Source organism: Rhipicephalus microplus, chromosome 2 (genome assembly GCF_043290135.1).
Source record: "Rhipicephalus microplus isolate Deutch F79 chromosome 2, USDA_Rmic, whole genome shotgun sequence".
NCBI classification, from domain to species: Eukaryota; Metazoa; Arthropoda; class Arachnida; order Ixodida; family Ixodidae; genus Rhipicephalus; species Rhipicephalus microplus.
In genome coordinates this window covers 271,112,805-271,256,983 of record NC_134701.1, presented here as the reverse complement: position 1 = coordinate 271,256,983, position 144,179 = coordinate 271,112,805, and the positions used below count along the sequence as shown (strand labels likewise).

The following is a 144,179-nucleotide window of genomic DNA, read 5'->3' as shown; positions in this document are numbered from 1 at the left end:
AAGCACGACTTCTAATCGAAGCGGGTGATCGCGTCTATATTGGAGCTGCCATGTTGGCTTATAACCCCTGCTACTGCACGGCCATGGCCGCTTCGTCGGCCCAATGCGTTGGCTGGGTATAGCGGCGGACTGGCTGTGAGAAGGCCAGTTATGCTCACGTGATCAAGCATGACAGTGCCCGTGCACCACTGAGAAAAAATCGACACGCTGTGCCTGAGTACGGCAAGCAAGGGCAAAGAAAGAAGTGTAAACGATCCCGTACCACCGTGCCACTTAAACCCTTCTTTTCCCAAGGCTCCTGCACCACCGACTGCTGTACCGGCGTTTCCACAAGAAGCACCACGAGTGGACGGCTCCCGTGGCCATCACCGCCGTGTACTGCACGCCTCTCGAGCACCTGCTCTCCAACGTCCTGCCCGTGGTGGTCGGGCCCGCTCTGCTCGGTTCGCACCTGAGCGTGCACTGGCTGTGGGCCGGGCTCACGGCGCCCTACGGCGTCATCGTGCACTCCGGTTACCACCTGCCGCTGCTGCCATCACCACAGATGCACGACTTCCATCACTTAACGTGAGTGCGAATGGCTGCAATTATCTATCTATCTATCTATCTATCTATCTATCTATCTATCTATCTATCTATCTACCTATCTATCTATCTATCTATCTGTCTGTCTATCTATCTATCTATCTATCTATCTATATATCTATATATCTATCTATCTATCTATCTATCTAATTTCCTCTCTCTCTCTTTCTCTGTGTGTGTGTGCGCGCGTGTGCGTGTGCGCGCGTGTATGTGTGTGCGTGTGCGTGTGCGTGCGCGCGTGCGCGTGCGTGTGTGGGTGCGTGTGCGTGTGCGTGTGCGTGTGCGCGTGCGCGTGCGCGTGCGTGTGTGTGTGTGTGTGTTTCCGCCCCCTATATGTGAAAATAACTAAAAGGAAAAAGGGGGGTAGCCCGTACCACCAGGAGGTATAACGGGCTCAAGCCAATCTAACATAAATGAAGAGGGGAAACTTCCCAAATTTTTATTTTTTTTTTGAAAAAGCCAATTAGTTAAAAAAATAACATGGGTAAATCCTAGTGAGTGCGGCATGAAACTGTAATAAATAAACTAGTTAGATTCTCAGGAATGAGCAGGGCGATATGCAGCAGCAGTGTATTTCCCCCACTTGAGTTTTTGAAGTTCGTTCGTTCGCGCGCGCGCGCGCGCGTGTGTGTGTGTGTGCGTGTGCGTGTGCGTGTGCGTGTGCGTGTGCGTGTGCGTGTGTGTGTGTGTGTGTTGCTGCGCATGCAGTATGCTTTGTTAAAGCAACAGATTGGCACGCAGCCGGTTGAAGCGATAAAGCCGAAATTTTATTAAGTTCTAATGGCTCCTATCATCTTTATGTAGACTCGGCTGCTGACCCGCAGGTCGCGGGTTCGAATCCCGGCTGCGGCGGCTGCATTTCCGATGGAGGCGGAAATGTTGTAGGCCCGTGTGCTCAGATTTGGGTGCACGTTAAAGAACCCCAGGTGGTCGAAATTTCCGGAGCCCTCCACTACGGCGTCTCTCATAATCATATGGTGGTTTTGGGACGTTAAACCCCACATATCAATCATCTTTATGTAGACTGAAGACCATCCTTGCAGCTCCCGCATACACATACAATGAATGGATGGATGCTATGAGCGTTCCACTTATCAGTAAATCAATCAAGGGGAATTTTATTGCAATATAATATACAGAATGTGTACAGAAATATTTGGATCCATTGCCTACCTATAATAAGATAATTATTGAAACGTCAATAGAAGGACTTCGCAGAAAACATGACGTGTCAATCGTTGCCGCACAACAGTTGGCATCACATCATCTGTTTGACAGGTACCAAGGATACTCTCACGTGTACACTGACGGCTCCGTCACCAAAGAGACAGTGACATCAGCATTCATAATTCCGGAATGGCACGAATAATATGCATGTCGGTTGGGCCACCTCTCCTCTTCAACAACATCGGAGCTCGTAGCGATTTTGCTAGCCATAAGCTTTATTAAACTGTCAACGACACCAAAAAAATGGGTGGTAATTACAGACTCTCTGACAGCACTGGCATGTGTGGAAAATGCCACTTCAAGACATATTGATGTGTGTATAGTATATGCTATACTAAAAAAGCTCTCAGAAGCTACGAAGTTGAATCATCGAGTGGCATTTCAGTGGGTTCCCAGTCACTGCGGAATTAAGGGAAATGAAATGGCGGATGACTTGGCGAAAACCGCTCATAATTCTACGCAAACGTGCCTCATTCCGGTATCTCAATATGATGTAAATAGAATTTTAAGAACAACAAAATGGGAATCATGCCTGTCTACCTGCTTCACAGACAAAACAAAGGAATCGATCCTATATGCGGTTCATCCTAATGTTGAATACCAATTAGACCGTGACCTCCCGAAACGTATTGACACACTCATTCATCGCCTACGACTCGGAACTGCTTACACAAAGCACTTCCTACTTCGGATTCAGCGTGCAACATTGTCAGCATGTTCATGCGGCCACGACGACGAGGATATCTGTCACCTCTTGTTCGACTGTCCGAAACACGACACACACCGAAGGCGACTAGAACAGGACCTGCGTAAGTTAGATCTCGAGTGGCCATTTTCGTTGAATAAAATACTAGGTTCATGGCCATCCGAAACAAACGGCAAAGCAATGAAGGTTCTGCAACAGTTCTTCGAAGAAACGAATATTTGTGACGAATACTGAGCTGACAAAAGTTAAAAGTAAGCGTGGCGTCTACGTGGTTGTTCTGCCCATAGTAGAACTCTTGCTCTCACCCATGTAGGACTGTATATATGTACATATGCTATTGTTTTTTTTATATTTTTTATTTGTACCAATCAAATGGAAAGGGGTAGTCATCGCCAAGTAACGGTGACAAAAACTTCGTTTATTTTCTATTTCAATAAAAAAAAGTAGTTAAAAGTTAGCTATCAGCCTTCACAAATAAAAAACATCTTTTTTATTTATTCTTCTAAGCTGGCTTAATGCCTTAATTGTTCACTTCGAATAAATTTATTTTACTATGAAGGAAAAAAGGCGATTTCGCAGCCCAGTTTTCAGCCCTTTACGGCAAGATGTCTTTACTTTCTCCTATTAATTATTTTCGTCCTTTCTTTCTGCTTTTATGCCACAACTACACTAACCAAATCTTACTGATTTCTATCGCGGGCGCTCAGCGCTTCCTATTGTCCCTAAAACCTAAGGCTTCATGTGGGCTCGAGCATGCCAAAGCATACACGTGTGGGTATATCTCCATGCTCAATCACAGAATACTCCGTTGTTACCTCATCTTTCCTAGAGCATTTGCATTGTTTTTCTTCTTTAAGAAAGTTCACTTTATAACTACGCATTATAAAGCATCTCAATCTCGCTTCAAAGGCTAAAGCACTTCCCCTTGGAATATTATAAAATAGCTGCCTTCTCAGTTTTTGGCCTTTCCGTAGTTACTGAGAGCCGGGTATCTAAACATTGCTACGACCCATTGAATCTTCTCCACCCCTCTGACCTTCCATTTCACGCTCTTTGTTGTCACACCACTTACACTGTCAGCTGTATATATAGCATAATACTTACCAGTGAGCCAGCCTCCTGGTTCTCATTGTGTGTCAATGCTCTGCCTATACATATAAAGAAACACTGTACCGGCCCGTCTGCTTTCTTTTATATTCCTTAGCCTCTCGTCAGACTTTATTCTGAGCTTCTCTCGCCTCAAAACTTGCCCATCCCATATCACCCTTTACTGACTAATTTGTCGCTTTTCCGAAAGCGGCTAATGCAAGGCGTCCCACAGTCCTTTCTGATTGTACATCGGATCCCATGCACACCGCTCAGTTCCCAAAAGTAAGCACTGGAACCATTACACGTTTCCACTGAGCTTCAAGCACCTCGTACCTATTGCATCCCCTCAACGTTGTACGTTTTATTATTGCAGCATTCTTCCTCTTTTTTACCGTGATTTTTTCCTGTACCTCCACGTATCTATCACCCCCATTTACCCTCACCCTGAGGAACTTTTATTCTCTTAACCTCGGCAGGTCTTGTCCCTGTATCTACACAGCCTCATAAATGCGATAACCGAATACCATCAAGCGACCTTTTGTTACACTAAATCCTAGTCGGAGAGCTTCACCTTCCCTTCTGTATATGCCTGCAGCCACTGTATATTATCTTGACTGTTCGCAAAGGACAATCGTCCGCATGAAATAAAGCTTGAACTTTCTGGTGAATATTCGTACCACCATGTTTTGTGATGCAGATTAAATCCAATTTTGTTACCTTCTAGTGCTTATTTCCCATCCGAACAATGCGTGTGCGCGCGAGTGTGTGCGTATGTGTAAGCACTGCCAATGGCGGCGTGTGTAGCGCAAAACCCTGTTAAAGCGACATAGTAACACGGATCCGCATGCTACTATATCTACAAACAGCAGAGCGCCCTCTGGTAAGCTTTATAAGAAGTCGTTTCCTGAAGCGGACCATTACTGTGCAGCGATTCGGTTATTAACCTTGACTGCAACATCGCATGTGTTGATGGGCATTCGTTACCTGTACTTTCCATCTTACCAATCTTACCAATCTGTAGGTACTAACTGCGCCATTCTTCACCGGGGCTCTACCGCTACGAAGTGAACGCTTCAGCAGCGTTACATCACTGTTGCCAGATTCGGCATCGCTGTCGAAGTGCAACAAGGCTACGCAATTTTCTCTCTTGATTAGAGTTTGTCAATAGATACCGGAATTCACCCATGTCCGCCAAACTAAAAAAAAAAGCTTAATGGAAACGCTGATGACGACATAGCGTGGTTAGTCATTCTATTCCCGTCCTGCGACATGGTTTGCGCAATCTGCGACTGTGATTTCTTCGCCTTCGTCGAAGCAGCAACGACGACTGGCGTTGTTGTACGAAAAAACATATCACTGGAACGGTGCCTTCGCAGATAAGGCCTACATGAGGCTAGCGAGAAAGTCAGCCTGCATGCACCATATAGTACCGTCACTTTCGCTCTGCTGAAGACAGGAAACACTGATCTATACAGTAAAATGTCTCTCTGCCATTTTTTTTTTTTGTGCACCGTATTCGTTGCTATAGCGATACAGGCACTTCTCCGCTGAAGCATTCACCATAAGATCGCATCCGCTTCGGGGCATTCACCTTAGCAAGTTAATCTCTCGGGCACGAATAACCCACCAGACGAAAAAGGTTTCCGACAGACGATGTTGTTGTCTGCACTCGTGATGGCCGTTGCAGCAGAAGTGCACTTGCTCTTTGTCAGACGCCTTCGGAAATTCTCGCGCCTGCGGATAACGCTGGTTAAAAATATGCTTTGGGGAACTTTGTCTTTAGATCCTCCCTATCTTTATTCCCACTAAAATTCAGCTGTATAAATTGACATGCGCGACTTGCACGATTCTCATGTGGTTTCATAATTTTTGAGGTATGATTGTTAGAAGAAATGCAAAAAACCCGGAAGTTGACAGTTTTTTAAACACGTTACTATGACTGTGACCTCCGCGATAAAAGTACGCTTCCGCTCCTTGCGATGCTTCATCAATGTAAAGTTTTATTTTTGCGAGTGTACTTTGGAAAACCGTGCTCGTCTCAATCATAGAACTTATGAAGAGGAACAGAACTAGAGAGCTCAATAAAAACGCAGCTCAAGCTTTTAAAACGTGTGAACGCTGTATTTAATGTAAAGTCATTATTTAACATTACGTGTGACTGACTACGGAAAAATACAAGAGGCACGCTTTCTCATTGGACCGTCTCAGGCAAAATAATAGGCAAAATATTTAAGCCATTAGTTTAGTTGAAGTAATTAATGAACAAAATTAGTTATGTCAGGCAGTAATTTCGCCATCACATTGATAACCAGCCTTCAAGCAAGCTGAATAGATGTCACAAATTAAGCTATTTCCTTCCGTCAGTAACCAATACGTGGTCATTGATTTATGCTTGAAGTAGCAAACGCCCAGCAAGATGGTTTGTTGTGTGCTTTTATGTAGCTACTTGAAACATTGTGTTGCGTGTTTGAAAGTATGTCTCGTCGTGCGACAAACGCGATGTGCGGACACTACTTTTATTCGTTTGCCTTCCTGAAAAATATCTACGGTAGTATCAACACAGGTTCCATGACTTTGAAAGGAACATGAAGACATGCATGGAAACTTCAGAACTCCGCTAAAAAGTGCGCCTATAGACATCTGGTTGGTATAAATGGAATAGAATAGAATAACTTCCCGTAGGTCCTTTCGGGCGTGAACGACAGCGTGTCACTCCACATAATTGATTGATTGATTGATTGATTGATTGATTGATTGATTGATTGATTGATTGATTGATTGATTGATTGATTGATTGATTTGTGGTGTTTAACGTCCCAAAACCACCATATGATTATGAGAAACGCCGTAGTGGAGGGCTCCGGAAATTTCGACCACCTGGGGTTCTTTAACGTGCGCCCAAATCTGAGTACACGGGCCTACAACATTTCCGCCTCCATCAGAAATGCAGCCGCCACGACACTCCACATAATGAATATTTGTGATCGGTAGATCCCAAAAAGGGCACTAAAAGATATACGTGTACTTGCAGAACGAATTCCGAGAACTCTCATAACGTGTCCTTTTTTTTGTTGTTGTTGTTGTTGGACATAGCAAATAGGAAAGGAAAACAAGGCAGCATATTTATTTTGCGTCGCTGTTGCACTGCCCTATTGATAAGTAATTTCAATATTGTAAGTATAAACTTCTATGTGTAGTTCACAAGCTGTAGAGAATGTAGAAATTATTCTTTATTGCCACCCCGCCACGGTGGTCTAGTGACTAAGGCACTCGGCTGCTGACCCGCAGGTCGCGGGATCGAATCCCTGCTGTGGCGGCTGCATTTCCGATGGAGGCGGAAATGTTGTAGGCCCGTGTGCTCAGATTTGGGTGCACGTCAAAGAACCCCAGGTGGTCAAAATTTCCGGAGCCCTCCACTACGGCGTCTCTCATAATCATATAGTGGTTTTGGGACGTTAAACCCCACATATCAATCAAATCAATCAATATTCTTTATTGCCTTTCTTTTCTTCCTCTGCCCTCTCGCAAAAGCGATGACACAACATATATGTATTACATTGCATCATTAGTGAGTAACCCCTTCTTTGGTTACTTTGGGTTGGACGAAACGGAAAGCGTAGGAAAGCTTTTCCCGATATCAGGCTCCACCATCCATCCATCACGCTTCATATATATGTGTACTGTCATTGTGCTTTCCATAAAAGTTCTAGTGTTGTTTAGGCGTTAATTAGTGGTTTTACAAAACTCGTTTGAAGCGTAAGTCGGCAAATTCTCTCATAAGTTGACTTACTTGGACGTACACTCACACTCAGATTCAGCGGTGAGAGTGAGTTTGAAGAAGGTGAAAAATATATTTTGGTGACTCTCAGTGCGAGTGAGTCCGGTTGAGAAAAAAAAAATCGGTAAGTCTAAGTTGCAGTGAGCTCTCAAAACAAAGTATTCATTTCTTGGGTGAGTTTGAGTGATATCTAATCTTTTTGCCGACCTACGGTTTCAAGGGAACGTCCGCTGAACACATTATGGTTAGTTCGGAGCCCTCTTTTCACGCAAGTCAGAGCGGATACTCGAGCGGATCGTTGCATGTAGCCAACAGTAGGTAACTTTTGTGAAAAAAAAAACACTCGCCCATGCCTCTATATAGTATTACGCTAGACCATGATTATCCCTTTCCCTCCGTAATTGCTATCGAAGCTGGCAAAGGCTCATTGGTTGCAATGGATCATGGCGCATACTCCTTGTTCACTTCCCGAGAGCCATGCACACAGCGAAGGGTGGCAGCCAATGAGGCGGTCAAAGACATCGCCTCCGATTAGTTACTGCAAGGAATTGGACGCGAGACCCGGGTAAGACGGGAAAGCCCAGCCGGGAGAGACAGGGAGAAATAGGTAGATAGAAAAAAAGAGGTAGGAAAAGAGAAAGAAAGAAAGATTGATATAGAGAGAAACATCCTTTTCCGGCTTCTTTCTCGAGGCACGCAGGTTCCGAGGAAACTACGACATTCTGGGAATCCTCGACTGGCTGCACGGCACGGATGGAGCCTTCAGACAGAGCGAAGCCTACCAGAGGCACCGGTTGCTGCTGTCGTTCAGGCCCGTCCACGAGCTGTATCCGGACACAGGAGGCCGACGCGATTTACCCACCGAAGGGCGATCAACGACGCAGTCGCATGGCTGACACCGAAGCCCATTTCTTCCTTTCTTTCTGTGATTGTTGTTTGCCCATTTACGATATCAATGTTGGTCGACTGGGATCACCTCGAAGACCCGGCTGCACAAAGTGCGACGCGACAATTATGGTGGCCTTGTGATAACCTTGGAAGAAGAAGAAGGAAAGTTAATATCTGGCACTGCAATGAACATCACGCCGTTCAGTTCAGTTCGTTGCCGGTTCACAATTTACCTTCGACAAGCTGGTGTTCGTGTTGCGCGTGTTCGCGCTATTTGTTCATTTCTTCTTTTTCTTACTTTTGTTCTTAATTCTCTGTTTTATCTATAACTCCCCCTTTCTCCCGCCCCTCATGTAGCGTAGCCAAAAAAGCCGAAGCTCCTTAAGTAACACACCTGCATTTCCCCTTCGTTTGTCTCTTTCTCTCTCTGTAACCTTCTTGCAAGCACTACACTCGCCTAAAACAAATTAAACATTCAGTATCACGGCCAGTGATGATATCAATCAATTGGTTAATCAATCATTGATTTTAACCAATTCGCCGCCGGGATCATATATATATATATATATATATATATATATATATATATATATATATATATATATATATATATATATATATATACACAGAAGGAAACATCGATAGCGGACAGCTATAATTACCCATAATATGACCCCCCGATAGCCCGCTACTGCTGGACACTTTTGTCCACAGTTGAGAAAATTTCTTCCTAAAAAAGCGCTTGGGCTTTCAAAATAAAGTCGGAGAACAACTGTTTTAATGGTGTGTCTGCGTTCGTCGCGAATCATTTCACCTTTTTCTCCTCGCGTGTTCTGAATGCGAATGCTCCGGTAATGACTGCCGCAAGATGTGCTTCTCCGCTGGACATGTTCGTGGTCACGTACGGCGGCGCTAAGCCACAGAAAGAAAGAAGGATATAGTGAGAACAACGCCAGAGAAGCACAGGTGCCGTTCGCTTTGGAGACTTCAGCGAAAATAAATATCTCCATTATCTCCAATCGAGATAACGAGTCTCGGAACTCGATTCTTTCGGCGTGCCTTGAGTGTTGTAGTCGACTGAGATAATCTACGCGAGGCAAGGAAGCGTAACCTGCTTGTTTTGAATATTTGCATTCCGTAGTATATTCGCTCTCTGTGGAACAAGCTGATATGGAATCACTCAAAAAACTGTCAATAATTACAACGGCGACCGATGGTATGGTTTAGCGCGTGGTACAAATGATGGCGACTTACAAACTCAGTACGACACTGCATTGACGTAAGTCATCTACCTAAGCTTGGGCGAGAGTTGAGTGGTTGAAATGCTTCTTTAAAGAGTGATGCTGTTTAACAAGTCGTTCCTTGAGAGTACCTCCACTACAGTGTCCCTCATAATCGCATTGTTTTGTTTTTTTTACGTAAAACTTCAGACATAAAAATTGCGGTAATGCTGGGGCATGTCCGGATACACCAAATTGACTGTGATTGAGCTCCACGTAGTGCTTACGTGCTGTCGGACAATTCCTAAGTATATGAAGTTTTCGGTTCGCTTTTCCTTTTTTTTTATTTTATGCCTCTAGTTTCCTGAGGTCAAGTGATGATGATGCGTCAAACACTGTTCGCAGATCAGATCATTTTTTATAAGTGGTCCTGCTTTTGTTTGTGAGAATGTAAATTACTTAGCAGCGTTACTGCGATAACACAAAAATGAAGGAAAAAAGAAAGAAAAAGAAAACGAAGCGCCTTTTCCTAGGACCCTCGGCGAAGTTAGTAGCAGCGCTTTTATTTCCTTTGTTAATGCAATCGATCTACATCGCCATCAACTCCGCTGGATTCAGTAAGTACTAAGTTTTTTTTTTTAAATGAGACACGAAAAAGTAGACGTACGTGAATCACGCGATAATCCGAGCAAAGTATGAACCCCTCCTTATTTCATCGAGAACGGCACAATTTACTTTCACCTTCTAACGCATTCCTAACCAAGAATGTTGTTGATAACCATAATAAGACATGAAGTTAGATGGGAAAAAAAATCCACAACCACAATCGAATGATCAGTTTGCGCGTGACGCAAGAGAGTCTAGCACACAGAAAGACGTGATTGGTTTTTATTCTTCGTTTCTGCATTCTGAATCCCCTATATCATTCCCATTTTTTTTATTTTATTAGTGGCACCTGCACCAAGGTTACATTCTTGTTTCTCTTTCAAGTCCTTACGGTTGAACACTTCCAGTTTTTTTTTTCAAATATTCAGAAAACAAATTATGCATAAATCCGGTGCGAAGTCAGTGGTGGTTGTTCGCAAACAGGACTTTGATTTGGGTGAGTTGATACATTGTTAGCTGGGTCAAAAACAACACGAAAATACGACTACATAGAAAGAAACACAGCACACATATGAACGCTATTGCGCGGTTTGGTGCGCTGTAAAAAGAGCAGTTGGTGCAATGAATATGTCAGTTGCAAGTTCAGCGCTCATTTGTGTACTGTGTTTCCGTGTCCTCGTCTTTTTTGCGATCTTTTTTCCAAGCTGACGGTGCTGTTCAAGTTGAGTGTTAGGCTGAATACGTACAGATATCAGAGCAAGAGTAATAATAAAAACCAATTAACTTTCAGGTAATTAATAAAAAAGTTATTCAACGAGTTCATTGAGAAAAAAATCTTTTTTTGAGTAACATGGATCGTGGCATCACCTGGCGGAGCAGGTCTCAACCATACGCTTGTTTCTACGTGGTCTCGGAGATCTGCCTCGGCAGCGCGAAACGTAATGTTGACACGTGGCCTCCGAGATAAGCCCTAACGAGTTTCCGGGGTCTATCTATGAGGCCGCGGTCAACCCAACACCTTCTCTGATTTTCAAACAGAGGTGGTGTTCGTTAATACAACAAATACATTATGGTTGCATATATCTTTGTCCAACTATTTTGTCTGAGAATTGTTGGCTGTGATTACTTGCCTATTTATTCTGTCCTTGCAGTAAACACAAGTAAAGCTTAGAGCATGCGCTGTCTCGTTTTGTTTATCGAATACGAGCTCAGAATTGCCTTTTGAAAGGTGATTCAGCATTAGAACGAACTCCTAAACAAGACATGACCGTAACAGGTTAATGGCATTTCATGTCGAACACTGCCATGGTTTGCTGTGGCGCTAATGGGACGTTACGTATCTGAATACATGCCTTGTATGGGTAATAAACGAATCATTTCGCTGAAAAAATAGAAAAATGCTTGATAAACGCAAGAAAAGATCTCCCGTCACTGTGAATCGATAACTAAAGGAACAGAAAGAAACCCCTACATTTCGACTTTAAGCCGACGAAATAGTGGTGCGTTGAAATGGCTGAGACGTATGATCTTATTGAAACTGCTCAATGTTTTCAAATTGAATCTTTGCCTTTCCATTCACCGCATGTAGACGATATATCTGATTTGCGCCAAGTTGACAGTTTTGACGGCACTGCAGATGATCGAATTTTCATCTTGTCAGCGTTGAATTGAAGTCTTCTAGAAAGATGCGTGTGTTGCGCGTATATAGCAACCTACACTTCGCAGAGCGAATGTCAGTAATGTGAATGCTAAAGAATGTTTTTCATAGTCCTTTTTCCTTTCTCTCGAGTAGCACCAACTTCTTGCGACACACATCACGAAAATAGGTGAGCTTTCGCTACACAGATTTTATTGCATATCTTCATCTCTTGTTATCTACATTGCTTTCTAGAGTTCTTGTTCATTATATATATATATATATATATATATATATATATATATATATATATATATATATATATATATATATATATATATATATATATATATATATATATATATATATATATATCTTCGGGCCCACTGCAGTCATCCAATTTCCTTCTATATAGTTAGATGCCCACGTCTATCGTCTATTAGAACGACAAAAGCCTGAGAAAAGGCGTCCAGAGTCAAAATTCAACGCCTACTCATTATGTGATCTGTCCACTCTCTCATATGAGTATTTTATAGGAAGTTGGTGAAAATAGGCTTCGCAAGATTTTTTGCGAACTTCCCTAAGAGTCAGCGGTACGACGTAAATGCAAGAAACGTAAAGTTTATCATAGCAGCAACCAGTCAGCTCATCTGAGTATCTTCTGGGGCTACAATTAATGCACAGACAGACAGACAGACAGACAGATATATATATATATATATATATATATATATATATATATATATATATATATATATATATATATATATATATATATATATATATATATATATATATATATATATATATATATATATATATATATATATAGATAGATAGATAGATAGATAGATAGATAGATAGATAGATAGATAGATAGATAGATAGATAGATAGATAGATAGATAGATAGATAGATAGATAGATTTGGGAGAAAATAAAGAAAGCAAAGTACGAGGGAAAAAATGAAGGAAGGAAGGGAGGCAAAACAGCAATAATAATTAGAGAAAAAAGAAGTATGACATATTAGTGAACATTGGTGAACATTTACCATCCGAGCCAACTGGAGCTATTACCGCCCGTCATTTAACACCACTATCCGGAATTGCCGATGACATTCTTTTGGTTAACGTTAGCCAGTTTCATTCAGTGCTATTCATCTTTAGTCATAAAAAGCAGCACTATAGCCATAATTTAGTCATCACAAGCGAAATTTAGTGATTACAAGTGCTAGTGATATGGCATTAAATACGCTTGCGTATGGGAAGTAGCTGCACCACCTGCGGGATCGGCTGATCTTTTTCGTCAAAAAATGGTCATCGCCCTACCTCTCCTTCAGCAATCGAGTACAAGAGGCGTTAATAAGCATTGTAAAGATTCAGAATAGGGTATACCTAGGCTATCAGTTTGACGGGTTTATGTAGGCGCACTGTACATGGTATAAAACGGGGTTTTCCCATCATAGACTGAAGTGCATAGCACTCGGACCTTCACGATATACACGCAAAATAACTTTCGGGGCGTCATGGTCAGCGCGACACTTCGAGAAAGGGAATTTTGAAAGCTATAGTGCACACAGCCGTTAGCGTATATCATGAATGCTCAATTGCAACGACTAAAAAGCTCTGCGCAAGCAATACTCTGAGTTCCCTATCTTAAGTCTGTCTATTATCTTCAAGAATTCGGGGCCCGCATTCATAAAAGCATCTTACGCTAAATATTTTCGTAAGAGAAAGTTGGCACATGGTAAAACGCACTTACGAAAGAGCTGTTATTTTTTTAGTTTGATTTCAGAAGCGTGCTTCTGTTTCAGCTGACTGCGAACACTGTGCTTAGATATTCAAACGCGATACTCGAAGCGCGTGACTTCCGGTGCTTGTGTTACTATGACAAGCTTTTCAAAAAAGAAAGGATTGTGTGCTAATGCAGCATAAAGCATGTCATGTAATGTGGGCAAAAAAGCATCTGTGATGCATGGTCCCTCAATTTCGTCACTCAGCACTCAACATGCAAACTCGCCGGTTGCGTTACAACGTAGTGACCTCTCTGCGGCTCGAATATCACGTTTGAAGCGCCAAGCACACACAAGTTCACCTAAAAAGTCTAGGTGGTGTTGGCACAACGCATGGCTTGAGCCCTTCTCAGCGACGCGCTAACCTCACCTCGCCAACAACTTGAGAAGCGCACGGTGAGGGCCCCGGTGACTCTCATATATATCAGCAGGTGGCCGTTCCAGCGTATGTCTGCACCAAAACGATAAGCCTGTTTGGCCACAACAGAAAAAAAAAATGGTTCAGATTTATGGCGCTTTTTGATGCGCCCGCGTTCCCGAGTACCATGCGGGGGAACCACGGGGGAGTACATGAACCGTGAAGCCATTCTCACGATCCCGCAAGCGTTATAGCCAAATGGATAAACCGAAAGTACACGGGCGAATACGTGCGTCTTTGACGTTTTGTTCTAAAGCGCTGCCTTTCAAGTCGCCTGCTACAAGCAAGCACACGCTATATCGGCAGACTTGAACGTAGAACGGGATGGAGCCCGCTGCTTCGTACGTTATGAAAGCTGCCGCTGAGCTCTGTTGTGCGTAAAGCGAAACTATAAATCTGGTCTGCTGCAAATACACTACAGAGACAGAACGAAGACGACTGGGACACTGGCTTTCATTTCTTTTTTTTCAAACATCTTTAATGGAATGCAAAGGTCACTGAATCCACCTGAAAGTGACCCTTGCTTATGGGTCAAGTGCCTTCTGGAAATTCACTTACGTGCCTCCACAGTATTCGTTGACGGAGACGATCAAAGAGCTCTCCGCTTCTCGAAGAAACGGAAATAAACAGAACAGCAGGGTTCGGGTGCACAGAATGTCTGTTGCGCATACATAAATACATATATATGCAATGAAGGCCAGTTTGTTGTCATTTAAATGATATATTTCCATTTTGCATTAACGAGTATACAAGCATGTCTTAGACAAGTGAACTTTTTAGACCTGTTTATGTTTCGCTTGCGACGGTAGTTGCATAAACAAAGTGAAACGGGTTGTCGAACAAGCTCGGCGAACGAGAACTTTATTTAGCGCAAGGGCTAACTGAACGCAAGCCTGCGATCACAGCAAGTCTTCTTCCTTTTCTAAACTCGAGCTCCATGCCCACTGCCCTCGTTACAAAAGCTTCACGAAAAGAAGAACAGCTTGAAGAGCGTTCGGCTCTTTAAGTCACGCAGTCTGTTCTCAATAATATTGTGCCTAACAAAGAAAACGATCCCTAAATATATACTTCTTTGCTTCGTTCCCTGAAAAAGTCACGCCAACCAGGTGGCGTTAGCCCATTCATAATCCTCCCCATTTGCTCGAAGAGATTCGACGAAGCGCCGAAAACTTCGTTCATTACGAGATTTTCAAACCGTATAGCTATAGTAGCCATCGGCGACGGTGCTGCAGGTGTTTTAAATTCTTCCAAGAAAGTCGGAAGCGCTGTTCCAGATTTTATTTTTTTTTGAGCGATAAATAATGTTATCTCCGAATTCACTAGGAAACGGGGCCGACGAAGACAGAGTGAACTGAACGGGTTCGACTAATCGATCCGAATTCACGTCGGCGAGCGCTAGTGCACTAAACTTATCGCTTTCTCTGCTCGGACACCATTAGGTAGCCGGCTAAGAAGATAAGCGGATTACCTGACAACCAGGGAACGAGTGGCCTCGGTGTGTCCCTCTATAGTCTGGGAATGGCACGCACAGAAAGCTGCGCAACACGATGCTAACGATAGACAGGTTGAAGTGAGAGAGATTAGCTTGTACTTCATCATCTTTGGCTGTGGGTGACGCATAAACGAATAGGACAAAATACTGCGAGAGGATCCAGGGACTCTTTTTTTGTTTGTTAGGTCCTTGATGGCGAGCTTGGGGAGCAACGTTTCAGTTAGGTGGTCGTCATTCGTTCATCCTGCTTCATTCCCAGTGGTCTCCAGTTGCATATTGCGGCTTGCATGGCGGTGCCATTCAAAGAGCAAGTGGCCAGGATGTCCGGTACGCTGCAGACCGGGCACATGTAGCTATTGTTGGGTAGAAGCATTGAATTAGCATTGCGTATGTGTATACGTGCTGCTTTGCAGCCAATATCACACTCTCTTCATTTGCCAGTTATGGGTGTAACGGAGGGCACAATCTGCACTCCAGTCTGTTGTGTTGAAGCAAGGACGAATGGGTGTTCTGTACAGCCTTCATCTCTTCATCCACGGGTCGCATATCCAGTGCGTCGAGGAAACCCTACTGACGTGCTCGCAGGCCGTGTAGTGGGCTGCTTCATTTCCTTGCAGACCCTCTTCCACTGGTACCCATACACTAAGTGTTTGAAGCACGCACTTGGGATAGGATATCGCTATCACGTTATACTTTAAAGGTGAAGTCTAATGATCCCCTTACTTTTTTGTTATTGCTTGCTTGACACGCTTATCGGTGAGTTTTTAAAGCAGACACTAATTGTGCAATTACACGTTTTACGCTGTTGCCATTCTACGCTTCTGCGACGCAACATTGCACGCATCAAGGGGCCTTTTACAGTATATGACATTATCATAGTTTTTGTTTTCAAATAGTTTCAATCATTGGCATGACTGTGTTGTAGGAAAAACACCTGTTTTTCATGCAGAAGTACTGGGTTCAATTCATGCACGAGCTGAATAATAATGTGTTTCATTTATTTGCATCTATCTCGACAGAGAGAGCCGACACCGCATTTTTGCAACAGATCACCCCTTTTTGGTATATCTAGCCACTAATAAATAATCACGCGCTGCTCCAAAAACGCAAAGTTGGTGTATTAACTGTAATACTAAATCCATCATTCTCGTTAGTGATGCCTCTAATAACGCTATACTCACTTTTTCAAAAAACATGTGTGGCTTACATATTATTTATATCAATTATATATTATTAATATTAATAATGAAAGTAATGACAATAATGATAACAAGTGTATTATTCTCCTATAATTATTGTATTGCTGTTGCTGTTCAAAAGTTTATTGAATTCTGGCGTGGGGATCGGCCGGCAGCTTGACCAACGACTCTAATAAACGGATCTTACAAGCGAATGAGCAGCGCCCTCGAGCAATGCGCAAAATATACAGACCTGCCAAGGCACAGGAGATGATGACCCACTCTAGCGTTCGTTCCTCTTCACTTCATTATTATTATTTGCTAAATCTGGCAGCGACACAATAGAGTTAATCCGGAAAACATTCATAAGCATTTAAAGCAATCGTTTTCTTGCAAATCCCCTGGTTGTACTGTGAATCTATAGCGGCGAACAACGCCGGAACACCTAGCTGCCCTGTCATAATAGGCGGCTCACCAATTTGATGCCGAAGACGAAGCTCCCAGCGGTCCTCCAACATCAGGCGACGTCGCCCCGCCGCGGTGGTCTAGTGGCTAAGGTACTCGGCTGCTGACCCGCAGGGCGCGGGTTCGAATCCCGGCTGCGGCGGCTGCATTTCCGATGGAGGCGGAAATGTTGTAGGCCCGTGTGCTCAGATTTGGGTGCACGGTAAAGAACCCCAGGTGGTCGAAATTTCCGGAGCCCTCCACTACGGCGTCTCTCATAATCATACGGTGGTTTTGGGACGTTAAACCCCACATATCAATCAATCAACATCAGGCGACGTCGTTAGTGGTGCGCAGATCCATAAGTCCAAGTAAAGTCAACAGGTAAAGTCCACACACGCGTGCGCAAAAAAAAAAGAAAGAAAGAAAGATTGAAACACGACTTGTGCGTGTTACGACTATCGCATGCTCCGTGCCTGAAGTAAGCCATCCGACATGGCTCCGATGAACTGCAGTCCGCAAAATATCCAGCGCGACCGGCAACGAATGAAGAACAAAAGGGGGTAGCCCACGTGTAACATTTTTTTAACAGAGATTCTATGATATTCGCGCATGCGCTGCTGCAGCCGCATCTCGTGGCGCCAATACGTCATGAGATCGTTCTTTGGCGTCGTATCGGCGATAATCTGCGTGCGGTGTACTGCGGAGAAAAGAAATCAAGGAAATAAAGTACAAAAAATCCCAAAATAAGGCCCACACGGCGATAATCTTCGGGCTGAAAGAAAGACGGAAGCGCCTAAACAGCAGAGCTGAAGCAGTCGGATCTCTTCCATGCGGTCGCCTTTTCGCGTACACCCTGGACTCCTGAAATTCAACCCAATAACTGACATGGCTTGCAATTATGTTGAGACGATGAGCAAATAATGAAGCTACCTATATTTGTAATCATCGCTTTACCTTTTGCCGTGCCGCCATTTGTTCTTTCTTTTTTATCTGTCGCAGTAAGATACCACGTATCCGTTCTGTTTCTTTGACTCATACCTCACGTTCGCCTTTTGGGTACATGGCTAGCGCGTTCTGCTGATCTGCCGGAGGTAGCAGGTTTGATCCGGGCCCTGATGGTTGCATTGAGATGCCTGAGTGCGTTAAACACTGAATTTCCGGAGCAGTAAGTACGGCGTGCCTCTCAATTATTTCGAGTTTCGGCTCGTGAAATGAAATATATAGATATAGTGAAGCTCAAGCGTAAGTGCCTGTGGGGCTTAGGAGAAGAGAAGAACGAAAAGAGATAAAGAACAACCGGCCCACAGCAACGGCTGTTCTCCGAGTCCCATTCATTACAATGGCGTAGTCAACGAAGAAGAAGTATTACGTCCCGGCTTCGTCGTCCAGGACACCCGCCAACGTGCGGCCGCTGTAAGCGCACCTTGAGGATGGCGTCCATGCCTCCTTGGCAGCTGTTCACCTGCCGCCACTGTCACCACCATTCGGGTACGGCGTCAAAGACTCCTTGGCAGCTCCAGTACACAACTTACAAGGAACTTGGTCCACGCGTCCTAAGCCATGGATCCTGCCGTGAGCGCTGGAACCACCACGTACTGGGCGAACCCCACCCATGGTGCAGGGGCACCTCAACCGACAGCAGCACTCAGTTCTGGGGTGCCCTCACGCAACTGTCCCAGCAGCTTGTCCATTTGGCGTCGTTTAGCTCCGGATTCTGTCTGCCCCGTCACCATATAACGCTCTCTCGGAAGTGCCCGAGTTCCGAGGCTTCTAAGATGATGTTGATAACACCATCAGTTCTCCCCATGCCTGGCAGTGGTGCCGAGGCGTGACACAAATACGAGGGCACCAAGCTACTGACCTTGCTGGAATAGAGAGCCAGGCTCATCGTTGTTTTCGGCCAAATCCACCATGAAATATGCACGTCGAACCAGACGAATACCGAGGATGGAGCGAAGGAGGAGCACGTTCTCGAGGCTGCACTTCAACACTGTGGCTTATCGACAAGTACTTTTGACTGCATTCCTCACAACAACACCCGGCTCAGCTGGTTTTCACATCCAGTCAAGAGAAACGACCTCCCGCCGAGCTTCGGTAACTGGGCCGATAACGTGGCACCAGCACATGCACGACATCGAGCCGCCCAATACACAATGCGGCCTCTTTCTACGGTACAAGTTCGCGGCAATGGAATCACCGAGCTCACGGCAGTTGTACAAACAGGGCCTCCATATACTGCTCTACATAGACGTTATGCCCCGGTCACCCTCCAGCCTTGGTCCGATGCACTTGGTGCGGCCTCGGTGGGGACGTGTTGCCTGTCGGTGCACTGGATCTGCAGATCCAGCCGGGCCTGGAGCAAGTTTCTTGTCGCCGTTCCTGTCCTCGAGGACTTGCATGGGGACATAGATGTGGGAGCTGATTACCTCTTGTCAGGTGAAGCTCAGCTCACCCAACATGGTGGCTGAGTGAAGCTCCGCTGCTTGACACCGAGCAATCTCTCGTCTTTGAAATCCCTAGTTGAACAACCGCAGTCACAGGCGTCCTGCAACAAGATCCCCCTCAGTGACCAGCTGCATTTGTCAGTGCCGTCATGTCATTTGCCGAGTGCGCGAGTGCTTCTATCAATAAATCCATGGCTTCCGACGACACACCCTGCAAGGAGGCACGTCTTGAGCTCCCACGCTGGCACCAGGAAGCCGAGCATGGTGACTGTGTGAGAGCTCCAGGAGGCCAAGCATGAGGCGCAAAATCTGCTCCATGCATACAGTGACACAAAAGAGTGAGGAAGAGCTGCGATGAAATATATCCCCCCCCCCCTGATAAAGAACTCTGCGCACGCCTATGTGAACTGCCAACTGTGTCCACCCATCTGGTTAAGGCAGCTAATGCTCGTTCACCTCGCCTCGCTCACGTGTTTTAGCGTTGCGTTGCTGTTTATTTATTTATTTGTTTATTTATTTATTATATTATCAAAGGTTCCGTGTGAAACTACATGAGGTGTGGGCGACATGAAAAAAAAAAAACATGTGGGGCACGTGGCATTCGGGCAAGTGTCTGAATATATGACGTCTTCGATAAAACGGTCTGATGAATTGCAACGTCGTACTTCTATGCGGGAAAGATCCATCTGCTAGAAGCGATGCAGTACACTGAACCACTTCCCCATTGCCAAAACGGGCTGCCTCTTATGGTAGCTTTTAGTAGCAAATAAACACTAGAGACGGACGTTGCAACTGCACAGCAGGCATATGCTGGGAGTGCTTTCAGCTCGCATTTCCTGCACCTTGTCAAGCTCATCTTAAATAACTAAGCTGTAGTGCAAGACCTGTGTTTCCCTAATGGCATCCTTAAGCGCATGCACGCTACGGTTGGAAGAACATCCACTCAAACCCTCGCCTAGAGAGCTTTCCGTCTAGTAAGTTCCTTGCACTTACGGCAACGTGCGATGTGTATGAGGCCGATAGGTGGGATCCACTTTATCCGCTTCGCTCCTAGTCGCTATTCACCCACTGGTACTATGTATACTTCGAACACCCAGATGGTGTTACATTGTCAATTATATGGTGGTTTTGGGACATTAAACCCCACATGTCAATCAGTGTTACAGTTGTGGTATGCAACACGCCGCCAAAACAAACCAAGTATTCTCTGAAAGTTGTCAGTACAAGGAAGAAAGGAGGAGGAGGAATTAATGAGGAAGGAAAGGGAGGACATGGAAAAAAGCACGTATTTACTTGATGGTCCTGAGCGATCGTATGCTGTTATCGTATGCTGCCGTCGTCGTCCCATGGCGCTTATCTTCATGCAGGCAAAGTCATCTATAGCAAACGCCTCTGCTACAAAGATGCTTGGCACGTCAGTCACAAAACTCCAGCTCTTCCGTTTCCCTTTTTAATAGTTTCTAATGGAAGCGAAAGTAATGTACAAAAAAACTCGGAAGGGAGCAGCGCTTCGAGATAGGTAACAGTGCACTTGAAGTTGTAAAAGACTATGTCTACTTAGGGCAGGTAATAACTACGGGGCCAAACCACGAGATTGAAATAACTAGAAGAATAAGAATGGGGTGGAGCACATTTGGCAAGCGCTCTCAAATTGTGACTGGTAGATTGCCACTATCCCTCGAGAGGAAAGTATATAACAGCTGTATCTTGACGGTACTTAGCTACGGAGCAGAAACCTGGAGACTTACAAAGAGGGTTCAGCTTAAATTGAGGACGACGCAGTGAGCAATGGAAAGAAAAATGGTAGGTGTAACCCTAAGAGACAAGAATACAGTAGAGTGGATTAGGGAACAAACGGGGGTTAAGGATATCATAGTTGAAATCAAGAAGAGGAAATGGACATCGGCCGGACATGTAGCGCGTAGACAGGATAACCGCTGGTCATTTAGGATAAGTAACTGGTTTCCCAGAGAAGGCAGGTGGGCTAGCGGGAGACAGGAGGTTAGGTAGACAGATGAGATTAAGAAGTTTGCGGGCAGCAAGCACAGGACCGATTTAACTGGCGGGACATGGAAGAGGTCTTTGTCCTGCCGTAGACGTAGTAAGGCTGATTGTTGTTGATGATGATGATTATGATGACAATGATGATGAATGGAGGTGGTTGCTAGCGCTCCTCCTGGTGGCCACTTGCAACCTAAATGCACGCATGCGCGCTCCACCACCCCCTACACTACAACACCCCCACCCCTTTCAAGGCATTGATGGATAGACGGATGCTATAGCGTCCCTTTTGTAACGGGGTGGTGACAAGTGTGCCACCAGGCTCGACAAATAAAAAAAACGTTTTCCTATTTTGAAATTGCTCTAATGCACTAGTTTATTAATCCCATTAAATCTATCTTACTCTAGAAACTCAAATTGACTGCCCAACGTGCCATTTACGTCAGAATGCTCTTATTTTTTTCAGGACTTATTTTGGTCCATTTATCCTAATTTTCCGCCAGCAATAGTACTCTAATAATCTCTTACTTATTCCCATCAGGGGTTCTTTCAGCTTTTCATTGTCATCCGTAAAACTCAAACTCGCGCTCAAGCATACACCTATGTATACCTCTATAATCAAACACAATATGCTCTGTCATTTTCTCATCTTGCCCACAGCATATGCATTGTCCTTCTTTGATAAATATTACTTTATAACCGCGTGTTCTATAAGGCAACCCTATCTCGCTTCAAACAGTAAAACGCTTCCCCTTGAATTATCATGAAATGCCTTCGTGCTTATCTCATTTTTGCCCTTTTGGTAGTTATTCGGTGTCAGTTTTTTTTTTAACCATCGCTGTCATCCAGTAAATTCTGTTCACTCCTCTGACTTTTCATTTAACGATCTTTGTTGTCATACCCTTCATACTGCCAGCCGCATATTTAGCACAGCCTCCTAGTTCTCTTTCTCTACTGTGTCAGAGCGTTCTCTATACAAATAACAGAACACTTTCCCTGCCTTTCCAGTCTCTATCATATTCGTAGACTCGCTTGGAACCTTATTTTCCCCCGAATTTTGCCTCAAAACTTGTCCATCCCTTATCGCCCTTTACATCTTCAATTGCCGTCTTCCCGTGAGCGCCCAACGCAAAAGCGTCCAGCTGTCCTTTGATCTACATCCATTCCTGATTGCACTTCTGGCCACATGCACACGACTGAACTCCCAAAAGTCATCACGGAACCATGGCACCTTTGCACAATCCTCGAAGCACCTCGTACCTATTGTATCGCCCCAACGCTTTGTACTTCATCATTGCAGCATTCCTCTTTGCCTTTGCTGCGGATGTTCTTTCCTATACCTCCACACATCTATCGCCCCGCCGCGGTGGTCTAGTGGCTAAGGTACTCGGCTGCTGACCCGCAGGTCGCGGGTTCGATTCCCGGCTGCGGCGGCTGCATTTCCGATGGAGGCGGAAATGTTGTAGGCCCGTGTGCTCAGATTTGGGTGCACGTTAAAGAACCCCAGGTGGTCGAAATTTCCGGAGCCCTCCACTACGGCGTCTCTCATAATCATATGGTGGTTTTGGGACGTTAAACCCCACAAATCAATCAATCAATCCACACATCTATCACCCTCATTTATCCATACTACGACGTACTTGTATTCGCTTACCCTCGGTATTTCTTGCTTGTGTTGACACCGCTTGATCGTTGGGCGGTGTAGAACGGGGCGCCAAGATGGCTCATAATGATGATGATGATCTCTGTGGTCTTCCCCTTTAAACCGGGGGGCACCTTTTAGTGTCCTGACCGGAATGAGAAAAAAAAGGAAAGAAAAATCACACCAGGTCCATGAACATCACAATTGTTCACTGTCTCCTTGACCACCACTGTAGAAGCCTTGCTTTGGTTATTGCTGTCGCTGCCAGGGGGTGTACGTTAGTATCGCGGCTGTCGCCTCCCGGTGCGCCGCAGTCTTTCACAAAGCCGAGTGCCTCCGGTAGTGTGGCGCCATCTGTCTAACGGGGACACAGGCATTCGCAGTGAAGCACCAGGTGTTCAATGTTCTCCTCGTCTTTCCCGCATGTCCTGCACTGTACAGTGCCGTCGGCCAACGACGGGTCGAAGTGACGGCGATACACCTGGGTACGGAGCGCTCCAGCACGGGCCTCAAACAGAAGCGCACTGCCGACATTATTGTCGTATAATCGTTCGGCGAAGATGGTGGTCTTGTGAGCTCTGTATAGGGCCAGACTGGGTTTTTTCTCCATAGCCGCCTGCCACATCGACGTCTCAGCTTCCTGCACTCTATTCCGTACTCCTACTGCCCATTTCCTCTCACTGTCCTCCTGGACAGGGTCAGTAAAAAGGGAGTACTTGCGGCACAGATTGTGGAGACGCCTGCGCCATGGTGTGTTCATGCCCTTGATAGCGGTGTATCTAAATACACGACGGGCCCACCGCTGGTCGTTCATGAGGCGAAGACGTCCTTTGTAGGCCGCCTTGCTCCTTGCCTCGCAACTTGACCATCCGAGGTCGCCTTGTATAGCTTCGACAGCCACACGTCCATGACACGCCAATACCAGTCGCCCGACCTCACGTTGACCTCTTTCCAACCACTGGCGTGTTGCTGCAGACAGGCAGATGACGGCGTTGGCGAATGTCAGCACTGGCACATGTACTGCCTTCCACAGTTCGCGCACCAGTACAAACCGGTTGCACCCCCACAGACTCCGCCGTCGCAGCACGTTGGCGGCCCTCACTGAAGCCTGTCGAACGTGCTCTTCTTGCTTGTCATAGATATCTGCGGAGGTGCAAAGGTTGACACCGAGATACCGGTACTGGTTTGATACCGGAATGCTTCCTCCGTCGGGAAGCTGCACATCAATGGTCTCCATGCCTGAAAACTGCAATATGGCCGATTTTTTGGCATTGAAGTGAAGGCCCAGACTCTTCAGGTGGTCGGCCGCCAGTGTTACCAACCTCTGAAGGTCACTGCTGCGCTCAGCCAGTAATACTAGATCATCCGCGAACACCAAGCCGGGCAGCGTCCATGTCTGCGCCACCCCACCAATCATGAGGCGGAACGCGAAGCCAACTCCCGATTCCACAAGTGCCTGCTCGAGTCCCGCCACATATATCATGCATAGCAGCGGAGACAAAGGGCAGCCCTGCCTGAGTCCTCTTGTCACTCTCACAGGCTGTGTTCTGGTGCCTCTGAAGCATGCTACCACCGAGCTATCTGCATAGAGCCGCCGGAGAAAGTCTGTCCACACGCTCGGCATTTGTCGTTGGTCTAACTGGTGGAAAAACTCCTCGTGTGGCACACTATCATAAGCCTTGGCGACATCCAGAAAGCATCCAAGCAGACCTCTGGTTTCTCTCCGTGCCACCTCGATGGTCTGGGTGAGCACGAAAAGATTGTCTTCCAAGCGTCGGTTCCGTCGGAAGCCATTCTGGAGTTCCGACAGTATGCCCCTCTTCTCCGCCCAGCCACTCATCCACACCTTCAAGACTTGAGCGAAGAGTCTATATAGGACGCTCGTCACCGTGATTGGTCTATAGTCGCCCAGCAGTCCAGCGTCGCCTCCTCTCTTGCACACGAGGCTTACTCTGCCGCATTGCCAGTCAGGCGGGATTGGGCCGTTCTTGAGGATGGTATTGAAAATTCCCGCGAGGTGTTCTCGAGCAGACTTCCCCAAGCATTTCACAAGGCCCGCCGGTATGCCGTCCAGTCCAGTAGCAGTGCTTGCACTGATACGCGGGAGTGCACGCTCAAGAGCGATCCTCGTTATCTGCCAATGGTCCTCTTCACTTGGCTGGTGAGGCTCATCCGGGTCGCCGTTTACTGCTGAGGGTAGAACTGGGCGCCATCTCTTGACAAGCGACCACAACTCAACGCAGGACAGCTGCAATGGTTTAGCGAGTGACGCAGCAGGCATATTTCTAGAGGAGGCGTCATATACAGTATTGTACAGCATTGGGGGCTGGACAGGGAAGTGAGGGTGAGAAAAAGGGAAACCAGGAAGGCAGAGCATAAAGCACAGCACAGCCTTGCATGTCATTACGCAGGAAAGGCGAAGAGATAACAGTAATTATTCGAGTTTAACGTTCCAAAACCGCGATACAATCCTGAAAGACACCGTATAGTGGAGCACTCCAAAAAATTTGACCATCTGGTGTTCTTTAACGTGCACCTAAACCTAAGCACACAGGCCTCAAGCATTTTGGTTTCCATCGCGGCCGCGATTCGATCCCGTGACCTGCGGGTCAGCATGTATGGCACCATAACCATACTATAGAGACAACCATAAGATAGAGCTGCGTGAGTATTTTAAAGGGGCGAGACAGGGTATCAAGGTTGAGAAATAAATAAAAGAGGGGGAGAGGGTAAAGTATAGCATATCAATCAGTAGGTCAGCATTCCCTAAATATCAGTCCCACAGGACTCCAGTAAATGTGTCATGTCATGTCATTTTACAACACCGAAAGAAGCCTATATGTAGTGTTAGATTTTTTGAAGTAATGGCGCGCAATATCTAAATAATTTGCGAGATTGTTTGACGTTCGTGGAAGGCTAAGCAGACAGGAGCTCGTCAAAGCACAAAGGTAAAAAAAGAAATTAGGGCTCGTCCGGGATTTGAACCCGGGACCTCTCGCACCCGAAGCGAGAATCATACCCCTAGACCAACGAGCCGACAACAGTTTGGCAAATACACATCCATTCTTCTTCATCATGCCACAAACGGCGTAAACTACCAGAACACGAATATTATGGGTAGTGTTGAAACGTTCTGGGGTCTTACGCTTATCTCGTTATGCTAGAAATGAGCACTTCATATAAATTAAATCAACATGCTGTGGCTGTGTGTACGTTGCAATGTTTCACAGTCGGGGATTTTGCTTGGAATGACAGGGGTCGAAGTGTCCTCCCGTAGCGTTGGTGTCCGCGGTTCGTCTTGTCATGCCTCGAGCCAAATGGCCCGCCCGTTCATTCCCCTCCACTTCTGAGTGCGCCTGGCAGCGGCGCTGTCGTTCGATGCCTCTTGTTTGGAAGTCGGAGCTCAGTCAATTTAAGCGAAAAATGTCTCCATACAGCGCGATTCGGGAGGTTTTATGAATAGCCATACTGTGTTTCTTTTGCGACGCGTTTTGTTATTAGTTGTGAAGCACTAAAAACAATTAAGTACCTGGAGAGAGTAGGCGAGAGAACGGCTACGGCTATTACCGTTAGCACAGAAGTTCTGCTCCGCTTATTGTTAGAGCCATGCTCGGCGATTACCTCACCTGTTTCTTAAACAGGGACCTCCACTTCGCCGCCGAACATCTGGTTAGTTTTTAATTCAAAATAAATCACTAAAATGTTTACGCTGTACTACATGAATTTGGTTCAAAATATTAGTTAACAATATTTATTTATTTATTCGTATGATATGCTAAATATGATAATAAATCACGCGTTTACTCATGTTGTAGAGCAACTAGCTCTCAGAACAATTAATGAAAATAATCAAACGTATTCACTGCAAGTGCAGCGGGGACCGTTGCAGCCTTTGGGAAAGAAGACCTTAACGGCACGCGTGGCCTTTGTGCTGCTATATTCGGCAGCGTTGAGAGGAAGCGAGAAAAAGCACCGGGACGAGCTTCACGTGCTCACACACTTTCTCAACTAGAATAATGCCCGAGGCACGTGTCAGTGAGCACCAGTATTAAAACACCCACTTTTTCTATTGTACAGGAAGGGCACGTCTTATTCAAAGCAAACAGATGTCCTTTCTTGAAAAAAAAAATCTTCACAGTGTTGCCAAATGCTCTCTAAGCAGGACAAAAGAAGAAAACAGATTCCAAAGAAGTGAGATCTATCGTCCACACGTGACGATGCTTCAGCTGACACTCTTCATTGAACAAACGAGAACCTGCCGAGCACATCCGCACAATAACCTCAATACCGAGCTAAAGGAGCACAAATTTCAGTAGTGAATGGGCGAAACGGAAGAGCGTAGGATGCGCAACGAACCCATGCGAACACATGACGCAAGAAGGGAGCCTCCCGGTAACACTGATTAGATGGATTTAGCCAAGTTTCCCAGCTTTCCATGCAGTTCAGAGCAAAAGAGCATCAATATGCCACTGCATGGCACAATGTGAAATGATTCGTCTATCGTGTATAAGAAAAACATGCAAATAGGCTGACCAATTTCGCTGCAGTCGTAAATGGTGGCAAAATACAAGAATGGCAAAACGATGCACCCAACATTACGCTTGTTCAACTTAACAATATGAGTCTATAACAGCATGGCAGTCACTAGAAACACAAGATTTTCTGTATGGCAGCCGAACAGCGTAACATTTAGAGGTGCGACATTATCTGGAAGCTTTGAGATTGTCCTTGTAACAGCACCGTATACAATAACAGTGACGTACACCGACGTGAGGGTGTTTCACATCATTTCGCGGACCCCAGGGTGGATCCGGAGAATGCTGGCGTGTTCCGCGGGGGCAAGGTGAGATACAGTCTGTCGCCCAGCTTTCATCCGCCAATGGTCACAGCGCAGTGATGAGCACCAACACAGAAGGGAGTCCCTAAACGGAGTGAAGGCAGACGGGCAGGCCACATCGACGGGCTGTGCTGCATGACGCATTCCCCGGAAGGCAAGCAAGGGTCAGGAACCCGAAGGCGGTTCGTTATGAACAAATGGATGGCATGGCTATAGGTTTTCACAGATAATCCACCGGATGATAGTGAAGGTCGAGAAGCTGTAAGGACGCCAAGAATGCTTGATGAGGTGTGGTGGATACACAATGTGCGCATGGTAACGCAAGATCACGGGGAACAAAACATTTGAGACAATGTCGAGTTTCTGCTTGCCTAGAATTCCAGATGTCCAGGAATGGATGGAATAAGGGCCTCTTTTTCTGTAAGTGGTAGAGAATCGGACGTTATATGCGAAAATTGGGGGTTCGAATACCACGTACAAGAAGGGACATTATGCGTATTCTGATTCTCATGTTTCTTATTGGAGTAGAAAATAAACGAAGCAGTCGTCACCGTTACTCGACGACGGCTATCCCTATTCACTTGATAGTTACAACTAAAGATAAAGACTACAATGTCTTCTATGCTTTCCTTGGGCTGATTGTTCAATTTATTTTGTTGCCTATAACAAGGAAATGAACCTATGAAAACAATTCCCCTTTTGTTCATTCGAAGCGGGAAGCTCACCACATGGTAGAGTAATCAGTCTAGGTTAGCATACGGGGTTTTAGTAGTAATCAGCCACCTTGAGTCGAAGTCACGTGCCATCCTCAGTGAAAATGTTCCACACGTCATCTTGCCCACAAGTGGCGCTGGCTAACACTTCTAAGAATTACATGGACAGACACCCAAGTCGACGGGGACACTCATGCAATTTCGATAGGCACAACGTTAGACGTGTACTTTGAATGTTGTGGGGTCAGATCCCGAAAATGGAGTGGGTGCTTTTTCGTCCACTTTAAGTCCTTTTAATTAAAAAAATCATTATGCGGTAGAGCAAATATATTCAGCTATGCTTTCCTTTGCTGAGTTGTCTGTTCATTCATTTGGCAAGGTACACATAAAACAAGTTCACAGCGGACACTACTGGAAGCGAAATGTCTTTGGCAACAGTAAGTATTTTCAGCCTTTTGAAACTCTCTCAACTTGCACAACTTGGCAGTTTAAATTAAGTTCCGCGTCAGAGTCCATGTCCTATAAGCACGTTTCTAGGTGCAGCAGTGTGCTCAACTTGGACGACATAGTTCTGTGGTTAAATTGCCAGATTAATGTATTTCGCATGAGATATTGCACCCAAGAAACACTAAGTGCAATCATTGTGGCGAGCACATGCAGTCTTTAGAATCTCATCTACAGGAAAAACAGCATGAATTAGCAAGTGACTTGATCACATGTACACAGCAGTATAATTGCTGGAGCAGCGCAAAGTACCAAACTAGTTAGTGCAAATGTAGAAAAACGGTCAGTAAAATAGGGAGACTAGGTCTGTTAATGAATTTGTGCGATCTCATCAGTACATAGTAAAATTCTTCAAATTAGTCTCTTGGGCATAGATTAGCCACTGTCACGTGATTACTACGTTGCAAGGGCTCTCAGAAAGTGAGGGGCCGTGAATGCAATGAGGTGTTTCTCATGGTAAATGGTGGGAGCGTCGTTGAATCTGGCATATTCATCAGAGATTCATCAGCTATTATGCGATCCCGGCAAGCTTCTTCCTAAAGCTCAAGTCTGAAACATCAGCTTCAATTTTTTTCCCACCATTTCGTGGGCTCTCACTCTGCGATCAGTTACGGCAGCCGACTCGAGAAGCCTTTTTTTTTTTTTGCTAGTGAATCGCATTGGATACAGTATACCCTGGCCTAACGAAACCATTTAGAACTTTTTATTCACACGTGCCGATCTCATTGACGAATATTTCACTAGACTCACATTATCTCAAGGGCACAGCGGGTAGACATGCATGGACAGTGGGCGCAGATACGCAAGCACATGGATACCTTTCTCGTGACAAACGCACATGGTTTCGACATTTATTTATTACGACTGGGCACCTCCACCCTTCGCCCTCTGAAGGGGAGAACTGCGCCCGCCAATAGACAGGTTGCTCAAACTTAGCGGTGTGAAAGCGGCACCAAGAATGTTTCGAAACATTCGGCGCAATGAAAATGAAACTAAAATGTAGATACGAATAGGGAGGCGCCCTGCGTGTGTCTTTTTGTCCGTCGTCTTTGCGTCCATTATTTTGAACCATCTGCGTGAATTTGCGTCATATGACGCAATTTTCACAGTGTTGGCTCTGATCAGACCCAACACAATCTGAGAACAGATTTGTCACGGCCTGACGTGGTTATTTCAAGCAATTATGCACAGTAGTCGTATTGAAAACTGTTCTCATTCGAATCTGTGAGCATTGTACAGACGCGGCCACTCTTTCAAAAAGAAAACACTTGCACGCAAAGTATGTGTAGATTTCATTTTCTTGCATAAAATCAAGGGTTTAGATTCGCATAAGGCTACTGGTGGTTGACAGCTCACTCTTTTCGATAACTAGTAAATCACTCGTTCATCGTTTCCCCATCCACTTGCAGGTGGAGGTCCAGCAATAACAAAGGATAATTCGAGTGTTTTAACAGTGACCGAGTCTGTACATGCGTTGCACAAAGTGTATGACTCGTACTTACGACAAGTATCATGCCGGAGGATGCCGAACCCGGAAGGATGCCGAATCTACTTTCGCCAGCAGTGCAAATGGACAAGCTGAAACGGCACAGGAATAGCTCGTTACTTTGGACAGTTCACGTGGCAAGACGATTGCTTTGCAACCTATACGCAAGCCGGTGCACGTAGAGCGGCATCAGACGAGAAGTCATGTACGATTGTGTAGGTGCCCTGCGCCATTTGTGCATGAGCATTGTACCAGACGCGGTGTTATTCATACGCCTTATTCACTACAGGGATAAATGATGAATAACACCAAATCATGCGACCTTAAACAGATAGAGTGCTCATTAAAAGACCAAAGCGCACACTGAAGGTACGATAGGAATGACGCCTTAGTACTGGAAAGGCAACGTTACAGAGGGCTTGACACGTATATCCCGTCTTTCCAGTCTTACAACGTCATTTAAAGGAAAGAGCCAAGTAACCCAAAAATCTCAAAGTGCAATATGTACTTACTTTAAACAGTGCTGCAGAGATCTGAATAAGGTCAGAGAATCTGACCAAAGTAGAGGCCACGTGCACCTACGTGAAAAAAACAAGTAATAGTTAAAGCTGCTTTGGAACGCAAACTGAAAAAAAAAACGCGAAATTTTATAAAACCTTCTGTAGGAAACTGCTACATAGTTATTTCCCAACATTATTAGGGATAATGGAAGGCATGAAACTAAAAGCAAAGAATTCAACAAAGGTCTTGTGCCTTTTACACGTTGGCAGCAGCATGTAATGCTACGTTTCCAATCGTAAGGTAAGAAAAAGAGGGAAAGACAACTATGTTTAATTAGATAATTCTGTGGGAATTTACATTTTAAGACCAAACGTAGCGAACATGAAACACGCCTTAGCGGAAGGCTTGGGAAATTACAACCTTAAAATGCTTTAAAATATATAATTTGACTACGAGATCTTGGAACAAGATTTAGCATTGACAAATCGACGCAAATTAAAAGAAAAATTACAAACGAGCAAACAAGTAAATAAGAGTGAAATAAAAATAGAAATAATACCTAAATCATTGATTGAGACATGCCCATGATGTTCTTGTTGAAGCCGATGCAAATTCCGAAATGTTAACAGGGTGACTCCGGGTGCCATGGTGCAATTAATACAACCACACTACGCTATGCTATTTCAGCATTCTTTCAAAGCAATGTTTCTAGTTGTGCATCAAAACTCCTGATGAGCCCTGAAAGGCACACATGCCTTAGCACGGTATACACCTATAGGCAAGAAGCCTGACCACTATGCTGCAGAAAAACTGCACATTGTCTTGTGCATGCAATTCATATAATCAGCTTCTGTCCTTCACTTTCTTTCACTTGATCTCTGCTCTTAATGTGTAGGCCAAACTGGTGGACATTAAAATTCTTGTTAAACTTGTCTTTTTTATTTCACTTAACCTGCCCTCCACACTTCTCTCTCTTCATTTTTTCTATTCGATTCAGAATGATGACCGAAAATGCGACACTTGCGCCTGTGCCAGTTGCTCTTACGGCGGCCAAAGTCCAAAGTCCCAGCTTGATTGATTTTATTGATATGTGGGGTTTAACGTCCCAAACCACCATATGATTATGAGAGACGTCGTAGTGGAAGGCTCCGGAAATTTTTACTACCTGGAGTTCTTTAACGTGCACTCAAATCTGAGCACACGGGCCTGCCGCATTTTCGCCTCCATCGAAAATGCAGTCGCAGCAGCCGGGATTCGATCCCGCGACCTGCGGGTTAGCAGCCGAGTACCAGGCCACCACGGTGGGACCAAAGTCCCAGCTTGGTGCTGTATTTGGTATCAGTCGTCATTTTTCGCTAGTCTCAAACACTTATCAAATAATGTTCGTCGTGTTGCGTGCCTTTGAGATTCTCTTCTAGACAGTGTGTGGGCTCGACAAAGATTTCTCTTTTTTTGGGGGGGGAGGGGGGGATGGGGGTGAAGATAGAGTAGAATGCATGCACATATCTGACGCTTAACAGCCTGTCCTCTCTGTTTTTTTTTTTCTCAATTGTGCCCGCATTGCACTCAACCAAAGAATCATTTCCCTGAAATTGATTTTACAAATGCCTGAATGCGCAGTGTGAATGGCCGCAGTTTGCGCAATCCCACAAAACAGAACAGAGCGGCGTTTCGCAAGAAATCGCCCCAATAACAATGACGTGTGCTGAGCAGTGCAAACAGACACCACACTTGGGTGCCTCACAAATAACATCACATCGCGCGAATGCATTTACACTTGTATGCCATTCTATAAAGGGGTCGTCGTACAGCCTCGCTTAAATTCGAAGAAGTGAGCTAACCTTATAAGCATTGAAAGCATTCAACGTAAGCAAAAAAAAAAAACTTAAAATTTTTTTTTTTAACTTGCTACGCAAGCGAAGACGTTCTGAGCCTTTTGCGCATGCGTACATACATAATGATACGCCACTGGGCCTGCTGCTACCCATATGCGAACGACGAAATCATGTGGCTCATTTCGAAAATTTCTTCTTTCCGCTCACGTGCTGCACGTTCGATGAACCAAAGAAGCTTTCGGGAACAGAACAACGGAAGCAGGGAAATTGTGTTATGCTGAGCTCTATAAAAAGATCTCTCTCTATCTCCCTCTTTTCCGAGCACATCACTTCGCAGAGTGTTCAGTGCACGCTTAACGTAATCTTGTCACGCGGCCCTACGAACCTAATAGCGTTGAACTAAATCCATGCGATTAGGAGAAATTGAGTTCCCCCCAAAATATTTGCGCAATAGAAAACCAATGATGGCTGAAGAACACGCCAGCGCGTGCTCCTGATAGCAGTATGACAATCACGAAAGATACCTAGAATGCGAAGTGGTAAAAATAATAACAAAAAAGTGAGTTGTAGGACCAACATGGTTATACCTTTGAAGGTACCTTAAAATAATGCATAAAATCTAGTCATAACATAAATTTCTGTTAGAGAAACTGATAACGTACAGATACCATATGCTATACCAAAAAAAAAAGAAAAAAAAACTTAAGCAGCTCTTAAATTACAATGAACGACAAGCGCGCTAAGCCTGGCCAAAATTGAACTTTTCTGGAAGCAAACAGCCAGAAAATATGACACAATACCGGGAGATCATATAGACTTCAACCAAACGTTTTGAAGAAACCCGACGTTTTGGAACCGACTTGGTTCCTTCCTCAGGGGTGACTACGTAGGCTACGTAGCAGCAGCGTCTTCAAAACACTCGAGGAGTGGCTAATGATTGGAGTCTATATTGGTTGGAGTCTATATCTTCCAGTTTCATACCCAACCAGACAGACTTCTGTCAAATGTTTACATTCAAGTGACTCGAAACCGTACGGCCGAAATTTCAGAGGAGAGGCAAAAATTGTTTTTAAACAGTCAGTCATCTAAATATAAGGAAACTACTCATTTCTTCAAATCACTTCCGAAAGTGTGCGGGTGGATATATTTGACCCGTGATTTCCGCGGAGTGTAATTGAGTCAAGCTGGCAGTAGTTACAGTGCACGTCGAATCAAATAGCAAACAAGCAAGCGAACATATCGGCCTGGTTTTATAATTAGGACGTGTCTTGCTGGAAGTTGCCTTAAAATGGAAGCCACGGTGAAAGAGAACTGTATTACAGCTTCATTTTTCAGAAGCGCGCACGCAGTCATACTATAGTCTTGCTCTCATTCCTCCCCCTCCTACCCCTCCTATCTCTCTCTCTTTCTATCTCTCTCTTTCTAGCAGTCGTATTTCTTTGCGTGTGTATATAACATTCATTCGGTCCTACAAGTAGGTCGTCATGAACAGGGCCCCTTCTTTTCTTTTTTTTCAGCCTGATCTGGTCGATTAGGGAAACATATTGAGCTGCTGAGTTATTTGTTGGTTGGTTCCATTTCACGACTCTGTGAATGTCGACAGTCTCTTGGAGTCTCACCACAGAGGACATCCACGTGAAGAAGCAAAAGAAGAGATTCAAGGCGCACAACACGATCTTCTTTTTTTTTTCTTCGGAGAAAGCTGCCGTGGCGAGGGAGAAGGCGGTCCTTCTTCAGAAAAGAAAAAAAAGAGGACAAACAAAGAGGGAGGGGTGGAAACGCAGCTCAGAATGACGTGAAAGGCGTCTCTCCCGCACACTATGGGGCGACTTGTGCCTGCCGCACTGGCTTCGATCAGATAACGATGATACTTTCACTCTCTCCACAAGCTTTCAGTAAGCGCAAGAAGATTCCTTTTTTTCCGGTATTTCCTGTTTGAATCACAGTCCGCTGTTTGAAACTGTTTGAATCACAGTCCGCTCCGCGGCAGCTGCAGTAATAGCATTTTCCACCCCACTTTCGTCGTACATCGAAAGAGGATGGTTCCAGAGTACATTTGAAGTATGAGAAAGCGCGAAATATGATTCGGCTGTTTTGGATTCTCCGCCCTGCAGCTAATACCTGGCGCAGCTGCATTGCAACCCATATTTGGTGCGGTAGGCAAGGTCGTCTGTTCCACATATATCTTTGGAAAACCGCGCAATTAGAATCGGCTGCCCATTGTACTCTCTCGCCAACTTAAAAACTTAAAAGCTATGCTGGCAAGGTCGCGTGAGTAAAGTGAAGCCAAATGATGCACAACTGCGATGTAGCGCAAAACGACGCATACATAGACATGATAGGGCATATGCATATTGTCGCGTGCATAGCTGCATTTCGCGGCGAGATAGCGACGCGATATGGGTTCTGTTGGATCGGTCTTGCTGTGTCTTCCGTAATTATGCGATGCTTAGTCAGAGGCGTTCGACCCACTCGTGAGGTCGATGAGAAGCAGTCCTTGAACTGGTCGAGCAGCTCCATAAGACGGCATCTTTCAGTCGGTGTTAGACTCGGACCGATATCAACTGGTGGTGTATGTGGAAGTGATTGAGCTGTGGCTTCCCCTTGCATTAGAAGACAGTCGTGAGAGTAGTCGAGCTCTTCGAGGTACGCCACAGCCGTGCCTTTACCGATGTGCCGGCGCTCATTCGTGAAGTTGGTCAGAAGCACGTCTGCGCGCCCATCCACTAAGCTGACGATACCGCGAGCGATGGCGATGCCTTAATGAAAAAGAAGGTCAGTGATGCGTTCGGCTATGGCGTCTTCATTACAGTGCACGGCGCAACACACGGAAACAAGACTACATGACAGTGGTGGCACGCAGACGTCGTCGTCAACCACACGTAACACCCTGGGTTCTTGGTCTGGATCATTGGTCACAGACTTGTCAGCGGCGAATGTGATCACACCATCGCGTATGTTGACGACAGCACCGTACTCTCTTAAGAAGTCCATTCCCAGTATCATAGGTTTGCAGCACTCCGGTAGGATCAGAAATGTGGCTACAAAAGCTAAATTCTCAATAGTGAGTCTTGCTGTACATTTTCCGGTGGGAGTCATTATCTGGCCTCCAGCATTTCGGATATAAGGGCCCATCCATTTCATCCTGACTTTCTTGAGTTCGTCTGCCAATCGTTCACTCATTATGGAGAAGTCTGCACCCGTATCGACTAAGGCCGTCACTTCAACGCCGTCAATCGTCACAGCGAGGTCGGCAGTCACAGTTTTCTCGGCGAAGTCTTCATCGTCGTCTCTCACGTGTTTCAGCAGCAGTGGGGGATTTTCGGCAATTCGATGGCTTGCAACCTTCCCCCCAGAGGTCGCTGCTTTCAGTTTCCCCGCCGTGGGCTGGGAGACCAACCTCTGACGGCGTCAGCAAAACTACGGCGACTTGGTGAACCAAAGCGAGCCGGGGTTGGTGAGCGCGTCCGGAAGGTAGAAGAGCCTTCCCGCCTGCCAGCCTGGTCATCGTCGATGAGGGCACTGCTTTCGTCAAACTGTCGGCGCGTAGCTGTAGGTGCACTATATTCAGCTGGGCGATGTGGGCAAAAACGGTAAATGTTTCCTGGCTCTCCACAGTTGTAGCAGAGTGGTCGGCGATCCACAATGCGCCATATGTCGGTCTTCCGCATATAGGGTCGCCTGACAGAATCTTGCTGAGCCCAGGCTGCCACAGGATACGGTTCGAGGTACTGCGGCGCTGGCATGGGCGTGGGTTGACGAACAGCGTCTGCATAGCTGTATCTGTTCGGCTGGTATGACACTTCTGGAGCCATTGGACGATGCACAGCGTTTGCATAGGTACTCGAGTTTGGACGGTGCGGTGAAGCGGAATATTGCTGAGGAGAGGCAAACGCTTGTCGAAGTTCATGGCGAACGACTTCAGCGACAGAGGCTACCGTGGACTCTTGCTGTGGGGGCGCCTGTGACTGCAATGTGTATTTTGCGTTCTCCTTTCCGATCTCCTCACGCACGATCTGTCTAATCAGGTGGCGTAAAGAAAACTCGTCGTTTTCGGTAAGTGCGGTGGCGCCTGCAGCTGCGCCGGTGGCCAGGCGATCAGACTGCCGGTACCGTTGCTGCAGCGCACGCTCTATTGCGGTGGCCTCCCTGGTGAACTCGTCCACTGTTGTCGGCGGATTGCGCACAAGACCAACAAATAGCTGCTCTTTAACACCTCTCATGAGATGGCATAGCTTTCGAGCCTCGGGCATGTTGGGGTCCGCGCGGTGGCACAGGCGCACCATATCCTCAGCAAACATAGCGACGCTTTCATGCAGCTGTTGGGTGCGTCCTTCAAGAAGGCGTTGTGTGTTTTCGCGTCGGTCCGCGTTACCGAAGGTGTCAAGAAACCGACGACAAAACTCCTCCCATGTCATCAATGTTGCCTCCCGGTTTATAAACCACGTCTTCGCGCCGTCTTCAAGGGCGAAGTATACGTGGAAGAGCTTTCCATCGAGACTCCAGTAGTTCGATTTAGCTACCCGTTCGAACTGCTCAAGCCAGTCTTGCGCATCTTTGTTTGGCCGGCCATGAAATGGTTCAGGAATGCGCATATTCTGGACAGTCACCTGTGCAGGACTCCTTGCCATTTCTTGAGTAGGGGTGGTTGTCAGAAGTGTTGCTCCCTTTAAAAGGCCAAATTCTGGTTCAAGACCTTGAAGGCGACGGCTTGAGCGGTGCACAGGCGTCTCCACGCGTGGCTGTCTCGTAGGGCTGGACTCGGGGCTTCTCACAGGGGTGCTGATCATGAGGTGGTAGTACCCAGCTCCTCCACCAGTGTCGCGGGTTATAAATTACAGGGGGTTTATTTAAAAACACGGACAGTGGGACTTGTAGAGACGCTCTCAGAGAAGGCCGCTAAGATTGTCGTCTTCTTCACTCTGCTGCGCTGCGCCTCTCGAACAAATCTGCGTTCTTCGTTGTCGTCGCTATCTCGCCGCTAAATGCAGCTATGCACGCGGCAATATAAAGACATCGTGCAACGCCACCTTATCAAAAACTCACCCATTTTCAAAACCAGACAGGTTATATACCACGACAACCAAGGAGGTACCTGAACGAGCGGAAGCACTCAGAGACATGCGCGAGGAAAATCACCGTACAAAGCGAGTGCACGGAGAAAATAACAATGTACCATTGTCGTTCAGTCACGTTCGATTGCTATCGGACCTGACCCGGACACATTTTCACGATCATGATTGGTTCCCTTACGCAAGCTACAGAAGCAACCCGATCACCTCCGAGAAATTCTATCCTAATTGCGCTCTACCGCGATCAGTGGTACACCGTATGACACCGGTATAATTCACTACTTAAAAAAGTGCTTGTTCAAATGCTTGTTCAAAATTAAGTAGTGCTTGTTCAAAAACAAGCACAAATTACAATGCTAAAGACACGTTGGTAGTTGCAGTATCCCCGTAAGCAACGCAATGTTTAATGAATCTATTAGAGTAAGACATGTTCACCGCCTGATGTAATATAAACAAAGTATTGTATTTTAACTAGCTATGGTAGCTCTGTAATATCGATATTGTCTCGATCAAGTGGACCGCCAAAACAGGGCGAAACCATCCGTAACAATCAAGACTGGCATGAGCCCTTTCTTGCCACGTCGCCCATGAGTCGTAATGGCACTTGATCATATATAAAATGATGAATCCTGGGCATGCGCACTTCACACCAAAGTCAGTCTGATCTTCCTACTTACGAACCCCCTCTCGAGCACTTAATTGAATCCCTGCGCGTCCTAAAGGGTGTAGGGATTTGCGTGGCAGTGTTTATGTAACGAGTCCTTGCACAGAGTATGGTTGTTTTCAAGTTCCGCGCATGAGTGCATTCGCACAATGTCGATCTCCCAATGCGATAAGTGAGACCTGGTTTCACTAGTTAAAGTCATAAAATGGATATCGTTTCGTTGGGAATTCGCCGTGGCGCAGCTTTCACTAACGCGAACGAAATTATAGAGCGTTACCTTGCGAAAGAGGACCGGCAAACAGTGTGCATAATAATTTTGTTTGGGTGTCTTAAGTGTCGTTCGGGTAATTAGTTGAGTTCGTTACTCCAAAGGTCAACGTCATATATATGCCATAAATCTGTTTTTTCACATTCGTAGAACGCGGGTGTGTCTCGAACTGGCGCAATGTTATTTGATCAACTTCGACTGGGTGTACATTCGAGTTATATAACGAGACGCGTACGTGCCCTTTAATCGCACGCGTTCTTGACAAAAGGAAGATCATCTGTAAAACAAACTATACTCAAGTTCTTTGAAGGTGTGTAGCAGCAAATAAAGCAGTACAGAGGGCAATACGCACAGCTACATCTGTTCTCAATGCAATGTGGGAGACACTCTGGTGCACCTCCCACTGCAGTGCAAAGTAAGCGTCCCAAGACTACAAGCAGCAGCACCAGATGCGGACCAAGACCTCCTCAGTGAAGCGTTGGAGGCTGCGATCTCCCAGCCGGACCTGGTCGAGCAGCGTCAACTCGTCGCTCGAGCCCGGCGGGCTGTCCAAGCCAGAGGGTTCCTGGAATAATGGACCCTCCCACCTTCACTCACAAGCTTAATTCAACAAATCTCTCTCTCTCTCTCTCTCTCTCTCTCTCTCTCTCTCTCTCTCTCACGCTTTTCATTATAAAAAACTTGACACCATCTCCTTGAAGGGTATACCATGGGTGATGCGGAGCATCTTTGAGAGTTTCAACGGTGCATTCATCGGCGGTGTTTACAGGTTTGCAGTGTATTCGGTGTTACCTTTGCGGTGAACCTTCCGTGTTATTTACGTTGTTAACTTGGTTGGTTACCCCGCATCGCGCGACCGTTGTGTTGGAAACACCTCTTGACGCTTATCGAGAGATGTCACTCAAGAGCGATGTGAGCTAGAGTTACTGTATATGCTGAGCATATACAGAAACTATATACTATGAGATCACTGTGAGCTCACAGCGATTCCTAACACAGCTTTGCAGGACTCAATTTCCAAGACATTTTCGAACACAATATTTAAAAAATAAGTACAAGCGATTGTCCGGGTGTTACACTATATAGAATATTTCCATAGATTGTTAGATGGGAGATAAAGTTGGATTTTCGGTGTTTTATTTACAGAGAATACGTCAAGCATTTAATAACATCTTTTTTCTTTACGAATTGTGCGTATGGTTATTTTGGCACAACTGATGTGTTCGTGATAGGCGTCAGAATGTCTTCGGTGCTAAATACAATGTACCGCGGTCATCAGACCTTGAAATGTCGCACTTGCAGTCGTCATGCGACGTTACAACACTTCTCCGCACTCGTAGATAACGCACGAACTCACGTAACTCGATCTCAGAGAAAGTGTTGGATTCTCTGGAAAGGTAAGGGAAAACATAATTACGTATTTAGTTCATGTTTCTCGGTGTACATGATGTGCCGCACGCACAGGACGAAAGTGACGCTTTGAGTTTGCATGATGAAAATTATATTTCAGCAGCCACGGCCTAGCGTCACTGCAGTGCAGATTTATTTTGAAAATACTTTACACAAATTTGACACTCTGTTAAATATATATTTTTTGTTAAATGCAAACTAGAAGTATTAATGCGGAGCAGCCGAAATGACAGGGTATAGCCGAAGAGCGCGAAATCCTGATATGTTCAACCCTCAGTGATGACATTGTTCAGGTGTTTTGTGAAGACACAAGTTGGATAAGATGAGATAGCCCCAGTGGGAAGGCTAGTTGAAGGCGAGAAAAAAACACATTCTCGTCCTTCAATTAATAGATTAAAACGGGGGAGGAACACCCGAAGAAGAATGCATAGGCGGTTCGATGAATAAAGTTTTGTTCTTGTCTTCCTGCTTAACGATTCAAATTTATTTGCCTTTAAACTATACATGTGGTAAAAAAAAAAAAGCTTTACGGACAAACTAGGGGATCCGAAGGAGAGTGATGAGCTATGTATACAATAACGCGTTCTTCCGAACCTGAACTAAGGGTTCCTACTTTCACAACATCTTCTCTCTTAAGCTTATAGTTTATTTTTTTCTAATCAGGCGTTGTACTTACGGACTTGCATAAACGATGACATGTGCGCTTGCCTTTTGTTTCACTGCTTTTATGTATTCGCAAGACACACTCCAAAACTATCTTGATGTTGAAACAAAACACTTGCTTTGTGTTCCTTTCAACGTTTTACCAGCATGACCAAACTTCTACTCTAAAGCACTTGCGTATTGAGCGAGTTTCGTGGAAAGAGGTAAGCGGAAATTTAACACCGCCACAAATTCGGTTTCGCTAAGCTGCTGTATATGCCCGCGTGACTTTCTACCTCCGACACATCTACTCGCTGTTTTTTTTTTTTGGGGGGGGGGGGGGCGTGGGGGGGGGGGCTTGTTTTTCATAGAGAGAAGGATAGAATATATCACGAAAAAAAATTAAAAGGCGAAGTGAACTCGTGGATGAACTTTCATTGTTAAACGGGGGCATTGGTAAACGTGAAACCGCATGAAATTCGACAAGGCCTATTCACTACAGAAAGAGGAGGTCTAACTTCAAAAATCGGCTAGCTATAGCAGACAGAGGCCTATAGCAAGGAGGTGGTAATTCCCTCCCGAAAGTTTTCAATTTTGCTTGGGTATACGAACACATACAAACGCACGCACGGGCATACATGAAGTTCCTGCTCCCCCTCCAACCCCGCTCCCCGATCAACTTTCTGGCTTCACCCCTGCACTGGGAGAGCTCAGGCCGCACGGATTTCACTTGCTTTATCGACTATTTCTTTGTACGGATAGCGTTTGCAACGGCTTCTATAGTTTTACAGGTGTGTTGGGAAAGCCTGTAGTTCACGTCTGAGCTGTGAACCAGGTCTCAAAGCGGGTGGTATACAGTTCCCGCCATACGCAGGACCGTCATTTCTTCTTTCGTTGTACTTTCGCGGCGACGAATGCACTTAGTGACTTTTTCTAACGCGGGTAGTTCACTAAAAGTAATCAATAATTTCATTCAGGTCGCCCGTGCTTCCTCGTTCTTGATGCTGTCTGCATGTTCGTCTCCAAGTTTTTGTGCGTGTCCACGTTTCATGCCACGTCGCACTTATCACGGCTTTTTTTTGTTTTCAAGTATCGAGGGTTGAATAAACGCCTTGTTACACGGCACGGCCTCAAGAAAACAGTGATAATACATTAAAATCAATACCATTTGATCAACTTTTTTTTCTGTGGTCGATTGAGAAGAAACGCCAGGACCGTAGTGAGGGGTGGGAGGGGGGCTTTTCGTTCCTACCCGGAGTTCATATAGAAAAAAAGGTTTTTTTACCAAAAAAAATCATAATAGGTGTTTTTCAAGGTCTTCAATAAGTATACGTCACCAGAAAAACATTCCCGGATACACGTATCTCGGAAAAGCATGTTGTAATAAAGATTTTATGCAAACGATGCTGTAAGAAAAACATCAGCAAGTGAAGGACACGAGCTCCCGCCATACCCCTCCCATCGCCGACGTACAGAAGATAACCTATCAAGAAATAAAAAAAAGCATTAATCATTGCTTGAACGAATTGCAGAAACTTCTTCACGATGGCAAGCCCATACTGTTCATGCATTGCAGGCAGAATTCATGTAAGGGCGCCTAGAGGCCGGAGCAGTGACTATAGTGAGCACGCTGTTGATTTCTGTCGCAGTGTTCACGGCGACATATCATGGACTGTTGGTGTAGCATAGGCAAGGCAACGACACTGGAAAAGCATATGAACGCACTTAGAAGATATTTATTTGAAATCGTAAGCACACAACAAATATCGCAAATAGTCGCGTCTCTCGGGATATCAAAGCTTTCCACCGCAAGTCCTCACAGTTCTAAGTCAAACATGTCAAGCATGCTGTTAGGTAGCCTTTCCTGCTTCTCTCTGAAACAAAATAACATAATACGGGTAGGACGGGTTCAAACGGCGCAAGAGATGTTAGAACGACTGACATGTAGGGCGCTGATAGAATGACAGACATCAGCGCTCGGCCGTTCTATCACTGTACCAGGTTAAGCGCTGTCTGTTCCCTTATTAGTGATCTGCCAACAAGCCCAGTTAGGTGCAATCCAGCGGTTCATGATCCGGGCCATTCTTTATGACGAATCTCATTGAAAGCAGAGATTCATATGCGTGGTTTAACGTCCCAAAACCAGCATATGATTATGAGAGACGCCGTAGTGGGGGGCTCCGAAAATTTCGACCACCTGGGGTTCTTCAACGTGCACCCAAATCTGAGCACACGGGCCTACAACATTTCCGCCTCCATCGGAAATGCAGCCGCCGCAGCCGGGGATTCGATCCCGCGACCTGCGGGTCAGCAGCCGAGTACGTTAGCCACTATAGACCACCGCGGCGGGCATTGAAAGCAGAGAAAACAATTCAAAAGCCCGCTGCGAATGCTCACAACCGGCACGCAGTCTAGGTGGTGTTGGTCGAACACGAGTAGGAGTGCTATTAACCATAGTGGTAGAACCAGAGCGCTTTTGCGGCACCGGGAGCGGCCATGGGGCAGTTAGCAGTGCTCTCAAACGAAAAGTGGAGTAGGCACAGTACGACGAGAGTTACGTGACATTTAAACGTTGATTTTTACATATTCAATTGCTTTGATTTTGCTTCAGGCGGCGAGCGTGGCGGCAATGGTAGCAACTATATGTATTTCTATAAATCACTGATGAAGGCCGTACTGGCGCCGTTGATACGAGTAACGACAATAACGGCTACGAAGCGCACGCAGCTACGTTTGCTGGGTGCGTCGTTGCCGAGACGTGTATACCATGGAACCACGAATTATGATAGTGGGGATCACGCGACTGACAAATTTCACGCGCATTTTGTGGCTGTCCCTCACAGAAAGCCGTGGCTTCGAATGTTTCGGTCACATGGTATATGTAACTTTTCACTCGTCACGCGCTCACCTGCCTTCCGAAACCATAGTTAAACACAGCGCGAAGTAAACACGGACAAGGAATCACACAGGACCAGAATTATCCGGAAGTGTGCCGCATTCTAGTGGCAGATCGATTGGGCATGCTCTTGCAGTGTTCTAAATCTCCCTCCCCCCCCCTTTTCGCTGACGAACACACCTACCCAGTTGTCTCAAAAGAATTTGCCATTGGTCATCGCTCTCACGAGATCAGCATGCGTCATTTTGCTTACGCTGGAAGCAAGCTGTCTCCACATCGTGACCGTCTTGAAGCAACGAGTGCGCTCGCAGCAGGTCCCGAAGAGTTATCGAGCGGGCTGCACAACTCCGTTGCTGTAGCCGTCAGGCGACGTCCTGGTAAGAACCAGTGTTACAACAAAGGCGACCGAAACAGTGGTAAAGTCATAACGAAAAAAAAAAGATTACAAGTGAGAAACTGCCGCAAAATTGCGACACGTGGAATTGTTGCTCGCGAGCACGCCAACGGCGAGACTGCCAAGCACATTCCATTTTCCAAAGCGGGGGTGTCCGGCGGACAGGTGCAAGCACCCAATCTTGCTGATGGTCCATCTGAAAGCCCGTATCTTACAAAAACGCTTGTTCATTGCAAGTCAGTAGATGAATGTATGCAATTTATTTTTATTTTATTTATTTATATTTTTTATTGGAGTTGCGATCAACCGTATCTTTATCGCAGTTTCCCTGAAAAAGCTGTTGGAGTGTGTTTGCCGCCAGCCACCCCTCTTTGGGAAATGGAATGTGCTTGGCGCTTTCGATATCGGCGTTATGATGCATATCGACGTGAATGGGAAACACATCGGCGCGTGTCGCAGTCTTGCCGCTCCTGCAACCGGTCACTTTCGCCAATCTTTTTTTTTTTCTTTTTTTAGGTTGTACATATGATGACGACAGCCTGAAAAGGCCGGACATGGAGGTAAGATATCTTGGGAGATTTTTTGTAAGTGCCGCTATCATTAGAAGCAAGAGTCTAAGTAATACTGAAAATTCCGGTACAACTTCTGCTACTACTACTACCTCACTGCTGCTGCTTGAAGCCCTAATGAAATTTCTTTTCATTGCAATTCCAAACCGCAGATGACGCATTTTTATTGGGCTAAGTGCACAAATGCTGTAAGAGTGTAAGAAACAATGGAGTATTCGGGGAGTTGTTCTGCACAAAAATAACCGTCATCTGACCTGTTCGCACTTTCTTGAAAACATGGCGTTGGCCACTTTCCTGTCCGGTATGCTATGTCACACTAATAACGCGCGCGCCGTTCGCGACCACGAACTACTGGAACTGTGTGGATAAGGCGAGGAAATAGCGACCGCGAACTACTGGAACAGTGGGGATAAGGCGAGGAAATTACTCCAAGTAGATGACGATTTATGTTGTGTGGAAGAAACACCCCCTGCATGCTCTTTTTTTTTTAGTGTGTATCCGTCCGTATCTCCGTGCCAGCGCGCCGCACCGCCGCAGTTCTTGGAACGATGCCAGGTAGGTCAAGTCGCAGCTGCGCGTTGACGTCACTCCCTCAACCGCAGCAGCTGCCAGCTCCTCCCGTTACTCCTCCGCCCGCTCGCAACACACTTCTCTCTCGTTTCACCCCCTCCATCACCCGCAACGCTCGACCGCACGCCTAGTGGAAACACTCGGTTCGTTTATCTGTGATGAAACTTACACTTAACCCAACCCGCCTCCCGTGTTTTTGCGTTTACTCGAGGAACGTTTACTCGAGTAAATGCTACACCGAGTTTCGCTTCAAACCGTTCTTCCAGAACCCGCATCGGCGCCCGTATCAGCCGGGTCGACGCCGTGCGCACCGCTGCTGCTTCGCATCCCATCATGGTTCTCTTCGGGGAGATGGTCCGTAATATTTTCGATAGTGAATATAGTCATCAGTGGAAGCCAGGGACTAAATTGAATTTAAACGGCGCTTCACCAGAAATAAAACGAGCGTATTATGCAGCAAACGGCATAAGTATTTTTTTATCTGGCCCGCTGAGCGTTGAGTCGTACACCTCAGGACTAACAATGTTTCTCATACATCCATTCATCTGACTACCACCACCAAATTCGTGCCACTACGTGAAGTGGATGATGCGATAGGCAGGTAGTCTACATTATTTGCAAACAGGTACGTATAGAGTAAAGCTGCCATGTCACTTTCACCTATGGCTCTGAACTGTTATAAAATACACTCTCGCGGCGAATATACTCGATGCTGAGATGCCTCCGTTTAACTTAATTTGTGCTAAAGACAGAGTTCTTGTTACGAACAAAGCAGCGGACTATACTCGAAGCTAAGTATTCTGGAGTCGGCCGATGCGATAAGCTTTTTTTTTTTTTCAGGCGCTGCCGAGGCTACATCGGAATATACGCATGCCTTGCTAGAGAAGTATCAAATGTCTTCGATTTTCACTCGTCGTTTAGTTCGTCTAACACAGTTTCAGTTTTTACGCTTGCCTGTGTCGACTTAAAATAAAGCTGTCTATTCAACGTTGATAATTGCTAGGCTTTCACATGTAAAGTAAGATATCATTTTGAGGCACGCACTAGTGTGGGTATCAGCATTAATTGTGACCACTTGGGATCATCTAATGCGGACATATATCTTGGTTCGCGGGTGTTCTTCGCTGGGACATAACTAGGTGGTTCTGACACCACCCAAAATGTTTTACTGCTTTGACTTTTCGGGTGATATTAAAGTACTTACACGCATTCACATTGACCACTAGTTGCCAAAGATAGCTGTTCTACACAAAAACACTCTCCGAAAACACCACACGTGCTATGCTGCCACGGTGGTTTGCTTGATAAAAAAAAAAAGACGCAGCTACCACTACATCGATTCGTTCTTGTTTGTTTTGTTTTACTACAAATGTGGTTAGCGTGGTATTGTCGCAGCACGGACTTATCAACGGGGGCATGTCAGCCTGCACTAGCTTAACACAAAACCCAGCACGCAACCAGAAAATGGGGACGAGGAGTCACCATAACGGCCCAGCAATGTCCCTTCGATGCCATATGCATCTCCGTGCTTACGTTTTTTTTTAGTGTTAACGTGTTTTTTAGTGCTTTTTATGTGAGAGTATAGCCTTCGGTCAAAGTGGTGTTTCTAAACCGCAGTGCAGTATTACTCGCGCAACGGCTTATCGATCTGTTCTTTCCAAAATGAAGCACGACAGCAGCGGACTCGCGCGCTCTCACTGCGGTGCACTGCGGCCGGTCGTCTGGGCGTGAGCGGCTGAGTTGTGACGCGAATCTCCGCCACGTGCTCTTTTTCGGTGCACCACTGTCACACCTGTCCCGTTTATTAGGGAGGCAATCGCCGGGCTAATTCCAAGGGTCGAAGTATCGACCCCCCGAATCGCACCACGAAAGCGTGGACAATTTAGAAGTGGTCCTTTTTGGCGCGCCAGCGGACGCCGGCTGTGGTCCAAAGAACAAGTCAGAGCCGAGAGTTGATAAACAAACAAAATTATATTCTCATTAACGGCAGATCAAAACACAATACACACGTATGCACACTCCACAATAGTTACATACAATACGTCACCAATCAAACAACGTACTACACAGTACAATCAGCCACAATTGAAACAACGGACACAGACAACAATACGCACTACAATGCAGTCGCATGCATTGAACAACCAAGACACTTAAAGACTAAAGAGATAGAAAACCTATTCAGTCCAAAGTTCTTGGAACCAAAGCCTAGATGATACTCTTCCGAGAATCACTCACTCAAAGTCCAGCGTTGTTGTCGTTCCGCAGCCCTCGAAGTTTCTCTTCCAGGAAACCTCCCGTCTTCAATTGGCCACTCTTCAAGCTTCAAACTTCTTCGCCGGAAACACGTCGGCTTCACACACGCAGCTGTTGCCACGCGTCCTCGCTCAATAGCGGTAAACACACGCTCTTGCCTGTAGCCCGAGCCTTCACCCCTCAGGTGGAAATCCTCTTCATCTCCGGCTTCGTCCCTACGGACCAAAACCTTCGCCGACTATACGGCGGAATCCCTACGCGCTCTGGCGCTCACTTCCGTCTACTCCTGTTCTGTCACTACGGGCAGAACCTTCGCCGACTACACGGCGGAATTCCTACGCGCTCCGGCGCTAACGTTCCGTCTTCTCCTGATTTCTCGTCTCGGCCGCTCGGTTAAATACCTTGCGCGCGACATTCCAGATGTTTCTTGTCGTTTCGTCGGCGCGATGCGCAGCGAAGGCTGGGGAGAGGCACGAGACGGTTCGACTGCCCTCTCCCGAGGATGATTCACTCGGTCTGACCCCGCCTCCTTCGTTCTAGAAAAATCGCGGTCTTGCTGGGCCGCCGATGTGGGGTGAGGAGGATCGTCTGCGAAGCCGTGCTTCTGTGGGGAGAGCGCGCGCCCGGGAGCCCTGGATGTTTGCTTTCTTTTTTTTTCTTTTTACCTCGCGGCGTTTCTGCCGCCCGTTGTCGCAAGGATTTGGCGGCGCGCTCTTTTTTAGCGCTCGTTCTGTGACACTGCCCCCCACTTTAAGAATATTATCTCATAATATTCAATACCACACAAACGAGCGCGAACAGTCACCACACATTCTCACAGACTGTAACACAATCCGTCGCTCATGACACTTCACATTCACAATATATCACTCAATACAATCGTACATTGTAGTTCAATTCCACAACACATGAAATATAGCCACAGGTACATGTCTACAACACTTCATCACACATTCTAAACAATACAAACGTACAAAGTTCTGTCTATCCAACAATTATACAACACTATACATCACACCATCGCACAGAACACTGACTCACTCGACATACACTTGAGACACAGGATAACAAGAACATTTACACAACATATGTCACTCAGCCCTGCCAAACACATTCTGATTCCACCTCAGCACCTATCCCGTGTGTTTCGAGCTGCGCTTGCGTCCCTTCTTGCGGTGCTCGCTCGATCTATTCTTGTGTTTCCACGTTCTTTTTCGTCGAGCCCTTTCCCACGACGATATCTGAGGCGTCGTCTCAGCCATCGTTGTCTCTTCCGACACCGTTAACGCGTCATTACATTCGACGGGTCCTGTCTGTTTATTTACCCGCTTGATAATGCCTCTACATTTTGCCCGGCTGGCCAACTCCGTCTCCTTTACACTGTCGGTCGGTTGAGGTCGTGCCGACGTAGGTCCGGTTGCTCGGCCCGTGAACTTATTCGACCCGATCGTCTTCTCCTTCGCTGTCTCTTGCGCCGCAGCTTCACCTTGGGCTCTAGTGAGACCCGTCACGGGATGCTCCTCCACTGTATCTCGCGGCCGCTGTGTTGGCGAGGGCTCTATCTTCGGGTCTTCTCCCAAACATTCTGGATCACTTGGCCCTCGCGCCCCGTCGATGTTTCCGATGACAAGGTCATACAGGGGGGTCGTCATGCATAAAGCAGTAACCTTCCCGCTGAAGTACGGGGTTTCGAACTCAATTTCTGCTTCGGGCAGCATCCGAACCGTACGATCAATTAGGCAAACCGGTTTCGTTCTGCCTGTCAACTCACTTTCCCGTACCAAATCTCTCCGCACGATAACCGTGGAGCTGCCGGTATCTCTTAACACCGTAATCTTTTTGCCCGCAACTTTTCCAGGCAGCGTCGGCATTCCTTTTGTAACACCGGTTGGCTGTTTTGACATTACAGCACCAATAATAGGAATTTTCTCCCCATTTTTCAATTCTACGAATCCGTCGGTGACGGCATTATTATCAGATTTCGGTGCCGCTTGCACACAGGATACCTGGTGAGTTTGACTCACTCCGTTCCGACAAGCGTCTGCTTTGTGCCCAGTCTGACCACACTTGAAACATTTTACTGCCGTAGGGCTCGTAAAGGTCGTTCGACAGTTTTTCGCGCGATGACCCACTCGGTTGCACAAAAAACATCGCGGAATGCTCTCTGGTGCACGCTTCTTTTCTTCGGGAGCCAATTTCTTCGAATCATCGGGACAATCTTTCTTGACCTTGGCCAAATTAGTGCCACCTTGCGCTTCCAAGAATTGATCAGCCAATTCAAGCATGTCTTCAAGTGAGTCAGCCTTCCTCTCTTTTAAGTACAGTGACAGGCTTGGGTGGCAACTAGTAAGAAATTGTTCTCTAATTAGCAGCTCTCTAAGCTCATCGTACTCCTGCGCTGTCCCTGAAAGTTCAATCCATCTGTCGAAATAATGGCAAAGTCGGGCGGCATACTGCGTAGCTGTCTCACCGTCAGCTGGCTTTCCTGTCCGAAATCTGTCCCGGAATCCTTCCACAGTGAATCTAAATCGCTTCAGCAAAGCAGCTTTCACCTTGGCATAGTTGGCTGCATCGGTCGGCGTCAGCCTACCGTACACACTGAGCGCTTCACCACTCAAGCAAGTACTCAAAGCAGTTGCCCATTGCTGTTCCGGCCAATTCTGGCTCCTCGCAATCGTCTCAAATCTGTGGAGGTACGCGTCTAGGTCGTCCTTCCTTTCATCAAACGCTACGAGCAGCTTGCTTGGGTTCAAGCGGAAGCCGTGATCTTCCCGTTCGCTGCTTTCAACTCTAGCTTGGACAGGAGTTTCACTTCGCTGTTGCAAACGGAGCCGCTCGAGTTCCATCTCGTGCTGCCGCTGCCGTTCCCTTTCAGCCATCTCCGCTTCTCTTTCTTCTCTCGCCCTTTCGGCTGCCAACTTCTCTCTCTCCAACTCCAACTTCAATTGTTGCTCTCTTTCTTCCTTCGCCCTTTCAGCGGCCAGCCTTTCTCTTTCCAGCTCAGCTGCCTTTTCTTCTTTGGCCCTCTCTTTTTCTTCTTTTTCCTTCTGGGTGACCCACTTCCGTAGTTCGGCGCCAGAAAGACCCATCTTCTCACCAAGAGCGACTAACTTTTCGAGATCCATTTTGTCTCGCAACTCGCAAATAAAACCTTGCCGCGTGCAAAAAGTATCTGCCTAAATCAGTCTATCGGAACACTCCCCTGCACTCGTTAACGAGAACACTGAACAACACACAAAATCGTTCCGATAGCACTATCAACAACTCGAGGCTCTTTCTCACTACTTTGGACACACTGTGCACCAAAAGGTCCTGTCGCGGACGCCAGATTAATTGTCACACCTGTCCCGTTTATTAGGGAGGCAATCGCCGGGCTAATTCCAAGGGTCGAAGTATCGACCCCCCGAATCGCACCACGAAAGCGTGGACAATTTAGAAGTGGTCCTTTTTGGCGCGCCAGCGGACGCCGGCTGTGGTCCAAAGAACAAGTCAGAGCCGAGAGTTGATAAACAAACAAAATTATATTCTCATTAACGGCAGATCAAAACACAATACACACGTATGCACACTCCACAATAGTTACATACAATACGTCACCAATCAAACAACGTACTACACAGTACAATCAGCCACAATTGAAACAACGGACACAGACAACAATACGCACTACAATGCAGTCGCATGCATTGAACAACCAAGACACTTAAAGACTAAAGAGATAGAAAACCTATTCAGTCCAAAGTTCTTGGAACCAAAGCCTAGATGATACTCTTCCGAGAATCACTCACTCAAAGTCCAGCGTTGTTGTCGTTCCGCAGCCCTCGAAGTTTCTCTTCCAGGAAACCTCCCGTCTTCAATTGGCCACTCTTCAAGCTTCAAACTTCTTCGCCGGAAACACGTCGGCTTCACACACGCAGCTGTTGCCACGCGTCCTCGCTCAATAGCGGTAAACACACGCTCTTGCCTGTAGCCCGAGCCTTCACCCCTCAGGTGGAAATCCTCTTCATCTCCGGCTTCGTCCCTACGGACCAAAACCTTCGCCGACTATACGGCGGAATCCCTACGCGCTCTGGCGCTCACTTCCGTCTACTCCTGTTCTGTCACTACGGGCAGAACCTTCGCCGACTACACGGCGGAATTCCTACGCGCTCCGGCGCTAACGTTCCGTCTTCTCCTGATTTCTCGTCTCGGCCGCTCGGTTAAATACCTTGCGCGCGACATTCCAGATGTTTCTTGTCGTTTCGTCGGCGCGATGCGCAGCGAAGGCTGGGGAGAGGCACGAGACGGTTCGACTGCCCTCTCCCGAGGATGATTCACTCGGTCTGACCCCGCCTCCTTCGTTCTAGAAAAATCGCGGTCTTGCTGGGCCGCCGATGTGGGGTGAGGAGGATCGTCTGCGAAGCCGTGCTTCTGTGGGGAGAGCGCGCGCCCGGGAGCCCTGGATGTTTGCTTTCTTTTTTTTTTTTCTTTTTACCTCGCGGCGTTTCTGCCGCCCGTTGTCGCAAGGATTTGGCGGCGCGCTCTTTTTTAGCGCTCGTTCTGTGACAACCACCTATCCAGCGCTGGCCTCCCATTCTCGTGGTGTCCATCTAATCAACATCTAGCGATCATGTCCACTTCAACGGAGTGCATTCAGCTTCCCGAAAAAGTGGCGAGCCGTGACGACGTGGCACCCTTCCTCGGCACTCCACGTCGACGTACCGAACCCGTCAGCACATTCCCAGTGTAAAGCAAAAGCGAACAAAATGTGCAGTAACAGGACACTTCAACAAACTTGAGAAGTGTGAACTTGCGTATGAACATGTTGAAATGTTTGAAGAATGAAGCAGGGAATGCGTACCGACCCTCGAGGTGCGTCAAGTGGGTGGCGGCGTTAAACCTAATTCAAGCGCTAGCCTGATTAGTGATTACAGTTCATGCACGGCCTTCGAGGTGTGCGTCCGAAAGCTTCTTTCTTATGTGATTCTGAAAGAGAAAAGAAGATAAAAGTGAGCTCCGTAACTGTCTGCATCAGAGTGCGACACCTCAACAGTAGCTCACGAGGGATGGGGATTAAAAGGATAGGATTAAAAGGTAAATAGATAGGGAGAGGAAGGAGAGAGCGAGGCGCAGGGCCAGCGAACGACAGAAAACGACGGAAGTAAAGAGGAGATAGGAAAGATGGACACGGTCGCAAGAGTCCGAGGACGGGACCCCACTCGGTGAGAGCTCTTGTCGGCGTCAGGAGATGGCGTAGGGGGGTGAGCCCAGTCGGCCAGAGCTGCGCTGTCGTCGGAGATCGCGGGGGCACAACCGACCAGCACGAAATCCAGCGAGCGAGTCCCCACCCGAAAGCTGGTCACTGGGGACAAAAGCTGGTCTCTGGGGACAGCATTCATTGCGGCGAAACGCATTCCGTCTTTCTCATTTTCGTCGCGGGTGTAGAGAGCTGTGAAAGCTTCATGACGTCAAAACGACGTAGCGGAAAAAAGACCGGCAACAAGCGGCGCACTGCTCTCCGAGCTTCAGCCAATCAGTGGAGGCCCAAGTAGACAGTGCACAAAGTGGGCACCGTGCGAAGCGCGACCTTGATGATAAGGCACCTGGTTTCCAGTATAAATTAGGTTGCAGCTGCTCTGCAATCAATCATTTCCATAAATCTGCAGGATGACATTCCTGCGAAGTTGTTTTCCATCCAAAACGTCTCATTTACAGACTTCTTTTTTCTTACTGTGTTTTGCCTTCCCCCTCACCCCCTTATCTAAGAACGACACCCTATAGGTGCCTCGTCTACCATGTGATTGGAGGGTTCGTTCGACGTGGGACAACCACATAGTAATTCATAGGGAAAAAGTCGTTTTGTGGTACTCTTGTGCCTTCACTGGAATAGGATATTTAAAAGCACAGTGAGCGAGACAAACAGTTTGCGCATGAGAGTTTTTGGTTGGAAAACAACCTTGCAGATTTCACGAAGGCTTCGAACGACGTCAAAAAGCCTGCTCTTCGCTGCGTGTGTTCCCACTTTCATATATGACAGGAACATCCGTCTAGTAACTCATTAAGTTCATTCTAGGAATGCCATGGGAAGCCTAATTGGGTACACCAGAAGAACAAAAGGAACGAATTTGTCTAACTGAAGATAGTTGCGAAACTAATCGCGATCTACCACAGCGACCACACAGCGATGATCACCACCATTAATCATTCTATCTATCTATCTATCTATCTATCTATCTATCTATCTATCTATCTATCTATCTATCTATCTGTCTGTCTATCTATCTATCTATCTATCTATCTATCTGTCTGTCTATCTATCTATCTATCTATCTATCTATCTATCTATCTATCTATCTATCTAGCTGCCTACGTCTGGGTGCTATCGTGATCACCACCTTAACTTAGTGTAGACCAAAATTAGTATGGGAGGGTTCGACGACTACACAGTCACGAGATTTGTCAAAACTGCTTTGGAAGAAATCACACCATCTTCCACTGAAGGAAACCATGTGGGGATGCGAAGCAGTGCTGGTATTCATTTGTTTTCATTTGCATGCTTACGTGTACGTTTCATTTGTGTATGGAGTCATGTATACATATGTTGCGTACCGCTTATGTAACCCCCTCTCCTACAATTTGTGCGTATTACCGTGTGTGTGCTGTAAAGCGAACACCCAGCGCTGCTAAGAGAGTGCAACGGAACGAGCGCACAGCTGTGGCGGAAAAACGAAACGGGAGAGAAGAAACGAAGCAAAGGAACACCACCTACACCTCTCTAGTCTAGAGAGAGAGAGAGAACCGTCTTTATTCACAGAAGCATGGAGAAGGAGGACATGGGAGGAACCCCTAGTCCGGGGTCCCTAGGACGACTCCAGCGACGAGCCGGGCCCGCTATATCAGAGCTCGGAGGACCTCGGGAGGTCCATCGCGGAGAGCATCACCGACAGTTCCTCGTTACGTAAAGGGTGAAGGAAAACAGGTACGGGAGGAAAGATGTTCGCAGTGCACTCGATCGAGACATGGAAGGTCGTGGGCGAGTTTCCATAGCCGGGGCAACTGTCTGGATAGCACTGCGGGTAGAATTTATGAAATGATACCAGATTGTGAAATGTTTTAGTCTGTAACTAGCGTAACGCTACTACCTCCTCTCGCGAGAAAGATGACGGTGGGGCGCTCTGAGTGCGACGGACGTTGCTGTAGTGACAAAGAATGTCTCTGTGAGTGAGAAGAGGATCCCCCCACTCCGAAATGGTCGCCTCGCCTTGCCGGGCCGTCCGGAGGGAAATTTCGTGGGCAACAGCGTGTGCGCGTTCATTGCCCGGCAGATAGGCATGACCGGGAGTCCAGGGTAAGTGGATGCGAAAAGTACTGTTTCACTCAGTTAGTGGAATTTGATTGGGAATTTGGTGGGCCGTTCTTGGGATGCCATGTCCTGATAGGAAGGCCCGACATGCCTGTTGCGAGTCTGTCAATATGTAGACCTCACGGTGAACAGGGATAGCGTATCGTATTGCTAGAGCGACTCCAAGAATTTCGCCGTGAGCGGCATGTGTCCCACGCATTGCAGCCGAGTCCTGCAGGGAATCGGTGCCATCTAACACTACCGAGATGTAACCTTCGCGAGTTCGGGCTGTGTCCGTGTAAAGAGTATGCGATTCCGGGATGTCTTCGAGCATACGGCTGAGGTATCGTACGCGGGATTTGCGCCGGCCCTTGTCATGCCGGGGTGCATGTTACGTGGTAAGGGATGAACAACTAGTTAGTATTTTACGTATCGCATGCGATAAGGGCGTGGGGCGGGTTTCAATGTCAAGTGGTGGGACGGGATATCCGAGGCGTGAGAGGAGATTGCGGCCAGTAGGCGTGAGTAGGAGGCGTTGGCGCTTACTGACCCAATCTGTCTGGAGCGACCGCTTATTACGAGTGTTGTGTGTCCCCAACTCAAGAAGAAGACGTGTGGAAGTGTAGTTCGCAACGCCGTGGGCCAGCTTTGTCGCTTTGCGGATCATGGCATCTATGCATAGTTGTTGCGATTGGGTCAACCACTGGAAGGGCAAGTGATATGTCAGCCGGCTGATCACGCAGGCCACCACCAAGCGCAGCAGGTCTTCTTTAAGCCCTGAGTGTCGATTTGAAACCCACCGGATCATGGACAGTATTTAGTCAACTTGTCGAGATAAAAGGCCAACGGTGAAGTTAGCTTTGCCATCCGCTTGAACATGTAGTCCAAGGATGCGGGCACGAGGGACATGTGGTATGGTTATGTTATCCACGTGCACAATAATTGGGGGAGGAGGGCTACTGCTTTGGGAGCGAATAACGATGAGCTCTGATTTTTGAGGAGCACACTGCAAGCCTCCTCTTTTAGCGTACTCAACGACAGTATCTACTGCTTTTTGCAGTCGGTCCTAGATGGCTCCATCAGCGCCCCGTGTCAACCTGATAGTGATGTCATCCGCATAAATAGCATGGGCGACATCGGGGATCTGGTCGAGCAAGCGGGGAAGCCCTGCCAGTGCGATATTAAATATTATAGGGGAAAGAGCGGAGCCCTGTGGTGCCCCACGTCCTGTAGAATGGATCGTACCAGACCGATGCGGTCCCATTCCCACAGTGGCCGTCCGATCCCGAAGAAATGAGCGGATGTAGTTATACATTCGAGTTCCACCATGCGACTCGGCTGAATTGCGAAGGATGAGGTCGTGTTCAATGTGATCGAAGGCCCCCTTCAAATCTGAAGCAATGAGTGCTCTCGTTTGGGCGCGAGATGGAGACCCTAGGACTTCCTCCCGTAGCTGTAACAGAACATATTTGGCCGATAGATGAGCTCGGTATCCAAATTGAGAGTGCGCGAAGAAGGATTGCTGTTCTAAGAAGGGCTGCAGACGTCACAAGAGTACATGTTCCATCAGCTTGCCAATTCAGGTTAGGGATATGGGACGTAGGTTTCGAACCTGAACTGGTTTGCCCGCCTTGGGAATCAACGAAATATCGGCATGTCACCACGCTTGGGGAACGTACCTTGGCGCCAGTATTCATTGAATACACCGGTAAGGTGGGTGATACCTGCATCATTTAGGATGCGGAGTGTGGTGAACCGAATGTGGTCTGCTCCCGGTGCCATGTTACGATGTAGATCTTGTAACACTACCCGTACTTTCTGAACCGTGATATCTGCATCCAGCAATTCATTTGTCTCGCCTACGTGTGGATAGTGTTGTGCCACAGACATGTTCCTCGTTCGGGAGCACGTCTCACGAGATCGAGCGCTGTTCCGACGAGCTGTCTCCCCCCTCCCAGCGCCGCCTTCCGTGCAGTTCCGGGGATAACGTCCCTTCCTCCGCCGAACCACCTTGCAGTTCCGGGTATGGCTGCGTCTCCTCAGCCGAGCCACTGTGCCGTTCCGGGGAACTGGTCTCGCAGAAGAGTCCCAAAACGCTATTTAAGGACGAGCCGGCCCCATGTTAGAGGATTTTGCCCCAGCCGACGTTGTCGCGCTGGCCAGCTCTGTACAAACGACAACCTGCTACAGTAAACGCTCCTTTTTGTTGCTGTTTTCAAAACGGATTGCCTCCCTGTTTAAGGCTTCAGCGAAGTCCGCTCGACGGCTCGCCGCTCTTCGCCACCGCTACCATCGCGACAGAGAAAATTCCTAACAATAGTCAGGGTAATGCGGTGTTGGGCCTGTCGGAATGAAATGTTTTTCGAGCTCACTGAGAAGTCTCCAGGGGTCGTCCCGATACTCGTGTATTAGGATGTGTAACTGTTGAAGTGTTTTTGTTTTCGTGGTGGTGGGGCCTGTGAGGGATCGAAGAATCGACCATGTTTTTGCGGTGTATAATGTTCCAGAAAGCCGGTTACAGAATCTTTGCCAATTATTTCTGGTAAGGGTCGCTGCGTATTCTTGAGATTCCCGCGTAATTTGATCTATTTCTTTTCTCCGTTTACGATTCAGACGCCGCCATTTCCATCGCCGTGTCAGTCCTCTCCGCGCGTCCCAAAGATGAAGCAAGGTGGTGTTGAGCAAAGCAAGCGGAGGTACCACTCGGCCACCTCTCCTCTCACGCGAGGAGAGGGGGGAGAGTTGGCGAAGGAGCAATGGGGGAGTGGACGGTTGCCGAGGGACGGACACCACCCTGAGCAAGAGCTGATTCGCATTTAAAAAAAAACTATGATCGAAAGTCATGTAGTGGAATGATTAATTAGAACTAATAGACAATGATCATTGATAACTAACAATCTCAGTTCTCATTAATCTTGTGTCCAACAAAAAAAAAAAGCCAGCACTCAAATTAACAATTCTTTCCTACACGTAGTGGAAAGACTCTCCTTAAAGGGACACAAGTCAAGTAACAATTTACGTCAGAGTGAAAGCTCAATCGATGACATCTAAAACGACAATATTATCAAAAGTGTCCTACTTACCGAGAAATTAAAGTAAATGCTCAATAGCACAAGCGCCGCAGTAGGACACTTTCAAAATGATCTCGATGACATCAGAAGGACCGCCTACAATTAATCACTAGTAATCGATCTAACTCCACTAAATAAAGAACCTTCCGTACGTCAAGAGACACAATAAAATGCTGCTTGATTCATGGAAAAAAGAACCGCCGGACAAAACAATGGCGAATGGCACGAGTGGTTCAAATATTCAATTTTCACGTGGTTCCACGGGACAGGCGGTGCCATCTAGCAGGGCACAGTCGAACCAAAACACGTCTGCCATCTCGGAGCCAATGACAGGAAATCAATCAATGTCCATTGTTGCTGCTGTGGCTCCCGCTGCTTTCGGTCTGCTGCTGTTAGCGCAGTAAAGCCAGGCAACGTTCTGCATGGCAACCGTGATGTGCATCGGTCCTGTCGATCCGCTTCTTGAACCGGGTAATTTGAATTGCGCTATCTCGATGCGTACCACTGAAACGTGATTTGAATTCAAAATAGGCCCTTCCTTGGCACAAAAGTAACGCTACGAGGTTTCTGGGCCGCTATTTCAACAATCAACTTTGACTTAATAGTTGCCTTTGATGTCCTTTTGATGTATCATATATTGCACAGCAGAAGCGTAGAATCACACCAGACGTAAAATGATGTGAATTGAGCAACGAGTGGGTGTTTAAAGGCCACCGATTACAAAGCACTCAGACATATTGAATCATCAGCAGCAAAACCATCATTAAAGTGAGCCGCTTCATAGGTTTGCATGTTGTCCTACGGATGCATATAGGGTACTTAACAACTGTGCTTGCAATATATATTCAATGATACCTTTAAAGCCCAGTAGTGACGGCTCGGCTAAGGCATGCACCGAGAACCTAAGCAAGTTTATAGTTGAGAAGGCGAGGCGCACAAGGCCCAGAGAAGAAATTGAGAAAGTAAAGAGTAACTTTTTGGTTTAACTTGCTTTAAGTAATTCATTACACTACTAAATTACCAAGCCACTAAAGTAACTTATCGTAAATTACTACTGCCATGTTTGCACGAAATCATAACTTCAGTTGTCGACCTTTGGAGAAAATGATAGTGGCCTAGCCTAGCACGCAAAGAGACAAAAATTGGCCGGTGAAAAGCCATCCCAAAAATTTAGCTGTCAACATGTAGACAGACCTTATCAGCCATCAAACGCAAAACAACAACAGGCTTTCGGCTAGACTGAACGTCTGTAGTAGCAGAGTACACATCCACGTGCAGTCCCCACATTTGTGATAACTCTGCCAGCGGCTTAGCTGGTTCAACCACAGTCAGCAAACCAATGTGTCAGTCTCGCAGTGAGAATGACTCAAAATAGTGTCGAAAAAGTGGAGTTAAACATGTCTGATGACCGAAATGCGGCCCGCGCTCATTTTGCTCTTTCCTTCGCTACGTTCCCTTCGTTGTCTTCTCCTCCTGGATGAGTGTTCCTCCTTGTCGTGCCAAGAGGGTAAATAGAGAGCACGCTTACCTACAGGCAAACAGACAGGTTCCCGCTAATGCTGACATGACCAGACTTTTCTGGTGACGTCACTACCAACGTTGGGAATACCGAAAGGCCCGGAAAGCAGCACGGGATGGTGGCGGGCCTGCGGCACATAGCGACACTACGCTTGGCATTGTCGATGATGATGGCATTCTGACTCACGCACGTGTGTAATAGACATGTTAAAAAAACATATCTGAGATGACTTGAGATCCTTTAAAAGCGCTAAACTGTGCATGAAAAAAAAAGACACTTCAGCAAACAAAAGAAACTGACTTTATTTCACTTAACATGAGGTTGACACAAGCACAATGCTGTCTGTCTGCCTGGTGAACGGTCAAGTTTACCGACAGCCTTTCAACAACATGCTTAGCTTGCAACAACCAATTATATGCCTGCAGCTAGGGTACCTTGTTCTTGAACTGAAAAAACGAAAACAGCAATGGTATACACGAACCACATTGTACTGATTTCGTCATAAAAAAAACATTCTTTAGCACAAGCTAACACAATGTTTGCTTCCTTGGGGACCCTTGGTGTAGGGCGGCAGAAGACTATGTAATCAAGCTCTAAGCCTTGAAAATCTTCCAGTGTTATGTGTACATATATGTGCGTACAGCATGTAGAAAACATTCTCATTACTGCGCACAGGACGAAAATAAAAACAAACCTCACCACACTCCTCAGTGGCAGGTGAATGGGAAAGGCCTCTGAGGAGCCTTACTGTAGCTGGCTATGCTTCCCAAATGGAGGGTTTCGTGTACTGCAATCCTACGTTGTTTTTTTAGCAATGTGTATGTACAAAAAAAAACAAATTTACAAGTGACAAAGTTACAGCACACGTAGTACATGACTTGCTTGTTCCTAACCATGACCTTTCTAAAAGACCCACCAGTCCTCTCATTAGCAGCTCTCCACAGGTGATTATCTTTTTGGGAAACGCACGAGAGATGCCAGCACATAATGGATGTGGCAACTGCTATGCTATATAACGAATTATGCTCACTTTCACACATTGCAAACTAATGTCACAACTTCGTCAGGTATCGACTTATGGTACCTCTTGATACTTAAAAGTGCTGCTCTAGAAAGTGAAAAAGGTTTCCTGCTTTCAAAGACACTAAATTTATGTACTCGCAACCTATATATATATACTAGATGCAAGAATAAACTCACTTTGTGAAAAAGAAAGAAAGAACATCCATCGACTCATATTGCTTATTTATAAATGTGGAAATATTGTGTGTGGTCATACAAATGCAGCGCACCACACCATACTCATTGCTTTCAGTAAAAAGTGTTTCCTTTCCTACCACAGAGGTACCATGCTGTTTCTCAAACATTACATCCTACTGAATTCAAACAAGATCCTTTTTGAAACATCAATGCTTCACTACCCACAACAGCCATTTTTATACATTTGAATAGCTAAAAGCTAATAAAGGAAATCCCGCTGCTGCAAGGCGAGGCTGCCTTTGTCCCACCTGGTTCCCACAAAAAGAAATCCACACTCGTTACTCTAAGAGATGACCACAATGAAAGTGCGGCAAGTGCAGGCAAGCATGGCTCTGCTGTCTTTTTACACGGCCGAGCAAGTAGCCTTCATGTCATACTTATGCGCTAGGTGGGCACGCTATTAATCTGTGCCTGAAACGGGCTTGGACAAGAGACATGAGAAGCAACGTCACATGAGCACAAAAAAAAAAAAATGTTATCCAGCGGGGCGCACTTGTGGATGCAAGGAAAGGAAGGGGATATCCATCAGTGGTACAAGACGCAGTATGAAGTTTCGCTTGGGGATGGCCATTAAAACATGCCGAATCCCTTTGAGTAGTTTATGGCTTTGAGCAGGCGGTCTGCCAGCTTCTCCTTAGAAGAGTACTCGGGTAAGAGAAGCACGTTGAAGCAGGTATGCGCTGTTGGCAACCTGTCAAGAGAGAAAGAGCAGTGCACAAGGTATTATACATCAATTTCACAAGCAGGCTGCTATTTTGAAAGCACATCACTGCCGCAGCGCCATCTAGCATTTGCTACATTTCCAGTGTATGAGGAGTCTCTGTGGTGGTGTACTACGTAGTATACAGTGAAACCCTGTTAATACATACCTGCCGGGGACGACGGCGTAACTACACACTAAACGTATTATGCATTGACCACCAGCTACAAATTCAAATCTCCTGGCATGCACCATCGCGGCCAACAAAGGAAGAAACTCGGTGCCACTGAAAATATTGCCTGAAATGCCTACTGCAAAGCCATTTCTTTCTTTTAGCCAAAGTACAAGAAAGTTTCTACCTCTCGCACAACTGCCCGATAGCACGCGATGGCTATGCCGATGAGCATTTCGAAACTGCCGCGGGATCCGGAATACGCAGCGTGGTACAGCGACAGAACGGACACAGTCAGCTGTTTGTGATACAGTTGTTCCGCGGTCTGCTTTTAAGCGAAAACTGAGACAGTTTTTTTTTTTAACGCAGTACAGTCGCAGAGAGCCAAACCTCTTACTGCGTGGCTAGTTGGGTACAGCGCTTCACTCACTCTGTGCACACCGTGATTGCCGATCCGCTTGCTATGGAGTACACCCTCTGAGGTTCAGGCCATGCACAGATTCAGCGAGTAGCATGCTGGGTTAACGCGGCGACAAAGAGCTTTCTGCAAGCAATGTGCTCTCTGTGATGCTCTAGCAGTCCTGGTAGCAGACGGAGGCGCGTTTGGGCTGCCGCTAAATAAAAACGTGCAGCATAGTAACAACAGTGTTACGCTCGTTGTACGGTGCGCATGTTGGCATAATACAGCAAGGTTTCTCGGTGCCCCTGATCCGCAACCCTGTACTCCGTGACAGCGAGCTGCTTGCGTTTCTGTAAAGTGGTGCGGGCTTCAACACGGTCCCGCAAAACGAAATGGCAGCGATCGGCGGCCAAGCACGTTCAGGTAGTCGCCTACTAAAAGCGTGCAGTAGGACTAAAGTGACGGTACGCCACACGCGTGCCTGAGCAGATAACCGGGGATGTTTAGTGTGATAAGGCTTTTCGCCAGCGATTAGTCATACCAGCGCGTTTGTGGGTGGTCGCCACCATGCCTTCATTTCTTCTCCGATGGTTACTTGCAATGTCAACTCCGCAATCTCGCTGAGGTCGAAATAACTTATCGGCTGATCTTCGCGCTTATCAACATGACAGAAAACCATTCGCGGCACATTGTGACATCTGCAAAGTTTAGCGGAGCAGTAAAAATTTATCACGCAAAAATGTTATCACTGTACGCAGTTAGTACGCACTAACCGGTAGGCATAGCAGTTGGCAAATGCATTAGTCTCTATGAGATTCGGTCGGGGATTTGTCGCAACTACGTTTTAACTGTTAGTAAGCCTAAAGCAGGTTCGGGAAAAGTGACCTCCAGGAGGGATGCATACGGCTCGAAATAATTTGACTGCTTCGGCAGCCGACGTTCAACTTGCGAAGAGCGCGGTCAGCAGTGTCCTGCGACACGTATTGAGTCGGCTGCAACTCCAAACATCCTCGTCGTCTACCTAAGCTGGCGAGACCACCGGCAGAACCCCGTCAACTCCCCTACGAGCATCATGAGCTGGTATGGTCTGCATGAAACATTTAATAGTAATTTTTTTCGTTACCACGTTATTAGAGTAACCGACTTTTTCGAAGACCGTGACGCATTCCCGCACACCATGCTGGGATTTCTCCACAATCTCTCCGCACAGGATGCACTACTTCAGCTAAAGCACCACACTGTTGACACTACGAGCTCCACCAAGGCAATTCTTGGCCTGGATATTAAAAAGGCATTTAATACCGTCAAACACCAATAAAAAGGCATTTAATACCGTCAAACACCAATCGATACTGAAACAAGTTGAGGCATTAGGTCTAGGTCGAAAAATGTACAATTACATACGTGATTTTCTTGCAAGCAGGCGCACAAGTGCCGTGATCGCCGACCAAGAGCCACAAAATTTTGAGATGGGCTCGACGGGCATGCCACAAGGCTCCGTAATATCACCATTACTTTTTAATTTAGTGCTATTGGGGCTACCAGAGAAAATAATGAAAATACCTGGACTGTATCACAGTATATATGCGGACGACATCACCCTCTGGGTTTCCGGAGGAGGTTGCGACGGTCACGTCGAGAGAACGCTACAGGCGGGAGTAGACAAAGTTCAGAAGTACTTGCAAGGAACGGGCCTCGAGTGCTCAGCAACCAAGTCCGAACTTTTAATCTACAATCCCACAAGCAGAGGCCGCAAAACCCCACGTGGCGAGGAAAAAGAATTCTTAAAAATATGTGTTCTGTTGTCAGACGGCACTTCCATACCACACGTAGACACAATTCGAATTCTGGGTTTACATATACAGGCAAATGGCCATAACAGTGAGACTGTGCGCCGACTCCATCACTCAGTAGACGACACGATCAGACTTTTGCGTCGTATCAAAAATAGACATAACGGTCTGCGCGAACGCTGCGCGATCCGTCTCGTGCAGGCCTACGTGATAAGCCTAATAACATACGTTGCCCCTTACCTCAAGTGGATAGGCTCAGAAAAAAACATAATCAACCGCATGATACGAAAGGCTTTTAAGAGAGCTATCGGCCTCCCGATCAATACGAGTACCGAAAGATTTCTAGAGCTAGGACTTCACGACTCACTGGACGAGTTAATTAAGGCCCATGACGTTGTGCAATACGAACGCTTAACCAAATCAAAGACGGGTCGACACATCCTTGAGTCACTGGGCATCAGATATCACGCTCAGTAAGGAGAAAAGATGGAGGTTCCTACCTCAGTCTGCGACCGCTTGATCGTTCCGCCGATTCCTAAGAATATGCACCCAACGCACCACATCGGACGGCGTAACGAGCGTGCTAGACAGCTTCAAAAGAAGTTTGGTAACAGTACGGACGGGGTATATGTAGACGCCGCGAGATATGGAGAAGGGAGAAGAGCCCACACAACTGTGGTCGTTGACCATCAGGAAACATGCCTCGCGAGCGCCACGGTGACGACGGGACACACGGAGGCAGCCGAAGAAGCCGCGATAGCCTTAGCACTCGCCGCCGTGCCGCATGCAGAGATTATGATAAGCGACTCGCAGGCGGCAGTCCACAGTTTCCGGCGCGGCCGTATCTCGTGGGAAGCGGCGCGCATCCTTCAAATGTGCGGAGATGGCGACTCGACGTCGCACTCATAACCCCAAATTCCCACGGTTTTCCTCCTATGGACCCCGGCACACACCAGCGTTCCGCTTGCCGAGCCGCGGCTCACTATGTGGCCGCCGCCTCTGACTCCGAGAGCGGGGCGATGCATCTGCTGGATCAAGGCACTTTGATAGGCACGCAGCAACAAGATTCAGAATGGTCATGGGGTGATCGTCTTACAACGTTCCGTGACATCACCCAACACTACAAGCTCGAAAGGCGTAGGTTCCCACCACCGCACGAGAAATTAAACAGGTGCGATGCCGTAAGCTTTCGCTTACTCCAAACCCATTCCTACCCTAGCCCGGTCGTTCTACGCCACCTCTACCTGAACATATACCCCACTGATATGTGTAAAGCGTGCGGGCACAGAGCAACGCTGAGCCACATGCTCTGGGAATGTGCCGGCGACGACAGTCGTGAAAATGCCACCAATCGCGATGCGCCTATAGCGTCCGTCAATACCAAATCACAGGGAGCCTCGAGCTCACTCGTTCCTGCCTCCGCCCCGGTTGCAGGAGCCGCGGGGGACCTTCTTCGTCGGCGTCGCCGCCGCTGGGAGGCGGCCCTCCAAAGCCCAGAGCTGAACGAGCAACTCTGGGCCGTCCGGCAGGCCAAGGATTCCGCCCGTGTCCAGGGACTACGAGCCGCCACCTAAAGCCACCGAGACCAAATTGCAGGCCCATTGTGTCCAATAAAGTTTTTTTCTCTCTCTCTCCTTGTGTCCCTTTTCATCTCCTTGTTGTCGTGGTATATTATTAAGAAAACACGACATCTACATTTGTCATTGTAAAGATCTTTTAGTTTGTCTTGTAGTTGTTGTTTTCATCGTACATATTTGTATTTTTCCCCTTGATTTATTTTTTTGTTAGCTCATACCATACTGCTCACATTCTAATTAAATGCTTGTTTGTTCTTAATACATGCCGATGTTGTTCTATGAGTTTGTTAATCCACTCGAACATCATTACAGTCGAGCCCGCTTATAACGAACCTGAGCGTGACGCGGCATCCGTTTGCTGTATCCCGAAGTTTGTAGTAAATGAAACACAGCTTTAAAAAAGAAGTTGCGAGTGAAAACACAAACTTTTCTTGCCCCCAAAAGTCCGTGATGCGAGTGTTTCGAAGAGCAGAAACGATAAGGGCGGTCTCGAGTTCGTTTAAAACGGCAGGGTGCTCGTTCGCCGAGGCCCGTGGCATAAGCTGCATAATCACTGGCTCCGAAGTTTCGTCGTTCTCACAATCCCATTCCTTCAAATCGCTCTCGCCATGTACTTAATTCACAATGCCCCCATCCGTGCACAGTTCCGCAGTGTCGGCATCATCATCGGCCATAATTAAACCATCGCAACAGATGTCCCACCCGCTCTCCCAGGTCGGAGTCGACGACGCACTGCCACAGATCACTGCCGCAGTGGTCCTGTTCGGCATCTATAGGATCGGCATCGGGCCCGACTTCGACGAAGTCGGCCTCGCGAAAACAGTTTCGCGCGCATGTAGCCGTCACCGCCACCCACAAAATATTCACCATCTCCGCAGCTATTCAGCTGCGGAGATGGTGAATCTCCGACCGGAACGCCCGAAGCGGCAAGTTGGCAGCCAGGTGGTCAACAGCTATGAGCAAGCGCTCCGCAACGCGGCACCTAACGCGGGGATTACGCTCAAGCCAAGCAGTCACACTTTCGACATTTTGTTGAGCGGCAAGAAAAAGCGTGCTAGTCCCTCCGCCGGCCATCATGACCCCACACGAACACCAAGAGCGAGCAATACGCGCACACGCGACACACATCTCAGACCGTGTGGAACAGCTCTGGGCCCGTTTCCAGTCAGAAAACAAAACTAATTCGAGCCAGCGTGGCGGGCGTCCCGGAGCGGTGGAGACGGGCGAAGGCATTTCCTTCCTCCGTAGGCGAAGGGGTTGTGATCAAGAGAGGAGAGCAAATTTACGAGAGAAGGGCAAGGAGTTGCGATAAAGAGAGGAGATGCGGCGGGAAGGCGACCTTGAAAACCAAAACAAACGAGAAGGAGGCAGGTTAGGTACCTTGCTTGAAAGGTCCGCGAAACTCGCCCGTAAAAGAACTTGGACAGTGTGCCTACGCGCGCAGAAGTGAAAGATGGCCGCCTGGATCGGTGCGCGCGGCGGTGTTCGAAGAATCGGCGGCCGTGGCAGACTGTTCACATGAGCTAAGAGTACTACGCGGTAGAAAACACGGACGGGAAAAAGACAAGGACAAGCGCAGACTCTTAAATCATGCATCACCAACTGGTCCACCTTGTTCACGTGAGATCTACATCAAAACATAAGCGCACACAACATCCAGAGAGGAGGGAACATTGAAATAATAAAATGCAGTTTTCCTGCTAACCTTTCCGAGTCTGTACCGTGGCGCGCAATTACCAGCTTGAGCTTCGAGAGACCACCCACGGGCACCCGGTCACTGCCTGTCGCGAACTGAAGCAGTTTTCGTTTTTGCTCCTGGCTGAATTCGTGCACCAGCTCCCAAAAATGTCTGCATCAGATCAAAGAAGACGAGGAAGAAGAAAAAAAACACGCATTAGCATTGATTCAAATGGATTAGTAATGACGTGCGTGCCACAGTTGAGGCATAACAGGTTCTCGAAATTTATTTGTGCACATTTTTACAACTAGTACAACGTTATACAGGTTATACTATGCATATCATCGTGATGCCTATTCCCGTACAAGATTAATTTTTCATACAAGAATGCATTCCGTACAAGAATGCATGCCATTTTCTGTGGGCTGGATGGGGCCATGCTGTAGGCATCCCATGTTGGGCAAAACTTTTGCATGTCTAATGTAGCAGCATGTTTTGTTCACAGTGATGTGCCAGTAAAGCACTCTGCCTATAAACTACTAAGCTAGATCGAGCTTGTACTTTGGTTAAGGCATAGCTATGCACTTAGCAACACATTTAAAAAAATAAAATGCAAGAACAAGCGCATTACCTAATAATAGGACTGTTTGCAGCGTAGCCGTCATACTCTGTTGACTCCTCAAGAGCGTTGAAGTCAAAATTCTGAAAAAATGACACACAAAAGCATTTAAGTTCAATCGGAAATAATAAAATAGTTATACAAATTGCCAACTTTTTTAAATCACTTGTTCGAGCTAAATTGCACAATAACAATCAGTTTGTAGGGGTGCTAACACTCCCTGTAAAGTTGCTTGCGCCTCGTGGCGCACGTGTATCGCACATAGGCCGCATTTCAGGTTCACAACTAGCGCTTGTTTCACAACTAGCGCTTGTTTCCACCATCATCACCATGGTTTGTGCAGTGGCGCCGGCACTAACGCCTTCCAGCAAGCCTGAGTGATGGTACATGTGAGATAGGTGGCTCTTTGGCATGTGGCGGTTAGAGCGAACAGTTGTCTTTCATGATGGGCCCGTGAGGACGGCACCGGGGGTCATTGCTCGCGGGCCCTCGTGGCGAGTCAAGCGTTCGCCGCCTTTTGTATGTTATGCTGTTGAGTGTATGAGGTATTGTGTAAGGTTGTCTTAGCGTGTTGATCCAATTGATGTATATTAATTCGGCTGACAATATCGTCGACCTAAAAGCAGGTAAATGAATTTGTGTTGCTTTGTTTGGTCTGACCGTGTCTACTGTGTCCATTTACTCCAAGAGCGTGGCATTCTCCACAGTGAGTCCCCACACTGGCGCCCAACGTGGGGCTCTTGGAGCATCGGACGACAGTTTTTCATGGTTCGCTACAACCTTTGTTTGAGCTGGGGTAGAGTAGGCCTAAATGGACTTGCATTGCTAGTGTCGGCGATGTGCTTTGTTGAGAGCAAGGAGGATTGGTTGTTGTGACATGTTTGAACTTGTTGGCACAATGCGTTTTTTTTTTCTGCTCGCAAGTGTTTTTTTTTGTGTGTGTGTAGTTGGAATTAAAGAACGTTTTCAGTTGGGAAGAGCCATGCTGTCTGCATCCTGGGGTGAGCAAAGCTTAGAGCACGTGGACTGTAGGCCAAAGCCGAAGAGAGTGAGTACAGAAGCCTCGAGATTGGTCTGATTTTCTGTAGATAGCTTCGTCTATCTCTTTGGGCTCGAGGAGTCAGCGTCGTTGCTAGCTTGTCTAGCGGCTCGACGCCAGGGTGTCGTGACACCATCCGGGACAGTGGGCACCAATCGCTCGGTAAGTTGCTGTGTGCGTCGAATGAGTAGGGCCACCTTACATTGTAGATGTCTCCTTGCAGCTGCATCCTTTGCACCTAGGCTGGATCCTCGCTGGATGCAGGTTGTTGCCAAGCGACTCATTAGGCCTAAGGCTCTGCGCAGCCGCCTGTCGCACGAGGCACAACTAAAGGATCTTGGCGTTGAGGCGCTGAACTCTGCTTCTCTCACTTTTTTTTTTTTCATCTTGCGATGCACGAGTTAGGAAAAGTGACCTTTATTTTATTTTTGCTGGGTGTCTCGGGCGCCGCCAATGTATTTGCTAGCAGAGCTGACCATCGTACCACGTGGGCGAGAAGCCTGAAACTTCCTTCCCTGTGCCCTACTGCATTGTTCCGTCAAGTGCTTTGAGTGTGCGCAGCGAGAGTGATGTAACCCGCCGCTGGCTGGCTTCCGGACGTCGTCTTCGTCGTTGGCCAGGAATATGTCGTGATATCGGGTGATGAACATGCCTGGGACCTGCGCAACTGCCTGCTTTCTGAGGCCCTCGTGAGTGCTAGCCGCAACCAGAAGGCGTGTCAACACGAGTGACAGTGCCTTGCGCCAACGGCGACGTTGCCGTTGCGGAACCGGTACTGGGGTGAAGTCGTCGAGCCGCACAGTGCAGCAGCGTCGACCAGCGGCGGTGTCGTGAAGCACGACATCCTTTATGGACATGTGTTCATCTTTTGTTAGAGCTTGTGTAGCGGCTTTCTCTGTTTTTCTTTTCAGGATATGGTTTGAATTAAGGTTGGGAGAATGTGAGGGGTGCTAACACCTCCTGTAAAGTTGTTACGCCTTGTGGCGCACGTGTATCACACATAGGCTGCATTTCAGGTTCACAACTACCAAGCAGTAAGTGGCGTTGTGCTCGCGAGCGTTTGTTTCCACCATCATCATTATGGTTTGTGCGGTGGTGCCGGCAATGATGCCTGGCGGCAAGTCTGGGTGGCGGCACATGTGAGATAGGCGGCTCTTTGGCGTGTGGCAGTTGGAGCGAACAGTTATCTTTTGCGATGGGCTCGTGAGGACGGCACCACAGGTCATCGCTCGTGGGCTCTTGTGCGTTCGCCACCTTGAGTACCGTAAAAACCCGCATATAGCTCGGACCCGCATATAGTCCGGGGTGTAATTCGGGGATAGCAAACGTGAGAAAAAAAGTTTTCACCCGAATATAGTCCGAGGAAAATGGAAAAAATGCATTTATTGACATTTCATTCATCCTCGTCGTCGGACGCACTCTCTTCCGAAGCTCCCTTGTCGGAAATGTTCTCCCACAGCACATCATCCTCAGTGCCATCAAGCGCGTTGGAGATGGAGCACTTTTTGAAGGCGCGGCAAACGAGCGCCTCTGGAATGCAGGCCCAAGCCTCGACTATCCACGAGCAGAGCATCGCTGGCGAGGCCCGTTTCAGCCGTCCGGCAGGGGTCACTTCTGGTTCTCCGGACCTCATCCACTCCACGTACAGGCGCTTGACATGGTCCTTAAATGGCTTATTAAGGCACACATCAAGCGGCTGCAGCTGTGATGTCATCCCTCCCGGGATGACGACGAGCTCGGTGCGGGAGTCGCGCAGCAGTCGCTTTACGGAGTCGGCCAGGTGACACCGAAACGCGTCGAGCACAAGCATCGAAGGGAGCCCCAGCAGTGCTCCGGGCCGTCGACACCACACGGACTTTATCCAGTCAAGGACTAACGATTCGTCCATCCACCCCTTGTCCTGGCAGCGGACGACGACATTTTTCGGGAACTTCTCCCCCTTCGGCAGCGTCTTTCGTTTGAACACCACGTAGGGTGGCAGCTTGCGACCGTCAGCCGTGCAGGATAACATTACAGTCACCCGCGTTTTTTCGTTTCCAGTCGACCGCACGATAACTTGCCTGGAGCCTTTTTGATGCACCGTCAGCGCCGAGGGCATATCCAGGTAGACCGGCGTCTGATCCGCGTTGCCGATCTGGCCCAGCTGAAAGGGGACTGCCTTTCGCAACACAATTATGTACCTTTGAAAAGCCACGAGGTGCTCTTCGTAGCTCTCTGGTAGCTTCTGGGAGATCGACGTACGCCGACGTAGGGAGAACCCAGCGCGGCGCATGAAGCGAGACACCCAATGCTTGCTCGCTTTGAAATCCTCCGGCTGAATGCCTTTGTCTCGAGCGATCTCCCTTGCCTTCGCTTGTAGCAGCTCGATGTTGACAGCGAGATGTGCAGCTCGCTGCTCCCGCACAAAGTCTGTGAGTTCTCGTTCCACGTCAGGAAATGCTCCATTTTTTGGTCCGCGGAAACTTTTTCGCTGGCCGCTGCATGCAAAGAGGGCTTCCTTCTGCTTCCGCCAACCGCGAATGCTCCGCTCGTTGACTCCGAACTGCCGCTCCGCGGCACAGTTGCCGATGGTTTCGGCAGCAGCGATAACTTTTCTTTTAAAAGCAGCAGAGTACTGCCTGCGCGGTCCTGACATGGCGTAAAATCACAGGAGCAAAATCGAGGCCGTCATTATGGGCACCAAGTTGAAGCAAAGGCCACTGACCAACTGACCAGTTAAGACTAACGCCGCTAACACTACCTAGCGCAGAAGCGCGCAGACAGCTGATGATGATGATAGCACCGCGCTATGCCGAAACCGAAACTGAATTTGGGCCGAAAATTCTTGGGACCCGCATATAGTACGGGGCCGAAATTTCGCACCCTAAAATCTAGAAAAAAACCCCGGGCTATACGCGGGTTTTTACGGTATGTTATGTTGTCGAGTGTATGGAATATTGTGTAGGGTTGTCTTAGAGTGTTGATCACAATTGATGTATATTAATTTGGCTGATGATATCGTCGATCTAAAAGCAATTAAATAAATGTGTGTTGTTTGGTTTGGTCCGACCGTGTTTACTGCGTCCGTTCACTCTAAAAGTGTGTCGTTCTCCACAGCAAGTTCCCACGAGTTCTGTGACCGAAAGCTTTCTGTAATGCATTGGCATTTTGAGAGCACGATTCTGACCAGACAAAGGCTTTTATGTACCAAATCTTTCTAAAGCTAAGCTTTTTTAAAGAATGAAACACTCCACTTCGGCTGGCTTTTCGAAAGACAGAAAATTTACGAGAGAAGCTTACCATTCAGAAACATATTGGTAACATAAAAGATTCGGCAGGTTGATTCTATGTGACAAAAAATGTAACAGCGTGACTTCGTACGAGGATGTCAATGAAAGAGCAGAGAGAGATGAGCGACTGCCTGCCCACAGTTTAGTTTAAGCTTTTGTCCCAAGACGTGCATGTGGGCCCATTTGTTTTTTTTTTGTTACACCAATGTGTTTTGAATCTTCAGCTCTAGAAACAGTAAGCACTAAATATGGGAGCACTACTAAAAAACACAATGCACAAGATGAAGAAAAGCTATGCACATCACTAGCACTGTTTGAAGTGATGTTACCAGCATCTTGGTAACATTTTATCCTGACACAACAGTCCACCGATCTCTTAAAATGATGCACATAATGCAGGATCTCAAGGAGCCAGGACTAGTTAGAGGGCAACAATGTGAGAAATAAATGCATTAGCACTCAAGATACACTTTTGTTTGTGCTAGATTCATGCAAGCACCAGTTTTTCAAGTAGATAGTTTGCACTGGTAAAAGAGAAATGCACAATCACGGTTTAGTGCTTAGAGCTACAGGCAAGTGTGCTAGAAGTCGAGAGGTTTATTTTTATCATAAAGTATATACTTGATTTAACATTTATCCTCAAAGAGGCCCGAAGCTGGGAGAGCTTACCTACCTATCGCAAAAAGCCTGGTACGAGGCAACAATCGCTATTACCTACCTTGCTGCCGCATACCAGCAGTTCCACTTCTTCTGGCCGGAAGAGCATCTCCAAGGGAGAGTCGTCAGTCACGAGTAAGAAACCACGACGAAATGCACGAAACTGCTTCTCTATGCTCTTGTTGAGCAAAAAGTCAGTGTACGAGTCAACAAATTCCTGTGAGGAAATAAAGTAAGAAAGGAGTTACAGCAGAGCCTCGATGATATGAATTCGTAGGAAGCACACAAAATATTCGTATCATCCAGAATCTGTATGAATCAAAACAAGTTAAAGCTGATCATGAAGGAGAACAGGAACACGGTTGGCGTCAAGCACTTTTTGCTTAAAAAGTCCATGGTGTTCTTTTGAACATTTTCTGCCTTCGCTGTCTCTCAAGAAAGCCGCCTGAAAGGAATAAAACCGTGCTGTGGGGTTCTCACTCACGCTGCTGGCGTTTAAGGTGTGTTCACACTTGGCCTCGAAGAGAGCGAAACCAGCAAAGCTCGCCAAAAATTCATTCGCCCCTTACCGCCTAAATGGCCAGATAAACAGCACTGCAAGTTGACACGAGCGGACAAGCCGCATTGCGCCACTTGGGTGCAACAGTCAATCGTGCATTTGTATCATCCGCGATTGCTGGGGAAACCGTTGGTATAACACTGAATCACAGAGCATTTTATATAACGTAATCCGTCCGAAGCAACTTGATAATTTATATCATCGCAAAATTCAGATCAACTGTAAAATATCATTGAGATTCTACTGTAGACCTAGTCTAAGAATTCTGTTCAGCAATTGGCAAAAAAGGAGTTCAATCACAGTTATCACCACAAAATTAACACAATATGTGCCCATTTAAACTTGTCTTTTATGAAAACCAGTAGGGATATGCAAATATTTGGAACATCCACACGATTGCTTGAAGACTGCCCTATTCAACTTGATCCTTGAATAAGACTAGATTAAATCTCAATTTCAGTCTAGTTCACTTTCTCCAAGTGTTTAGCCACTGACCTCAGAGTCGACACCTACATCCCCATCAGAATGATGCTAGCATTGGTGGCTAAAAATTTTTTAACTAATAGTAAGTGACGAATTCATTTCAGTTGTCGCAGGATTCAAGACTTCGTATGCAAGTTTTCTGTATAAACCTACTAAACTAGACAACAGCCATGGGAGAAAGTTTAAGGGCATGATATAAATTCATTTCACCAACTAAACTAGACAACAGACATGAGGAAAGTTTAAGGGCATGATATAGATTCATTTCGTGTGTGTCATCTAGCAGCCCCTGCTAAATAAAACGTATCTGGACGCGTGCAGAATGTATAGTGTATGATGCTAAACGAGTTGACAATACATCAACCAATCAAATTTTCTGAACTATGAATTAAAATATGGAATAAAAATATTTGCACGGTGCTGACCAGTGGACGAAAGACAACACTTTCTGCATTTACAGGGAACACCTAACGTGCAATCTAAAGCTGATGTAACCGAGCACGGTTTTCTTATCAAGAAAGAAACAGCCTAGTAAGGTGTAAAAGTCTAAATCTATGCATTAAAATGTAGTAGATAAGCCCTCACAGCATAAATCAGCTGTATTTGGTAGCGAAATGCTACTATGGCATCCTCTTTAATGGTGAACCATACTTCAAAGCCTGAGGACCTAAGTGAATACTATTAACAGATTGTTTAGTGGCATGCTTCTATTTCTGAATGATGCAAGCTTTCCCCATGCTTTGACGGGGCTAGGGCAAGAAATAATAATGCAGAATGACAACAAGCAAGGCCCAGCCTTTTCATACTGTTGAGGTTGTTTTTTCCCAAAATGGAATGAACTGCGACTGACCCATTTGTTGTCCTGGTTGACTAGAATGGTGTCGCCATGTTCCTTGAGGTCGTGGGAAAGCATGGTGCCAAACACATCCTGGTAGGTAATTCTAAAGCTTTGCACAAACACTTCTTCCATGTCGTACCCTTTGTAGTCCAGCAGCTGCTGTAAGCCCTTTGCTAAACTCTGCATACAAGAGACACAAGAATTCAAATTAGGGACCCACAAACCTTTTGGTCATATTACTGCGATGAAAATGGCGTGAAGACGGCACGGAGGGTAAGAAGCAGAAAACACAAGTGCTGACGAACAAGTGCCTGCAGTTCTATTGCAATGGAAAATATATAAAATAAATACACACCAAGAAAAAATGCAAGACTGTCACATGATCACAGTTAGGAAGCAACACCATATTATCCACCATGTGTTTTAATGACACCATCAACCATACAAATACACAATATCTTTTTTCAATAAACACAAATGATGACTCCGTGAAGCACATGTTCCTTTTCTTTTTGAACATGAAATGTATGAAGCATTGATAATTACATGTTCATGATTCACTACAATATTTGTAGTTTTCATGAAATTTAAACAATTTCCCACTAGGGGTTACAGAGCTGCATGCTGGCAGATTAGAGGTATGTTTAAAGGGGAACTCCGGCTATTTTTTGTATTCACCAATTTCAATAAAACTTTCAACACAAGTTCTCTTCAGTACCCTGATGATATGTGCCAGATTATACAGCCGTAAGTCGTATAGTGCTTTAGAAAAATGAGGTTCATAAATTGGTAGCCAATTCTGGAATTGCACCTATAAACGTGGGCTACCCTATGTATGCGATGCAACTTGTCTACTTTTTTCCTACCCTGCCTCGCCCAGCAGACGTATGGCGCGTGCACTTTCTTCTACGAGGCAACGATGATGCCAGCGCAGTCGTTGGTTTTTGTCATCTGCACAGGGTGTGATGAAAAACTTGGAGGACGGTTTTCAATAGTAGGACGGGATAGCATGATCAGGCTCTCTTGCAACACACCACCTTCTCAACGGTTAGCCTCACTTCATTTCTTGGTGCATTCCTCAACCCTACTGTAAGGAAGCGAACGACTGTGCGCATAACACTGGTCGTTTCAAAACATTCTAGAATGTTTACTGCAAATATACATTTTGTTATTCGGGTGTTACTAAGACACTTTCAATCCAGATTCACCCAATCCCGATAGCGCTTTAGTTTTATCCGGCATTTAAATTACACAATGTTTGAAACACGGTAGGATGATTCGACAGTGGTCGTACATGACCATAACTGAAAGTGGCTTAATGTGTTGCGACCGCAGTAAAGGCTCGTTGTTAGTGTGTAAATCACAGTACTCCGTGGGCATTTTCGATCGTGGAGTAGCCTGATCAGGATGAGTTTCCTTATGCCGATTGAAAGTGCACTGTGGCACACAAATATGGTAGTGTGCATTTGATTTACTTGAGCAACACGAAAAGTCGTCGTTGACACTGGGTCTTACACTAAGCATAGACAATATTAAGCACTGAGGAGATCGATGCAGGGCATGTCAACAGCTTTACACACCGACGGCTCGAAATCAGGAGGCCATGCTTCCGCGCTCAGATAGTAGCTGCATCATCGATAAACTCGTCACTCAGACAGGCTGGCACATCTTGATTCTGTGTCAGATGACATCCAGCTTGCTTTTTGTGTGATAGAACAAGCACGTGTGCTTTGTTTATACCTCGGCCAGCTGTGGCAGAGTGTAAGGTATTTTATGACATCATCGCATACCCAGCACAAAAAAACTTCCCGTTTCAGTTTTGGTTTTGACACACCGTTAATTGTATATTTAAATGGGTCTCAGCTAAATGAACCCTTCTAGCAGTTAGAGGAGTGTCAACACTATTTGAAAACAACATTGTCTCTGTATGTTTGAAAATGCACCAAAGTCCCCCTTTAAAAAACCTGCATGACGCATCAATTTAGTCTTCTTCAGATGCCTCAATAGCTGTCGTTCTCAGAATTGTGACAGTTACTGCCAAGTTGATTGCAAGCGTGATGCTTCAGCTTCTTGAAGTTACTCAACATTAAGTAAACCATGAGAGCCAAGATGAACAAATCTGTCATTTTCAGAGGGTACATTAAGATACCTTTCAGTGCAATAGCAATTATATCGACACTCTACTCTCAGCTGGTTTTTGCTGTCGCTGCCATGTACCATACAAAATCCAAATCAATAACCTTTTCCCGCGCATAGTAAGCTCTACTTGCGGTCAAAAGCATCCCAGTGGGCACAAGACTAACGCGGTTGAAGCAGAGATCAAACGAGCAGATTTATCTCCACTGCCCGGAAGCAGAGTGCGATAACATCACCCCGCATTCAAAAACTGGCATCGAATGCTGCACAAGCAGAAATGAAATGCCCCACCAGTCTTGAAAAAGCATGAAAATTTTAAAGATATGAAGGGGGTTGGTCAGGCAGCAACTGTGAACTTTTATTCCAAGGGCGCAGTCATGGTCACTGCGCACTGGCAGGCATCAGTGTACGGCTTGTATACCTTGCAACATCTCAGCAAGACGGTGCGAAATCTGCTTCTCTCTCTGGAGCAGCCATATTCTCTTACACCAGCATTTTATAGAGTTACGCGAGACTGGATCTAAACGAGTTAGCCCCCAGTATAACTTTGCATAAAATTACAATTTGCTGCCATTACATTCATTGCTTCGCCCTTGCTATATAACTGACTTTTCTTAATGAAAAAATCCAACCAAATTAGGTGGGGATGATGCCCAGAGAATTATTTCTCATCGCCAGTCTATTTGGATAAAAGTTAAACGGAAAAAAAGTATAACTGTTAAAATGCTTTGTCAATCTGAAGAGATTGTTGCTGGGCTAGTAGGTTCATAGTGGCAGAAAGTGGAGTTCAAATTAGGTAACACAGTCGAAAGCATTTTAACAAAGATTGCAGTAGTTGAATTCATTTCAAATTGAATTTAAATTATTGAAAATTTTCAATTATTTGAAACGAACGAATAGATGCATATTAGTCTGCATGTGACGCCCTGCAAAGGTGGTGGCATTGCAGTGCAGCAGTGCCAAGCCGTGTACCTATCAGGAAAAAAAAAATCACAACGCCATGAAGCCCTTACTTCAAGGTTGAATGAAGATATTGTCCTCGCACCGATTCATTTTTCAAGTTTAAAAGCTCGTTATACCAACTTATATGCTCGAACTATAGCACATTTTAAAAATTAACACATTTTACAGGCTATCACATGTATTCTACCGAAAGTCTGAAAGTGAAATCTACTACTATATATACTTGCGTAATACTGGCACCCCTCCCTCCCCCACATCGCCCAACAAGAATACGATTTTTTTTCATGAGTAATTATCGCACTCCCAAAAACTGCCGCAGTAATGTTGTCTGCTCCTTCTAAACACTGATGATAATAGCCCACAATAGCCCATCACCATCTCTTAACCATTATGCGTACTATCAAGACACGGAGCCCCAATCTAATATAAGCCAAGTCAAAGTGGGGAGTGCGCGCTGCAGCCTGTATTGTACGTTGTGTCCATTTTATTGCTTATGCTACGGGGTGATGCCGAAGCTACACAGCTGGTTTCAAGTTGAAAGTGATTGATTACACTACACTAAACAACAAGCAACAGGGCCGATGATAGGCTCTTCGGAGTCAACGAGTTTTGCGTTTGCTGCAGGCGACGGCAGCTGAAAGCCACCAAGACCTGTTGGGCCTTGCATGTGCCAGACTTGGATGGATAGCTTTATTTTGTCAAAAGGCAATTGTAAACAATTTCGCATTAAATGGCCATCAGCCCAAGGTGGACATTGTATGCTAACCTTTTGTGGTCTCCTGTTGAATAACGAACACTGACCCTACACCACAATGCCCACAAACTTTGCAAACAGTATTCTAATTCTCTTCTACAGTAAACTCGCAATAATTCAAAACCTCTGATAATTCAAACTTTCAGTTAATTCAAACAAAATTCAATTTTTTGGTTGGCCCTCTATTCTTTCAATGTATTTAAAAGCCTCTTAATTCAAACTCGATCATTCGATTAATTCATACTTTTTGCAGTTCCATAAAAGAAAATATCTGCTGCTTTCCCACTACTGTTTAAAATTTGCAAGCCTATATATTCTTAACAGTCTAAAAATGAAAAATAAGCACCTCGGGCCTTCAAGGAAAAAGGCTTTGCTAGTAAACAAATGTTTGAAACAAAGCACATGGATGGTACACCATGATGCTTCTCAACTGGTATAGAGAGCTATGTGCTGAAGGCACATATAACAAAGAAGCAGTTGGCAGTTCACGATTTCGTTAACAGGTCTGATCAGCAGTAAATGGCCGATAAAATTGTGAACCTTACACCTCTGCTTTCTCTTCATTGCGTGCAGTTGAGGTTTAAAAAAACTAAAAATTTTTAAATGGGATAAAATTAATGCCTAGCCATAATGTGTGGTGTCACCTCGCCCAGAGTCATCTATCTGAGAACTAATGATAATTCAAACTTCTTAATAATTCAAACAAAATTCAGAGGTCCCTTCGAGTTTGAATTAATGAGAGTCGGCTGTATATGCTTTCGGGTTTTGTGTCTCAAATAAATCTTGCCTTGTGTTGAACCTGTGGTTTTATTGTTAAGATAAGCCTTGACTAGTACTTCTAAAAGCTTGCAGTTAGTTAATTGCTGGCGTGACAATCCTGATTTGCGGCCAGTTCGTTCTCTTTTTCCCTCTATACATTTTCGCAGAAAATTTTCCCCACAAATTTGTTGCACACCCCAGCTTTTCATCGGCTTTCCGCAAAAAAAAATGCAAGGATTATGCGAGTAAATACGGCACTCAAAGTTGTTTTCGCTTTCTTTGATGCAAAAAATGGTATGTGCACAGGCCTTGTTTCAATTTTCTTTAAATATTGTGCAGGTTAGCTGGCTCATGACAGATATACTCATATTTTTCTTTCTAGTTTGCAATACATATACTATTCGAATTCTATTCGAAATAATTCGACCGAAATCACTATTCGCTTATAACCTGAGATTCACTATTTGCACGTGTCCACTAAAAAAACGCCTGGCCTGTGCTGCATTTTTCTGGGTCCTGCACCTAATTAGCACTACGCTGTTTGCTATTGCTCTGTGAAAAGGAAGAAAAATTATCTCTATGCTCACAGGATTCCAGTCCAGGAGATCATGGAAGGTGCCCCTGCGACCGAGCAGTTTCCGGTACACGACCATGGGGAAGTGCACATCCAGGATGACATTGTTGTATATAGCCAAACCCAAGATGATTCCAATCAACTTGAACTGGGCGTCACTCTCGAAGGACGTTGGGTTGAACCAGTACGTTTGAGTCTCATTATTCAGAGTGAACATCGCTGGAAACAGAACCACCACAAAAATCTGTGATTCATAAGATCTTGCTTCCAGAATACACAGTGAAATATAATAATTGATGGGGTTTGGCATCCTAAAACCTTGATATGATTATGAGGGATGCTGTAGTGGAGGGCTCAGAAAATTTTGACCATCAGGTTTGACATACATCAAAATTCAAATATACAGAACTCTAGCCCTTCTCCACCATTGAAATGTCATTACCTCAATCGGGATTTGACACCATAACCTCCGGGTAAGCTCAATACAGAGTGGAAAGATATCAAATCAAGGTCCGTTTTCCCCATTTATGTGCCATGCCTGAGTTCACCTGTTTCACAACATCTTACTCACAGTCACAGTACTTGGACAAAATTGAATTTCGTTGACTATGGATAAGTTCAGGCATATGGGCAGAAATGCCAGAACCCCTGGGTTTTGTTCAGTGGCATACCGACAGTTTTCCGCAGGTGGCTTGTTCAATCAAAACTACATGGTGGTGCCACTGCACCATGGCCTTCCCCATGCCATGACCTTTTGGCTGTGCACCATTATGTCTCCACTCGAGCTGCATCATCTGCTTTGCGTACCCATAACGTCTGTGCACAAGTGTTAAGCAAGTAAAAGCGAGCAGACGGCAGCACCTGTGAACACCACTTCTTTCTGCCTCGACTTTATCATGTCGTCATCGTACACTGTGGGATCAGTAATTTCGATACCAATGTTTTTGTTCCGCTTTATACTTATATTCATGATAATAAGGGTTGCAGCGCGAGCACGAATGTGCTAGAAGAAACAGACGAAAGTCGAGGTACGGAAGGCAAAGAGGACAACACGAACGCTGTTTCTTGTCCACTTTCTAGTTTCTTGTCCGCGAATAATTTGCGTGTTCTTCAAGCGGATAAGGAAGGTGTTTTCGTTATCAGCGCTCGTGTTGTCCTCTTTGCCTTCCGTACCTCGACTTTCGTCTGTTTCTTCTAGCACATTCGTGCTCGCGCTGCAACCCTTATTATCATGAATTCAAACCAACGAGCCCAAATCGCCATTCTTCTTATATTTATATCCTGAAGCTTCTAGAGCAATGCAATCACGATTCATCTCATATTCTCAGTAACAGCAGCTGATCTCAATAACAAAGACAGAGGATACCTGATGCTTCACGCCCAGTGTGAGATGACCCAAAATGATAGCCATATCACCACTTATTTGTTGTTGTCAGGAGAGTAGGCCAAAAGCAAAAGTGAGTTCGTACCAAATATAGAGATCACACCTGCATAGCTGCTGCCATGTTGGCTTATAACCCCAGTTACAGGCAGTTGCTAATGCAGTAAAAGCTCGTTATTTTGAACTTGGTTAATTTGAACTTACATTTAAATTGACCTGACGTCCTGGTCCCAGCACAGCCCTGTGTAGTGTATCTATGGGGGCAAAACTGGCGATAATTCAAATGCTTCCGTGTCCACAACTGTTAATTCGAACTGGAAGTGCCTGTTTTTCATCGCTCTTCGCAGAAGTCGGCCGCAGAGTGATGACAATGTGTTGAATAACCATACCAAACCAAATTTTCCAGAGTATGAAAAGCAATAAAACAGGTGCATTTCAGAGCAGATGAGAATTCTGATACTGCAATGGAACTTTTCAGCAAGCTGCAAACAATGCTCATGGAGTTGCGACAAAATGAGTGCAAGCACATGCGAATTACTGATTACTTTTAACTTGAATTAAATTAACTCTGTCATGTAAATAGGGGTGTATGGCAGCATAAATAGCATTATATGTCTCGACTTTAAGGCTCACTTCTCACATAAATGCATAATGGTGCTTTTTTTCTGGCATATCACTGACTGATCAATTACTTTGTTTGTAGACTGAAGTCGAAGACTGAACCGGAACAGAGTTAGAGCTCCATAAACTTCATTTAGAAAATCTACTGCCACCAATGAGTAGCAACAACTAATCTGCAATACCATGTCCAGAGGTGGTTTCTTCAGTCTCTGCCGGCACAGTGTGGCACCATGTCTGTTCATTCTAGCAACCATCCGCTAATTAAAGCTCCGTTTAATTTAAACAATTTTACAGGCCCCTTCGAGTTCGAATTTACATGCTTTTACTGTACAACAACCAAAGGCATAAACCAGAAATGTGAAGTAGAATAAAGGTAGCACTTATTGCCGTGGCGTGATATACGTACATACGAAACAAATGCAGATATCTGAACGCTATCAACTTTTAGGAGATTATAGGTAGAACCATGTTTTGTTACGGAAACACGTCACTTGACTACACCCTGCTGAAACTAGCTTGTGTGGTATGGCCATGGCCGCTTTGCTGACCCAATGGGTGGGGATGGAAAAGGGCAGTTACGATGACATGATCAAACATGCCTGCACCTGTGTACTGCTGTGGGAAATCATCTATAACTGTCCGTGTAACTGATGAAGGTGAGAACGCTACTCACCTATGTCAGGGTTGAAGATTTCCTCGACAACAAGCTGAAAAAACTCCTTTGAGACACCGCCTTCGTCAATGCCCTGCTCCCCTTCAAACTCCACGACCAGCTGCTTCTTCAGGCTTGACGGGCTTTCCATGGCGACAAACTCTAGCTGCAGGCAAAAAGCACAAGGCGCAATATTTGTAAGCCGAGTGCATCGCAGCCATAACAAACAGCTTTCATTAAACTGCACTTCTGCTGCTGCACTGCTGATACTTGTTGATACGCTTGCAATGACGGCCAATCATTTTGTTGCATGCAAACTGCTATTACATGAGGGATAAGGCCAAGATGCATTAACTCTACACTGAAAAAAAAGGGGGAAGTGAGGTATTGAACTTTGCCAAATTTCCTTTAGTAGTCTTGCCAGGACGATTTACTGCGAAGGGCTATAACAAGGGGAGGCTATTATTAAGAGGACCGAACTATGGAAGGCTCAGTCTTGTCGTTCAACTTGTGCCTTGCAAACAGTGAACAATAATTTACCAGCTTATTAAATGAATCTTGTAAATTAAGTATTGACATTTCACAGTTTAAAACATCTAATTTGTCTGAATTATTTTTTACATAACTTACTGTGAATTCATTTTGATTGTCTCATACTGTTTTCTGTTGCTAGTCTCCTAAATTACATGCAAGGGTTTAACGGATGCTTGTTTTCTGATGACAATTTTCTCACAGCATTTTTTATGCATTTCTTAATGTAAACATGTCAAACGTGCGTGCTGTATATTATTATATGCTGCATCAGTTAGTGTGCTTTTACTGCCTTTTTTCTACTGCTTCCACTAAATTACATTGCTGACCCGTTTCAGTGCTTGTGAGAAGAGCGAGATTTCTCAATCAGTTTTTCCTCAACTTTACTCTCACAACCCTTGATTGTGTAACTGTTCAGTGGAAGTAAAGCTTCATTCATTCACTCATTTATTCATGCGATCCCTGATAGGTAGACTAGAAGCTCACTGCGATGATTTAGCGACTTTCTAGACAAACTCCAGGTCATGTGGGAGAACAAAGGACCCAGCTCCATCACCGCTGTAACACATACCCTGTGAAGTGCATCATCAATGAGGTGATCCCGGCGCACATTGAGCCGAAGGTAGGGGTTAGTTGGTGCGCCACCGACCAGCATTTGAATCACTGACAGGTGACGTTCACTGTACATTCGGATGCGGTTGTCATAGTACAGGCCCAACGCCTTCACGGCGGGCGTCAGGACAAAACCGTGACCAAGAAAGGAGAAGTGGCCTTCCTTGGTGTTGCCCCCCCGGGAGTGCACAAAACCTCGGTCCGTTTCGAGCTGCTCACTTAAGGGCTCGTTGTAAAACTCTTCCCATGGTATTAGTGGCTTGCGGCAGTCAGCCACCTAGTGAAGAGAGCGTGAAGACAGAAAAATTATGTTAGATTCTAGGGCTTTGCATGATATGACTACAATTTGACCACGAATCACACTGTGGGGAAATACTCTAGAATTTAAACCAGGTGTCTCCAACCTTTTCAGTCTGAGGGCCGAGTTACATAAAGCCGACACAACGTTGGTCGCACGGCAAATAGGACATTGGGGGGAAAGTGCAGGCAAACTGAAAAAAATTTAATCTTGGCTGAACTACTTCTTTTGTTGCTTTTTTAAATTTTTTTAGACATCACCAAGTTTTCCACACACCTGTTTTCGAAGTAAACATGACATTGCCAATGCGTTGGACATAGTTTAGCATTGGACTGGGCCATAACCTCGTCATATTGTTCTCCGTGACAAAGTGACAGTCAAAAAAGACCAAGCATGTTATCTGTCACATCTATACCGGGGTAAGGTGCCATCAGCCTGAATTGCCAATGAATGCTGCGAGCGAGCAAAACTGAAACTTGCACAAAATCAGCGGCAACCTACCATGATACTTGTATAGTAATACTAGTAACAAAAATGTGAGGAAACCACATCTTCATAGCCTTTGCTCCACTGTCAAGATAAGTTGTCGCTGAGCAGAGTAATCATGCCATTTCAAGCCCACTATTTCAATGCTTTTGTGTGGAGCTTATGTGCTTTCCCCACAGGGCAACCTATTTGATCAGTGGCGACAAAGCCGGCACTCAGAAACAGCCTAGACCTGTTTGAAATGGTCTAAAACACACCGAAAACATTAGAATTAAGATACCTTGACACCCAGAAGGTCCCACAGTGTATCGTCCTTGAGCATCTGAGATGGGTCCTTAGGAAGAGGCCGACCGTCGTCTGTAGTCAGTACTTCATCCTCTTCTTCTCTACATTGTTCCAGCTCCCCTCCAAGCACATTGGACATGAACAGAATCTTCATTGTCTGAAACCGTGGCCACAGGCATGACACACATCACTACAATAAGAATTTGCAAAATGCGATTCTGCAATATTTCTAAAAGCGGCACGTGGCACCCAGAAGAGTCCCAACAACTCATTAAAGGGCCAGTCAACAGGCTCCAACGTTCTTTTGTATACCCCTTCACCCCCAGCAAGCTCTGTAATTCATAGAGTAGACCGCAGCGATCACGTTTTCTGAATTACACAAAGCTGCACACTGCACAGCACCTCCATTTCGAAAAACAATTCCCGCACTCCTTTCCTACACCTGACCAAATGCTCCTTGCACGCGCAGTGGCAACAACTTGGCGATCAGCGAGGTGATGCAGCACGCAGCTCGTCAATATGTCTAAACCAGGTTTCAACAAACAGTAGTGAAGTCAACGACAGTTCCTGTTCCCACCCACAGCTACGATAGAGCTACTAAATCACACAAGTTGTGAAACTCCCCATAGGCTCCATGCATCGAAATCGGGACACTTTACTGACCCAGTTTTGGGGAGTGAGTAGATTGTCGCGCCCCCTGTTGATCAGCCCACCCACTATTAGGCACATTATTTGTGTTTTATGTTGTTGCTCCCAGATGGCACGACAGTCTGCTCCCAAAAAATCGAACTCCAGGAAAATCAGGCTAACTTCATGTCTGGGTTTCGGAACGCAGTTTTGCTGCGAATCAAGCGACTGGGCTGCGGAGAAGCATCAGCACCGGGTAAAAAGTAAACAACCAGGCATCGCAGCAAGCAGAAGTGCGTTGCGACTGATCGAGTTCGCCAATGACGTCAATCGCTGACGTGTTGTCACAGTGCCAAAGTGAGCGGAGTCACGACAACAGGCCACCCCTTCCCCTCCCTCTGAAGGAGAAGGGTGGCGAGGCCGTGCGAAAATTTGAAACCACCTAAACGCGATCTTCTAGCCCCTGTAACTTCCTTATTAGAGCATGTATTCGCAAAATTCCTGCAGCAGCATGTTCACGACATAACAGAGCACATAATTCTTTTTACAACAATTTTTGGACCTAGGGGTTGTTTACTAGCCCTTTCAAAAGAACTGCAGTATAACTATAAGGAGGAACTGTGTGCTGGTGGAATCATGCGACGGTATTCAACTTTCCTCAGGTGGATTTTAATTTGGAGAATTTTATTGCGACCAAAGCTCTGACTGAAGAATTCCTTAAGCTCTTTCAATACAAACAGCAGAATGCACGGGTAAGCAACCTATTGGCTGCAGTCAACAGCACATCTTCACTTCTCAATCTCTAGTTGAAGCCACATTTTTCAAAGCTTACTCATTACAGCTAGTGTCACCAGTCTACAATGCTGTGCCTCTACATAAACAAAAGGCCACATATGCAGGCCCAATGAGGCAGCAAACTATGCTGACCCAGTCGTTTTCTGACCACGTTAAAAAATGAGCCTCCTCAAGAAATATACTTGCCTTTCAGGAAAATTCAAACTTAGCACGGCGCAGCGCTCAAAAAGATCAAGGACGAAAGGAATGCACACGACATGGATCGACTCTCAAGCAAATTTTTATTCAGAAGGAACACAAGGAGAACGGCATTTAGGAAAGTGATTGGACTGTGTGACAGGTGCTTAAAATGATAAGAAACTTTTTTTGGCTGTTGCCTACTCATTGCGTGCAATTACTTTTACGTCGAATTGTCGCACGATGACAAAGTATTCCTGAAAATCCATGCTGGCACCTTAACAATGGAGCAAGACACTACTGCACACCAACCTTGATTGAGGCCACCAAAAGCTCATCGTCGGCAACGCCAAAGTCTCGGCCAAAGTGCCCCTCGATGACGCGTGCAGTCAGCACCTGATGCAGTGCGTTGAGGGTGTTACGCAGCCGGTGAGGAGGGCACTGGGCCCCCCACTGTTTGGCCAGCCGTGCCTGGGCCTCGGGCGGCAGTAGGGCGCAAGCCCGACAGAGCGCGTGCAACGCACTCCCACTCAGGGGTCCCTCGAGCAGAGGAAGCTCTAGCAGCACCACAAACACGGATAGCATGCTGGGATCACTCTGGTACGCCTTGTGGTACCTGCAAAATAAATCAACCCAATCGATCGATTGATCAATCGATTGAACTATCGATCAATACATATATATAGTTTATTTCCAACATCCAAAAGTGGTGAAATGTAGCTTGAAGAGTCCCATACACAAGGCAGCGTACACATACATTTCTATACAGCATAGGCATGCACAATGTACAAAATATGTTAGGAAGGAGCAGTATAGAAGGAAGAAAGGAATAACATAAAATCTTAATAGACAACACACACACACACACACACACACACACACACACACACACATAATATGTGTGTGTGTGAAAATATTTTGCATATTAAATGTAATGAGACCAATCCCCATGAACATCTTGATGCGCACATTTATGTAACAGGTTAATGTCATTACATAGTTACAGTGAAATTATGATGAGAGAACATTGAGCCCTGTAATGCCCACTGTATTATATTTGATGCATTGATTAATTGATTGATATGTGGGGCTTAACATCACAAACCCCCATATGATTATGAGAGACGCCGTAGTGGAGGGCTCCGGAAATTTCGACCACCTGGGGTTCTTTAATGTGCAACCAAATCTGAGCATACGGGCGGACAGCATTTTCGCCTCCATCGAAAATGTAGCCGCTTCAGCCGGGATATGATCCTGTGACCTGCGGGTATTTGATACTTTGAATATCATCACCATCATCATCATCAGCCTGACTACGTCCACTGCAGGATAAAGGCCTCTCCCATGTTCCGCCAGTAAACCCGGTACTGTGCTTGCTGCTGCCAATTTATACCCACAAACTTCTTAATCTCATCTGCCCACCTAACCTTCCGTCTCCCCCTAACTCGCTTGCCTTCTCAGGGATCCCAGTTAGTTACCCTTAACGGCCAACGGTTATCCTGTCTACGCGCTACATGCCCTGCCCATGTCCATTTCTTCTTCTTGATTTCAGCTATGATATCCTTAACCCCCGTTTGTTCCCTAATCCAATCTGCTCTCTTCTTGTCTCTTAAGGTTACACCTACCATTTTTCTTTCCATTGCTCGCTGTGTTGTCCTCAAATTAAGCTGAACCCTCTTTGTAAGTCTCCAGGTTTCTGCTCTGTAGCTAAGTACCGGCAAGATACAGCTGTTATATACCTTCCTCTTGAGGGATAGTGGCAATCTACCTGTCAAAATTTGAGAGTGCTTGCCAAATGTGCTCCAACCCATTCTTATTTTTTTAGTTACTTCAATCTCGTGGTTCGGCTCCGCGGTTATTACCTGCCCTAAGTAGACATAGTCTTTTACAAATTGAAGTGCACTATTACCTATCTCGAAGTGCTGCTCTCTTCCGAGGTTGTTGTAAATTACTTTCAATTTCTGCTGATTAATTTTAAGACCCACCTTTCTGCTCTCCTTGTCTAACTCCGTAATCATGAGTTGCAATTCGTCCCCCGAGTTACTCAGCAATGCAATGTCATTGGCGAAACGCAGATTACTAAGGTACTCTCCATTAACTCTTATCCCTAATTGTTCCCATTCTATGCTTCTGAAAACCTCCTCTAAGCATGCGGTAAATGGCATTGGGGAGATTGTGTCCCCCTGCCTTACACCCTTCTTGATTGGTATTCTATTGCTTTCTTCATGAAGCACTATGGTAGCAGTTGATCCCCTGTAGATTTTTTCCAGGATGTTTATATATACTTCATCGACGCCCTGATTCCGCAGTGTCTGCATGACGGCTGATATTTCTACTGAACCAAACGCCTTCTCGTAATCTATGAAGGCTATGTATAGTGGTTGGTTATATTCTGAGCATTTCTCTATTACCTGATTGATAGTATGAATGTGGTCGATTGTTGAGTAGCCTGTTCGAAATCCTGTTTGTTCCTTTGGTTGATTGAATTCTAATGTTTTCTTTACTCTGTTAGCAATTACCTTTGTAAATAGCTTGTATACAACAGAGAGCAAGCTGATCGGCCTGTAATTCTTCAAGTCCTTGTCATCTCCTTTCTTATGTATTGAGATGATGTTAGCGTTCTTTTAAGACTCTGGTACTCTTCCCGTCAGGAGACACCTCGTAAACAGTGTGGCTAGTTTTTCCAACTTTGAATATAACACCTCAATAACGCTACTAAAAGCTACTTTAGGTGTCACGATCAGCAGCTATTGCTGATTTGACATGTTATGAAGAAGGTACAGTGACTTACATATTATACGATAGCACTTAATTATTTCCATGTTAGAACTAATTAAGCTAAGCCTCAAAACAAAATTTAATATTTTTCTGAAAATGAACTGTACAAAAAGAGTAAGAACAACATTTTGTCACAACTTTTCTGAAGGCATAAGTGTGCGGTGACATTACAGGGTTAAATAAGGTGCAATGTTGAACCAACAATTCTTCTCAGTTATACTAATTAGTTAGAAAATGCTGCAAAAAGAGAAAACAAAGGCTAAGTGTACATTGTGCTCATATATCAGCACTAATATCAAACAAATTTAACTACATATAAACGTATTTTGGCAATTTGGCATAAAGAACCTTCAAAGTGGTGCCTGATTTTTTTAGAATAGTCCAGGAAACTTTTTCTTTACCATATTAATGAGAGGTGGGCGAAAATTCAAAACTTTAAATATATATTAAAAAATTGTGTTTGCTATTTAGTTCAATTCACACTGAAATTATACTATTTGAGCTATTTGAACTTCCCAAGACAAGAAAAAAAAAAGTCGACTTTCAATTTGCAGTGGCCCCTTCAAATTTTCAATATGCTTCCCAACACTAAATTCTCGTATTGAGGCGAAGCTTCCTTTAAGGCTTTGCTAAAGTTGCAAAAATATTGATTCAAATCAAGAAAACACTGGTTCCAAATTGAAGATGAGAGATGTGGCAGAGGTGGGGGCTCAACTAATACTGCTTCTGACCTGAAATTTGGGCAGGAAAACTGGTAAATCAGCCGCCAAAAATTTCTAGCATTCTGAATTTCAGATGATCTCGTATGTTGACGTCTACAAGGCAGATTTAAAACTTCGGGCTCGAAGGGAGCACACCCTTGTCCACCACATCATCTAGGCTTCCAAGAAAGTTGAAACAAAGAGGAGAAGCTGAGAAAATAGCACCTTTGTCTTTTACGTGTGAAGTGTTGTCAACAACACTTTGGTTCACCAAATCATGTTCATAAATACAATTCGGTCTCTGCATTGCCTCATTCTTGACAAGACAACTATGAAACACCAACCTGCCAGTGATTCATCAACCTAGCCAAGAGTAAAATGTTCATGTTGCTATCTTATAAGAATATGCTTAGGGATCCTCTCCAACATTTTTGTCTGCAGTTTCACTTTGAAGTATTCAAAAAATATTCTAAAAATACTATTCTATTCGATTTGAAATTACACTTCGATATTCGCACTCGCTTCGCACCCAAAATTTTGCTATTCTCACAGCTCTAGAAGAAACAGAACTAATGAGATGCTTGCTACATTCTATGAGAGAACATAAGCGCTTATATAGGTTTCATGAGAAGTTTACAGAACGGTAGCATTAAAGTGGAAGTTCAGGGGCTTGTCTTTTCATTCATTGCAAACTCTCAAGAGCTATGTTTCCAAGCGAGCACACAATTAATAGTTTTGACACACAATTATTAATCAGCAGAGAAGTATTACAAGATACTATTTTCCTCAGCCATCAATGTACACAAAACATCAATTAACTTGATTGAAGCACAAATAATATGCCTTACTTGAGACCAATTTCCAGGTTCTCACAGAGAATCATGATGGCATTCACTAGAGCGTCGAGAAAAGGGAGGTCTGGTATGGAAAACAGGACATCGTAAGACCTCCTGACGGACTCGACATCCACTGGAATATCCTGGTTCACCAATCCATTGAGTCTGCAAAAGAAAGAAAAAAAAAGGCGTAGATTCGAGGATGAAAGTCTGGCAGTGTGCTGTACAACACCCAATGATACCAAGGTAAAATTAACTCGAATTGTGGACTAACATGAATTAACAGAAAGAAGAGTGCTCAGTAAGCTCTACCAAGCATGGGCACTTGACAAGGATCTCCATATTAATAATAATACTAACTGTTGGGGCTTTATGACTGGAAACCCCAATGCAAATATGAGAGACGCCGTAGTGGAGGGCTCCAGAAACTTCAACCACCTAGAGTTAACATGACCCTAAATCCAAGTACACAAGTCTCTAAGAATTCATCTCTATTAAAATGCAGCCACCATGGTCGTGGTTCAATCCTGCAACCTTCAGGTTGGCAGTGGTGTACTACGTATAACCACTAGACTACTGGAGGGCGCAAATGAAGACCAACAGTAAGAGTGTGATGAGGTACTCTGACGCCGCTGAGAAGGCAACGAATCGGCGAAGAAAACGCACGTGCACACGCATTGAATCAAGAGGGGTTCACCCGTTTTGAAGAAACCACCCTGCACATGCCCACATGGCCCGTGCCGAGAAAAAAAAAAAGAAGAATACATGTTGTCAAAGCAGAAGGTGCCAGAAGCTGGAGCGAGGAAGACGCGTTGGCCTGGTTGGACGTCAACGTTCGGGGGCCCAGCACCGTCGGAGGTACCTCAACGAACGTCAACACCTGAAGGACTTTGCAAACAACATAAATTTTGCTCTAGCGCCCAGTGGACGCAGTACCTGCGACAACCCTCCAGGCCTTTCTCTTCCATGACCCACGACGCAGCCACGACCATCAAGTCAAGGCCCGTAGTGTGAGCACGGCATTCTTTGAACAGTTTCTAAAGACGCTTCTCATGTTTCTTGTATGGCTGAACTTTTGTATTTGTCTAGTGTGTGCTGTCTTCTGCTTGAATATATGTTTTTGTGCCAGTGCCAGTTGCGTCTACTTCCTTGCTGCCCTACCCAGCATTTCTTGCACTAGTCATAAGGCCTGCTCCCCAAACCATATTGCATAACAATTTCTTTTATTCATACTCAATATTAATGAGAATCAACAGGCAATAACATCAAGAAAAGTATTGGGAAAGTTATTTGTAGTGCTAAATGGAATGTACATGTGAATAAAGAAAAGTGGACGAAAGAAAAACTTGCTGCGGCAGGGGCCGAACCTGCGACCTTCAAATAACGCGTCCAACGCTCTACCAACAGAGCCACCACAGCGGCTATCCGGCCACAGCCTGGTGCGTACTTCTTTATTCTATTCAATTTGTACTCACACTTAAATACTACGATTCACTTCGCACCCAAAATTTTGCCATTCACACAGCTCTACTGATTATGTACATGAAAAAGTTGGCCATTGCATTCAAGCATTTTAAGAAGAAGAGATGCGTTTTTTGCCATTGCTAATGCAATGCTGTACACCTAACATCTAACAAAATATGGTAATATGGTAGCACCTTCACCTAAGCCGACAGAGTGAGAAATTTAGGTCAGAGTGAGAGATTGTTTGAGAATGTCTAAAACTTCAATACATGTATTATCAGTTGCAGAGCTCTACCGATCGAGAAATTAAAGTAAATGTATGACACCACACGTGCCATGAGTGACACATTTTGAAATGTCCCCAATGACATCAAAAGGCCTGAGTACAATTCATCGCTATTAATCAAACCATGCCATAAAAAAAGAACCATCCTTACATTGCAACACATAATAAAATGCCGCTACTATTCCATTTCTGTTTGATTCATGAAATAAAGAACACTTGGTATTAGCATGCGGAATGGTGTGAGTGGTTCAAAAATTCCGTTTTTGCCTGGTAGCTGGATAGGTGGTGCCATCTAGCGTGGCCCAGTGGAACCATGCAAGCACAAATTTTTTATTGCAGAAACATCGTGTATTGTACTTCTGGTGTGAATGCCTAGCAGCAGCGTAATGACGAATGAGTTGCCTTTTAAATATTTTTTCCCCTAAGAAACGCTAGGCAAACACAAACGTGTCCATGGCTGTAATTGCACAAAGTGTCAACATATGTCAACACTATCGTCCAGTAACTCTGCATTCATACAATCGTTTATATATTCAAAGATACTGCAAACAGTGAAAGCCTAGATAATTTTGCTGCAGAAGTGATTCATTCTTATCCGACTTAAATATAAATTAGGTGCAGTAATCATCACCACTTATAAACGTTTGCGCATTTGTAAACAATAACTTTGCTAAAAATTTGCAAAAACATGCGTTCCAATAACACGGTAAATGCAGTCCAGTATTCTGGTAATGCAGTAAGTACACGTAGAAGCTAAAAGCTCTTAATAGCATATGCATGTGATTTTGCATTCTAAATAAATGATATACACCCCTCGAGCTGCAGAAAATAAACCGACTAGATTTTCCTCAAGGTGTTGCAAAGCAAACCTCTACGCTCTAAGGGGCTAAATGCTAGCACCACGAGCTCTCGTAGTCTGGTTCACCGACAACATCCATCACCGCAAGCCGGGCAAGCTTCGATGGGCATTGCTGCTGCTGTTGCTCCCGCTACTTTCTCTTTGCTGCTACTAGTGTCGATGGTCATGCGATAAAGGCGGGCAACGTTGGGCAAGACAACTGTCACATAGAAAAGCTATTTGAAGTGCGCTAACGCTGTACAGACTACTAAAACTTGATTTTACAACAAAATAAGTATTTCCTTGGCACGAAAGTAGCACTAAGAGGTTTTGCACTGATGTTTCAGTGATCAACGTCGACTGAATGCCCTTTTAGTGCCCCTTCAAACAAAGCCACAGTGTGTATTCAGAAGGCTAGCCTTACGCAAAGCGTAATGTCGACGGCTCTTTCTTTTTTTTTCCTCTTTGCTATTACACAACAAAACTGGCAAAAAATAAGTTCCAGAACAACACAAACAAAGTGAATGAGAGGCTATGCAGCTTTGCTATAAAGATCAACACAGCTTTGAGTGAGTACTCACTCTGTCAGCATAGCTGCGACGTTCCTAGACATACTGTCGGGCACCACTTCCGACAGACTAGCCTCCATGAGCATGTGATCACAGTCACTAGATGCTGCTCCGCCTTCCAGTTCGAGCGAATCCTGGTCCTTGTCCATGTCTCCTTCCATAGCACGCAGATCCTCCTTGGTCAGACCTCCGTCCTCCGAAGAAGGCGATGGCCTCCGTGGGAAGCTGCGCTTGAGGAACTTCTCCCGTGAAAACACCTGTCCCAGTGCATGGATGAGGGGCGTGTAGCTACCGCAGGAGCGACACTCCGCCACCAGGTTGAGGAGAAGTTCCTCGGTCAGCATACGATATGTCCGTGGAGCCTTTGGGGCCGTCTCCGCTGGCACTGTCGTTCCAGGGGTAGCTGCCACAAAGCAACAGTCATTAAAGCGAAAACCTTATACACCATATATACATTAGGACGAAAACCTTATACTTCTTAGAGAGGTTTTTTTTACCTCTCTGAAAAACGAAACTATCTTTCATAGAAGCACTGGCTGGCTGAGACACAGCAAAGTGTGTTCATGGAACACACATAAATCAGAGTATACCTCTTCAGCAAGCGACACTCTGCTTGCAGCTTTCAGAATTCGTGAAGTGCACTGTAATGAAAGTGTACTTCCCATAGATAAACCTAACTTGCCTGCTTGACACAAGTGAAGGAGCCTTAGCAAACACTAAAAGTAACTGTCAGCAGCAACAAACAGGGCTGATGCAGAAAACTCGTCATGTAACGAGGTCACCCGGCAACATCATTTCAATGTCACATCAAGTGCCATCACACTGTGACGTCATCCCATGGCATCGTCACTTGGTCATAGGTGGGCCAATCCTAAAAACTAGCTACGTTTTTGACCCCAGAGGCACTGCAAACACACATTAGGTACAGAAAACTTTCGGGGGTGGGAGCATCAATGCAATCTAATGAGAAGAAAAAGACGATGGCTTTCACCTTCGAGTCACCTTCGGCAAATGCATAAGTGGCCATGTGAGTGATCTTGTGGCATACTGCACTGCGATGTTTTCCCAATACTTTAAACATTCATAGTATAGCGCTGTTTTCCTATGTTGGGTGATTTGAAGCAGCATATGTTGTTTTGCAATGATGAATTTGTTGTTGGTCGATTTGGAGCAGCATTGCACTTCTCGATAAATACTGTTCCCGATTCTCTACATGTCAGGTTGCTTTTACTCACTCCAACGTGAAGGCAAGTGTTGATGCGGAGATACATTACACCACTTCGAATCTCTAAGTGAAATCAGCTCGCAAAATTGTGCCTGCAATAAGATGGTGACTGGTTGGTGTGGGAACATACAGAGTTGAAGTGAGACAGTCACAGAAATTAAATATGTGACGAATTCACAAGTTTTGGTATGATCCATACAAAAGCGTTCGCACAATCTTTTGGGCATATTTGGATCGCTGTAAGTAGGGAACTTGCCCCAGATCCACAGGTGAAAAACACAATTACCATAGTTGCAAAATACAAATTACCGTATTTACTTGATCGTAGCATGACCACAGCTGTAACGCGAGGGGCGACTTCTTATTGCGTCTAGGGAGAAAAACAGTTATCTCGGTATTCGATTGTAATGAGAGTGCTGACTTTAGGTAGCAAAATTCTTAGAAAAAGCTCTTGTTACAATCGATAAATATGGTACAATGGAAGCAATGTAAATTTGTAATCTGGCGCTGTCAGGGGCTACACACGGCAATGTTCGTAGGACTAGCTCTACTGCACATGCACTGACAACTAAGAAAGTGGACGGAAGCCGAGTCATTTTGCACATGGTTCATTTCACATGGTTCAATAAATTTTATTGTTGAGTTTTTACATCCTGAAACTACAATATCAATATGAGACACCATAACATAGGGCTTCGAAAATTTCAACACATCTGTAAGAAGCCTTAATTTTCGGACATTTCTCTCATTAAGTGACTCTTTCATGTTGGGCCGGAACAATGATCTTTAAAGGCAAAAAAAGGTTTGAGAGGTGACGTTTACCATAAAGACTTACGCAATGTGCTATTTTGCAGTGTCACTTTGAACAACATCAACTGCTCTAGATCTGCTCTTCAGTGTTTCTGGCAACTATTATAAAATGTTGAGCAAGTGCCCTTTTTTTTGGGGGGGGGGGGAAATCTGAAATGAGCGCCAATGACCGAGCAAGTGCCCTCCCCTCTTCTCCAGCGACCACTTTTTTTCCAAGACAAGCAACGCTTGTGTTAAAAGAGCCACAAGAACGAGTATACTGAATGCATACCTAATGGTTTTTATGAAATGCTTCTTAAATTAAGCATTTTATTATTAAGCAACATGGACGGCCATTTTTTTTTAAATTTCTAGCAGCACATCTGTCACCATCTTGAGTTTCGGTCCGGGAACAAGCAATTGATGCATAAGTGTACTACGCAAAAAAGAGTTGGAAACTGAAGTAGAGAAAAAGGACAGATAAGCGCAGTTTTTCTCTAGTTTGTGTTTTCTTGTTTTTTGCACAGTACACTTATGAATCAGTACCAACTTGGCCAACTACACATTCTTCCCAAGCAATCGCCTCGCTCCCTAATTTGGTCACATTATCCTTCCCTGTGGGAGGAGGAGGAGGGGCGGGCTTGCTCGGCATTATACTACGCAAGCTTATGAATATCATTTTTTTTTCTTTATAAATCGACTGAGTTCTTTGTCTAAGTTACTTATATAGATGACCATGAAGCTACACACAGTTTTGTACTGAAGTTTCACTTACCAGGTTTTTCCTGAGGGGAAAGGGCGTTTATTATGCTCATCGGCTTTTTCGGCAACACTGTAAGTGGGCTTGTATCGCTGAAGGTGCAGTACAGGTCGATTTCCATTTCTTGAGGGCGCAGCTCGTCTTTTAAGCTTGATGCTGCAAGCACTGTTGTATTGATGCTTGTGCCATTTGCTGAAAAAAAAAAGAGAAAATGAACAGGTTCTATACTAGGACGTGTCGACTGCTTCCACGAACCTTCAGTAGTCTCCAACAACAATGTACCAGGAGTGTGAGTGTCCATAATTGCAGTTTAAATAAGAGAACCACAAATTATCTGCTAATGCACAGCACAGTGAAATCCATTACCTAAATTTCCAATTATTTACTAAAGGGGACGTGTACTCATGGAATTCTAGTCAGTCTCTTGTGCTCAATGCAAATGTCAAGCATTTAGGCATATTAAACCTTTGTGACACAGCATACTCATTAGGAGACTAGACTTACCTCTGCCACCTCTGTGCACTATTGGCAAGAAAAAGACCACGAATACTGAGCCAATGGCAAATTAAGCATTTTTTTTTCTCTTAAGTTCCTTTATATCGATTCTATACGGTATGTATTGGTACATACTGTCGTTATGGTGAATGCGGTACAGTGTTTAATGACATGTACGTGGGCCTTCTGGCAGAAATTTGAAAACATTCTTTAACCACTTCAGCAATGCTTGCTGCCGGCAGATAACTATTGCATGTAATTTGAGTCGGTCATTGAATTCGGCTTATGAAAAAATTATACCTCGAATGTCTGTACAATAATTGGATAATTATTTATGTTCTAACTATCAAGAATAGCTGTTCAAGACACCATACATATTCATTTTAACACTTCTATTTGCATCAAGATTGATCTCTTGAACCTCAGCATCAAGTTAAGCAAACTTCATGCATTTACAAACAATCACTATGGGTGCTGCAAAGGTTTTAAACTTGCGCCATTTTCAAGACGTCAATTGGCAAACAAGGTTGTAACAATATGCACTGGCATTACACTTGATATACAATAGCATTGATTGATATGTGGGGTTTAACGTCCCAAAACCACCATATGATTACGAGAGACGCCGTAGTGGAGGGCTCCGGAAATTTCGACCACCTGGGGTTCTTTAACGTGCACCCAAATCTGAGCACACGGGCCTACAACATTTCCGCCTCCATCAAAAATGCAGCCGCCGCAGCCGGGATTCGAACCGATATACAATAGCAGCAGACACCATTCTTTATGCATGATAATATACAACTAAGCAAAAAAAAAGAATAGAAAGAAAAACAAACATTACAGGAACAGTACTCACCCCTTTTTTCGCCTTGTGTGGCTGCATCTGAGGCCATTGGATGCTTGCGTGAGGAGCATCCGGAATCCAAATCCATTTTCTGCGATGCTCCAGCAGGTTCTGCCGATGTTGCGCCTTCGCCACATGCTGATACTGTATTGCAACTTGGTCCAGTTAATCTACCTGCAAAACCAAAACAAAAATGGCCACAGATTCACGAAATAAATGCTGATGAAGTTAGGTCCTGCAGTTCATAATGTCTACGTTGAAGTCGCCAACCAGTATTAAGGACCAATAGTTGAATGGACGGATGCACGGACAGTCGGACACATGCACAGATAGATGGACAGACAGATAAACGGACAGATGCACCGACAGAGTACGGTTTATTTTTAAATAATATGCATGCTATATGTACCTTTGTAAACAATCTACACAACACCTGTGTTGTGCAGTTCGACAAAGGACATAGTCCTTAAAAGGTCATGAAAACAGAAAAAAAAAATTGGGAAAAATTATTTATAACGAGCCCTCAAAGCAACCACAGTGCAAGCGAGCAGCAGCTCGCGTCTGCAATAGTTATGGCTAATTGATATGACTTATTGCCACTGTTAGCTTGCTGCTGTGATAACTTTAAAGAGGCCCTGCAACACTTTTTGAGCGTGGTAAAAAAAACGCTGCCAATTGGTAGTCGAAGATCCTGAGGACAAGCAAGGCAAATGTTAACAGACAGGGCATGGCCTGACATTTACAATTAACAAAGTCAGCTAAAACCCACTTTCTCTTCTCTTGACAAATGATGCTATATACTAAAAAATCATTGCGTCACAGGCCCAAGTACCATGCCACTGGCCGACTTGAGTATGGTGCGCTCGGGAGTTACTAGGGCCACCGCAAGAGGCCACGAAGTGTCCACACGAGCGTACACGATGGCACTGAAAAGCTGTGCGTTTGAAGAAAAAAAAGACAGAGGAAGAGTGCTCAAGGTCACAGTGCACGGATGACATACCTTCCCCCCCCCCCCCCCCCCCGAGCCATCCCTCCCTGCTCCAGCGCTTTCGCCGTGTCGAAAAAAGAGAGCCAACAATTGCAACGTGCGACAAATCTTTGCAATTGTGCCTTTTACTGGATGGGTCCTCAAAATTTTTGCGGCAGTCAATTCATGGGGCAATAGGCTTTTTTACTGAATCCATTCCACGGCTACTTTAAAAACTATTGCAGGGTCCCTGTAAGCCTATTTTGAAACAAGACAGAGGAGTGCTTCCGCTTTTCTTGTCAACAAGTTCCCTTATCCGGCAGCCCTTCATAACTTTTCCCTTAACAGATTCGCTTCCAATATTACGCATGGCATAACTGGTGCACACTAGTTATTACCGCACAGAGCCAATAATAGTACCAGAAGTCTTATAAGCCCATCAACACTTCTGTGTTGTGCACCAAACGTATCATAGCTGTCCAATGCATCATAAACTTGGATTTATGTAAATGATTTCTATGCAAGCTACCACAGAGTTTCATACAATAATACCTAGAGAAGAATCTGGTGCTGCGATCATGTACCCTTATGGGAATTACAGGGAGTACAGGCTTCGGATTGGATCGTGTTAGCCAGTAAACTGTCTACCCATCTTTTTCTGCAGCTTCAGTTTCGTTCTTCGCAGAGAGTGGGTAGTGGGGTGGGTGCAAAAGATTGAAGCTGCGCCTTTGTTGTTCAAAGAAGCTGAAAACTGCTGGGCCTCTCTATTTACTGCAATGCTGGAGCAGTATAAGTCTTGTTTGACAGTTAAAGCGAAGCGTCGTCCACTCACCGCTGCGCATAGATGTAGCGTCCCATGCCGGAGCAGAATATTACATCGAGTTCACGTTTATTGTTAGTAATAGTGCGTCTTGCCAAAACTCATTGATATCAACAGCAAAACGACGGCAACACGAAGTATACGCACCGCCATGCTATTCTGACTCGAGCTCACAACAGACTGAGAGGTGCGTTGGGGGCAGACCACTTGAACAGATGCACCTGGCATCGCAGCAGACGAAACGCTAAGTGTTTCACTTAATACTGTCTCAAGAATGTGATCGCGAGTCTCAAGAATGTGATCCATCTGAAGCAGATCCGAAGCCTGTACTTCCCATCATTTCCATGCGGGTACAAGTGCCTCTGAAAGGGTCCGCGTAGATAGCGCCAGATTCCACTCTAGGTATTTTGTATGAAACTCTATGCAAGCTACTATGTATTATTGCCACAGAGCTCCAAGAGAGACCCTAACCCCCGTATTCACAAATGCTCCTCGACTCGACCCTTCACTCAAAACGCTCCTTGAGTGGCGTTTTCCCATTCACAAACCGCCCGAGAAAATGTCGAGCGTTTCCTCGATATTGTCAGGGAAAAGATCGAGCTACCTTGAATCGTCCCTCAAGTGAAGTTTCTGCACCAACATCGCGTCCATGGCAGAGCGCGTCTTGATTTTACGGTGTTTCTCCATCAATTAGGCGGCCACCTATGCATTCTTTCGACAATGACGGCACGCGTTTACTACGTAGCTGTCTTCGAACAGTTCGGCAACGGCTACTGCGGCGCCAGGACAGGTGAGCGTGGTGTCAAGAGGAGCGCTCACCAGTGCCGCGATGTGTTGTGTTCCGTGCATAAGCCAGTGGGTTCTCTGCTTTCGGTTGCGCGTATACTCGTCATGCGAGTGCTCCATGACTTGCTGCGGACACCAGTGCTTTAAGTGTTTCGATCAAGCTCGCACACCACATCAGTTCAAGCGAGGCGCGAAAATTTGATATACAAGTGGAGAGGAAACGTAATAGCAAACTTTCGATGCGCTGCATTCATGGTACTCCTGAGCGGCTTCCTCTCCGGTAAATCTTTGCTACCCTAGCCGAAATATACGGCGAAGCACACTTTAGTTAGATGATCGTCTGTATCTACGAGAAGGTAAGTTATCTTTTTCTTTTTTTGTTCATTTCCCCCCCCCCCTGCTTAGGTCAGATCACTATTAGAGACAGTTTAGAAAGAACAAAACACAATGCGATTGGGCCCAATGAGTGTGCTGCTGTTGCAACTACGTGTGAAACATAACTTTGATATACAGTACCTATGCAGCTCACTATACCAATGAACAACCAAACCCAGCTTTAGGGAATCAAGCAGAGGTTCGCTCTGTGGAATGTGCATGTACGCAAGGATGCATGGAATGTGTGGGGATACAGACACTCCCCTGTAAAGTTGTTTGCGCCGCGTGGCGCACGTGTCTCGCCCAAAAGTCGCATTTCGGGTTACAACCACCGGGCTGTAGGTGGCGTGTTCGCGAGAGTTGGCCACCACTATCGTCGTCATCATCATGGAGCAGCGCCGGCAGTGACCCTTGGCGGAAGCAAGCCTTGGTGGCGGGCGAGAGTTGAGCAAGTCTTCTTCTGCGCGTGGCGGCTAATCCGTGAACGGTTGTCTCTAGCATGGGTCCTCGGCGCGTGGCACCGCGGGCCTGCGCGCCGGGGGGCCCACGTGGCAAGTCAAGCGTTGGCGCCGCCGCCTTGGGCATGTTATTGTATGTTTGTCGTGTTATTGTGTTTGTCATGGAGTGTATGGTAATAGTGTGTACAGATGTCCTAGTGTGTTAATTACGATGGATGTATCGATTCGGCGGACGATATCGTCATTCAAAAGAGCTAAATAAATGTGTATTGTTCTTTGGCTTGTACCTACCGTATCCACTGTGTCCGTTCACTCCAAGAGCGTGGCGCTCGCGCGCCAATTCGAGACCCCACACTGGCGCCCAACGTGGTGCTCTTGGAGTATCGGATGACAGTTTTTGCGGTTCGGTACAAGCTTTTGTTAGAGTCGGGGTAGAGTAGGCCTAGGGAAACTTCTTTGCTAGCGCTGGCGATGTGCTTTGTTGAGAAGCGAGATTGGTTTTGAGACGTGTTTGAACTTGTCGGCAGGTTGAGCTTTTATTTTTTTTGCTCGCAAGTGTTGTTCTTTTTTGATGGTGTTAGTTTTCAAAACCATTGTTGAATTGGGACGAGAGCCATGCGGTCTGCATCCTGGGGTGAGCAAGGTCTAGAGCACGTGGTTTGTAGGCCAGGCCCGAAACGAGTGAGTACGGAAGCCTCGTGGGTGGTCCGATTTTCTGTAAACAGCTTCTTCCATCTCTTTGGGCTTAGGGATTGACTGATTGATTTGTGGGGTTTAACGTCCCAAAACCACCATATGATTATGAGAGACGCCGTAGTGGAGGGCTCCGGAAATTTTGACCACCTGGGGTTCTTTAACGTGCACCCAAATCTGAGCACACAGGCCTATACCATTTCCGCCTCCATCGGAAATCGGAAATGCAGCCGCCGCAGCCGGGATTCGAACCCGCGACCTGCGGGTCAGCAGCCGAGTACCTTAGCCACTAGACCATCGTGGCGGGGCTTTGGGCTCAGGGAGCCGTGCGTCGTTGCTGACTTGTATTGCGGCTCGTCGCTGGGGCGTCGTGACACCGCCCGGGGCGGTGGACACTGATCGCTCGCTCGGTAAACTGCTGTGTGCGGCGAGCGATAGCGCCACCTCACAAAGTGGATGTCTCCTCACGGCTGCCACTTCTGCGCCTAGGCTGGGCACTGGGTGGATGCCGGTTGTTGTCGAGCAACTCATTAGGCCTAAGGCCCTGCGCAGCCGCCTGTCGCACGTGGCATAACTAGGTGGATCGTGGCGTTGAGGTGTTGAGCTCCGCTTCCCTCACTTTTTTTTTATCTTGCGATGCACGAATTAGAAAAAGTGACCTTTATTTTATTTTTGATGGGCGTCTCACCGCCGCCTATGTATTAGCTAGCCGTACTGACCATCGTACCACGTGGGCGAAAAGCCAGAAGCTCCCTTTCCTAGGCCCTGCTCACTTCTTTCGAGTGTTTGGAATATACACAGCGGGAGTGATGTGATCCATGGCCGGCTGGCTTGTGCACATCGTCAGCGCCGCTGGCCAGGTATGCGGTCGTGAGGTCGGGCGATGGAGACGCCTGAGACCTGCGCAACTCCCTGCAGTCCGGCGCCCTCGTGAGTGCTGGTCGCAACTGGAAGACGTGTCTGCGCTAGCAACGGTTTGTCACGCCAACGGCAACGTTGATGTTGCAGGGCCGATACTGAGGTGAAGTCGAGCCAAACAGTGCAGCAGTGTCGACCGGCGGCGGTGTCGTGGTTCAAGGACATTATGGACATGTGATGTGATTGTTTTGTCAAAGCTTGTGTAGCTTATCTTTTGGTTTAAGGGATATGGTTTGATTTAAGGTTGGGGAAATGTGGGGGTGCTGACACACCCTGTAAAGTTGTTTGCTCCGTGTGGTGCACGTGTCTCGCCCCGAAACCGCATTTCGGGTGACGACCGCAGGGCGATAGGTGGCGTATTCGCGTTGGGCATCATCATGGGGTAGCGCCGGCTGTGACCCCTGGCGGAAGCAAGCTTTGGTGGCGGGCGAGAGTTGAGCGAGTCTCTTCTGCGCGTGGTGGTTGCCGCAAACGGTTGTCTCTTGCGGTGGGTATGCCGTGGACGGCACCGCGGGCAACCTGCGGTAGGCCCCTGTGGTGAGTGAAGCATTGGCGCCGCCGCCATGGGTGTGTTATTGTGTTTGTCATGTTATTGTATGTTTTGTCGTGTTAGTGTGTTTGTCATGGAGTGGATGTCCTAGCATGTTGATAACGATATGTACCGATTCGGTGGACGATATCGTTGTCTAAATTAGTTAAGTAAATGTATGTGTATGGTTTGGTTAGGTTAATTTGGTTTTTTTTTGGCGCAAAAGCAACTAAGGCCAGACACAAGACTTTCGCCAGACACAAGACTTTCAGGAATGGACAGTGAAAAGATGAGATTTTAAAGCTTATTTAACAGATTACATTCTTTCAGAAAGTTTAGCAAGTCAGGCAGAGGTACTAGAGGGTCATCTCCTAGGAACAAAGCAGGGTGTAAAGGTACGTATTGTTTGTATAGCTTGCTGAAATGTTTTTGTCTCTGTGTTTCAATGGTAGGACATGTGATTAGGATGTGCATAAGTCTTAACGCTTCTTGGCATTTTTCACACGTTGGTTGTTCTTCCTTTGCGAGTAAGAAGTTGTGTGTCAAGTGTGTGTGTCAAGTGTGTGTGTCAAGTGTGTGTGTTTAATGCGAAGTCGGCATAATACAACTTCAATAAACCGTTGCTGGTGACGGCAGGTCTTCCATTCCCCGAGTGTGGGTTTCACCAGGTGGAGCTTATTGTTCGTGTAGGTGTCCCATTGCTTTTGCCATTTTGCTAGTAGGGCCAGGCGAATTGTTCTCTGGATATCTTTAAGGGAAATTTTTACTTTTGTTACTGTTTTATGGGCTGCCAGAGAAGCATACTTATCTGCTTTTTCGTTTCCGGGTATCCCAACATGACTTGGGACCCAGCAGAAACGGATGCAGGTTGCCTGGCTGTTTAAGTATACCATGTTTAAAATGTCGCCCACTATAGGCTCACATTCGGATTTTATATGTAGTGCTTTTAGTGTGCTTAGCGAGTCGGCGTATATGATTGCTTTCTTGTATTTTTCAGCGATGATTTTCCGAACTGCTTCACTCAAGGCATAAGCTTCAGCTGAAAAAAATGGAAAAACTACGAGGTACTTTCACAGAAATTGCGCTTTTTGTCGTCACAATCCCAATACCCACGTGGTCCTCCGTTTTTGAGCCATCTGTGTAAAATTCTTCGTAATCCCTATATTCGTGCTGAAGTGTATAAAATTCTTGGATTATGTGTTCTGGTGGGGTGCTTTTTTTGTTGAAACGGCTTAGTGAAAATTCGCATAGCTGTGACAGGTCGAACCATGGCGGCAGTCTTGGTGGTTTAATAGCGGCATCTAGTGATCCATCAGGGATGGTATAAAAGCGGCAGTATTCCTCGAAACGTAGGACAGGTGGTTTGATTAGGTTCGGTTTGTTGAGGTAGTGTGAGCGCGAGTCACATTTTGCGGCAATTTCATAGCAGATGTGTTCAGGTGACAACCTTATTCTTAAAACATATGACAAGGTTAGTAATGCTCTTTGATCACATAGAGGGGGCTCATTGCATTCTACGTATAGACTTTGCACAGGTGATGTTCTGTAAGCACCACTTGACAGACGGAGACCGAGGTTGTGTATAGGGTCAAGACGGCGGATGTATGAGTTTCGCGCCGAGTCGTAGACTATGCATCCGTAGTCTAAAATGCTGCGTACAAGAGATCGGTAAATACGTATAAGGCAGAGTCGATCGGAACACCAGTGTTTATGGGAAAGTACTTTGAGCACGTTGAGTGCTCTGTTTGCCTTAGTTTTCAGTGCATTTATGTGTGGCAGAAAGTTTAGTTTTCAGTCGAATGTGATTCCTAGAAATTTATGTTCTTGTTTTACCGGCATGTTGATGTTGTATAGTTTGAGCGCGGGTTCAGGGAACAATCCTCTTTTTTGCGTAAAGAGAACAGCTGTGGTTTTTTGGGCTGAAAAGCGGAAACCATTTTGGTCGGCCCATTTCATAAGCCGATTTATTGTAATTTGGAGTTGCCTTTCGCAGGATGATATGCTGGAGGCTCGGCATGCAATTTGGAGATCATCAACATAGATGAAGTGTATGACTGTACGGGGTATAGCCCTGTTGATGGAGTTCATTTTCACTATAAACAGGGTGGTGCTCAAAACGCAGCCCTGTGGTACACCATTTTCTTGGACAAATATTCGTGATAGTACCGTACCCAAACGTACTTGAAAGGTTCTATTCGATAAAAAATCGTGTAAGCAGTTCAGCATTCTTCCGCGAATCCCTAAGTTAGCTAGATCTCTGAGAATTCCGTATCTCCAAGTTGTGTCATATGCTTTCTCCAAGTCAAAGAAGACCGAGAGACAGAAGTGTTTGTGTAGAAATACTTGTCGTATTTCTTGTTTCAGCCTAACAATGTGGTCAGTGGTGAAACAGCCCTTTTTGTATCCGCACTGGTGAGCGTCTATTAGGTGCTCCGATTCCAGAGTGAAGGTAAGTCTAATATTTATGATGCTTTCGTAAGTTTTTGCAAGGCAACTTGTTAATGCAATGGGTCTATAGCTACTTGGGGTTGTTGGGGGTTTACCAGGTTTTAGGAATGGTATGACTATGGCTTTTTTCCAATCTTCAGGCATTATGCCAGAGTCCCATATTTTGTTGAAGAATTGGAGAAGTGCCTTCGCAGATACTTGGGATAGGTGTGCCAACATTGCGTAGTGTATCTGGTCAGAACCTGTTGCCGTTTTTTTACCGGCAGAAAGTACCCTGTTTAATTCATGCAGCGTAAGCGGAAGGTTATAACTTTCATTTGAGGTACTGCTAGTAGGCAATCTTTGTCTTTCTGCATTTTCTTTATATTTCAGGAATGTATTGGTGTAATTTGCTGAGCATGATACCTTATAAAAGTGTTCTCCTAATAGGTTGGCCTGGTCTTCTAGTGTTGATTGTGTGTCTGGACTTGTAAGCAGTGGTATTGTGTAGGAGGAGTACTCTCCCTTGAACTTCCTCACCTGGTCCCAGATGTGTTTAGATGTGACTGAACTGTTAATTGATGATATTTATTTTTGCCATGAATCCTTTTCTGCCTGTCTTCGAATAAATCGGGCTCTGGCTTTTGCCTGTTTGAAGTTGATGAGGTTGGTGTAGGTGGGGTATCTTCGTAGAATTCCCCAGGCCTTATTTTGTTGTTTTTTGGCATCAGTACACTCGTTTGTCCACCAAGGGTTGAATTTCTTGCGTACAATGCCGGATGATCGCAGTATTGCTTTTTCTGCTGCTAAGATTAAAACTTTGATGAACTCTTCGTTTAGTTCCTCAACAGAAAGCTCTGATGAGAAAACTTCATCGAGCTTAGCGTTTTCTGTGAAAACTGGCCAGTTCGCGAGCTGTAGTTTCCCCCGGCGTGGCCTGCTTGTTAAAGTTGGGTAACATGGTATGAGTTTTATGATGCCGGGTTGATGATCACTACCATAGGACGTGTTCACGACGTCCCATTTAAAATCATTAAAAATACACGATGAACACATGGCGAGATCTAAGCAACTAAAAGTGCGCGAGGTTGGTGAAAAGTAGGTAAAAGCACCGGAATTAAGAAGGCAGATGTCATTTGATAAAATGAAATCTTCCACGGCTTGCCCTCTTGCGTCAGTTTTGTCGCTACCCCAAAGGGTTGAATGAGCATTGAAATCCCCAACTAAGATAAATGGTTTATGGTTTTGGCAACTGTTCCACTAGATTTTCTAGGTTTTTGGTGGTGAAAAGGGTGTGAGGTGGGATATACAGTGAGCAGATGGTGATGGTTTTGTATGATAGGATGGTGACGGCTACGGCCTCGAAAGATGTGTTTATTTGGACATCTCGCGTAGGAGTGCTGCCCTGCACCACTATGGCTACTCCTCCTGAGAGACGGTTGCAATGTTCGCGGTCCTTTCGGGCAACTTTGAAGCCTTTTAGGAAATGGCTGTGTTTTGCACCAAGATTTGTCTCTTGGAGGCAAAAGGCTACTGGTGAGAATTTGTTAATGATGTCCTTTATGTCACCTAAGTTATGAATTAAGCCTCTACAGTTCCAATGTACGATAAAAGCCATGGCGGAATAAAGTTAAGTAAATATACTTCTGGGGATTGATCGGTATAAAAGATGATAGGTGACAATATTAAGAAATAGAAATAGAGAGAAATACGATAACCATTACGGTTATCGCTTACTTATTGTGGTTACTGGGACTTTGTCCTTGTCCTGTTTGGTACGCTCGAGAGAGCGCTTGTCCTTCAGTGTCGATGACACCGGATTTTTGTGGTCGATCTCCATTGCCTTGTCTGAGGCGCTGAGAAACGGATCTCAGGCCTTGGCACTCTATTGAGTTTAGGGCCCAGGGAGACCGGAGTCTGCGGGCCCTTTGATGTGCATGGAGCAGCTGGCTCTGCTTCTTTTACGGGGGCGGTTTGAGTCACCACAGGACCACTGGGTGTGGTAGCGGTCGACTCCTGAGGCCTTTGTGACGCTGCCCCCGACTGCGTCACATCGGCGTAACTTCTGTGGAAAAGGTATGATAGCTGTGTTCGCGCTTCGCTGAATGATATTTTTTCTTTGACGGTCAGAGCGATCACTTCTTTTTCTTTTTTCCAACATGGGCATGACCGGGAATACGCTGGGTGTTCCCCGTCACAGTTAACACAGTGGGGTGAGGATGAGCAGTTTTCTGATTTGTGGTCGTTTGCGCTGCATTTTGCGCATGTTTCTTTGCCTCTGCAAGAGTGTGAGGCGTGTCCGAATCTTTGACATTTGAAACAGCGTCTGGGGTTGGGAATGTAGGGTCTGACGTTTATTTTTAAGTACCCGGCCTTAAGAGAGGTGGGCATTTCACATGTTCCAAAGGTTACGTGTTTGGTGGGCACTTCCTGATTATTGCGACGGATTACAATTCTTTGGACTTTGATGACGTTTTGGTCTTGGAAACCTTTGAGGAGCTCTTCGTCACTAAGGCCTAAGAAGTCTTCCTCAGAGATTACTCCCCTGCTGGTGTTTAGAGAGCGATGGACCGAAACGGTGACAGCCGTTTCTCCGATGCTGGTTAGTTGGGATAGCTTGGGCACTTGGTCTTTTTCGGTTAGCTCCAAAAGGAGGTCACCGCTTGACATTTTGGATGCTTTGTATGTGGGTCCTATTTTTTCTTTTAGGCACTTGGCCACCAAAAATGGGGATAATTTTCTTAGGGGTGTGCTGTCACTGTGGATAATGTGGTACTTCGCGAAAGTAACTTTAGTTTCTGTCGAGACGTGATAACTTGCTTCGGTGCGGCCTCTCTTGTGAGACCGATCAAGGTCGGCGGATGCTTGTAAAGCCATACAAGTATGAATGTGTTCGGTAACAGCGGCGACCACCCACCACGGAGCCCAACAAGGGGACGCGGTTGGACTTGTTGAAACAATCCCTCCCGACGCCAGCCGTACGCTGTCACTATAACCCAATGTAATTATCCAAGGTGGGATACCTACACAAGGTTAACCCTTGCCGCCATGAATATCGGAAGTCAACAGAAGTGAGGAGAGGACAGGAAAGATAAAAGTGTGAGAAAAAGACGAAGATGTGGGAGGAGAAAGACAGGTAAAGGCGACTGCCGATTTCCCCTGGATGGGTCAGCCCAGGGGTGCCGTCTACGTGAAGCCGGGGCCAAAGGGGTGTGTTGCCTTTGCCGGGGGGCCTTAAAGGTCCAATCACCCAGCGTCGGCTCAACCCCCAGGATCCCCTTTTCCCCGGACACGGCAAAGCCACGTACGGCTAGGCGTGGGAGGGAGCCGAAACCCCCCCGTTAGCTCGGGTCTGTGGTGTCGCTACACACCAAACGCCTACTTGCGCAGGCGCCCCTGCGGGGTGTGTATGGTTTGGTTTGTACCGACTGTGTCTACTGTGTCCGATCACTTCAAGAGCGAGGCGTGGCACGGGCTCGCCCATTCGTGACCCGACAAGTGTAATATCAAAACTCAAGGATATGAAATAGATATACAGCAGATACATTATAAGGTTGTTTTTATAGTTAAACTCCTCCCCCCCCCCCCTCCCGAAGAGATACTGTAGGCTACGCCACTGATTCATGCAATTAGATAATGGAATTACTTAATCATATACCTGGTCAGCTGTCCAAATGCCTGAGCCAAACATGTGTCCAAATAGTCAAAGCTCAATGAATCAAACACGTCTGTTTTTTAACACAAGAAATAATGAATGTGTGCACCACAAGAAGTAAAGAAAAATGCGGCTTTGGTGTCATAACTATTACGTTTTTCTAATATTATTTATTGCCTCTTTTGTGCAGGGGCCAGACTGCCGACAGAAGAACACAGAGGAAAGGTCTCCTAAAACGTGCCGCATTAGCAATGCATTGGAGATTTTGCACGACTGTATACAAAAGGACAAAATCTGCAGTGAATGCGTGAAGCTGCACTGCATTAGACACGCTAAGGTGTCTAATACCTTGATTATATTTATGATGTCCTACGAGCTCGAACTTCATCGTGACAGTGCGTCAGCTGCATATGCTTGATTGATGCACAATTTGCAGTTGCACTCTTGTATTTGCCACATGGCTCTTTATCAGCCAAATGTAATAAAGGTTCATTTTGCCATTCGTAATTTCTTCTTTGTTCATCTTTAATCAGTTGTGACCCATCACATCAACACTGGCGATGCCAACCCAATACATCGCCGCTCTTACCGTGTCTCTGCTGCCGAACGCTCTGTCATCCAGAAAGAGGTCGAAAAAATGCTCGCCAAAGGCGTCGTCGAACAGTCATCTAGTCCGTGGGCATCCCCGGTCGTGCTTGTCAAGAAGGACAACACATGGCGGTTTCGCGTCGATTATAGACATCTCAACAAGGTCACTAAAAAGGACGTTTACACCTTACCAAGAATAGATGACGCCCTTGACTGCCTTCATGGCGCAAAGTTTTTTTCGTTCATTGACATTTGATCCTGTTATTGGCAGATCGCTGTTGACCCACGAGACAGAGAAAAAAACAGCATTTGTAACCCCCGATGGGTTATATCAATTTAAAGTAATACCGTTTGGGCTTTGCAATGCGCCGGACACCTTTGAGCGCATGATGGATTCCCTTCTGCGTGGCTTCAGATGGTCTACTTGCTTGTGCTACTTGGATGATATAATTGTTTTTTCACCGACGTTCGTGAGCCATCTTGAGCGACAGTCCAGTATTCATTCCGCAATGCTGGTCTCCAGCTGAACTCCTCCAAATGCCGTTTCGGCCATCGCGAAATAACTGTACTTGGTCACCTCATTAACGCATCTGGGGTACAGCCCGACCCAGACAAAATTTGCGCAGTGACTCAATTTCCCGTACCCTCTTCTACTAAGGATGTCCGGAGCTTCCTTGGTTTGTGCTCATATTTCCGCCGCTTCATCTGGAATTTTGCCAATACTGTGCAGCCTCTCACCGAGCTTCCTAAAAAAGACGTCCCATTTACTTCGAATTCGCCTCAACGTTCTGCATTTTCGGCGCTCATTGCAGCCCTCACGGCTACGCCAATATTAGCCCACTTCGATCAGACCGCACAGAAGTTCGTACTGACGCGAGTGGCCACGGAATCGGTGCCGGTTTAGCTCAGCATCAGCATGGATGTGACTGCGTCATCGCCTACGCCAGCCGCCTTTTGTCCCCTGCCGAGAAGAACTATTCCATGACCGAAAGAGAGTGTCTTGCTCTTGTTTGCGCTGTCACTAAATTTCGCCCGTACCTGTTCAGCCGCAGTTTTACTGTTGTAACCAATTATCATGCGCTCTGCTGGCTTTCGTCGCTCACGGATCTCATGGGACGTCTCAGTCGTTGGTCTCTCCGCCTCAGAGAATTCTCGGTCGTGTATAAATCTGGTCACCTTCATCAGGACGCCGACTGCCTGTCACGGTATCCAGTGCATCCGCCAGACGCCACAGAGAGAGCTACTGAGGCTTGCGTTTTATCAATATCAGACTTTCTTGGTATCGCTTCTGAGCAACGCCGCGACCCGGATTTACTTCCCATCATAGAAGGCCTGAGTTCCGCTACTCCACCCACTTCTCTGAACTTGAATTTTCTTCATGAAGGGGTTCTCTACCGCCACAACATGCGCCCTAACGGTCCTGATCGCATTCTCGTCATGCCTTCCCATTTGCGTGTAGATGTTCTCCAACAGCTTCACGATGAACCTGCCGCTGGTCACCTGGGAGTCACTTGCACTTATGATCGCGTCCAGCGCGATTTTTTCTGGCCACGTCTATATCGCTCTGTGCAAAAGTATGTCGCCAGCTGCGACCTTTGTTAATGTCGAAAATGACCAACATCGCTTCCAGCTGGCCTCGTTCACCCTATTGAGATCCCTGCTGAACCATTCTACCGCGTAGGACTCGACCTTCTCGGGCCATTTCCCCCTTCTGCAACCGGGAACAAATGAGTTGCCGTGGCGACCGACTACGCGACACGTTACGCGATCACCCGCGCTCTCCCAGCCAGCTGCACTACTGATGTCACCGACTTTCTACTGCACGACATCATTTTGCATCACGGTGCTCCTTGACAGCTCGTTACTGATCAAGGCCAATACTTTTTATATTGCATTATCCAGGATCTTGTACATTCCTGTTCCACGAACCACAAGTTCACAACGGCATACCATCCACAAACTAATGGACTTACAGAGCACCTGAATCGCACTATCACCGACATGTTGTCGATGTATGTTTCTCCAGACCACTGCGACTGGGACGCAATGTTACCCTACGTCACCTTTGCTTACAACTCCTCCAGACATGACACCGCAGGCTATTCCTCGATCAATCTTCTTTATAGGCGTGAACCCTCTCTGCCTCTCGATACACTCCTTCCCGCTGGTTCAAGCTTCCCTGTCACATAGGTCCGCGATGCCATAGAACGAGCCGACGCAGCACGACAGATTGTCCGAGAACGACTCACACTTTCTCAAGCCTCTCGGAAAGATCGGTACGATCGTCACCACCGTGAAGTTTCGTATGCACCCGGTTCACTAGTACTCTTTGGACCCCCTGTCGTCACATCGGCCTCTCAGCAAAGCTCTTATTTCGCTATGACAGACCATACAAAGTCCTACGCAAGGTCACTAACCTCACCTACGAGATACAGCGAGACGTCGATGAAGCGCACTCAACACCACCACCATCTAATGTTGTGCACGTCGTAAGACTGAAGCCTTACATGTCGCCCAACACTTCGCTTTCGTGACAAGCGCCGGGTCAGTGCTATAACGCCGTGGGATAGTGCCACAAGGCAGTAGTGAGATTGGGGCATAAAGCGGCAGAGGGTCTCTGCTTGGAAGAAAAGACTACAAAGTGGATAAAGACTGGTCCCAGCCCGCCGGTGTGTTAGCCATTGCCATCCCAAGTAAACATCGTAAATATCCGCAATTATACGTTTCCTTGTAAGATTATTTATAGTGATGTTCGTCTTTTCAGGCTGAGACAGAATTGTAAAAACCACTTCTTCGATTCTACATAAAAGCAGTTCTACAAAAATCAAGCTTGTTTATATACTCCAGCACCACTCCCCTTCCACAAAACTGAGATGACGTGTTTCCAACGTGCAGAGATGCTAATGTTGCAACAATAGCCGATCATTTATTTACAGGGGCTTGAACAGATGTATCCGCGATGTATGCAATACCCTTGAGCATTTTTTATCACTTTGCTGCAATGGTCTTTGTTAAATCAGCAGAGTAAAATACTCTGCTTCTTGACACTTTCTCGAAGGTTCAGAGAACCCATACGTTTGTTTTTAGGACAGAACAGCGCCAAAAGTCAGAAGCGGCTTCAATTTCATGATTTCCAAAAGAATAGAACATCTTCTATAAGTCATGCACTGCCGAGGCTTTGAAATGCAGCACAGACACCACGATCATTTTCAACAGGTATCCCCAGCATTCGTATTCTACACACAAAATCAAAAACATAAGTGCAAAGGTCATTCGCGCATTAACGAACGTGCTCCTGAGCTTGCAGATAAAGGAGACAGGACAAAAATTTTAAGACGTGGCTGCTGTGTGAACTTGGAGATGGAAGCTACAGAGATTTAAAGGTTACGTCTGTTCGAATCTGTCATATTAGAGCATCCACAAATGCAGGGCGCAAAGAATATGGAAACAAATAACTGTTTACTCAGGCATCCTTGGAAGATTGAAAATTTAATATTGAAACACACTAACCGAAACACGCACTGTTAACCGACTATATATGCTGCTAATTGAAGAAAAAAACAACTTTAAAATGCTGTTTTCACCATTAGTTGAAGAAAGGCACACGATCGATTTTCTTAACTTGTGTAGCAGTCTAATTCAAACGCTCAGCCATGAGTGTACCATGCCTACTTTTTAACGCTACCCTGTGTCTCTCATAATCAAATGGTGATTTTGGGACGTTAAACCCTACATATCAATCAAATCAACGCTACCCTGGTATAACCTTGAATAGCAGTTGCGAGCATTGTCTTCCAAGTTTTCTATTACATGCAGAGGAACAACTACGAAAGTGCCACATTGAAATTCGCAGTAAATGAAAAAAAAAAATGAACATACACAGTCCCCTGAAATTAGGAACTGTTCACGTACTCCCGCAGCGAAAACGAATTTACGTACAAGTAATCTTTGTACGGAGTTCAGGAGCCATGGGAGCGGCCGCGTCAGCAGCACGTGTAAGTGAGCTCTGCACATATCTGCCTATAACTTTAGCAATTTTGGTTCTAGGAGGGTCAGAGTGGTGTCTATTTGTTCGTGAAGATACAAGGAGTTCAACCACTACAAATACTGCTATTACAAACGAAAATTTGAAACTTTAGGAGCGGAAAACAGTGTGAATCTGTGAAAACAATAACAGTCAGACCACGTGTTTTTTTACAATCGCTTGTAGCTTCGTTAATATTCTACCCGGAAACTTCTTACTTATAAAGTTGAAAGTCCTTAGGGTAGACCTGACGCTACTGAAGTTTGATCAGGCTAGGTTTAATAGTTCCAGAGGTATTCCGCAATCAAAATTAAGCCTAATCACTAAAAAGATTAAATTGGTAATATGACCTCGCAAACGCATTTAAATTTTGTCCGCTTAATATAATAATAAACCGCACCCCATAGGCTACCAGGAGGCCCAATTCCGTACACTCTAGGCCCTTAATTAAGGTGGTAATCAGCAAAAAGCTCATTTCATTAAAACAAATTTTCAAAAGGAACTACAAACGGCACTGAAAAATAGCTAATATCTTCTTTTAGAACACAACAGTCCAGTTTTTTCCGTGTAAAAATAATTTCGATAGCTTAAGGTAACCGGAAGATACAGAGTTAGAAAGAATATAACGAAAACCGCTAATAAACGTGTGGCACCCGCGTCTTCCCTCGCTCAGAGGAGGAGGGTGGCTCACTGCTCGGGAGAAAGGTACGCCCGTCAGATCAAAGTCTTGAACCACGTTTTTTTTTTCCCCTTATGATCGCTTTTAACTTTGCTAATAACCTACCGGAAAACTTCTAACTCATACAGTGCAAAGCCCTAATTGTAGACCTGTCGCAGCTCAGGTTTCATCAAAACAGGAGTAATAGTACCGGAACTATTTCGTGACCAAAATTAATCCTAATCACTAAAAAGATTAATTTGGTAACATCACCTCACAAATGAATTCAAATTTTGTCCGCTTAATATATCAATAAACAGCACCCCATAGGCTAATCGGAGGCCCAACTCCGTACTCTTAGACCCTTAATTAAGGAGGTAATCAGCAGAAATCTCATTTCATTAAAACATTTTTATAAAAACAACCACAAACTTGACTGATACACCACTGAAAACTACATTTAGAACATATCAATCCGGGTACGGCGATGGCATAGTGGTTAGAGCATCCGCCTCGCATACAAGAGGTCCGTGGCTCAAATCCCGGTGCCGCGCAGTTCCCAACCGGAAAAAAAAAAAAATCCGCATGTTGATGGAACTGCATTAAGAGGCCCGAGGTGCGGCCTCACCGGTAACCACCGCCGGGAACGCACTCCCTTACCAGAGAAGGATTGGCCACCCTGGTGCAGTATCTGGCCACTACCTCCCACATGCATACGTCAAATAACTCACGGCCCTCAGCTCACAGCAGCTGCGAAGCAACTGACCATGGCGGCGGTCAGATCTGCAACGCAGCAGAGGGTGCTAAGAATCTCTGGACTACAGGCCGCCTTTGGAACCTGAACTTGGCAACGTTTAACGCTAGAACCTTATCTAGTGAGGGAAGTCTAGCTGTACTATTCGAGGAGCTAAAGGGTGTTAAATGGGATATAATAGGGCTCAGTGAGGTTAGGAGGACAGATGAGGCCTATACTGTGCTACAAAATGGGCACGTCCTTTGCTATCGGGGCTTGGCAGACAGAAGAGAACTGGGAGTGGGGTTCCTAATTCACAGAAACATAGCTGGCAACATAGAGGAATACTATAGCATTAATGAAAGGGTGGTAGGTATTGTAATTAAACTGAATAAAAGATACAAGATGAAGGTAGTACAGGCTTACGCGCCTACATCCAGCCATGATGACGCTTCAGTTGAAAGCTTCTATGAAGACGTGGAATCGGCAATGAGTAAGGTAAAAACACAGTATACTATAGTGATGGGCGACATTAATGCAAAGGTAGGGAAGAAGCAGGCTGGAGACCAGGCAGTAGGAGATTATGGCATCGGCACTAGAAAGGCCAGAGGAGAGCTACTAGTAGAATTCGCAGAACGCAATAATTTGCGGATTTTGAATACTTTCTACCGAAAACGAGAAAACCGCAAGTGGACATGGAGGAGCCCTAATGGCCAAAATAAGAACGAAATAAACTTTATAATGACTGCACACCCAGGAATCGTGCAGGATGTGGAAGTGGTTGGCAAGGTACGATGCAGTGACCATAGAATGGTACGGTCTCGAATTCGCCTAGACTTGAAGAAGGAACGACAGAAACTGATACGCAAGAAGCCAATCAATGAGCTATCACTGAGAGGGAAAGTACAGGAATTCAGAGTCTCGCTGCAGAACAGGTACTTGGCTCTTAGTGAGGAAACCAACCTTAGCGTAGATACAATGAATGATAATCTAACGAGTATCATTACGGAGTGTGCAGTGGAAGTTGGAGGCAGGGTAGTTAGACAGGACACTGGCAAGCTTTCCCAGGAAACGAAGAACCTAATTAAGAAGCGTCAAAGCATCAAAGTGTCAAGTACAACAGACAAAATAGAACTGGCAGAGCTTTCAAAGTTGATTAATAGGCGAAAAGTATGCGATGTAAGAAGGTATAACATGGAGAGAATTGAACACGCTCTGAAAAACGGAGGAAGCGTCAAAGCAGTGAAGAGGAAACTTGGGATAGGCAAAAGTTGGATGTATGCACTAAGGGACAAAGAAGGCAAAATAACTACCAATATGGATAGGATAGTTAAAATAGCGGAGGAGTCTTACAGAGATCTGTACAGTAGCCGAGACAACCACGACCTTAATACTATAAGAACTAGCCGTAACCCAGATGACACCCCACCAGTAATGATAGAAGAAGTCAGAAAAGCTTTGGAGAGCATGCAAAGAGGCAAAGCTGCTGGTGAGGATCAGGTAACATCAGATCTGCTGAAGGATGGAGGACAGATTGTGTTAGAAAAACTAGCCACCCTGTTTACGAGGTGTCTCCTGACGGGAAGGGTACCAGAGTCTTGGAAGAACGCTAACATCATCTTAATACATAAGAAAGGAGATGACAAGGACTTGAAGAATTACAGGCCGATCAGCTTGCTCTCTGTAGTATACAAGCTATTTACAAAGGTAATTGCTAACAGAGTAAGGAAAACATTAGAATTCAATCAACCAAAGGAACAAGCAGGATTTCGAACAGGCTACTCAACAATTGACCACATTCATACTATCAATCAGGTAATAGAGAAATGCTCAGAGTATAACCAACCACTATACATAGCCTTCATAGATTACGAGAAGGCGTTTGATTCAGTAGAAATATCGGCCGTCATGCAGACACTGCGGAATCAGGGCGTAGATGAAGTATATATAAACATTCTGGAAGAAATCTACAGGGGATCAACTGCTACCATAGTGCTTCATAAAGAAAGCAACAGAATACCAATCAAGAAGGGTGTAAGGCAGGGGGACACAATCTCCCCAATGCTATTTACCGCGTGCTTACAGGAGGTTTTCAGAAGCCTAGAATGGGAACAGTTAGGGATAAGAGCTAATGGAGAATACCTTAGTAACCTGCGCTTCACCGATGACATTGCATTGCTGAGTAACTCAGGGGACGAATTGCAACTCATGATTACGGAGTTAGACAAGGAGAGCAGAAAGGTGGGTCTTAAAATTAATCTGCAGAAAACGAAAGTAATGTACAACAACCTCGGAAAGGAGCAGCGCTTCGAGATAGATAATAGTGCACTTGAAGTTGTAAAACACTATGTCTACTTAGGGCAGGTAATAACCGCAGAGCCTAACCACGAGATTGAAGTAACTAGAAGAATAAGAATGGGGTGGAGTACATTCGGCAAGCACTCTCAAATTATGACAGGTAGATTGCCACTATCCCTCAAGAGGAAGGTACATAACAGCTGTATCTTGCCGGTACTTAGCTACGGAGCAGAAACCTGGAGACTTACAAAGAGGGTTCAGCTTAAATTGAGGACGACGCAGCGAGCAATGGAAAGAAAAATGGTAGGTGTAACCTTAAGAGACAAGAAGAGAGCAGAGTGGATTAGGGGACAAACGGGGGTTCAGGATATCATAGTTGAAATAAAGAAGAGGAAATGGACATGGGCCGGGCATGTAGCGCGTAGACAGGATAACCGCTGGTCATTAAGGGTAATTAACTGGATTCCCAGAGAAGGGAAGCGGGTTAGGGGGAGACAGAAGGTTAGGTGGACAGACGAGATTAAGAAGTTTGCGGGTATAAATTGGCAGCAGCAAGCACAGGACCGGGTTAACTGGCGGAACATGGGAGAGGCCTTTGTCCTGCAGTGGACGTAGTCAGGCTGATGATGATGATGAATCTTTGTACACAAGTCGATGGTGAATTCTAAAAGCACACAAAAGTAATGTGTTATAAAGTGAAAATTACTCCACCACATTACATGTTCGGTGACTACACTAGTGATCAGAAGGCTCTCAGCAAAGCGAAAGTAAACAAAGCAACAAACCATATGTTCTGTTTTCTGTCATCACTGACGTAGTTCGTTAGTCACCCCGGCGAAAACAGGGTCTAAAACAACACACACGCAGGCACTACCGTAAATATAAACTGCAATTAATAGACGCATACGAGACGAAATAAACTAAGCACATAGACAAATTCAGCAGCAGACGAAACGCCATCAGCTGTGCATTCAGCTGCCTGGGTGTGACTGTTGCCAGAATTGAAGCGGGGGTTTCGCCAATTCTACCGGCTCAAGGCTTAGGGAAACAAGGCTACCACACTAAATGCATGTATTTTGCTGTTGTCAATTTATAAAAAAGAATAACGAAGCAAATTGTTCACTTATCACACAGAGATAGGCATTTCTTAACCACAATTATGAATACTCTCATTATCAGGCACTTTTCTCGGCACATGCAGTTCACTCAAGTGGAGGGAGCATATCCAAGCCCTCTCTTGGCGAAGGAAGTGTGGAGGAGCGTTCATGAAATGCAGCGGCTTCTTGAGTGGAGGAGCACGCTCCACCTTGACTTCGTCAAGTCGAGGGGAGCCCTTGAGTGAAGAAGCGTTTGTGAATACGGGCCTAAGATCATTGTGATGGTTTGTACAAAATTCAGCCTTTGGCAATGTTTCACATTATGTATTATGACGATTTTGGCCTCTCATCTCAGACAGTGGATGCAATGTTTGAGTTTTCTTGCAAGAGAACAGAGCATATTTGAAACGTCTGTTAATGAGGCAATACTGAAAGGTCCAATTAAATTTTTCTCAAGAAGCAAACAGTTCTAGCTTTGCATACCGAGGCGACACTGCCAGCCAGATTATCTGAATTAGGTTCGCCTTGACAATATTAGCGCAAAAAAACATGGGGATAAAAAAGAGCAACATAAGGATTACCATTCAGGATACCGACTCAGGCCGACAACTCTATTGCATACAAGGTTGTAAGATGGCAGTTTGGTGAATATGGTGTCATGCTGCTGAGTTTGTAGTTTGGGGTTACATTCCAGCAGCGGTGGCCATATTTCAATGTGAGAAATATACAATAATGTTTCATGCATAGATTTAGGCACATATTCAATAGCCACATGGAGTCATAAATGATTCAGTGTGTCACACAACAGCGGGTCTTATCATTAGGTCATTCGTTTCATTGACGTGTGAAGCCCCGAAATTTAGTTTGATAACTGTTAGCGCCTTACAGCAGTGGACTTACATGACGATGCCTCGGGCACTCGTTCCACAGTGTTGTTGGAGGCAGTTCTGTCACAGAGTGCAGCCTTTGCCATCATTAGATGCAGCGCTCGGGCGGCAGCCTCATTTGGCGACAAGCGCTGCAAACGACCGCTGGAAGCACAGTTCTCATTGGAGCAGCCCTCCCGACCACAGCCCTCCGTCAACTGGTAGTAATAACGTTCTATAAGTTCTTTTACTGCCAGCTTCCTGCAGGAGAGAAAGAAAGAAGGAGCACAGGCTTCAAGAAAATACTCTTGGGTACTTGGGAAAATTTGTTGCCAGCCTATTTACTATTTTTCAATTTCTCTCAGGGCCTTACTCCTTTATAAAATTAAAAAAGGTCGAGGTAAAAGGTACCGTACTAACATAAACAATACAAACAATAATCACCACAAAAATTATCAAAAATTGTGCTCCAGTTGTACAGGTATTGACACATCATGCTTCTTATAGCAATTAGAAGGCATGAACGTATTTTAAGTGCAACAATGCTGAGTAGAAGGCGCTTTCAAAGCAAGCACGTAATGCAAACAAACTAGTTATGATGTCATTTCATCTTTAAGCATGTGTACCTATTTTATTAATATTGCCACATTGAACATGCAGCACCAAGAGAACAACGAAGAACACGCGCAGCCAGAGAAGAAGACGAGGTTCTCTTCCGATCAGTTTGCCAGTGTTCTGGCACAATTAAAGTGAGTTTCCTGTATTCGACTGCTGCTGTTTCTGCATTGTGACACTGGTGGAGGTGCTGGGTACATGTTCGGGACGCCTGACAACAGCCCCGCATCTAGTCCAGAAAGACTTCCGCGCATCGACACCCCCGTTCCCCGCAGCAGCCGGCGCCTCTTAGGCCTCATCTCGGAGTTTAGTCCATTGCCGGAAAGCGTGACTGTGCCAGAAAGCATGACGGCGCCTGGAAACACTGGACCCAACATGTCCAGCCCAAGCACGACACAGGTGACTGTTTTGAACCCTCGACTTCCGGTTGACTTCCACGGAAACGCATATGAGGATGCACATGACTGGCTCGAGGAATTCGAGCACACAGCAAATGTTAACGGGTGGAACACCACACAGAAATTGGGCTACGTTTATTTTCTGCTTCAAGACGGAGCCCGAACGTGGTTCACGAATCGCGTGTGGTCGTCTTGGGACGAGTTCCGGCAGAAGTTCCTCGACACGTTCGCGAGCACTGAAAGGCGAGAAATCGCACAGCGTCTCCTCGAGTCACGGATTCAGAAACCAAATGAATCCGTTACGATGTTTGTTGAGGACAGGGCGGGGCTATTTCATCGAGCAGATCCTAATATGCCCGAAGCCAAAAAGGTTAGCCACCTCATGCAGGGCGCGTTAAGGAGCAGCTCTTCGCTGGTCTCGTACGAAACCCGCCTACTAGTGTGGAGGAATTCTCCAAGGAGGCGACATCTATCGAACGCGCACTGCATCTACGTTATCGCCAGTATGACCGCCCAACCAACAGTGCACCGATCAGCGTGGCAGCCACGACAACAGCAACAACACCCGACGAAGGTTCTTTGTGCCAACTAATACGAGAAATCGTACAAGAAGAGGTCAAGAAGCTCGTCGCCAAACCGAATGACTGCGCGATCGCCTCAGTAATGGAAGTTGTACGCCAGGAGATCAGGCAAGCGCTCTCGCTTCCTGAGCCGAACACGAGCACTCCCAGGGCAAGCTATGCAGACGTAATCCGCCGACAGCCAGCGAACAAGCCGACACCACATCAGTACCACCAGCAACATCCACCGACAGCGCCTTGGTACTACAGAGAAACTTCGACGTCGAGGCGGCCACCACTTCGCAAAACTGACATCTGGCGTACCCCTGATCATGGGCCCCTGTGCTTTCACTGTGGGGAAGCAGGCCACATCGTTCGGTATTGCCCGTAACGCGCCGCAGGGTACCAAGGGTTTCCTTCCACTGTTCCTCGGCGCCATTTCAACGGAACACCTGACGTCGACACGAGTGTCATGACCCCCACGGGATGTTCCTCCTGGGTTTCGGTCACGCTCACCCTCTCCTGGGCGTTATTCTCCATTCTCTGGATGGAGCACCACTAACATGCCAAGAGGGAGATCTCCTAGTCCACGCCGGGGAAACTAAAAGCAGCGACCTCAGGGGGGAAGGTTGCGAATTGTCGAAGTGCTCAAAATCCCCCAATACTGCCGAGCGAAGAGAGACACATTTTCAATGATTCGACGAAAGATGTGGTTGTTACCGCCGAGGTTGCAATTACGATTGACGGACATGACGACATGGCATTGGTCGACACTGGCGCGGACTTCTCAATAATGAGTGAGAGTCTAGCAGACACGCTCAGGAAGGTTAGAATGGAATGGACAGGACCGCAGATTAGAGGAGCTGGAGGGCAGCTACTCACACCTACCGGAAAGTGCACCGCAAGAATGTAGATAGGGGATGCGTCCTTCGTCCCCACTTTTGTTATTCTTTCTGAGTGTTGCAAACAGGCAATCTTGGGGATGGATTTCTTGTGTGAATATGGTGCCATCATCAATATTCCGGACGGTGTACTGACCTTTTCAGCGGATCAAAGCCCACTGCTACACTGAAAATCTCTACGAGTCATTGACGATGTGACCGTACCTCCGTTATCGTGCCGCCTTGTTTCAGTCACGTGCAGCGACCAGAATACTAAAGAAGGAATCGCTGAACAAGTATTGACGCTTCTACTCTCTCGCGGTGTTGCAATTGCCAGAAGTATCGTCAATGTTGTGTGCGGTGAAGCAGAGGTTCTGTTGACGAATTTTACCAACGAGCGACGACACATTACCGAAGGCACTACAGTTGCCTACTTCGACGAGATCACCAAAATCCGCGAGTGCTGTGTAGTACAACAGGACGAGCCGCAAGCCACGTCAGCCCCACCACCTATTGACGTAAGCACGGATTTGTCACCAGCGCAGAGACAGCGTCTAGTAGATCTTCTTCACCAATTCAAAGACTGTTTTTCATCGACCTCGAGGGTCAGTCAAACGCCACTGACGAAGCATCGGATAATAACGGAGGAGACGGCAAGGCCAATACGACAGAACCCATACCGCGTAGCACCGAAAGAGCGTGAAGCAATCCAGGAACAAGTGAAGAAAATGCTCGATGATGATGTCATCCAGCCGTCAAGAAGTCCTTGGGCATCGCCGGTAGTGCTGGTTAAAAAGAAAGACGGAAGCTTGCGATTTTGTGTGGACTACCGCAAGCTGGACCGTGTGACAAAGAAAGACGTATACCCATTACCGCGCATCGATGATTCACTCGACAGGCTGAGATATGCACGCTACTTTTCGTCAATGGACCTCAAAAGTGTGTATTGGCAATATGAGGTCGACGAGCGAGATAGAGAAAAAACGGCTTTTGTAACGCCTGACGGGCTTTATGAATTTAAAGTCTTGCCATTCGGACTGTGCTCAGCCCCCGCAACATTTCAGAGACTGATGGATACCCTTCTGTCAGGCCTTAAGTGGCAGACATGTCTGGTCTATCTGGACGGCGTCATTGTTTTTTCAAAAACATTTGAGGAACACCTGAGCAGGCTGCTATCGGTATTCAGGGCAATAAGGTCTGCGGGCCTGACACTGAAACCCGAGAAGTGTCATTTCGGTTTCAAGGAGCTCCAATATTTAGGCCATGTGGTGAGCCATGAAGGTGTTCGACCTGATCCTGATAAGATTGCGGCCGTCAGAAAATTTCCGGTGCCAAAAGACAAGAAAGCAGTCAGGCGTTTCCTTGGCCTATGCGCATACTACCGAAGGTTTATTGCCAATTTCTCCCACATAGCCTCGCCGTTAACACAACTCACAAGAGAAGACGTTTTGTTCACATGGGGCGACGATCAACAAGTGGCATTTGACGATCTCCGACAACGCCTGCAGACTCCGCCTGTGCTTGCTCACTTTGATGAGGATGCTCCTACCATGGTCCACACAGATGCCAGCAACGTGGGTTTAGGCGCTGTACTCGTCCAGTGGCAAGACTTAGCCGAGCGTGTGATCGCATATGCTAGTAGGACGCTTTCCCGCGCCGAGTCCAACTATTCCACAACGGAAAAAGAGTGTCTTGCTGTCGTATGGGTGGTTATGAAGTTCCCTCCGTACCTCTATGGTCGTTCCTTCCACGTAGTCAGCGACCATCATTCCCTCTGCTGGCTGACCAACTTGAAAGACCCGTCTGGTCGGCTCGCACGGTGGAGCTTACGCCTTCAAGAGTTTGATATGACGGTCGTGTATAAGTCCGGACGGCAGCACGCCAAGGCCGATTGCTTATCAAGGTCACCGATAAAGCGCGACGATGGCACAGAAGATGACAGCATGGCGTTTGTAGGAGTCGTCGACACCACTACGATTTCGTGCAAGCAGAAAGAAGACAGTGAGTTGCTTCCCCTTATTGAATTTTTGAATGGCCGGACAACAACCGTCCCTAGAAGATTTGCAAAAAGCCTGCCGTCATTCTGCTTACGTAGTGGTGTTCTTTATAAGAAGAACTTTTCTCCCAGAGGAAGCACCAACCTACTTGTCGTTCCGATGTCACTCTGTGAGGAGATACTTTGTGCTTGCCACGATGAGCAAACGTCTGGTCATCTCGGATACACACGCACATTGGCCAGAATCCAACAGAAATACTACTGGCCAAGACTTCCCGCTATTGTGAAGCATTACGTGCGCACGTGCCTCGATTGCCAACGACGAAAATCGCCACCGTTAAAACCAGCTGGACTATTACAACCAATTCAAGTGCCCACGGTACCTTTTGCCCAAATTGGAATAAATCTCCTTGGACCATATCCGACTTCCCATGCTGGCAACAAGTGGGTAATAGTCACCACTGATTATCTTACGCGCTACGCGGAAACAAAGGCTTTGTCAAGTGGCACCGCCGTTGAAACCGCACAATTCTTCGTGGAAAACATCGTCCTGAGGCACGGTGCTCCGACAATCATAATGACGGATCGAGGTGCCGCTTTCACGGCCGCGCTCCTGAAGACAGTGCTTGAGCTCAGTGGAACAGCCCATCGGAAAACCACTTCCTATCATCCACAAACCAACGGCTTAACAGAACGCCTCAACAAGACTATTGCCGACATGTTGAGTATTTACGTTGACGTAGATCACAAGAACTGGGACGACATTCTACCGTACATCACGTTCGCCTATAATACAGCGCAGCAAGAAACAACACGAAGAACGCCGTTCAGTCTCCTTCATGGCCGCGAAGTGACGACGATGCTTGACGCCATGTTACTGCACGACTGCAATGACATCGATTTGGACGCTGCATCTTTTACCCAACAAGCAGAAAAAGCGAGGCAGCTTGCACGCGTCCAAATCACCCAGCAGCAAAATTACGACGCCCAACGTTATAATCTGCGACACCGACATGTCGTCTATCGGGCCGGCGACAAAGTCTGGGTATGGAGTCCTATCCGCCGCCGGGGACTGTCTGAAAAATTGCTAAAGAAGTATTTTGGCCCCTACACAGTTTTACAACGCCTGAGCGACGTTAATTACGTGGTCGTTCCTGACAGCCTCTCGACAACTCGCCAGCAAAAACCAGAAATCGTGCACGTTGTGCGAATGAAGCCCTACTTTTCGGACTGATTTACACCATACATCTACTACACCGTCTTTTGTAGAAGAGCATCGGGACGCTGCTCTCTGGAAGGGGGCAAATGCCACATTGAATATGCAGCACCAAGAGAACAACGAAGAACACGCGCAGCGAGAGAAGAAGACGAGGTTCTCTTCCGATCAGTTTGCCAGTGTTCTGGCACAATTAAAGTGAGTTTCCTGTATTCGACTGCTGCTGTTTCTGCATTGTGACAATATGACCGCTTCAGATGGATGACAATATGACCGCTTCAGATGGATGATCTGTACAGCGAGTTGGTTCGCAATCTATGTTAACTTACATTGTCACAACAAACCTTCTGAAATAAGTGACGGCAAGAGCCTTTCTATATTCCAAGAGCATAAGTAAAGCAAGCGAGTTTTTCTGAGCTGTAACTTAAGTGTGCACATAATGACACACACACAAAAGGTTTTCTTGCTGCCATATTAAACGCACTATTTGCATTCAAATGGCCTCTGCTAACTGAATGAAACGGAAATAGCTTTTCTTTGGGAATAAAAAGCCATGTGAGCATCAATGCTGCCAAGAAAATCTGCAGTGCTAATGCCATAGAAACAACTATTTCTGAAGACTCCCTCAATGTGCTTTTTGCAGACTACTAATTATAGAGAGGTCACTGTAATTGGGCAAGAGGATGACACGACATGGCTGATATCCCCTGAAAAATGTTTGTGCATTAAACACGAAGGCCCTAAAAAATGTCTAACAGGCGAGTTATCAGCTTTTTTTGACAGCACACTGGTCAGTGCAGCACTGGCAAGCAGAAATTACTAAACTTTTTCGTGAAAGTGCATAAAATGTTATTCATATCGTGCAAATCTTATAAATCTCTCATTTCATGTTTAATTTCTCGGTTTCAATGCATGCTGATTTGTTTGTTATTTTTCTTGACACTTATTTCGGGTAAATAAAGAGCTTTGGGTTTTTGTGGATCACTATTAAATGAACTTTTGATTAATCTTCAGAGACCCTTTGAGTTAATGTAATAAAATTCGACTGTAATTAAAAGCGAAGTGTGGGTGATATAAGTATATTCGAGTATACCTGAAAAAAATTTGACGCCTTGAAAGCTGAATACACCATGTTTATACAACATCTTCAACTAAATCCTGCACACCGTGACAACTTACATGGAAACTTTAACAATGCGAAGTTCAACTGTATTCGTGCTATGACTGAGTGAAACTATTACAAAACTACACAATTGAGACAGCTGCACGTGTCGCTCGCGCATTAACAGCCATGACGTAGCAAAGTGTCACAACTAATATGTGCACGTAATGCTCAAAAATGATTACGCAATCGTGTCATTATTGCACCCGTCAAGATTGCTTGCTCGCAGGTAGAAAAGCAGACCATGGTGTTAAACGGCGTCTTCCCAAGACGGATACTTTAGCGCAAGAGATATCAGAAGTAGAATGTTTGGGCTCGTGCTCAACTTCAGATGGGCCAACAACCATCACGTAACTCGTTACCTGTCTTTTCCTAACCCTACTCTTACCCCGAAGGCGCAAACTGAAGCACATACATGTTTCTAACCTTGGTTTCGTCGGTTATGCGCAAGCATGGTTTTGTGCGCGAGCTCCACTTCCTACAATCATTGGTAAGCAGCAATATCAGCTAGTACACATGACGACCAGGTAACCAACCATTAAACGACGCTTGGTGCTCTGGAACACCGTTAAGCCGTTATCAAGCGTTAACGACGTTAATTGTCAGGCGATATTGACGCACGATTGCGCTGGTTGCAAGGCACGAGCGCGCACGTCTCAGCGAGCACACTGAGAAGACGACCGCGTTTCAGTACAAAATACGCCACTGCCATTCGCGTCGAATGAACCGAGTAGTGGAAACGCGCTGCCTGCACGAGAAAGATGTTCTATGAGCTGGCTGGCCAATTTCATGCGTAAAGTGACCAGCAAGATCTAAATAAAAACAGGTGGAAGGCTGAATCAACTGACTTGGAGTTGTCTTGGCCTCCGGGCGCTCGTCCTGTCTCCCTGTCTCGGCGCTTGTTTGAATTCATAAGTCCCCAGTTAGCAGTCGCCTCTTTTCAATTCATCAAGCCTGGTCCTTTTCAGAGCATCTGAACGACTAGCTCCGCAAAAATGCTGGTGATTTGCTTGCTTTTAATGACAGCGGTGCCTGATCCAGGGACGTTGCACGGCTGCTATTTGCTGCGCGCAAATTAAAAAAAAAAACGAAAGTAAACCGCAAGTCCGCAAGCAACGGCGAGTGGCGCAGTTGCGTAATCGCTGCTCGCAACCAGCGTATCATTGTGCTGTAAGCTGTGTGGTAATAACCTAAGACCGCAAAAACATTGTTAGTAAATTTATGCTTAAAGCTTACTACTAATACATTTGTTATAGAAACTTAATAAAATACTTGCAGAGTCACACTATGGTGGCTAGAGGGGCAAGTGTGACAGGCGAGGGCAGAATGATGCACAAATTCACAATGAAAGATGGCGATCACACCAGGTAGCGCTACTTGCGCAATAGGTTCTTGTGGCGGCATTTACCAGCCTTGCATTATTATACTTTCAATTGTTTTAAGGCCTCTTCTTTTCTGTCTCTTTCCGTTTTATTATTCTCCTTTTCCCCCACCCCAAGTGTAGGGTAGCCAACCGAGCCAAGCTTGGTTAACCTCCCTGCCATCCCTCTCTATTTATCTCTCTCTCAATTGTTTTAAATAACCGCAAACACACCGCGCCTATGCTTTTTAAAACGCTACGTGTTTATTTCGCTAAGAGAAATGTGTTGCAAGTTCTGAGTGGCATTAAGCTATCAATAATAATAATAATAATAATAATAATAATAATAATAATAATAATAATAATAATAATAATAATAATAATAATAATAATAATAATAATAACGTGAAACGCTTTAAATTGCAACGGAACTGGCGTACCGCATGGAGCTGTTCAGCGCCTGTCCTGTGTTACAGTGGCTAGTATAGGTACCTTTGTCGTTATTATTGCGTTGCGTTGTTCTTGCGCTCCTTTTTACTGCGTTTATTATGCTTTAGGTGAGCGAAATGCACCGTGAAACTAACTTCGGAGTTTTTGCTTTCTTGGTGAAATGTAAAAGTGAGTATATTGGCTGAAGTGTTCTGTTTTTTTTTTTTTAATGCGTAGCATATGCTGTGCTTCGATAGAGTTTTTTAAACGTCCACACCCCCCCTGCACAACTCTCTTCTTTCCTTCTTTCCACCACCTGCTTGCGCTCTCCTTGACACCTCGCAACGCCGATTGTAGTAGGGAGCCTGTAGCGCGAACGGAGCCGGCGCGCGACGAGCCACGCTCCCTACCAGGCTGCAGAAACTAGGCGTTTTCTTCTTTTATCCACTAACACCACGACCAGTGTAACTGTTTAGAGCCCACTGCTTCGCATCTATGCATGGTTCCCTTTAGCGGGAGATGGTGCAGTTTTTTCTATCTTCCCTTCCCGCCCACTTTCTTTTTTTCGTAATAAAGTCTCTCATGTATAAAATAGCCTCCAGCTGCAACATCCTAATCTCCTGTTCCTCCAGCGTAAAATAGTCAAACCATTTGCATTTCATAGCAACTTTTCCTAGAGAAACTTCGACAGGAGATCGGGATGTTGCAGCTGGAGGCTATTTTATACATGGGAGACTTTATTTTAATTTAGTGATTGTTTTCTAGGACAATTTGATTATTGTATCCTGTCGCCTTTCTTTTTTTCTGTCTACGTAGGTTGCGCCCTTAATATTTCTTCAGTATGAACCAACTAGCCCAACAACACGTACGTACGTTCTAGTAATTAAGCTGATTGTGTTAACTTTTGATATAGATGCAAAATAAATAACCGCAAAAAAATATACGACGCGTTTATTTACGACACATTTGTTTACACTTCCCTACCACTTTGAGAAGTCAAATTACTTGCTCCTTCTAAGTTTCAAGTGTTTCTGGCGCGGACACTCCTATATTTGTTTTAAGATTTTGCCCAGATATATACTTGCATACACGTGAGCAGAAAAAATAACTGGGCTACTTTAGTGGCCAGTTATTGCTGTGATTTTCGCAGCCAACTATATCCAGCTTGATTCCTGCCAAGAATTTCATAAGTCATGCATGTTGAAGGAGTGCATTTTTCTAGTAGAAAAAAAAAAGAAGAAAGTAAATGCGTAATCCAAGGTTTTCATGCATGTCTGCCAAATTTTCACAAGAATACAGCAAGCCTTCTCTGTCAAATGCACTCACTAACTCGCTGTTCGGTGTAAAAATGGCCCCCGATTTCTTGGTGGCAAAAGCAGAAATGCACTCGATCATTACAAAAGCTTTTTTGTTGAACTTTTGGGTGGTCTCGCAAAATTATAAAAAAGATAAGCAATTCAAATTCACTTAGAACTGTGCTAGATTCGGACAGTAATTAGTAATTCTACCACAATATTGTCAAATTCTCCCGACAACATTTTCCAGTTTGTCCTGGCTCAGAAGGGCGTTTAACATGTACTACCCGACTGGCATGGACAATTTGCTGACAGGCATGGTCAGCCACGGCGGGACTACAGTGGCGGCACGCGCGTGCGCCCCTCGCCCCTCTAGTCCAGCCATGGGTCAGCGAACTGACCATGCGCTGGTTCGCATAACGCAGGCCAGACAAGCAGCGAAGGCGAAGCATTCGAACGAGCCTAAGCATGCGTGGCGAGCACCTATTACTACACCAGCGCCCCTTGCGATGGCCAGAATTTTCACTGCGTTCAACGCGCACTATCCAGGTGTTCTCTGACTACCCCTTGACTAGTGCGAAAGTGTGGGCTTGAAGATCACGCTCAATTTTTCATACACGTTCGCATGTTTATGTTTTTGCGGTTGTGGGCCTCAGTGAGCCATTTCGTTAGTGGTTTGAGAGCGTGCTGAGCACTCTCGATTGTGACTGAGTTTTTCTTGTATGCTAGTTTGGCTTCATCTCTACTGAATACTGATGAGATGACCAATAGTGAGCCCTGATGTAGCGTTCTTTGGAGTTCTCTGCCGCACACAATCGTAAGGTAAGCTCCGGCCATAGTGTCGTTAGTTAAATGCGACACTTTTGTTTACAAAATAAGCGCGCTTATAAATAGCGGCACCAGCCACGAGTTTTTGGATGTCTTTATTTGGTTAGTTATCCAATGCTTTTGAGAAGTATGCGGATTTGTTGCTGGGGTTGTTAGCACGAGTGATAATCTCTCGTATTGAAGGTCAGCTGCTACGTGCTGCAAAACATGTTCCGCAGTTCAGACGTTACGTGTGCGCAACGGTTCGTTGTGGGTGGCGAGTTATCTTTGTCTTAGAAGACCTTAAAGCGCTCTGTTTTGTAGGACACGATGGCAAGTTCCTTTGGTGTCGACGAGTTATAGGCATCAAATTTTCTGCTATCGGAAAGAAAAGTGGGATCACTTCACCCAGCGCTACGCTGAGAAGATTCGTTCTTCCGCATAACTCGTAGACGCTGGTTTTGCAGATCCGCACAACCACTTTCTCATTATGAGGATGCGTAGTGTTTCTCCGTAGCTTGAGATTTAGCCGTGTGACGTGTAGGGCTACTTGCGTGGCTCCAATGTGAGCAGGTGTAGTACGTGTTCGTTCTTATCTATTTTGTTTGCAGTCTCGGATATGACGACCACAAGTCGCTTCGATGCCGTTTACCGAACGGCGTTACTATCGAAGTACTTCATCAAAGGCTGGGGAAAGCCTGACAATCTTAAAAGGTGAGGGGCCCTGCGATTCTTTAAGCTTTTCAGATGACGTCTAAAAACCTGGCCGTGCCGACTAGGAGCGGTCTTTATTTTTATTTGTTCGTTTCGCGTAAGCAGCTTTAGCATAGTAGACTGTGCAGCCTCAAGAAACTTCGCTGGCACAACAGCAGGGCCGCATCATGTTCATTGCTCTCGCTGACACATGATGTGCCCCCCATATATTCACACGTATCATTCTTTTGTCTAGGTTATTTGACTTCAAGAAGAAAATGACGGCTCGTGAAACATGCAACCAACTGGTACCTCACGACTATCCTGTCACGATTGACAAGGTTTGTATGGAACTCTTACATTACCTGGTTGCATGCTGTAGCCTCATACTTCACCACGTTGCAGTTGCATTGTGAGCTTTTGGTTCTTGATTTAGTCTTCTGTGTATTGTGGAAGGTTGAGTAACCAGATGGTATATAGTTGCATGGTAATTAAAAAAAATGTGGTGTTTTGGTAACTCGAATAGTATGTTACATTTTTAGCAAGTAAGAAGCATCATTCACTGCTTGTAGTTTCTAGTCTGGCAATACATCTGTATTAATGTAAATATCCTATTCTTCTTGGCTAGGGGTTAATAGTTTCATCTATTCTGCACTTGTGTAGATTGAAGACCATTCAAACTACCGCATCTTAGAGGGCCACCTAGTTAGTCCGTTAGTTCAGTACCTGCCCGAGTGTGTGCCAAAGGAATCGCATAAAGCATGGTAAGTTGTGGCACGCCTATTTTCCTTAAGTCCAAACTCATACTCAGTGATGCTGAGGAGTGCCTTGTTTTGACCAGGTTCCAAGTCCTCTTGCCAAAGAAATGGGTAACCGACCCACTGAGGCCTCTTTGCATACACCTTGCTGGAACAGGCGATCATGTGAGTGAGCTATGTCATCGTCAAAACATGGAAGCTGCTCATATTGACTGACTGGTGTAAAAGTGGGCTCTCGAATTTGCACATACACAGAAAAAAAGCTGCACAGTGTACTTGGTGATCATCTTGTGATAGTGCTTTTCGCATTGTTCAGTCACTGTGTACACACTATTACCGCTCTGCCCAATCCTGCCTTCTATTGCAGTGATTGCTCATTGTGCCAGACGTTATTGTGCATGAATTCCTCATTCGTCCTTGCCGTTGCAAACTTCGTTATTATTTACATTAGACAGTGATGCAAATGACACAGCAGTACAGATTTTCTTGCTGACAACACAGGAAGGCCCCGATAAGTGATGCATCACCATTATCGAAATCAACACATTCAGAGAGAATTTTAACAAATATTTTGCCATAGCTCCTACCTGTGATGCTGTATTTTAAATTTTTTTTCACCGATTTCTTCATATCTGTTTCACCATTGTGTCAAAACAGATGTCTTTTGTGTAGTCTTGAAGGAATACTAATGTGAAACATTAAATGAAGTTAGGAAAGTCTCTTTGTCATTAATTTTATTATCATAAGTTAATTATTAAAAGTGAAAATTAAGGTCAAAGTTTCATGTCTGAATTGCATGTTTGAACCCTACGAAAGAATTACAGGACACAAGCTAGAGAAGGAAACTAAAATAGACTCTCACAAACTGAGTGTCATATGTGTGGGTGTTATAGTTCTCTCCTTCCATAAAAACCACAGTCTCTGCCGTTAGTATCAGATTCATGCTAGAGAATCGCTGTGTTGCTGCTTGTATCCGCCAGCTTTTTGCTCTTTTTCAGTATTTCTGGAGGAGAAGAACCCTAACGTGCAGGCCACTTTTAAAAGAAAACGGTGTGGCTTCTATAATACTGGAAAACCCTTTTTATATCCTTTTCTTGGCTACGATTATATTTTGCGTGACTTGACTACTGAAACCTCATTACATTGTTCCACCGACAAAAATTTGCAGTTTACATACATTTACGCTGGACATCATGTGCAGTATTCTTTTTTCTTCTTCTCTATTCTTTTCAATATACACCAGATGCGAGCTCAATGTAGAGGTATTTTATGCAAATAAACTTGCTGCATTGCTGTACTTTTTATAAGTGATGATGAGAAGCTAGTTTTAGAGGGTAAAATAAGAAAAGCTGGAATTTTGTGTCAAGTTGAAACATTTTTCCTTGGTTAAGCAAAATCAAAATGCATGTAAGGAAAAAATTACGGCGCTATTTTTGTTGCCTTCTTGTGCTAATGCAGAGGCATCGGTTATGAGCAGGCAGGAGTGCACTCATCATACTTCTTAATTTACACGGTTGTCATTCTAGCTCTTGATGTAGTGTCCATCTTTTTCATTCTGTCGTTTGTTTGTTAATACATGACATTCGTAAAAAGAAAAGCCTTAACATGTGAAAAATGGTCTAAGAAAGCCAAAGGACCAAGTGTGAGTTTGCCTTCATTATCTTATTAAAATGTACAATTTGTAAAGAATTGTCTCTGCATTATCATTTTTTCTATTACATTTTAAAAAAATGTAATGGTGGGGGTGGGGTGATTCACTCTTTTTTTCTAAACATTGTTGTGTAGCACCAACATTTTTTTTTCTGTCTATTCTTGCACCGCAAAGTTATTCTCGAAGTTTCACTAGTTCGTTTTGACCAGTTTTTTTTTTTTTTCATCTTGTAGTGTATCCACTTTTCTGTTTCTCAGTTGATCAGGCTTATTCGAGGGCCAGAATTTGTTAGACTGGGGTGGTGCACCACCATATTGTTCTAGCCTAAAAGAGATAGCTCCCCTGCAAGCAGGTTCCTATGACTGCTCTCGCCTATAAGCCACACCTTTTTTTTCCTCGGTCATTGTTAGAAAATGAGGCTGCAGAGGTATGTCTTTTCATCACAAAAGGTCACCAGTGTGATGTCTTGGCACAGCTGATGTACAGTACACCAGCAGAACAGTATGCAATGGTTAAAGCGGGTATACACTTGTGCTGTTCTTAATCCCATTTCTGCACAGCAACTTTTGTAGCTTGTTACCTTGACAAAAAATGGCCGACACACAGGAAAATGCAGTATGTTTATGACCTTATTACTAAATTACAGAGAACAACTGCTTATTAGCAAGATCAGTTACTTGGATACATAGTATCAAGTGTGTACATATTTCTCTTTTAGTGTTGACAGAGGCTACTTGCGAGCTGCCGTGGTTACCCAAATAATGACTTGCCTAAATTAATTTCACATGTACACGAGTAAACTGGTTGTGTAAGTGCACAGGCTGCGAGGAAGCATGTTTTATTAGATTGCCAGGTAACAGTGCCCTAGAATATCGGCAGCGCTTGTGATCAGGTTCTCATACATTGTCAACTCTTGCGACTGAATACTGCAAGTGTAATTGCTAGAGGCAACGCACACTTTTTATAGCAGACAAATATTCTTTCTTGCAAGTGTTAGTTCATAGCGTCAATGTGCTGCAACACTCGCCATATCGTGAAATATTGTCAGCAACCAGCTAGCCTTTTCTTTGCTTGCTTTTGTAGTGTAGTCAGAGAATGCCAAAGTTCAGATGTCAATGTTTGACTCGGGAATGTAAAAGATCATCCACATCTAAGGTGAACAACTCATTCATATTTAAAACCTCGCTGATGCTTAATAGATAATTTAGGAAAAAACAGTGTCATGTTTATCTAAACCATGATTAGGTGTCATATAGTGGACATTTATCCTGCAAAGTAGAATAAATGTTCTAGTTTTACTGGCTTGAGTGCTACACTCAGAAAGTCACAATACGATGTACCTGTTGTCTCTATTCAAACTGGGAAATCTTCACTACATGTACTCCATGGCCAACAGACGTCATTTGCCAGCCAACGTAATTAGTGTTCTTTCGCTTGGTTCAAAGTTTGCCCTGGCTCCCAAAGAGTCAAGGCCAGAACAGCTTTCTTTTGTACGTCAGGTTTCACATCAAGCCTCTGCTGATGAGAGTGCACATTGCCATTCGGCAGGTGTTAAGGTTGACTGCTTGTCGGCATTGTTTGTGTTCCTTCCATCCGTTGCATATTTTTGCATATAAATATGTACCAACAAGGCCAACTGGCCAGTTTAATCAAGTTCATTCCTGGTACTAAGGGCTCTTTCTTCTCTTCTAATCTGTCTGACCTATGCACCATTGTTTCGCTCATTGCTGTCACATTATGCCAGGCACGAGAACTTTCCTGTTGCCTCCACACCAAGCGACTACTTCAGAACGTCAGAGTGCTTTTGATTTCTAATAAGATATTCACCTTAAATGTAGTCAACCCTGTACATCCACATCTTGAAAGGTTGCACTAGCTGCAACAGACACTTGCGAGTTATTACTGCTTCCTGTATAATTTATTGAATGATATGCTGAACAGTTATCACAATTTCACATCCAGTAATGTCTTTATGGAACACCACTTTATTCATGATGAGTCGTTAAAAGAACCAGCCTTTCTTTAACAATTAACACGGTGTATTTCAGGCGGTCAAACCTGCACTGTGTGTCTGACATCTTTGTCATGGGTGGCTGCCTTGTGCTTGAATCGATGGCACTGCTTCACTGGTGTGAACGTGAGGGATTTGGACCGCTTGGCATCACAGGCATCTCTATGGGTGGCCATGTGAGTCCTCCTCCCAGTGTTTTTGTCATTTCATTTCAGAAACTATCTGCAGCACTTCCTTATCATTTATAAGTTTCTGACAAATTTTTACGTCTGACATGTAACGGGGCACGAGACACTAGAAGAATGGAACAGATGCTGGACTTCCAACTATTGTTGATTATGAAATGCATCTAAATGATCGCCTCATTTGCCGACTTCATACTTAAACAATGTCAGCAAGAAAAACACAAACCGCAACAAAATTAAAACAAAATTAGATTGCCTGATTCATAAGATCAATGTACCTCGCAAGCGCAAGATTACTTAGTCAAGGTCGTTTACACACCGATCGCCTGGCCTTCGTTTTTTTTTTTTTTTTTTTTTGATAATTTCTCATGTCCAAATTGTCCAAAGCCACACCACCGTAGTGGGAAGTTAGTTGAAAGACTGTAAGCTTTGGCTTGAGCCTTTTAAGGTTAACTTGGTCTTCTGTGGCCGAGCATTTGCATGTTGCAATGCCTTAATTGTACACTTTCACAGATGGCATCACTTGCTGGGGCTAATTGGTACAAACCCATAGGAATCATCCCCTGCCTTAGTTGGACAACAGCTTCATGTGTTTTTACGCAGGTGAGCAAACAGGGTTCCTTTTGTTTTTCTCTTTTTTGGTTGGTGTGAAGTTCCACAGTTTAAAAGGACAAGGGGCAAAGAATAAAGGGCACATATAAACGTTTACTTTGACTGTGCGAATTTTCATTACGCACACAAAAAGTGAGGACATTATATGCAAGCAGTGTAGATGGACACACTGTGCTCGACTACGACTTACAATGTTGTAGTTTGTCTCACGCATTTGCAGCAACTCTGCACCCAGTAAATTTTTCATCGTTGCTGTTCATGTACTCTGACTTCAATTAGGCCATCAATCAAACACTTACTCTCAAGTCCCAATTCTATACTCAATAGTTGTCTATGACACAGGCACAAACCTGCCTTTGTAACACTGTGTAACTACTAGTGGCGACAGAGGAGCCCTAGAATTTTTTTTTTTAAGTCGTAGGGTAGCATATTACAACAATTTCTGGTGATGCAATGCGATTTGTCTGCAGGGTGTTATGAGTGGTGCGATTCCATGGGAGCTCCTGCAAAGCCAATATTTCTCTGATCATGTTTTTCGGGAAGAGATCGAACAACTCATCCACACGCCTGAGCAGGTAAGAATGGAATGGACTCTCCATAATTGCCTCAGCTACTTAACACTCGTATCTGTTACTTCTTACGTTGTGTCCACATAGGTCATGTGCTGGCACTTGCGAAGTTTTTGCCAGGCAGCATCAAGTAATGTGTGCAGTTCGGTATTTTGCTTAACTTAAGACCCCAGCTTCACGTATAGAGAGAAATAAGGGATGACGTTCAAGCCGCCCTTGGCTTACTTAACGTTCCTACTATACCTTAATCTTTAACAGTGATTCTCATAATTGCAGCCCCTGTATTAGTGGTGATTGAGGGACAGTGAGGGACGATGCATCAAACACGCATCGTCTTCTGCCAAAAACGCCTACTTAGGGCTTGCAGTAGGAATTTTGAATGATAATAACAGTACACAATGAGCAATTGCACCAGTTATTTGATTCTGTACTGTCTGTTGAATCGTTTGTGAAACCAAGTTGACTGTGCATGACTGAATCGTTTCACACAACTATGCTCGTCAAGTCTATAACCTAAAAATTTTTGTAATGCCAACAATGCTAGTAAAACTGTACTGCACGATTACAATCTGTGCATCTGCACTGGAAAATGCAAGTGCCTGAGACGTGCTTACGTCAAAAGAAACTGCTCTTGCTGCAGTGTCACAGAAATGAGCCAGCACGGTTGGCTGATTCATTTTCATGAAAATTCTTGGAGCTAAAATGGTGGTGCATCAGTTTTCCTAGCAAGTCACTTACTGTATAGTCTCGCAGAATCCTCGGAACACTGGGTGTCGCCTGACCAAGCATTTTGACGAGCAAACTTGTCTTCTTCAAGGTTGCAGCTTCAGCTGCAAATTCTTCAAAGCTGCTGCGTGGAATCTTAATCCGCTTGTCGTAACATCGGCTCGAGCGACATCCCATGTTCTAATGATTTTTCTTCAAGATTCTATGTTCCCCTGAAGTTTTTTTCTGAACTGTATACTATCTTTCCAGAATGCAGCGTTCAAGGCTGGCCAGAAGTTTGCTCGCGAGTTCTCGCACAGCATGGAGAACTACGACGTCTCGCTAGCGTTGCAGTCGAGCCCCGACGTGCGTCCAGCAGAAGCGCTCAATTTCATGCGAGGCATCATGGACGAGTGCACGCATCTGGAGAACTTCGCACGGCCTGTGGACCCCAGCCTCGCTGTTTGTGTGGCAGCCACCAGGGATGCGTATGTCCTTCGCGAAGGGTTGAAACCTTTGCCTGAAATCTGGCCCGGTTGTGAGGTGCGCTACGTCGACTTTGGCCATGTGGCAGCGTTTCTATTTAGCCAACATGTTTTCAGGTAAGCTTCACATGTTTACTTGAATGACAGGAAGTTGAGCTAGTTGGTAGGTAAACATAATAAAAGAGGTAGGGCGTGCAAGCATAGACATACTAGTAGAAGGGAATGAGACAACACAAAACGCCAGCTACCAATTGAAAGGGCGCACACTGGGTGCTCTTTCAATCGATAGCGGGTATTTGTGTTGTCTCATTCTTCCCCCGAGTCAGCATTTGCATGCCCACATTCTTTGTGTGCGATGTTCACTTGCATTATTGCCAAAGCTTATGATGCTCTGTTTAAACAGAATACTGGACATGTCAAATCCATTGAATGTACTTGAAAATCTATCCTCCTCATTGCTATGCAATTTTTCTGTAAATTCATTCGAATTTCAAAATACAGTGAAGGTGGGTCTGGCATGCTATCACAGCAAAGTGTGTATATATGCTATTTGTACACGCATAGCTTCAAATGAATTCTTTAGCAAGAGAATATATAACCTAAGGCTGCATATTCTTTCATGTGTAACAGCTTGGCTTGGCTGGCTGTGACTTCATGAACACATGCAGCTGTGGCAAGTTATCTTCATCTGTCATAGCAGCTGTTCCATGAACTGCATTGTGTCATCGAGAGATAGCATGTGACATGTATAGCTTTCTTTTTTTACAGAAAAGCCATGGTCGACTCTCTGGAAAAGACAAGCTTAAAGTACTACGGGCAGTCGCTTTTTGATAGACAGGAGGGTACCCCCACAGAAGCAAGCACAACTTTGTTGCACGCCGAAGAGACCAACAAGAGAGTCACGAAATCTGAAGTCTAGCTGTGATGTGGCTACAGTATCTCTTGCTGTCTATTGACTTCTCAACCGCTGGGTTGTAACATTTTTTATACTGCCTAGCAACCATAGCCTTTCACAGGGCTGACGCACAAATGGTGTAAATGAAGGCACATTTTTTATCACGTGTACACTGCAAAGCAACTCAACTAACTTTTGCCACTCGCCACTTCATTGTGAAGCAAAAATGGATTCATTATGGCAGTTACCAAAGCTAAATTGATGTGATGAAGCCAAGCACTCTCCTGCAGTTATGACAAACCATTAATTACTTCATGATTACTGCCCAATTAGTGAACTGGACACTAAAAGCAGAAAAGTAGGTCTGAAAATTCATGTGCAGAAAACTAAGGTGCAACATTCTCGAAAGAAAACAGCACTTTGTGATAAGTGGAGAGATGCTGGAAGTTGTAAAGGAATATGTCTAATTAGGACAGGCAGTAACCGCAAGCTGAACCATGAGTGGAAATAACTAGAAAGATAAGGATGTGCTGGATAACATTTGGCAAGCATTCTCAAATCATGAATGGCAATCTGCCATTAACCCTCAACAGGAAAGTTTATAAAAGCTGCATCTTGCCAGCACTTATTTGCTGAGCAGAAACCTGGAGGCTTACAAAGAGGGTTTAGCTTAAATTGAGGACGACGCAGCGAGCGATAGAAAGCAAAATGATAGGCGCAACCTTAAGAGACAAGAAAAGAGCAGAGTGGGTCAAAGAACAAACCGGTGTTTAGGATATCATATTTGAAATCAAGAGGAAGAAATGGACATGGGCCAGGCACGTAGCACGGAGGCAGGATAACCGCTGGTCATTAAAGGGCCACTCACCAGGCCCCATACCAAATTGTAGTTAGACAGTGGAAGTTGTTGGGTGTCCAATGAGGAACGTTTTGCCACAAAAATTTTTTGAATCGGTTCATTACGAGCGGAGAAAACAGGTTTCTTGAAGCGGCGCAAAACGAGGGTGAGAGGAGGCGAGTTCGAAACTCTTGCCGCTCCAGCGCGTAGCCTTCGCAAGCCAAATCTCTTCCCCACCCTCTCCGGCATCCGACCAAGAGGTGACGTGCCCGAACAAGCCCAGCCCCCGTGCACGCGAGCGGTGTTGTTTTTGTTGACCAGCGTTATTTTGCGGTCTTCTGCCTGTTCCTGCGGGATTGTTTGGAAACGCTGACTTAGAAGCGGTAGAGTAGATGAGCACAATGAGTGCGCGAACGCGTATGAGCGTTCCACGGCGGTCATCTGCTCAATGCGCTGACCGCGGAGACCCGAACGCATGCGAAACGCTGGCACATTAGCCCCGCATCTCGTAGCATTTCACGGGAAAAAATGTAACAAAAACGCGCACAATTTTTTATTGCGTCTCATAATTTATTTCAAGTTTTATTCGTCTCTTAAAGCAACAAATACATAAACTACGCACATTGTGTTAAATAATTTTTGCCATGTCACGTGGTATACTGTTGACAACGTCAGAGCAGAGTCGTCTACGTAGAGGACCAACGTCACCGCATTGCCGTGTACGTAGGGCCATTCCTACGCACACGTCATGCCCTCATTCTCTATGCGTGCGCCGGCAGAGGGGAGGGGGAGCAGCATTTATCTTGAAATTTGACCCGTTTCCACGGCGCGTAGCATTGCAAATTTCGGCAGACGTGATCATGAACGCCTCGTCTATGCACTGCACTTGTCAGCTCAAAATTGTCAAACCTGGTAAGTGGCCCTTTAAGGCTAACTGACTGGATTATCAGAGAAAGCATACGCACAAAGGGGAGACAGAAAGTTAAATGGGCCGATGAGATTAAAAAGTTAGCAGGTATAACGTGGTAACCGAAAGCACAAGACCGGGTTGATTGGCGAATTATGGGAGAGGCCTTTGCCCAGCAGTGGACGTAGTTAGGCTGATGATCATGATGATTAATTACTTTAAGTGTTCCAAGTTTGGTGCAATCTTGTACATAGCAAATTGTGTAAATACAATAGTCACGTCACTGTCTTCAAACATGTTTGTACTCTACGTAAAGGAACAACTGTGTTGTTTTGTGTGCTGTATATGTGCATGTTTTTTTATTGGAGCTTGGTTTCATGCTTATTAGTCTACCAGAGTTGTAGATTGAAATAAACATATGTACAGGTTGCCTGTGCAAGTAGGTCTTTCATATGGTTTGGAGAAATAAAAAAATAAGTTGAGGCCCACTTCGAGAAATACATTATTTCTATGCCTACATTCTGACTGTCTTTGTCAGATACAAAGTGACCAAGTGATGCACGAGAAATGCTACTTTTTACATAAGCAAATCTCTAGGTTAATGCAAGCTAAGGCTGCCAATATGAGGGAAATTTCCCAGATTAACCCTTTACTGCCGGATGTCGCGACATACCGAAAAATTTCGAGCAAGTAAGTTCTGAAGTGCGTTCGATCATTAATGCCGGCTGTCAACTACTCGCGGGGCATTTAGCTTTCAGCATGAAAAATTTAGTGCTGTCTCACCTCGGGTATTTTTAAGCTAGAACCGATGGTTTTGAAGGTGATGGCAGAAAGCGCGTGCAACAGCTCCCACTTCGTTTTTTCTCCCATTGGTTACCCAAGTTCTATCTTCAATAATTTTGTTTATTTGGTGTGTATGCACTCAACAGGTGGCACACGGCATGTTATGTAGTTCTGAAGTGCGTTTTTCGTTGCAAGGTCCTTGCTTCTGTGAAATATGGAGAATTCGCGACCTATGCATTCAAGTTGCATTTTAGGTAATTCAACTATGGCATCATTTAAACATTGCTATTTAAAGCTGGAAAATTAAAACTATTTCTATTTTGCTCGGCAGTTTCATAAATCAGGCAAGAGAGTTAAAGTAATTTTTAGGTCTGTGTGGAAAAAGGGAAATTTCACCATTTTGAGGGAAATTCGTCATGTGTTCACACTCGTTATTTTAAAACATTGGAGGATGTTGAAACTGGGCCTTCAAGAGCAGGTAGTGATAGCGTAAGCAGGACTCTGGCGCATCGCCTTAAACTGTTGGCCTGCTTCAGTTCTCATACATCCCTTTAAAATGCCATTAGGAAACGAACGACTGTGCATGTAACATTGGTCGTTTCAAAGTATCATCGAATGCCTAATGCAAGCACAGCTATTAAGGGCCCCCTGTGCCATAATTACACCTTTTGCAAATCAGAGGAGTGCCCACTCAAACCAATAACAAAGTGAAGCATCAACAGAGTAAATAGCTGCATAGGATCGCCCTACAGAGTGGCCCTTGGCCACTCCTAAGGCGACATGAAAACCTACGCAGCTGCTAACTTTGTTGATGCTTCTGTTGCTGCTGATAATTAAATGTCTGAGCGCTTTGCAATGAGTGGACTTTTAAAACACCCACTCATTGCTTAATTCACATTTTCTGACGCCAGGCATGATTCTACGCTTTTGTCGGAGATGCCTTCCTATACATGACATTCATATAACGTTTTTTTCCAAAAGAAGTTTCAACCAATATTATGACACTATGGTAGAACGCCTGCTTGCTACACTGGCTGCGCGAGTTCGATGCTCACTCCGACTTGGACTTTTTTATTCTTTGTTTTATTTGCATCTTGATACTTCGGTCACGGTCAAGATGATTTGTCGCTCACAACAAACGATGCAGATAGATGCCGAAGCTGGAATTTCTGAGAAACAAGCTTTTTAATTCCCTCACATTAAAATAAATCTCTACATTTTCATGGGGACCTTTTGCACCCAAATAGATACTATTACTTGTGTAAATATATACAGTAACGCCTAGTTAATTTTAAGTCACTGGTGCCACGAAAAATCTTTGAATTGAGCGGGTTTTCGAATTAACAGAACATACAAAATGTGGGCTGCAAAGAACTTCAAATTATTCAAGGTAGTCAGGGCTGATCGTTCCCTGTGCCAGCCAGTGTGGCTTCAAGGGTTGTTTTCCCCCAATACCCGGTCTTAATTTAGCCACAAACATGGAGGAACGGCGGGCCTCACTTCTGTTATTGAAAAAACAAAAAAAACAGCATATCCACAAGGTGAAAGATGACGAGTGGGGCGAAGCGAACGGACGCTTCGCCCCACTCATTATCATTCACTCCGTGGATATGCTGTGAAACCGTTTTTATTGACATGCAATGCAACTAGGTACTACGACTACGACGACACGGGACATATGACCCACGTTATAAGGAGCTTCGCCCCTTTAATAATAATAATAAAAAAGAACAATGTCATAGTGAACTAAAATGTGCACGTGCGCAAAGCAAGACGTGCTTCACTGCAGCACAGTAGTGACACGCGGGTAGCATGTCGCCCGCTCCTCGCTGCGTCAGCACGTCATGATGCGAAAATTCGAGCATTCTTTCTGGTAAAATAAATAATTTAATAATGGCCACTCTACTGAAATTCGCGAAATGTTTTGGCTGAAAAACATGTATATTGAAGCCTTCGAACATATTTTTCGAAGTAGGTGTTGCAGGCAAGAACTCTGCCAGCAGTATAAGTGCGCAAATTGTTGGAGCAACCGGCAATCGGAGGTTCGCATACATTGCGAATTTTGCCAAAATGTCCTTTTTTAATTTTCTTTAGAATCCCAGACAGAAAGAATGAGTAGCAAATCGTGACCCGCTGACCTAGCGAGAAACATGCAATATGCTGCCTGCGCGTCATTTCTGCGTTGCAGTGAAGCACGTCTTGTTTTCTGCAGGCGCTCGTTTCGGTTGCCCACAAAACCGGTTTCTTCCTCTCGTTTTTTTTTTATTTTTTGCGCTGGAAGGAGCGGGGTTGGGGTGCTTAAGCTGTCACTCAGTATCGCTATGTTATATTGCCTTATGCGTCTTAAGGGCGGTCGTTTCGGCTGCTTTGCGGCGAAGTTGGGATCGGGAATTGTCACATGGCACCCATAATTTTCGAATTAACCGAACTGGTGCTGATCGCCGCTTTACTTATCCGGGACTGCAGAAATATTTAAAATTAAGCGGGATTTCGAAATAACAAAGTTATAATTAATGAGGT

General features: G+C 45.6%; 3 protein-coding genes and 2 non-coding genes across 5 annotated transcripts in view; 3 read left to right on the top strand and 2 right to left on the bottom strand.

Annotated features, from left to right (window-relative positions):
• Nucleotides 1–8,810, top strand: part of LOC119169989 (fatty acid hydroxylase domain-containing protein 2) — a 68,947-nt gene extending 60,137 nt beyond the window's left edge. Inside the window, exons 5-6 of the mRNA XM_037420998.2 lie at nucleotides 295–567; nucleotides 8,086–8,810. Coding sequence (XP_037276895.2) covers nucleotides 295–567; nucleotides 8,086–8,281 — 469 coding nt within the window. The 3' untranslated portion in view covers nucleotides 8,282–8,810. The remainder of the gene's footprint in view (nucleotides 1–294; nucleotides 568–8,085) is intronic.
• Nucleotides 8,811–26,112: 17,302 nt separating this feature from the next.
• Nucleotides 26,113–26,184, bottom strand: TRNAP-CGG (transfer RNA proline (anticodon CGG)). Its single transcript has one exon. It is a non-coding gene; the product is annotated as a tRNA-Pro (tRNA).
• A 34,994-nt stretch (nucleotides 26,185–61,178) lies between these two features.
• Ube3a (ubiquitin protein ligase E3A) lies at nucleotides 61,179–127,734 on the bottom strand. Its single transcript, XM_037420974.2, has 16 exons — nucleotides 127,525–127,734; nucleotides 119,883–120,109; nucleotides 97,969–98,130; nucleotides 96,633–96,809; nucleotides 93,856–94,246; nucleotides 90,699–90,851; nucleotides 86,684–86,987; nucleotides 84,768–84,929; nucleotides 83,663–83,980; nucleotides 82,582–82,726; nucleotides 79,920–80,125; nucleotides 74,733–74,900; nucleotides 72,902–73,057; nucleotides 67,888–67,958; nucleotides 67,284–67,427; nucleotides 61,179–61,627 (listed from the first exon to the last, which is right to left on the bottom strand). Exons 1-16 carry the CDS (start codon nucleotides 127,587–127,589, stop codon nucleotides 61,507–61,509), a joined length of 2,970 nt encoding a protein of 989 aa, XP_037276871.2. The 5' UTR covers nucleotides 127,590–127,734; the 3' UTR covers nucleotides 61,179–61,506.
• Nucleotides 127,735–130,325: 2,591 nt separating this feature from the next.
• Nucleotides 130,326–139,490, top strand: LOC119169971 (protein ABHD18). Its single transcript, XM_075881576.1, has 12 exons — nucleotides 130,326–130,582; nucleotides 131,179–131,281; nucleotides 131,517–131,601; nucleotides 131,924–132,024; nucleotides 132,102–132,183; nucleotides 133,017–133,103; nucleotides 133,635–133,660; nucleotides 135,718–135,856; nucleotides 136,379–136,468; nucleotides 136,948–137,052; nucleotides 138,022–138,353; nucleotides 139,005–139,490. The coding sequence occupies exons 2-12, from the start codon at nucleotides 131,187–131,189 to the stop codon at nucleotides 139,153–139,155; spliced, it is 1,293 nt and encodes a 430-aa protein (XP_075737691.1). The 5' UTR covers nucleotides 130,326–130,582; nucleotides 131,179–131,186; the 3' UTR covers nucleotides 139,156–139,490.
• Nucleotides 130,896–131,046, top strand: LOC119170912 (small nucleolar RNA SNORA79). The gene has a single exon (XR_005109784.2). It is a non-coding gene; the product is annotated as a small nucleolar RNA SNORA79 (small nucleolar RNA).
• Nucleotides 139,491–144,179: the final 4,689 nt, after the last annotated feature.

Bases quoted from the DNA above. Each gene is read 5' to 3' on its own strand.
- Ube3a (XM_037420974.2), bottom strand. From the start codon at position 127,589: ATGAATTCAAACAAGCGCCGAGACAGGGAGACAGGACGAGCGCCCGGA. The intron at 82,727-83,662 runs GTATGTGTTACA...TTTTGCCTGCAG, and splicing joins TTGATGATGCACTTCACAGG to CTAGAGTTTGTCGCCATGGA. The intron at 73,058-74,732 runs GTCAGTCGCAGT...ATTTCCTCACAG, and splicing joins TCAACCAGGACAACAAATGG to GAATTTGTTGACTCGTACAC.
- LOC119169971 (XM_075881576.1), top strand. From the start codon at position 131,187: ATGACGACCACAAGTCGCTTCGATGCCGTTTACCGAACGGCGTTACTA. The intron at 133,661-135,717 runs GTGAGTTTGCCT...GGTGTATTTCAG, and splicing joins AGAAAGCCAAAGGACCAAGT to GCGGTCAAACCTGCACTGTG. The intron at 138,354-139,004 runs GTAAGCTTCACA...CTTTTTTTACAG, and splicing joins TTTAGCCAACATGTTTTCAG to AAAAGCCATGGTCGACTCTC.